Consider the following 107,762-nt stretch of genomic DNA (forward strand, 5'->3'; position numbering starts at 1 on the left):
AGATATGCCAAAGCCTTTGCTAAGAACACCAACAAGACTGAGTGACACATTGGAGTGTGTAATGGAGGTTATATGCTACAGTTTGAGCGCATTCCTCATTTGCGTCTGCCCATATGGTAATATGAAGGATGAGTCCATTTATGTTTATGAATGCCAGGAGACATTTCAGCGGAGATCTGTTGAAACGGAGCAGTTCTTTTTGTGAAATGTGCATTGTCACGATGAGGCATACTCGTCCAAGATAATCTGATATCTTTAGGGGAAGAGATGCTACTTCCACTCAAATTATGTTGTCATTTCTTAATTGTTTCCTCAATAATGGTTTGTCATAATCCTCCATTTTTTTTAAATCATTAATGGCATGTTTGTGAAAGGATTAAGTAGCTGTGGAGGGAACAGCAGGCGTGGAGGAGTAAGTCAGGGGAGATTTCTGCGGAATACTAATAAGGAAATGCCTCTATCTCTACTTACATGAGCCAGTACCAATAGCAGCAAGCTAATTCCTGGCCCTATGGGGCGATGCCAATACTGGACTACTACTAATAGTCATAGTAATAGTAACACTTTTCCTTCCAGGAGAAATAATACTTCCTAAAAAGTGTCCTCAGTTAAATAGTCCTACTGGGGTGCCATATGGGCCAAACCAAATCTCTGCTGTCATCGTGCGTCATGCATTATGAAGGAAACATATGGCGTTTTCAAGGCCAGTAGCATTGTAGCACATGACTGATATTCTTTGTAAATACTACAGAAACATTATCATCCTTTGCAAAAAGCTGAATTTGTAGCAACCAAATGCTCCGTTTGTTCCCATCTCTCGTCAGCAAAACAACACGTTGTCATCTTTGCAGAGGAAAGGTCATTTTTCTTCATTCTCGGGCTTTCGTTTTTGTCGGGGCACCAGGTTTTTTCCTCCGCTTGCAGGTCCCTACCACAGAGATCAAAATCACGTCAGCGGAATTTGAATGGAAACCTAATGGTGCCGCTGCAGAGACAGGGGGAAGGATTGTATTTCTATGAAACGGGCCATTGATTTGAGTGATGAAAGCCCCGCACCAAGATGCTCTTGTCATGCTGCACAGTGACTCATAATAATTACTCACTAGTTCCACAATGGCCATACCATTCAAAAAAACTAATCCTCCAATTGAGAAATTAAATTGAGAAAACGAATAATCCTAATATGGATCTCAATTGTTGCCAAAATTAGAACAGGCAGCAAACAGAAGTGCTGCAGGTGGATATCAGGAGTGGGGAGTAGACCTTGAAAGGTGCTCTTTAGTTGGAGGGACATCAAAATTGGAAAAAAGAAGGGAAACTAATTAAAAACCAGTACTTGTTTTTAATTGTTCTATAATGAACTAGCCATCTATTAAAGGTTTTTTACTTTTGTACCTGAAGAGCTGCCTTAGTTTCGCTTCTTTTTTCAATGTTGCCGAAATTACTTTGCTTAAGAAATGTGAAAATCGCCATTGATCATTTTTTCAGCACTTCATCAGTGCCCGTGCAGGAAATTATTTGAATGAATATAATTCATTCAAATTATTAATTAATTAATTAATTACGTGTGCCCCCACACACACACACACACACACACACTGCTTACGTTTTACTGGCTCAATCCAAAAGCAAAGTGGCATACGTAAGGCGATAAAAGGCAGAGCCAGAGTTTGATGCTGCTGCTGTGGACGGTCAGCTGACCTTGGCATATCACTTCCTCATGAACAAAGGGCAAATTTCAGCTAAATGTCAGAAATGTGAGAAGCTCCGAGGGCCTAAGTATAGAGGGGCCTAATTAAAGATTCATGGAGCTCAGCCTGTTGGTGTGACTGCGGGAGAGGCTGGCAGGCTGCTCCTCTCACAGGAGATCAAATGTGCTGGAATTCAGATCTACTCCGGCAAAAAACACCACAAGCTGACTCATGCCAGGTCTAGACATCAACTGATAATTAGCTTTCTGCGTTTGGAGAAAAAAAAAAATCTGAGAAAGATCTATACAGAAAATCGTTCAAATGTCTGCCCTGATATATTTTTTATTTTGTAGTGGGAAGTGTTTTGAAAATAACAGTGCTGTCTCTGGAATCAGGGGGATGTTTGTTACCTCATTATTTTTTGTTGGTTTCTAAGCCCTTCGAATACTGTTATGTTTGCTCTAATTAGGAATGTAATATGTCTATAATAGGTTAAATTTTACTAGTGTTATTTAGTTGTCCTTAATGACCGTGTGTGTGTGTGTGTGTGTGCGTGTGCGTGCATGCGTGCGTGCGTGTGTAAAAGTTGGACAAAGAAGCAGGCTGAAGAAACACAGCATGACTACAGTGACAGGAAAGCAGATGTTTCAACTAATGAGCTGGATATGGGCGCACTGATATTGAGAAATCTTGGAGAGGAAATATCAGCCCCCAAGTGCAATTATTCCCCCTGCATAAAGTAATGATTGATTGATTTTTTCGGGGGCGTTGTAATTCACTGACTGGAGAACGAGGCTCAGATAAAGGCTGGCAGAGGGTAAATGCTGGAAATGTTTTGCCCATTGACTGTATAGAATATGAACCTTGTGACAGCTCCGCAAAAGGGAAGCCAAAACATCTCGATCGCCCCCTGCTGGCTGGCCGCAGTATAGGGCAGAAATCTCGCCCCCTCCATCTCAGCGGATGGGACATGAGCCAAACTCAAAAGGCAAAGTACACGACTAATGCATTTTTCACAAATATGGTTTGGGTCATTTTAGGTACTTCTCATCAAGCTGTTTGTTCAAGTGTTAATTTTTCAGATAAGTTTGTTTTTAGTTCGGTATTTGACGATATGAAAAGGTGCTGATTGACAGCTGGGACAGCCAATCTCAAACCTCCGTCAGACGGCACGGATAAGAGGAGCTCAGCCGAGTCTGTGCTCTACTGCACAAACTCCGGTTGCGAATGACAGCACACAAGCAAGATGGCAACTCACGGAAACTAGATATTTTGGCTTCACTTTTGCATAGCGGTAGGAACGCATCGTCCATATATTATACAGTCAATGGTTTCACCCAGTGCTACAGTATATACACAACAAGAACATAGCCTTGAATGCCAGCCTTGAAGTCCATTTCCTCGCATTTGTGATTCTGAATGATGTTAAAAAAAATTACACTGTATGTGACACTGTGACATTGAAACACTGTATGTGTCTCAATGTTAGATTGAAGGAGAAAAAAATGTTGCTTGAGTTTTCAGACTTCAACAGCATTATGGATCGTCCAAGGACACTTCTTAGTGGAGGCTTTATTATGATGATCAAAGTGAATCTCCTGCTCCCACTCGTTGCGTTGCATTGTGTGTGTGTGTGTGTGTGTGTGTGTGTGTGTGTGTGTGCGTGTGTGTGCGTGTGTGTGTGTGCGTGTGTGTGAGAACCGGTGTGTGATTGATGACCTCATTAATATGCAGCACTGGATTAAACCTGCAGATTGGTCCTCCTGACCAGATAAATCAGATGTCAGTGGATGCTACAGTATATGCAGGATGCATGCTGAAGTTGGCGTAATATCGTTGCTATCGATCAACAGCTCAGCGCGTCGGCGTGCCCGGCAACCGCCGCTGCACAGAGTTGATGCTAACGCGTTTATCCTTCTGCATTTCATATTGTGTGCGTTGTGATTGAAGTTCCTGTTGGGGGATCAACTTGTCTCTCTTTAGACGGTTTATGTGGAAACGGAAGAGGGTAGCTTTTGAATATCAAATGATGCTCCGTCTGTGGCGGGGGAGGGGATTTGTTTCCGTCTGCAGAAAAAAAAAAAACCTGCCGAACCCAATAAAAAAAAGAAGTGATGTGCTATTCTATATCCACTGCAATATAAAGAGAAAGGAGGGGGGGGGGGGGGGGGGGCAGCGTGGGAGATCAGAAAAAAGAGAAAGAAGGGAGATATGGAGAGTGGGTGAGCAGAGAGAGTCGAGGGAGGGAGAGAGAGAGAGAGCTAAAGCATAGCGGAAGCGATAGCGGAGGGAGGAGGAGATGAGAACAGAGGGGAGGCGGGGGGGGGGGAGAGGCTAGATTGAGGAGGGACCGCGCTGACGACTGACACCACCATTGTGATTGAGCCTGGCTCTGGCGCCGGGCCAGCACTGCCAGAGAGAGACACAACTGGAGGCATTAAGAGAGATGAAGGCAGGAGACGTGCGAGGCGAGCGTGCAGAATTAGAGCGTGGAGAGAGAGAGAGGGGGGGGGGGGGGATCAAATAAATCTCTATAGGGCAAAACAATGAAATAAGCAGATCCCAGCAGGCAGTGAGAGTAGATGACAGGCCATGATAGCACATATCTAATGTGTGTGCTCCATTACTCAGTGTCAGGAGAGGGGCCAGCCTGGGAGCCACAGTTACTGTAAGTGCAATATTGGCAGTTAGATCAATAGTGCTGAGCAGGGATAGTGAAGGAATTCATGGCACGGTATTGGAGGCGGGGTTTTTTTTTGCTGACGGGCACATGGCGGGGCAGATAGTACCAGAGGCGGACACCGGAGGTGCCAGTTTGACAGAACCTCTTAAGTTAATTAGCTTGTTAGGTTGGGACACTGGACATATAGGCGGGTCTGTGCAAAACAGGAGCGTTATGCGATGGCAATGTCATCATACTGTGAGTGAGATTTTACAATACATTCCCTGTTTTCTTGCACGGTCTGATATCCCACCGTAAGCTTGTTATACAGTAGCTTGTTAAAAGGAGAATAGTGTTTATGTGAAAGCCTCATGTTTTGTTTGTTTGTTTGTTTGTTTTGTTTTGTTTGTTTTTATAGGAATTTTACCCGTTTTTTCCCCAATTGTACTTGGCCCCACTGCTGTCCCGGTCGTTGCTCCAACCCCTCTGCCGATCGGGAAAGAGTTGTAGACTAGCACGTGCTAGTCCCGCAGTAGCCAGCCGTAGATAAATCTACGTCTGGAACACAACTCTGACGCCCGCCCCCCCCCAAGACAAAAAAGGATGCGTGACAGACATATGAATTGACCAACCACGGACCTCACGGGCGGTGTATTCGGAATGTGTGCTGTATGACTTAACTTCCGTCACAGCCCAGCCAATCAGATTTCACCCACAGCATCTTGCAGGATCGCCATCTTGGCTCCCAGAACGTTGACGACATGCGAGACTAAGCACATGCTTTCTCTGATACATGTGCAGTCGCCAGCTGCTTCTTTTCACCTGACAGTGAGGAGTTTCACCGGCAGGACGTAGCGCGTGGAAGGATCACGCTATTCCCCTCAGTTCCCCTGCCCCCCTGAACAGGCCCCCCGACCGACCAGAGGAGGCACTAGTGCACCGACCAGCACACATACACCCTTAATCCGGCTTCCCACCCGCAAATCGTGCCTGTTTGGACGCCCGACCAAGCCGGAGGCACAAACCTGCGACCCTCGTGTTGGTATGCAGGTTATCTACTGCTGCAAAACCCGGACAGCCTATGTGAAAGCCTGTGTTTTGTGAGGTTATGAATGTGCCAAACTGACCATGGTTTAATAACAAATGTCCTTTGATCTCGAGTTACCTGTGATGCCAATATTAAGCTTTGGTTTCCGCTAATGGCCTCTGGGATCTATATCCTGCCCTCTTAGCCAATAAGAGCCAGGCCTTGCACCTCCTACAATATTGTATATCTTCTTTCAAGTAAATTGAGAATTCCCCCGACGCCACACGTCACTGCCCTGGGGAAGCCAGATGACCTGACACAAAGTTCAGATCATTTGTTTTAAACTTCCCTTTTGATCACCTTGATCGATAATGTAAAGCACTTCTAAGTGTTTAAAATCCATTACTTACTTATACTTACTTTATTTGGATTTGATTTGGCAATGAAATGTTGTCATGTCAGAAGGAAAGACGGCCTGTGCTTGTGAACGCTGAACAGAATTATAATCCTGTCTTTCAGGAGTTTTGAAAAGCCTCGCTGATGTTCAGGGGCCACTTTCACCTGACGCACTCGCATTTCCTGCCCGAATTCGGTTCCTGCAGGGCCGTTTTAGGCCTCTGGCAAGTGCTTACCTTGCTTCATTTTTGGACAACTGGTTTCAGGCATGGATACCAAACGCCTGCAGCTGAGCAAACAAGATGAGAACATGCTAAAAAACAACTTATTATCCTCGCTATAGGTAGCAGAGTGGGGAGTGAATTTGAGGAGTGAGTTTATCAAAGTGTGACCGTGGGCTGCAGCCCGAACGCTTGAGTGACGGCGCGCTCATGTTTTTTTAGATGGATTCCGCCTGCAGTGGAACAAGAGGGCAGGGTTTAGCCAACAGCATCTGTTATTTATTGATACAGACTGCCTGTGTTCTCCGTCGGCTCTGCCAGCGGGGATACACAGAGATGTCAGAGATGTTTACAATTTGATTTGAAATAAGTCACGATAAGTCCTCCCCTATACCTGCAAAAACATGCTGTATGTTATGTGAAGTCCATGGCAACCTGACACAAAATGTTGGGGAGTATACCAATAAAGGGATGCACAATATTTCGGCAATCATATCGGTACCGGCAGTTAGTTTATTTTTTTTATATACAGTATTGGTAGCAAAATAACAGAAATGTCGGTATCGGTTAATCGTAACGACCCACATTTTCGTATTGAGAGGAAACAACACTAAATCTGATTTATTGGCTTTTCCGAATGTTTTGTAAATAAAGAATGGTGTAAAATAAATACACTCAACTTGGAGCCATTGCAGTGTACAAGCTTTCCTTTGTCTCTCGATCAGTCTCTACCTCGAGCTCTGCACCTGCCCTATTCAGGTTTTGGATGTGCGTGTCTCCACTTTTTCTCATTGTAAATAAAGAATGACTTTTTCAAATTCACAGTGTTTACACCTGTTTTTCAATATGTACAAAATTTGATGATCATAGAAACTTGTTTTTATACAGATCATATCGACATTGGTAAATATCGGTTGTTGGCCGTGACAGCATTGTTAATATCGGTTATCTGTATCGGCCAAATTTTTCATATCGGTGCATCACAATAAACTGTATTATGCACTCTATCGATGCACCATCTTCGAAAAACAGCTGTGGGTTGTGTTTATTTTGGGGTTTTATTTATTTTTTGTTACAAAGAACAAGCCAATATTCTCCCCTTTTGATGCATTTTATATGAGGGAGTTATTTCCCAGCATGAATCCCTCTAAATCCCTCATAGTGGAAAATCTATGCGTGCTTCCCTGGCATGACTGGTGCCGCATACAGAGTGGCAGTGCTGCATCTCAAGGCTGTGAGAGGTTAGTTTCATTTAAAAGCAGGCCACAAGATGTCTCCCTCTGCTAAAGAAGGTGCCTATCTGCCAGACTGAAGGGGTGGAGGGGGGGCGGTTGCAAATGCGTTGCCTGGGCTGTCTCCTTCTGACTTGTATCTTATTTTGAAACACAGTGTAATATATGTGGCATGTTTCTGTAATATTGAAGATAATAGCTTTATTTTTTTTCCATTTTTATTTATAGATTTTCTCTGACATTTTTTATACGTTTATTGGAAGAAATAACCACAACGTGCAAGACATTTCTGTCAATGTAACATACAGTACAGAGCGTGGAAAAGGAAGCTTTTTAACTAGGCAAACAGCCGTGGGACGTTAATGTCAGATATATAGGTTTGATTCTTTCCTGTCTCCATCTTGGCGCTGTCTGTGTGTGTTTCTGAGGGGAGTCTAATTGCTGGCAGACATGTATTGGGTGGGGAGCGTTCTCACTGGTCCTTGAAGGGGCTCTTTTCTCCACACAGTCAAAACTCTGCTCCTCCTCTAATGAGACCTCTGAGGTTCACCTCGGCTTTGACATGAAAGAGGAAGCATCGCGCCCCCACTTCCACTCCTGACAGCCCCGGGAACCATTGAGCCAACCTTGATGCCCATGAGGGAAATCTACAAATCTGAAAAATACACGTACTAATTCAAATACTTTCTGGCATCAAAAGGCAATCAGCTGTTCATTTTGTGGTTTTCTTACACCCTGATCTTCTAATTACATGCTTGAATACTGAGACAAAGCACAATGGAAATGTTTTGGCAGCAGACATGCATTTTCAATAAGCAGCAGGGTAGCAATATCATAGCGAAGAAAAGTCATTAACTTTTACCCAGGGCCGTTAATATTCCTGAGTCATTCCAGCACTGGCTTTGAAGCGATACTTTAATGAAATTAATGATTTGAAGAAATGATTTCAACCCCCCCCCATAAATAAATACAAGTTTAGAGTAACCCTGCTAGAACTAAAAGAAGTTCTATAACATGCTCTGCAATGCAGAAATGTGATTGAAAAAAGCACAGAACGCTACAATAGACGTGAAATCTTTGTTCATAATAAAGATTAGTCATTTGTATTGTAAACATTCTGACCTTTTTATGACATGCTGTCTTTCCCATTACATCTTTAGATTCATCTTAATAATACAGTTACAGGGAAAATACAGCTTGAAATGTGAAGAGAAACCATCAAAATCAATCGTTTACATCAGCACATCATTGTTGCTGGTTAGAGAATCAGAATCAGAATCAGAATCAGAAAGACTTTAATGATCCCCGGGGGGAAATTGGGACAAGTTACAGTAGCTCGCTCACATAACACACATAGCATTAAATAAACAGTAGTAAATGCGATAGTAAAATAAGCAGAATAAGAACACAACATAGCATGGAATAAACAGTATTAAATGCGATAGGAGCAAAATAAGTGGAATACGTCTAAGTAAGCAAAATACGTAGAGTAAGTATACCTTACGTGCCAATTGTCTTTATTGCACACTGAACTTATATTATTCGGCTTGCCCTATATGTTACACGTGGCTCAGCCAGGCACTTTTTTCAGTTAGCCTATCGGCTGGCTCAGTCTCAGGGAGCCGAGGTGCTCTTTTAAGAGAGGCATTAAATAGACCAATGGCCACAGGCAGGAATGATTTCCTGTGCCTCTCCGTGTTGCATCTAGGTGGAATCAGTCTCTCACTGAATGTACTCCTGTGTTTGACTAGCACGCCGTGGAGTGAGTGCGAGTCATTGCTCATGATGGAGCGTAGCCTGGACAGCGTTCTCTTCTCTGACACCGCAGTCAGAGAGCCCAGATCCAGCCCCACAATGTCCCTGGCCTTACGGATCAGTTTGTTGAGTCTGTTGGCATCCGCTGCCTTCAGCCTGCTGCCCCAGCACACAATAGCATAAAGGAAGGCACTAGCCACTACCGACTCATAGAACATCCTCAGCATGGTCTGGCAGACGTTGAAGGACCTCAGCCGTCTCAGAAAGTAGAGACGGCTTTGCCCCTTCTTGTAGAGTGCATCAGAGTTCTTAGCCCAGTCTAGTTTATTGTCAATGTACAGTCCAAGGTACTTGTAATCCTCCACTATGTCAACACTGACCCCGTGGATTGAAACAGGGGTCACCGGAGCCTTGACCCTCCTCAGGTCCACCACCAGCTCCTTTGTCTTTGACACGTTGAGCTGCAGGTGGTTCTGCTCACACCATGTGACAAAGTTGGCCACCACATCCCGGTACTCATCGTCGTCGCCATCTTTGATACATCCCACTATCGCAGAGTCGTCAGAGAACTTCTGAAGGTGGCAAGACTCTGTCTGGTAGGTGAACCCTTTCCTATAGGACGAATCAGCGTGAATAATATATGCATGTCGTGTTAAAGTTGTGTGAACTGTCGCAGTTTCTAAATTGTAAACACGGTCAGCCGGCTAGAGTCAGACGCTCAAACTCATGCTCCATAGGGTTCCATTGCCATTGCCACCCAGTGACGCCGTTTGTTTAGCAAAATGCTGCTCGGCTGATCCCTCGTATAGGAAAGACATATAAATACATCTTTATTGGTGTCCTTAAGGTTAGCCTTGTCAACTCAAAGGACCATGCAAACAGCACATCACTCACTTCTGTCTGTCAAGCAAGTAATACACACAATGTGTTGTAGCCTACCGTTCATCAAATGACACGAAGCAGCTGACTCCGCTCAAGCCCTATCAATGGAGGAATAACATCCAATGAAGTGATGGGTAAGACTAAACACGATTTCAGACGGCAGCCCGTCTTTATTGTCACACAACACACTACAACACATGCATGCAGCCACAACACACACTCATGCTGATGGTGGCCGGTGAAATATGTCCTCTGCATTTGACCCATCCAGGCTTGTCCTTTCCTCCAGGGGGCAGGCCAGGAGCAGTGGTCGCTATTTCTCTCCAGCGCCCGGGGACCTTCATTGGACCATCATTGGACCAACTTCAGATGTTGTCGTCACTGGTCGGATGACGATCTTCTGCATGTTTTTAGTGGGGGGTTATGTACGGAGGAACCCCCTGGGGGGTACGGGGAGAACATGCAAACTCCACACAGAAAGGCCCTTTCGACGAGATAGCCCACCTGGGCAGTAGGCACTGAAGATATGGGGGGGTCACAACTCCAGCGCCCACAGCGTCCCAGGCGAGAATCGAACCCAGGACCTTCGAGCTGTGAGGCGACAGCGCTTACCACTGCACCACCGTACCCCGTACACCGTACCCCATGTTCACTAAGATGTGAACATGAGGTGCTCGACAACAGACTAGTGCCTAAATGCAGCATACAGTAACTGAGGCAGGAGTACGAATGGAGGAGAAAGCACATGCTGAAGAGAGTAATGGTGATTGTCATGCAGTGCCTATGTATTGTAACCCCTGGTGCTGCGATAATGGGATCAGTAAATTGCGCTTTTGTTCGAACTGCTGACGAGGGACGATTTCTGCGCCCAGGCAGAGCCACCGGCCACTGAGCCGCTCCTTCCCTAAGGCCCGGCCTGTGTGGGACAAATGGGCTTAAGCAATTAACTACCCGGCTAAATGTGTCTTATGTGTATCGACATGTTTCCAAAGGAATTGAGAACAGAGGGGGATCAATGCGGATGGTCAATAAGTGCAGAACCTGGCAGTCAGCTGTAACTCTTGTGTTACTCTAGTGATTTAGTTGCCTGGCCCTCCTCCACCATTGGTGTTGTTGTGTTTGCTTTGTTTAGTTGTTTTGTCTGAAACAGAAGTCCTTCCCCCCCCGGTGCAGGTTTTAGCCATGATGCCAAAATAGAGGATATTGTTCAATGTGTGGCTGGATCCTTTTCCTGTAAAGAATGAGAGAATGTCCCCTTCTTTCAAAGAGCACTGATGAAATTGTTTGAGCGTGAGCCTCAGAGGAGAGCAGTGCCAGACCCCTGTAGTGGCGAACAGTAGAAGCCAGGATAAAATAGGTGCAGTGCAGACATATGGAAGGAATACAGTAGCTAGCTATACAAGGGTCTGGATCCAGGCAATTTATGTAGTTGTTTTGTTGCTATAAAACGCTGAAAGCATATGAATGGGATAATAACTATTGCTATAATGTTGGAGCTGCCCGCTTTATTTTCCAGTATGCAAATATTCATTAATGTTATCACAATGTTATTGCCACACAAAGAAAAATGGTTCTGGATAGTGCCGCCCTCTCTTTGTTGTGAAATGAGCAATTTTCATTGAATTCATAATTCAATTAGGTGGAGCTAGAGTAAAGTGTTTCGAAATAATGCTTCCCTTTAGGTAATTAGGTTTATACCTTAGTTGGACAGCCAACAGTAGTACTGGACTAGTGCATCAGTCCACAGCCACTAGAAGTCTAATTTGACCATTATGCCTATTTAGTCAAGCAACATCCATTTTTAACAATTTTATACAGTTATCTTCTGGTGCTAAACGGCATAGCCCGGTCCTGACAGAGTTAACAAAAATATTACTTTCTCGCAGTGGTTGCTGTCTTGGTAATAATGACAACATATAGAGTAACTGTTAGTTTTTCTTCTGCTCCACTACAGCCATCGGGCATTGCCGTCAGCCATTGAAGGACAGATTCATTTACCAGCACTGAAAGATGCTCCATTGCTTGTGTTTGTTGTGTCCGCGTTGCGTTGCGTCCAATGGCTGCTGAGGTTAACTTCTCGATGGCTGACACACATGCACACGTGCTCCCACATTGAAATCAATTATTTTCTGGTGAAGACAACACGCTCTGTGGAGGAGGGAGAACGTCAGATTGGAGCAACGCTGATGGCAACGCAACTCATTGCTGGTAGTGGAAGTGTGAAGGGAAAGCCTATTAGATAGCAGTGTGAGAAAAGTAAGACCTACAGTCGAAGAAAAAAGCCCAGTTTATAGTGCTCTATAAGTAAGTAAGTATGTAAGTGCTATTTAAATGCACAGTCCCATAGTAGCAGTACCATAGATGCATTCGTGGTGACTTTATGACACTTTTAAAGCAGGCTTGATGGCTGTCTGACAGCAGCAGAAGTCTGAGGTGCAGTAAGAGAAAAAGCGTCTTGTGTGGCATAGTAGCTATTCTTAGTTTCCACACAACCACATGACAGCATTGAAGTGTACAACACTTCTTTAAACTGATGCTTTAACTGATGGCTCGAATAATATAGCATAACTTGCACATATTTTATTATAAACCTACATTCCAGCCACTCTCACTTCTAAAGAAGAGATTCTATCATGTCTGCCTAATATTCATGACCATAGTTTTTTTTATTTTTTAGATGAGCTGGGGGTCACTGTAATACATGGATTAAATAATTAGTCTTGGCTGTGGCAGATATCAGCGATGGCATCTTGGGCACATCTTTTGACATTTCTGGATCACTTTGTGTCAGTGAGATCCAGCATCACCCACAGGCACGTGCAGGTGGAACCAGCCCACCTGTTACCTAGCCCTCTGACTGACATCCTCACTTACAGAGGCTCAGCTTAATACTGCTGACAAAGATACACTTCCTCTGGCTGCATGGCTGCCTCTCTTACCGTCATATTAGTCTCTTACCACCTCTCCATAGAAGGCAGAATTTCTTCAGTAATTAGAAAAGTGCAACCAGTCAGTACAGAGGTCCACTACATGTACTGTACTGTATCTACTTTTTTTGGGTTGCTTTTGGTGCCCAATGTTTATTGTTCCACTTTTGAATTAAGAAAATCTATTTTTGGTCACATATCTACCGCAGGCACGTCACAAAGTGCAGAAACACAATTAAAACAATTGCTATCACAGAAGCATAACAAGTGGTAATAAGTTACTAACCCCCCCACCACAAATACACAAACATGCAGGCATGCACGCACGCACGCGCGCACACGCGCGCACACACACACACACACACACACACACACACACACACACACACACACACTAACACACACACACACACACACACACACACACACGTTTACCTTTGTCAAAAACGTCACTGAATTGGGAGCTATGTTACGCCCACTTCCGAGCTAGGTAGCAGAACATGGCTGGCAACTATGTATTCGTCTGGATGTCTAGTTTCCGCTAATACCAGAAGCTCCGCTGTAGCGTAAAAACTGAGCTCGTCAAACACGGATCTGCACAGTGTATTGGAGAGAAAAGGGCACTTCTCTATAGGCATCTTATGAGTTATCTTACCCATTTCTCTTGTAATTGAGTCAGGTAGAATCATGTTATTTTAGACCAAACCATGTCATGTAGTCGAGCAAACCCTCTCCTCCAAGCACACACAGACAGGAATGTAATATTTTGTCCATTTTTCACTTTTACAAATCTGTTATTTGCAACCATATGTTACCACAGCTGTGATGAAGTTACCGACCTAATACCCATGTAAAAGCCTTTGATCATATAAATCGAGCAAAGCAGCTCTCCATGATGTCGGTTAGTTCCACGTCTACCGCATGCAGCAGCAACATCTCAGCCCTGACTCCTTATTGCTGCATTTATGAAATGACATTTGAAACTGCCACAAAAGAGCTACACACTGTGCTGCCTATAACACATATTTATTGCCATTTTTGAAGGGAAATTTCCTTTGCTGTATTTCACCGCAGGTAGCTGGCTCCACACAGTTTTCAATTATCTAGTTATATTGATCCCTGTGCAAGCTGCAGGTTTATCAGCACAGTATTAACTAGGCTTTGTCATTTTTTTTCCCCAGAGCCAGTAAGCCTTTATGGCTATTGTTTCATGTTGATTGATATTTGGGTGAATGAGGGAATAACCATCTCCCCGCCTCTCATCTGTACCATTGGAGGTCTACTCCATCACCGGCAGAAAAACAATTTCATCCACTGGCTCCACCTCATTCTCCATTCGACTGTAGAGAGAGAGAGTGTGTGGGCTTTATAGCTTTATATTCCTGTCTGCAGCCTGCAAGTCAACACACTAAAAAGCAGCATCTCTTCAATCTGTGAGAAAGGGAGGAGTTGGGAGGGTTCTGGGCAGCCACGGCACAAACACAGAACCCAGCAAAATCTGCAAGTATTGTCTGGCACTGGGGAGGAGGAACGGAAGAGTGGAAGATCTGAGCAACAGGGGTAAGCCTCTCTCCGGATCTTCAAAGTAACTGATTGCCTCAGGGACCGGAGCCGCCGCTTACAACTGCAATTATCACGTCCATTTCTCTATTGATGAAGGAGTGTCGATGGTTACGCGTGATGCTTTTTGTTAATGGAGTGATTCAGCTTTTTCCCCCTCATAAAGGAATCATTATGTAAATTAGCTTTACCTCCCCAAGGAGCTCAGTTCCTTTGTTTATATCTTCACTGCAAAGCTTTTCCCAGCCTGAACAGTGAGGCAGCTGTGCATTAGGACTTGAGGCGCTGTTTCCTGGACTTCGTGACTCTGAACAAAACCTGAGAACATGCTCTCAGGGGAACCCACTGTGTGTAAAGAAGTTCAGGGCTGACTGCTCAGAGACTGCGTTTGGTAAGGAGAAGCTGTCTGGACCAAAGCAATTATGGTAACTGCGCCCACATCTGAAGCCATCACCCTGGGGCCACAGAAACAGAAGGATGCCCAGGAGACGACGCTCCAGAGCACCGAGTCCAGCGCACTCAAGCCGTCATGGAAGGAGATCACAGTGGCGTTCATGAGGAAGACGAAGATCCACGGTTTGAGGTTTGTCTTCTCTCCGGACAAGACCAGACCCCAGAGGCTCCTCTGGATCCTGGCCTTCTTCATTTGTGTCGGTATGCTGGTCACCTGGTCGTGGAACCGCGTCCTGTACCTGATGTCCTTCCCGGCCGTCACCACGATCAACATGGTGTGGGCTCATAACATGTCGTTCCCGGCCGTCACTTTCTGCAACAAGAACGTGTTTCGCGTCTCAACCCTGACCAAAGACGACCTGTATCACAGCGGCTACTGGATGGACCTGATGTATCCTAATCACACGGTGATGGAGAGGAGCCTGGCCATCCTGAAGGACAGCCACACGCAGGGTCTCCTAAATCTGCTGGACTTCAACAACTACGCCCTGCCCCCTGATTACCATGTCAACACCACTGAGATGATGGGCCGTTTGGGTCACCAGCTGGAGGACATGCTGCTGGAGTGCAGGTTCCGCGGGGATAACTGCACCTACAGAAACTTCAGCACAGTATGTACTAGAGCTGCCTGCAACTAACCATTATTTTCATTAGCGATTAACATGTTGATTATTTTCTAGGCTAACTTGAAAAATCAAGTAATGTCCGCACACTGAATATGCTCCAGATCAGTAGTTTATTGCCATTTCGATCAAAGGATCTTCATCAGAATATTTTCTCGACTAAACTATTAGTCGTTTGGTCTATGAAATGTCACAAAATGGTGAAAAATGTTGATCACTTTTCCCCCAAAGATGACATCCACAAATGTCTTATTTTGTCCTGACCAACAGTCCACAACCCAAAGAGAATCAGTTGACTGTCATAGAAGAGTAAAGAAACCAGAAAATATTCACATTTGAGAAGCTGGAGCGAGAGAATTTGAGTATGTTTTTCTTAAAGATTCGTCTAAACGATTAATCGGTTATAAAAAATAGTTGGCGATTAATTGTCTGCCGATCGGCTAATCGATTAATGGACTAATCGTTGCAGGTCTCGTGTGTACTGAAAGGAAGATGGCGCTTGGTTGGTGAAGTGTTGATATGAATGTTGTTTACAAGGTATGCTAATAATTCATGTAAGGATTTTGACGATGCTCCCTCCAGCAGGCACTCTCTGAACGCTGATGTTTCAAAGCTGCAAACAAGCCCGTCTTGTTTTTGTGCTTCTCCAACATGACACGTTCTCCCTTATTAATCTTCATGTCTCGCACAAGTCTCTCAAGCAAACAAATAAGTTGCTAGTTTGTGGTGTAAAATCCGTGTCACGTCAACTTCAATGACTACTACTGTCTACAGCTTTTGAGTGGTTTCTCATTCACCCCTATTCACCCTGTCAAGTTTTCCTCATTCAAAGTTGCCAGTTGCTGTCTTTCTCTCTCTCTCTCTAACCTCTGACAACATCAGAGAAGAGAAAAATAGGGCATTCATAATTCAGACATCGTACGTCAGTGCAAATTAAAGTTTTATCATCCCTAATTAGAGTCAAAGTAGGTGAAACGCACACCGTATAATGAGGTGCCGGCCGACGAAAAACAAACATCAAAAATATATAAATAGGGTGTCCGGGCAGTGTAGCAGTAGATTCCCTGCCAACCAACACGAGGGTCGCAGGTTCGCGCCCCGTGTTACCTCCGGCTTGGTCGGGCGTCCATACAGGCACGATTGGCTGTGTCTGCGGGTGGGAAGCCGGGTTAGGGGTACAGTATGTGTCCTGGTTGCTGCACTAGCGCCTCGTCTGGTCGGTCGGGGCACCTGTTCGGGGCGGAAGGGAACTGTTGGGAATAGCGTGATCCTCCCACGTGCTACGCGCTGCCAGTGAAGCTCCCCGCTGTCAGGTGAAAAGAAGCGGCTGGCAACTGAGCATGTGTCGGAGGAAGCATGGTGCTAGTCTACGGCTCTCCCCAGATCGGCAGAGGGTGGAGCAGCGACCGGGGCAGCACAATGGGGGGAAATCAGAAAAAAAAAAATATATATATATTATATATATATATATTATGTATGTATGTATGTATGTATGGACATATATAAATTAAACATCTGGAGGCTATATTTCTTATTTTCACTCTCCAAAAATGTGGTTACTTTCCCCTTGAAACAAAATCATACATTAGTGTATGCGGCCTATTCATCATTGACTAAGTAGCTGTTGAATAGTGCATGGAAAAAGTGGATAACATTGTTTGCATGAATAAGTCAACATAAATCATAGCCCCACCATGCAAGACGGTAATCCATCTATGTATAAAATTGATTGCTTGAATACAAAACAGAATCTTTTAATTCCATGTGAAATATTCAGGCTGAATGGGGAACATTTGCACTGAGAAGTAGCCATTTGCTGCCCTGACAAAATAAATCAAGTAAGCCTACCTGTACAGAGTGAGTATATTAATAAATCAAGTAAGCCTACCTGTACAGAGTGAGTATATTAATAAATCAAGTAGACCTACTACCTGTACAGATTGAGTATATTATTTCTGTGTCACAGAAAATGACTCATGGTGTCGTTTGCAAAAGCTGTCTTATTTTCAATACTGTAAAACTTGAAGGATCAGTTACCGGTTAGATGGTGCCTCACTTCAGACCTCATTATAACCAGCAGGGGGAGGGAAGTGCAGCGCGGTCATGTGTGACTGAGCTGCATGTAAGTCTGTCCCAGTCTAGACGTGGATCACTGACTCTGATCTCTGGAGATTGGCTGTTTTTCCATCAGCCATCACAACGTTGCCACAAACCTCACAACACTACACACTGGAAATTCACCATGAGATGAAATTCCTTTCCTTCCCCGTGTTACTAAAGTTGTAAAAATGTGCGAAGCCACAAAGTCAGATTATTGAGCTAGTTATATAATAATGCAAGCCGGCGAAAAACCTCATCTCAGCAGCCACAAATTTATTGAAAATTGCCAAGTAAGGCTTTTTGGACAGCGATGATCTTTAATAGCTTGAGGTGTGGCTCAAGGTAGCAAATCAGTTTCTGCATTTTACAGCAGTGATGACATGGTTTCCCTGTAACGGTGGTGACTCACCACATTTAGAAAGTCTAGTTGTTTAGCAGATCTTACTTTATGTATGTACTGTGTGTAATGTGCTGAACGTGTGTGCGCGTGTGTGTGTGTGTGCGCGCGCATGCCCGTGGGTGTGTGCGTGCATGTGTGCGTGTGCCGTGTGTGTGTGTGTATGTGTGTGTGTTGTAGCAGGCTTTGTATTTGTGTTCAAATAATATGGCAGCTGCTGTGTCTAATGATATTTGCCACTGCAGCTTTTTATGTATTGTTGAATTGCTGAAGAAAATAGATATCCTAGTTCCTCAGAGTATTGCATAGCCAATCAATTCCACAGTCTGATAGTCTTATCTTGAATTAACAGTCTTATCTTGAATTTACCCAACCCTTCAAGCTGCATTTTACAATTAGAAGCTTTCTATCTCCAATTTGTAGCCTGATCTGGGGCTTAAAATGTCAACGCTTCTAATCAGATGGACCTTCATTTATACTCTTTTGACAAGGAGGATGGAAAACATTCCAATTATAGAGAAAAATCCGGAAAATTGAAAGATGTGTGAAGCATCAATCTGTACCCCGTGAGAACTGAAGCATGAGCGGAAAATAAATAACTTACTCTAGCCAATTGGATTAGTTAAACCAGCTAGATATATGGTGCGAGAATCAAGACTGTAGCTATTTACACATTAAAAGTTAAGTACCACTGAGCTTTACTGGCACAGGTTTGTTCTCTTAAGACGTATTTAAATCGAGACCCAAAATGTCTTTTACAAACCGCATTTAGAGTTGGTTTCCATGTCCAGGGAGCTTCAACCTCAGATGTATTTAATGTTGGCAAAATTATACCCTCACTCTTAATTAGCACCAGTGGCTCCTGAATTACATTACTGGCTTTCCTGGGGAAGCTAAGCAGGTCTGGCTGTGGATACTCCTTTTATGGGAGATTGGTGCTGGAAGTGGTGTTGGGGGACCAGGAGGGGGTGCACTTCCCCGCTGGTCTCATGAATAATCTCCCCAGTGCCCCAGGGCAGAGACAGGGCTCTGTCCTGTGAGTGAGCACCATCCTTTGACGTTAAATCGAGGTCCTGACTCTCTGTGGTCATTAGAGATCCCAAATTTGGCACTCTTCCAAGAGTGGGGGTGTAACCCCGGTGCCCTGGCTAAATTCCCACACAGGCCTTCCTTCAATCATGGCCACCTAATCATCCCTCGTTACTTAATTGGCTCTTTCAGTCCTCAACTCTCCACCGTCATAGCTGATGTGTGCTGGTGAGCGTTCTGGCGCAAAAACTGGCTGCAGTGCATCACCCAGGTGGGTGCTACACATCGTTGGTGGAAGAGTCGTGTCCCCCTCCCCTGATATGTGAAGCACTTTGAGTATCTAGAATGGTCCTATATATTATTATGATTATTATGATTATTATGATTATTATTAATAATAATCATAATAATAATAATAATAATAATAATAATAATAATAATAATTACTTGAGTGAAATTGGGTGAAGATTGATAGTTGCTGCTGTGCTGAGGAATGCTCATTAACCCCTCAAATCAGAGCCAGGTCCTTGTTTAAAACCAGTCCTGCATTTCTCAAAACCTCTACATTGATGACCTTCCCAGGACAAGCTGGGAAGCAATACTCCATCACGCAGTGATCCATTATTTACCGCATCGAAACGAATGTACTTGACTTTTCATTGACACACTGTCTCTGTGCTCTTTTGCAGATTTACACTCGCTACGGGAAATGCTACACCTTCAACTCGGGATTAGATGGCAACCCCTTGTTGACCACATTGAAAGGTGGCACAGGGAACGGCTTGGAGATCATGCTGGATATTCAGCAGGACGAATACCTGCCCGTTTGGGGAGAGACAGGTCAGTGCATATTTTAGCATCTTTCCCATATTTAGGGTCTAATATTATAACCCGTGTAACCCTTTCGTGGAAGTTCCTCCATCCTGTTCCTGCCAATTCAAACCACTCTTCTAGTCCTTGGCCAACTATAACATGTATCATTTTCATAAAAATGATAAAGCCTCAAGGTTTCCCAGGTTGTAGCATTTGCTGTAATGCGTCTCTGCAACAAGTAGCCTACACCAGTTTTTTTTATTACAAAAAGACACACAGAAATGCTAAAGTATGTTTAATATCACATTAATGATCTTCGGTAGATTCCCTGCCTACCAACACAAGGGTTGCAGGTTTTCACAGGTTCGAGCCCCCATGTTTACCGCCAGCTTGGTCGCGTGTCCACACAGGCACAATTGGAAGTGTGTGCAGGTGGGAAGCCTGATTAAGGGTGTGTGTCCTGGACTGGTCGCTGCACTAGCGCCTCCTCTGGTCGGTCAGGGCGCCTGTCTGGGCGGAAGGGAACTGGCGGGAATAGCGCGATTCCTCCCACGTGCTACGTCCTGCCGGTGAAGCTCCCCGCTGTCGGGTGAAAAGAAGCGGCTGGCAACTGCGCACGTCTCTGAGGATGCATGGCGCTAGTCTACGGCTCTCCCTAGATCGGCAGTGGGTGGAGCAGCGACCGGGGCAGCAGGGGAAAAATTGGCCGAGTACAATTGGGGGGAAATCAGAAAAAATAAGAATACAAAAGAGAAGGAAGAAAGCGGGTTTCTGTAGGCGAGCATGCCTGTTGTTACATTGTGTGGAGTGCTGTATCCACAGATGAGACCTCCTATGAAGCAGGCATCAAGGTACAGATCCACAGCCAGGACGAGCCGCCCTTCATTGACCAACTGGGATTTGGTGTGGCCCCCGGTTTTCAAACGTTTGTGTCATGTCAGCAGCAACTGGTACTGTACCTGACGTTCAGCCTCCTCCCTCCAACGCCCACGTTTTGCTCTGCTTCATCCTGTGTTCAGCCCTCCCCCCCCCCCGGCCATTACACCTGTCACAGCAGCCTGGTCGCTGTCACGGCAGCCTGGTCGCCAGAATACATCTTTGGCTTTGTATGTTTTTGCAATCCACGGATACGAAGAATGTCAACATTTCTGCACCAAGAATATGTCCTATTATCAACATTTTTAGATATGTGTATATCGATATATTGCCTTTCACACCGGAGAGCCGCGTTTGCCACTTTGTGTCGCAGCGTGTTAAAAGTTTACATTTCAACTGTTGAACGTTTTGGATATTTAAGCCTAAACCCAAACCTGTAATCCTAACCTTAACCAAGTTGCCTAAACATATCCAAACATATCCAGAGTTGTAAAGATGTAACATTGGAAAGGCGGAGAGGGTTTTCAAATTAACCGCCGTTTATTTTAAAATTGACGTTGAGATCTTACTATCCGTGGTTTTGTAGACACGTAAAATGCCAACAATTTATTCTGCCGACTGGGTTTGTCTCAGACACTGGATCAGAACCAGTCCTGTTGATCTGCTTTGTGCATGAAAGGTGCCATCAGGGTGTCTGAACAGAAACATCCAATGATTCTGGGTACCTTGAATGAGACGGTGGATTTATGGTAGACTGAGCATATCGATAGAGGAAGGCCACAAAATGCTATGCATTTTCTAAAGCAGCCTAAGACTAGACAGCATGCAGACAATACCTACCTGCTCAGTGTGTTTCCTTCTCATTTTGAGCCGTCACTACCTTTAGCCGCCGGAGAATTAGCATACTGTCAGTTTGAATTCCGTCAAAATTGTCTAGTGGTGCATACTAACAATAGGCAGGGGGAAAACTCACAGAATTCACACAGCCCAGCCTTTGTCGACAGTTTTATGACTGGAGATGTAAAAAAAACAACATTCATTTTGAGCGATAAATAGAGTAAACCTTGTCATTAAAATCGAAAAGAGAATCTTAAAATCCCATAATTAAGACTGTGTAGGAAATAATTAAGAGACCATTAAGCTTTGCGAATTAACTTCCTCACTGAGGTATTGTTAAAATGCTCTACTGGTAGCAGCATGTAGTTGAACATTACATCGCTTTAAAGCTTAATTTGTCTCACTATAAATAACAAGCTAAAGATACTTGCACAAATATGGTACACCTAACTGAATACTTCCCATGGATTTATCAGGAGATGTGGTGGGGAAGTATTGAAATGGCCATCGTGCATTGAGATGGATGGCTTTTGTGTCGGGCTGAAGCATTCACACAAGTCTGGCCTATCTGTCACCATAATAGCCTTCTGTTCCCGTAATAACACGTCTAGATTGTGTCATTAGATTAGATGCTGTATCCACAGCCGTTTGGAATAAAGCCCCGGCTTCTTGAAAACATATTTTCATAATGTGCTAAAGCACTATGATTATGGGACAACTTGAAATCATCTTTTTAGCGCTTAGGTGCTTAAAGGGAACCAGACAGGCTGTCCCGTGTCAGTGTCTGAAAAAACGTGATCAAAGAACAAATTCTTCAACCTGTATGCTATATACACTAGAATAACATACAAACTAAAAAGCAGGCCTACAATAGCCTTTGATATCCAAGGGGAAACAATGACAGAATGGGGAAACAGACCATCATTAAGAAAGCCAAGGAAACAGCTGCTGGTGTGACAAAGGAATAAGTCTTATGAAATGATTACCTCTCAGACATCCCTGTAGTGTAGTGCTGCTGGATCATTATCATTTCTACCACCTACTCAGCCCTTGTGAAGTTGAATCGTATCCGCAATCATTGAATGTGCTTTCCAACTGTTAATTAAATGCATTACCTTTGTCTCATAGCCCCGCACATTTCAATGAGTTTGCTCCGCAAAGTGAACGGTCTTCAGCATGAGAAAAACAATCCTGCACTCTCAGCGGGCTAACATGGGATGATGGAGGCAGCGCACTGGCCTCTTCAGACAGACATCTGGACACCACAAAGATGACATTTGCAATTTTGTGAAGCACTTTTGAAATATGCAATGTTCTCTCTATCGCCGACTGTGAATGTAGTCAAATGTTCCAAGTGTACCATTACTTCAGCCAATTGCGAGGAAGTGAAGTCGGCCTATTATTCATCATTATCATGAAGCAAAATGCATTGCCTGCCGTTCATAATCCAGACACGAGGAGCCACATCAGTGACAGCTAAAAGACATGTTTACCACCTAAAAGAGGAGCCGAGTTAATTAGACTGTCACTTAAGTCTTGCAACCATTAATTTTAGGCCATCTCAAAATTAATACGTTAGTCCCCTACAGTTGTAATGCCACTGATAACACACCAATAGACAGTCAGATGAAACACTTATCATATTAAGACTTTGCATTTCTCGCCACGCTCATAAGAATTTCATTTTTAATGGGAAGTTATGACTCCGGGGCGTCACCTCACCACCACCAAACTGGACTCTAAACTGTGTGTTGGTTGGAACGGTACTCGATCTTCATCAGCATCTCGCTCGAGCTTGACTAGAGGTAATAGGGGAAATTAATGACATTGATGACCCACCGCCGGTGAACCACTGTTGCCTCGTGCCCCCGGGATTCCCAGCTGTTGTGGGTTTTGACATAATGATGACAGGTTGTCTGTCTGCTCAGAGGCGTTCACCGCTGTGACAGAGGGACCGCTCGCCTTGCCGTGGCCACTCTTCATTGACACCAATGTGGGCTGTGTTCACCTAGATGAAACGTCCTATGAGGCCGGAGTAAAGGTCCAGCTTCACTCTCAGTCAGAGCCTGCGTTCCTCCATGAGCTGGGCTTCGGGGGTCGCCCCCGGCTTCCAAACGTTCGCAGAGGGTACTGTATAATCTGTCTGGGCCTTGCTGCATGCCACAAGAGATGCTGTATTGTTAACCACATACCTCCTTCAAATTCCACACTTCCGTCCTCCATGTGCCTGAAGAACTACATTTCCCAACCGATATCCCTTCCTATGTTCCGAGTCATCATTGTCTGCACTCTCTACTAGTTGCCACTTGCCATGGAAGAGCAGCTAATGCGTTTCATTCCAGCTGACCCATTCGGCTAAGTCTGTCTCTTCATCAAAGCTGTGGTTTGGCTTTACCCTTTCACTGCCATGCAGTTTTTATTGCTCCCCCACCACCACCACCACCACAGCGCCTGCTAGTGGAGCCATGGTCATAAGGAGGATAGTGACTGGGAACTGAGAGAGCAGGTCACGTGGTGGCTGGGTTTACCTAGGCTAGCGTTTTCGGGTGAGTCAGTCAGTCAGTCAGTCAGTCAGTCAGTCAGTCAGTCAGTCAGTCACTCAGTCAGTCTGGGACACTTTACTGAGGAACACTAAAAAAGAACTAAACCCCCCAAGTCTGAAAGAACTGGCAGAGGCTGTGTTAAAAAAAAAAATCATCTTTCTGGGAGGAGAGAGGGGGGGGGGTGGAATGGAATGGATGCTAGCGCATGTGCGATGCCATTCAGCAGTTTGCCTCAGTGGATAACGTTACGTTAGTTATGCTCGGTACATGTACCGGAGGATATGCTCACAGTGGCTTCGACGTGCCCCGTGGCTTGGAGGGAAGCAAGGATGTTGGACTGAGTGGTAGGTTCGGCAAATATGTGTCGGTTTTATTCCAGCTCCCTGGTTGTAACGTTAGGTTACAACTATGAACTATGGCCTAGTAGCTAGCGTTAGGTCCAACCATCGCTGGAAGAACGGACATATATTTTCAGAATTGACCAGGTAACGTAACGCTGACGTTAGTCCGGCTTCCTCCCTCACTTTTCTCCAAGCCATCTCCGTTTTGTTAGGTTTCTGTAACGTTATGCCAGGACTCAGGAGAGCTGTGTCTTAGCTCTTGGGAAGCCAAGTAAACACAATCACTAGCAGGGAGTGCTACACACAGACTGCCAGTGCTGGAGCTGGGAAACACACACAACAGCTAGCAAACAAGGTTGTAGTGGATCTGTACTGTCTAAAATCACTAACTAACCTAACTAACATCTACACTAAAATAATCTATGCTATAACCACTGACTCAATCACTGAGGTTAGGCTCAAGTCAACTGTATAACATTACAGTCTGTAGACCCTTTTCACAGCAAGGAGGTGATAAATCAGGAATTCAACGCAACATCAAGAGGGTTGCTTGCTGTAGGTTTGTAGGTAGCATCGATAGACCTACCTCATTAAAAAAAAAAGGTTGTTGATATTTACTGTTGCTCTGAAGATATACATTTTTACATTTGTGAGGGGGTGTGGCCTCACAGCAAAATTGTCATAAGTCATGACCGACTATCCAATCATCACGCAACTTTGTGAAGATGTTCAGATATCATCAGTGGCCAATCTGGCCATGTCTGCTTAGCTGTTTTATGACTGTATATGTGTTCAGGGAGGCTGTACTGTACTAGTCAAAATAAGAAGCTTTGTCAACATTGGTGAAAGTGGACTGGGTATGATGTAATAACCATGTAACCACCAAAGCAGTAATGTGACATCCGCTCTTTAGATTTTGACATTGTCAACGCCAAATTTGGTATAGGCGCCGTGGGCCTGTACAGTATCTGTACCGTTACGGCGATCTACTGGACCGCTGGTTAATGTCATCTGGTGGGACTACTAGAGAGTAGACTATTGATTCATTAGGTTTTATTACCCATCCACGAGGCCTCTGGCATCAGTTTGAAGTAAAGCATTTATTAGACTGTGGTTTTATCTCCAACATAACTCTAGTTATGAGAGGCTCTGGGCTGACAATGGAGTCCAATAAAGGCTTACCGGTAATCATGTTTGTCATTTGAAGTCCACTGCTTGACTAAATTGCACTCTATCTCTGTCACTTTATATTGGCTAAATGCTCATTAGATTGTCAAGACTTAGCCTGCCTCAAGTTGGTGGAGATGATTGGGAATTACAGTGAAGGTCCATGTGACAATAGCAGCAGCACATTAGTTTGTGAAGTTTGTTGTGCACAGGCCTTTGGCACTGATTGCAGGGTAGCTCCCTCAACAGTTATTAACTATTATGCTCAAATGCCCTTGTAATGGTGGCCTTCATAAATAATTGGTTTGTTTTTGTCACGAATAGTAAGCAGTCATTACCATAATAAATTGCTGCAAACAAGGCTTTCAAAGGGGACTGAAAGTCTTGTTGGTGGTTAGAAGTCAATGTGACCAATGAACCAACATAGACGTTCCTTTAAAGTCTTAAAGAGAACTCTAAAAAGACGGCACATGCATTGGGGCACATTGCTTGAAAGTGCAGTTTTAAGAAGAGCACCATGGGTCTAAGAATGCTAAGTATGAACGTACATTTTTAAATGCAGCCATTAAATATTCCTCATTAGTGGAGTCATTTGGAATTCCCTGAGATATGCATAAAAGTAATGACCTGCACTTCACCTTTAATAAGAGTTTATCTCAGTCTAATGAGACTATAGACCATATGTCTTCACTTCATTCTGTTAAATGAATAGTGCAACGCAGTCATGGGTGGTTTTACAATAAACGTAGAAAATCAAAACGGCGAATCAACAAACTCATCAAAAATGCTTCAGTAAGCTTCTGCAGAATTGCTTCTAAATGAGATCACTGGTATTTTAACCTTAAAATAGGATGTTATGCTCTGTAGCCTATAATGTCTGTTAAAGGCAACATAGTTATTGAATTAATTCATCTGAAAACTAACTAACTTCCGAGTTCCGTTCTCAGGGCCAGTTTTGAAAATGTGTCCATTGATTGTGGTGTCCTGTCTGAAACTATTATTTGACAGATTATATTAAGCCTGCCTCCATTTCCCATGGTACTCTGCTCCTCCTCAGGACTAGATCTGCATCAGTAATCTTCTGTTCTGCATGATGTGTGCTTGCTGCTATACATGAGCCACGTTTACCAGCAGGATTGTCAATCTGTTTGGACATTTTGTGCCAATAGTGTCTCCAAACACATTTTCATTTGATCATTTTTGTATTTGTTTTGATTGTGTTGTACACTTTACATTTATGTTGGGTTTTGTCTGCTTGTGATTTTTCCTCTTCGATGTACTTCTGCTGTACTATGCTGGGCTTGCGCTTGAATTGTGTGTTATTGACGATAACCCTACGTGCTGATGCTGATACTCAGGGAAAACATGTGTTTTCTTTTTCAGCTTCAGTACCTCCCTCCGCCTTGGGGAGATTGCAAGTCTACTCCCATAGACTCTGAGTTCTTCAACACATACAGCATCACAGCCTGCCGCATTGACTGCGAGACGCGTTACCTGATAGAGAACTGCAACTGCAGGATGGTTCACATGCCCGGTACACATTCAGGCTGACTTGACCACACAGTCCCGCCGTCGTGAGATTTCCCATGGGGCCTAAGGGAGTGCCATTCATTTTCCCATTGACGTTTCATAAAACCTCACTACTATAATAAGGCAAGGATCCACGGCCCACACCCGCTCAACTGCGGGCGTGCACCTGCGAGCACGCGCATGCGTCTGCGACCTCAAGGGCAAACCAATGAGGCACCGTAGAAATTAGCGCCGCCAGTTGAGCGGGCGAGCGCGCTAGAAAGGACCACGCAAGATTTCTAGTCCCTATAAAATATATATATATATCAGCCGGGAAATCAGCTTTTTTTTGTCTAAAGCTGTGTTCACACCGAGATATTTATTTTTATCTCTGTCGCTCGATTCAACCCTTTGGAATCGCTCTGTCGCTCTGTTTAAATCGCTCGTCAACAGGCACAATAATTGACGGACATCTGGGGGCTATAACGTTACGCAATGTCATGATATTTCTCCACTACGAGCCACCGTAGTTGTTTACAAGCTAAGCCTATCAGGGTGCTCCTAATGCGAGCTCTATACCGGTAGTACAGACTTCACTTCATGTCAGCTGTCAGTCTGTCAATCAGCTGTCAATGCGGTTTGTTGCCACACAATAAACCAGCGGTTTGTTCCAAGCCAGTGTGATCCTTGACTCACTCTCACACGGCAGACTGATGCCAGCGTAATTTCGCTCGAGTTGGGATATTTCATCTCGGGCGACGAGCGAATTTTCTCCCTATCGCTCTGTCTCTGTCGCTCGGATGCCCAGCGATTTTTCTCCTGGGCGAATATACGCTCAATCGCTCGTTTGCATTGACTTTGTATGTAAACCCGATGCCAGCGAAAAACTTGAATAGGTCAGTGTGAACGCAGCTTAAATGAAATGTTCTATGGTGTCTCCCTTGTGATTCTGAATATAGCTGAATAGCTTGGTTTGTCCAACTGAAACTCTTTTTATAAGGATTTTATGAAACGTCGATGGGAAAAATGAATTGGGAATTTCACTCCCTAGGCCCCATGCTGAAACCAGAAGAGGGCGTGACTTAGGCATTCCATAGCAGTGATTCCTAACCAGGGGTACGTGTCGTGTACCCCTAGGAGTATTTGAGCAGCTTGCAGGGGGTACATGGAAAGATTGGGGATTACAATTTATTGAAATGATTAAAAAACAAAAAAACATTCCAAGTCATTTCATAAGCCCATTGCTAAAATGGTATGTGCGCGCCATGATTAGTTCCACCCGGCAGGTGTCGACCCTACTCTGTGAAGAGGTCACGTTCATGCATGTCAAAACTGGGCGCCGTCCAACTAGCCAGCAAACATGGATGGCTCAAAACGTCCATAGTGTCACTCCAGATTCAGGTTTAGGGGTGCCCGGCGACAAAAGGAAAAAAGAGGCTAAGCCCAAACACTGACAAATGTTCAGTGACAAATATATTTAGTATGGATTTACTTGTACGTTTGTGGATCCACCGCAGCCGCAGTGTTTTCTCTGTAGAGCAAAGAACATGAGTGAGGGGGTAGGCCTACTATTGCACTCTGTGCACTGCCTGGTGGCACCTAGATCCCATTCGGACTCGAGCTTGGCCTCATGGCACTTACTCACGTTGTTGTCTTCTGACTAGATCATTGCTTGTGTTGTATAAAGCTCAGATGTACGTCGCTTTGGATAAAAGCATCTGCTAAGTGAAATTGTAACTACAGTGGACTCCTCTTATAGTGATCACCTTGGGACAGGTCAAAATGATCACTATAAGCAGATGATCATTATAACCAATGTTTTTCTTTTTCTTTATTTCTCATGCAGATTACCATCTAATTGACATTTGTATATGTATTACATTAATACAGTACATATAAAGTAAAGGAATGTTATTGACTTTAAAAATCCATACAGTGAGTTACAGTCACTATAAGCAAATTATTTAAACGGCATGTGTATAGGAATGATTCGGGACAAAGCTTTTTGATCAATATAAGCGGTTGATCACTATAACCGTGATCACTATAAGCGGATTCCATTGACCGCTCAAGGAGTACATAAGACAAAAAAGGTTGGGAATCAATGCATAGTGTCGTCACATGAGATGAAGTAAAACAGCAAAGACTTTTTGTTCAGACGTTGTTGATTTGTCGTGATCTTCTCCTCTGTGTTACATGGAACAGGGACCTCAACAGTTTGCACACCCGAGCAGTACAAAGACTGTGCTGACCCAGCCTTAGGTGAGCTACTGCTAGACACCCTAAAGAATATTAATGTCCTCAATAATCAGCACGCACATTATTCACAGTGTAACTTTAAGGAACTGCTTTAAAGTCGGCTTTGAATTATACAGTCAACCAAAAGTGTTTCGGTGGCAGTCAGTGCCATGGGACTAATAGGTTTCATCCTCATAATGCTTAATTTGAAATTGGTGTAATCTCTCAGACAGTGCGGAGCAAAAATAATAATGAAAAATTATTATTGTTTAAAAATTCCATCAGGAGGGTTTGTGATATTTCCATGCCTCATTAAATGAATCCCGTAGACCTTTTTCCCCGCTTGCTTTCATGGAAAGTGAACGATGGCAGCGAATGTAGTTTTCTGTTGTGTGCAAACATATTTGCTTTTATTTATTTATTTATTTATTTATTTATTTATTTATTTATTTATTTATTTATTTGCAAACATTGGAAGCCTCTGTATGCAGTTTTGTTTGTTTGCTCTCAGTGACCACAACATTTGAATGACTCTGATCATCCACAGACTTTTTGGTAGAGAAAGACAACGATTACTGTGTGTGTGAGACCCCCTGCAACATGACGCGCTATGGCAAGGAGCTGTCCATGGTTAGGATCCCCAGTAAGGCATCTGCTAAATATCTGGCTAAGAAATTCAACAAAACTGAGCAATACATCGGGTAAGTATTATCCGCTAGCGGTCAGTGACTCAATGGCTCACAATCTTTTTTCGTTTTCTTTTGACAGATGGACATAGCATAGCAGGACCTTGGTCTCCATCGTTCACCTTCAATGTAACAATAATGATAGACAGTTACATAGGAGATAGTGTGGTATCATTTCATATTGTATCATGGCATGAGCGATAAATTCTGTTGGGTGCACTCTTGTCTGTGTTCTCCCCAGAGAAAATATATTGGTCTTGGACATCTTCTTTGAGGCTTTGAATTATGAGAAGATTGAGCAGAAGAAGGCATATGAAATTGCAGGGCTACTTGGTGAGTTTCAGTTTCACTAGGCATCTCGCGCGCTACGCGCGCTTGATTCCTAGGCTCAGCTGGCCCTGCAGCTCGCATACGACATCTTCTTTGAGGCTTTGAATTATGAGAAGATTGAGCAGAAGAAGGCATGAAATCGCAGGGGTACTTGGTGAGTTTAAGGTTCACTAGGCATCTTGCGCGCGCTGCGTGCTCGATTCCTAGGCTCACCCGCTATGCGGGCTCGCTAGCTTGGCTGCTGCGTGGCCTCGCCTGCTCTATTGGCATGTGCGCACAATTGCCTCAACTTTGCATCACTGATGACATCACTCACTGATGACATCACAATGATGTCACAATGTCTATGACATCAGTGATGTTCACAATTGCCCGAGTGTAACCAAAAATCACAATTGCTCGAGTGTCACAATGCCTATGACATCATCAGTGTCTATGATATCATCAGTCATGTCATAAGATGGTTTTCATCACTAATGATGTCACTGATGACATCACTGATGATGTCTTGCCCACAGCTCGGCTGCTGAGTGGCCTCACCTGCTCTATTGGCGGTGTGTACGAATGTGTGTGTTTGTGTGTGTGTGTTTCTCACAAAATGTTATTGCTCTTAAGTTTACATGTGTGCGTGTGTGTGTGTGTGTGTGTGTGTGCGCGCGCCCCTTAAGTTTACATCAGTGCCTATGACATCATCAGTGATGTCATAAGATTATTTGCTCTTATGACATCACTGATGACATCATCAGTCTTATGACATCACTGATTACATCATCAGTGATGTCACAATGCCTCCTATGACATCATCAGTGGGACAGAAATTTAAACTAACAAACAGAGGTTGCCCTAAGCCCCTTTTACAGTATATACATTAGATAGATAGATGATGATGATTATGATAGAAAAATGGGGTTGACCTTAGTACCAACACTCTCAGCAGGATTTACTGCACACATCACATTGTGCACTCATGCCTGCCGATGATATTTTTTGAGGTTACCTCTTTGAACCTGTGAAACATGCTGAATGCATTTTCATAATCTGATGCACTTACAAGGGCACTTGGTTGAGGAAACGCTGGGCCCGGACGGACAGCTTTCTACAAAGATTACTCCAAAAAATGCTGAGCTGAAAGTGACAATGTGAGGAATGTTTCATGCACCATTGTTCTGTTACTGTACCTGCCCACATCTGTTCATCTCTCCTTTTCTAGGTGACATTGGAGGTCAGATGGGGCTGTTTATTGGAGCCAGTGTTTTAACAATACTGGAAATATTCGACTACCTGTATGAGGTAAAGTAGTGGCTCTCAACTAATTAAAATGTAATCTGCTAAGCACAAATGTAGTGTATTTATTCTTGTCCCTTTGCAGCAAAAGGTTAATCAGTAAAAGGTTACGTCATTAATTGATTTGTTTGGATATGCCAAGTGAATTGTATCACAGACAGCACTTCAATACTTTTGTACTGGAGATCTGACCTTAAAGGATAAGTTCACCCAAAAATGAAAATTCAGTCATTATCTACTCACTGGAAGGTCGGGTGAAGTGACCAACTTTCAAACGTTAAAAATAAATGCTCGTCTGGCGTAATCCAAGTCTCCAGAAGCCCTGAGAAGCCAAGTTGGCTTGAAAATATGTAATTTTTTTAACTTTTAACTTTTTAAGGCCCTTCAAACGTAAGCAAACTGTTTTTCTTTTTTACATGTTAAAGTGATATTCTTGAAGAGTAGGACTTCTAGATGGACAATGTGCTCTTTTAATTGTTATTATTGCTCCATAACTCATAACTCAAGTCTGTTTTGCTCTAATGTTGACAAACAATACAAATGTAAACAAACCATTTATGGCTTTCAAGTACCGGTACATCTGAAACTAATTTTTAGCTCTTACAAACTGATACTCCTTGTATCAAGTGCTCTGTCAGAGCTAAAAATGTTTTAAAAAGTTTGTTTCAAGGGCCCTAAAAAAGTGACATAGATAATGACTGAATTTTCATTTTTGGGTGAACGTACCCTTTAATAATTGACCAATGTGTATTACATGTGTAAGTAATAATCTGATGTTTTTACATTTAGGTGTTTAAGGATAAGGTTTTGGGTCACTTCCTACGCAAGAAGCGGCCACGGCGTTGTCAGAGCGACAATCTGGTAATTTCAAGTGAATGTGATGTATCAGATTAATTCAAGAACAACAACAACAACAACAAATGTCTGCTCTGTTTGAGTTGAAATGCTTTTACTGTACAGCACTAGACAGAAGGAATCCAACATGCATCCACACATGCCTTCATACGTTTCTGTCCCCCATCACTTGTTAGTTAATATAATCAATGATAGTAAATAACAACTAGAAGTGTGGACTCAGATTCGAGAGCGCAGACCTCCGCCAAGGCCAATACTCCAGGCTGCTATGATATGACTCCAGGCTGCTATCATATGACTCCAGGCTGCTATGATATGACTCCAGGCTGCTATGATATGACTCCAGGCTGCTATGATATGACTCCAGGCTGCTATGATATGACTCCAGGCTGCTATGATATGCACATTTTGTGAGTTGGATCGGATCCGCTCCAAAATTTAGTGGGTTCTTCCTTGGCCCATGCCACACCCTTCCACCAAGTTTCATGAAAATTGGCCCAGTAGTTTTTCCGTAATCCTGCTGACATTCAAACAGACAGACAGACAGACAGACAAACTGCACCCAAAGCATACCCTCCTTGGCTGAGGTAATAAGCATTACTCAATTCACATGAAGCCAAATTCAATATTGAATCTCTATATTTACATAGTATGTTCAGTGGCAGTCAACGCTCTATATATTTACATCTAGCATTTACCGTATATATTACTAGCATGCCGTGCTCAACGTTACATGTGTGGGGCTTGTGTGTGTGTGTTTTAGTATATCGCTCTCTCCCTTCCTGTTAACGTCTCCCTCTGGCTTTCTCTCTCTTCTCTCCCTCTCTCTCTCTCTCTCTCTCGTATGTGCCGATCTGAGCATGTGCAATTGTGCGCCGCGCTATTATATTAGTAGAGACATGCCAGTGGCACAAAGCATTCCCTTTGTTTACAAAATTCACGTTTCCCATCTAGCCTGTCTTTTTCTTGTAGATTAGCAACGGGTTTTTACTGTCTGACTACACTTGACACCTCAGTGTATGGACCAGTACAATTGAATCGATCTGTTCTCTGTTAACCTTTGATCATCTCTTGTGTTCAGAGGCTATGGCCATTACCTGATTAAATAAAGGTTATATATATCTGTCTTTATTTAATTACCCCACACAATAGAATACCCATGGTCATGGACATTTCAATATACGCACAAAATAAAAGATGACTGATCCATGATCATTTTTTCTTGGTATTGTAAGTAGAAAGTCTCCCTTTATCGTGTAATCACAGTTCACTCCGGAGAGGAAAAGTTATTTTGCTACTTTATGCCTTACGGTGTGATTAGTGGAAACTATGAATGGGTTTTGCAAAGCCTGGCCCAATCCTTAATTATTTGATAGTACACTATTATGTGAGAGCTACTTCCTGTTTGATGGATTGAAATTGGGAGAGTAAATGGACGCCAAAATAGACCATAAGCAGAAAGGAATTGAGATCATCCACAGCTTTCAGGGCAATATAACACATTTTTAACTTGGAGATGAGAGGAATGTAAGAAGTTCATGTTTGCCCCGAAGCACATAATATACTCTAATCCATCAGTTTTATACACTATATCCAGCGGCAATTCCGATCCCTAACAGGCTGTTATGCCAGCTCGATAGAGCACAGTGTTGGAAATTATCTGGAGCATAAATTCACCTACTTAAAAGTATCAGTAATCAGCGAATATTGCCGATGCTTAAAATAAAGTGGTTTCATTGAAAATATAATTCTATTCAAATTTCTCAAATAATTAAGTTGGATGCCCATGAAGCTTCCTTTCACTGCAAATAGAAGTTACCGGTATGTTGAAAGCGGAAATAGTAGTGGCCACTGTCTTGAGCCAATTCCATCGGTAGCACATGGGGGGCGCTGGTCCTTTCTCCAGTCCAAGTAATAATCTAAAACCTCCAATCCCTCTTCATGTGTCACTGCCGGGGTGGAAGCCCTAACAAAGGCCAAGACTGTGAAGACACATTCGCTTCCTTCTGGCTGGTGCTGTTAGGTCATCAAAAGCATTTAAGCAGATTCTCGAAAAGTGCAGACATTTGTTTTGTCCCTGACTATAGAGCTCAACAGTCACGTGACACCTCGGTTCCGGAAGAGTATTTCCTCGTTCATATTCTGCAATGAGGTTTTGATTATTAGCCATAATGTCGTAACCACCCAATGTAGACTCACCACGGGTCTTCACCCAATGTAGACCCACCACGGGTCTTCCAAAAGCCAGTGGTGAAACAATGGTATCATCCTTGTTTATATTAAAACATTTTTCATTTGATTTCATGGCGAAGTACTACACTACCCACATTATTGGACAATGTAATATTGACGTCTTTGATTGGTGGAGCTCGCCCTATGGTCGTCTGTGATTGGTGGAGCACGCTGGGGCCTGCACTCATCATTAGTAAAATATCTCTGGCTAGGCTACTACAGTACAAACATAGACTACAGCTACTACTCAGTAAAGGGCTAAAACCGCCACTGAGTGAAATTATGTTACGTTAACCATTAGGGGTCACGCTGCCTTCAACGCCGGCACCCATTTTAAAATCTGTTACTCGGTTGTTTTGTTACGTCCATGGAAATGTGGCTATTATATGATAACGTTAGCCATTGAGCTAATAACTGCAATGGCACCGTTTAAGACCGCCTGTCCTGCCCACTGCCGCTCAGAGTGCTCTCCCATTGGCTGAAATGTTTTGTCACACAATCACCCGCTAATCTGATTGGCCGGAAATGCTGGATTATGGGATGAGTAGTTTCTTCACTCTTACGATATAATATGGACACAGTCTTGTATCCAGCACTTTCCCCCCCTTTTTTCGATGTGTTTCCCCCCCCCCCCAACTCTGACTCAACTGTTTTATGGTCACGATTCTCTCCCAGGGCACTTGGCTTGGTTCCAGGGTTAGAACTCTTTAGATAATGATTTTTTGAAACGTGATTAAGAAAAATGAATGGGGAAATACTCTAGCGGAACCCGAGGATGACGTCACGATGTCACGTGACTGTTGACCTCTATACTCTATGAGCTAGTTTGCATCTGGCCTTCTCAAGACAATCTTGGAATTGCAAAAGCTCCATTCCTTTTGTTACGTGTCAAACAAGCCCAAGTCTTTTTCATTGCCAACAACAAAAGAACATACAAAGTGGCATCTCTTTCAAGTCACTGAAAAAGCCATGGGTTTGTCTCTGCATGAGGATTGTATATTTGCATGCATGGTTGCTTCAGGTTCAGAATTTTGTTTATGAGCTGATGTGGAAGAGAAGGTTGAAAGAAGGCTGTTTATTTCCCCTGGTGGAAGTGAAGGTATGCAAACCTAAGCCAACATATCATCAATTGATTTGCCCTTCAGAAGGAAACGTTTCAGTCACTCTGGATTTTGTGAGGATCAGCAGGTACAAATTGAGCACAGGTAAAAGATATTGACAGTAGATGAAGCTGATATATTGAGTGGCGTGAAGGTTTGTGCCATGCTTTTCCAAGGGGCAGAGAGCGTATGTAGTGTGATACAGTGTGAATGATTCTCCATTCATGTCATATGATCACCTGCTTACAGTGAACCATCTCCTATGCTCCCTTCTTACTCTCATATCCAGTAACTCTTTTCCAACTGGTCCATTCACATCTCCACTCAAACAACCCAGCCATTAAGTGATGCACAGTAATGAACACGTGTTAGAGAGATATCTTTTTACAACATGTCTCTATCATTACAGAAGTTGACTTGAATTCTCTTCAGTGATTGTCACCATTTTCAGATAATACAAATAAGCATTGTCTGACTCTTGTGCTTTCACAATCCCTGCTTAATAATAATAATTATCATTAATAATAATGATAATAAAATGCAAATCTAATATTCAACATTCAACACCCCAAAGTACTTTTTTATGCTTTTGGGGAAAACAAACTCTTAGTGGCACATACATTATTCGATAACACTTTATTTGGATAGTCCATCTACAGAGAGTCTACAGAATATTTATAACATTTCAACAGCTTATTAGTTGACATTCAACAATTGAACTGTTTCACTTTTGTCTATAGAGTATATGTGACAATTCATGAACATACCTATATATTCTCTGAAACATTTACAGTAGTAGCTCCAGGTGATGAGAATCAGGTGTATGGATCGGGAAGCAAATAGAATCTGTTAAACATCTACAGACAAAAGCGAAACAGTTGTTGAACGTCAACTAATAAGTTGTTGAAATGTTACAAATCCTATGTAGACTCTCTGTCACCCATTATTCCCTTACAGGGTGAGCTACGGGTAATAGCATTGCATTGTGTTTTCTTTTCATCTCAGTCACCCTCACCCATCTTTCTTTTCATCATGTCTATTCCAGGAGTTTCCAGAGAACCCAACCAGCCCTGGTGTCACGCCTAATCATGCCCCCAGGTAGCAAACCCCATTGATAATAGATGCTCCCTCCCATGCTGTCCCTCTTTTCCATACATTCTGGAGACCATCCCATACATCATTTCCTCAATTGGTTTACACATGCTCTAAGCCGATTTCGTGAACTAAAGGTGGGGGTGATTTAAGGAATTCTTAGCCAAATGTAGCGAGCAAGTTAGCGCCCCTCCCAGGATAGGTCGGAGTGGTGTGTTTCTGTGATTATTGGCTTAACGACAGAATTGAGTTGGTCGTATTCTCCCAAGTGCATCAAGATTTGACTCTTCGCACGACACAAAAACCTGCTTCCATCTTTTCATCAAATAATGATGCTTTCTCTCCCATAGGGCAAAGCTCAGTACTCCTGTGACAACAGATTATACATTTATTGAATTGTTGAACAAAAAGCTGAACCATATAAGATCTCTTTGTTTTCCTGCAGCACAGAGGTCCATTTAGAGGCATTGCATTAGAGAGGCTGTGCCAAATAACATCGCTAGATGCATTACTTTGTGATGTTATCACAGGTCTGCATGCAATGAGTTTGCACCAGATATAAATGGTTCTTTGTCTGCTGGAATAACCATTACACCAATGTGACTACCTGTGGTTGTACCCCTTTCTGGTAACACTTTATATTAAGGTACACATATTCACCATTAACTAGTTGCTTGTTAGTATCCATATTAGTAGCATGTTGGCTGTTTATTAGTCTTTATAAAGCACTTATGAATGCCTTGTTCTTGCTGATCATATTCTACAATAACACACACACACACACACACACACACACACACACACACACACACACACACGCATGCACACACGGCCCTTCACAATAAAAGCCCCAAACCTTCTAAATAAAAGCTCCAAACCTTCTAAATAAAAGCCCAGAACCTTCAAAATAAAAGTCCAGAACCTTCAAAATAAAATCCCCAAACCTTCCAAATAAATTCCACAAACTTTCAAAATAAATGCCCAAAACCTTCCAAATAAAAGCCCAGAGCCTTCCAAATAAATGCCCATAGACCTTCAAAATGAAAGCCCAAAACACACACAGACCTTACACACATGAGCCTGTTCGGGGCAGAATAGGGAACTGGTGGGACTAGCGTGATCCTCCCACGTGCTACGTCCTGCCAGTGAAGCTCCCTGCTGTCAGGTGAAAAGAAGTGGCTGAGGAAGTGTCGGAGGAAGCATGGTGCTAGTCTACGGCTCTCCCCAGATCGGCAGAGGGTGGAGCAGCGACCGGGGCAGCAGGGGGAAATTGGCCAAGTACAATTGGGGAGAAAATGGGGGGGAAATCGGAAAGAAAAATAATACAGTACTAAAATAAAAAACGTACAACCTTACACACGACACAACAACACACACAACAAGCAGGCCTGTGTGTATGTTGTACCGGGCAGGAGGCCCATCAAACTAGATACCTTATAAGGCCCATACTGAGCAAAGCATATTAACTTAAGATCATAATTCATGTACAAAAACTTCCTTACTTACTATCAATAAGCAGTAATTAGGAGGGTATTGAGGGGACTCTTAGTTAAGGGCCTAGTAGTTGTAGAATATGGTCATGCAGAATAAGGCATTAATAAGTGCTTTATAATGACTAATAAACAGCCAATATGCTACTAATATGCATGCTAATAAGCAACTAGTTAATGGTGATTGTGTACCTAAATATAAAGTGTTACCCACTTTTTTTAATCCACCTAGCAGCAATATCAACTGAGCAACCAGTGTGCACACACATATAATATATGTGGATGTTTCAACTTCCATTACTCAAACTTTAACATACTTGTTCTTGTTCTTGTTCTCCCTCCTCTCATTCATCTTTCCCCTATTTTCTTTACACTTTCTCTTCGAAACGTATCTGATGTGGCTGCCCCCTTTGAACGCACAAACCCATTGTAACCATTATTCTCATAATTTGCCCACTGGCGTCACATATATTTCTCTGTCATCCATTGTCCTCAATGATGATAATGCTCTGTGTCTTAATATGTCAAATTACTTTTTATGTCTTATATTATGTTCTCATCCTGTCTTGGCCATATATATTTTCTTTCCCCTCTGTCCCTCTCGTTTTACCTGTGGTTCATGCCTCTTCATCATCATCATCATCATCACCGTCACAACCCTCATCGTCACCGTCACATCCCTCATCATCGCCGTCACATCCCTCATCATCACCATCACATCCCTCATCATCACCTCCCTTAATATGGTTGAACTGGTCTCCCCTCCTTCCCTGCCCTTGTTTTGCAGAGCACCTGTGACACCCTCCGGAGTCACTCGGACAGTCTCGGATTCACGCCGAACATGTTACCTCGTCACCCGACTCTAGGCAACTTTGAGGAATTTGCTTGTTGACAACATAAAGTAGGGGTGGGGTGGGCGGGGACCTCTGGGGATTGACAGCAAACTGTGAAATAATTTATGTATTACAGAAAAAAGGTGAGGTATACTCAAACGTATAGTAGACTTTATCAATGCCTGAATAGAAATAGAATACTATCATCAGAAAAAAGACCACTCCAAAACAGAACTCAGGTTTAACTGCCATGTCAAGGCATCAACTTTAATTTCTTCATGTCTCACTTTGTGGATTTTGTTTTTGTTCAATCCGATGACCTTAGAGTATTTTCAAATGATAAAGATAAATGTGTCCGGAAAAAAATGATTCTGAACTGTGGTAAAATCAGTTACATAATATTGTTGTAATAGTTATGCTGTATATCAATCAAAAACAATAGCTGTGGACTGGCATGTGTAGCATTGCAGTCTATTATCGGTGTAAATGGGGACATCGTCTTCAGGCATCTTTAACAGTGTTTTGTTAGACTTGGAGAGCCTTTGTGATATCTGCTCAGTTCCTATAAATTGATCAACAGTCAAAAGACTTGCTCACTGTACCTGAGTCAAAACACTTAATGAGTGATAAGACTAGCTTTCATCGCTGCCTTTGCTACTGTGAGGCTTTTAATGGTCTCATTGACTGGAAGACTGTACACATCCAGTCACTAAGACCTTTTGAATATTGTCTTTCAATAAGAGCTGTTGGAAAGTCAGTTTATATATTGAGATAAGAGGAAATTGAGATTGTTTGTATATGTGCAAGAAACCAATTTTGATTTCCCTGTGGAATCGGGGGGGGGGGGGGGGACAGAAAGTGCTTCATTTTTCTTTACTTAAAAACCAATTTTTACATTGGGTTCTAAAAGAGTCAAGGGGCTGAATGCAGTTGATTGTATCTTTATATCTTTATATAGCTGACATTTCGATTTTCATTAATGTTTCCCATTTTCTGGGATGGTGTTGCTATATTAGACATACTGACTGTCACACAAAAAGAAGAGCATTTAGCCTGCTGTCAAAGTTGGCCCTTTATTCTGTTTAATGTGTGAATTCATTTGAACAGAAATAATCCGGCTTCCTTTTTCATTTCTTAATGATGATTCGATTTTTTTTTCTCTCCTTATTTTTCTTAAAGGTGTTCTTCAGCACAATCCCCTGTGATAGTAATCTATTCTCTATTGAACATTAGTGGAGTATCAGAGTTTGTTGGTGACATTCCTAAACTTGACAGAAATGTGTAAATACCCACGAACAAATGCCATGAAGAAATTCTATATTGCTCATCATGTGAGGCATTTGTCATTATGTAGATATACAAAATGTGTTTGTTCATCTCTGTTCTTCCACCAGAGGGCACTTGGACATTGAATGTGGAAAGGAAGCGTTAATTTACCAATGACACTTGAACAAGTCCAAGTTTAGGCCTTGAATGTGTTTCTGTGTGAGTGGACCATAAGTGTCTTTCCAGTGATTTACACGACCGACAATTGAATAGAATTTGTCCGATACAGGAGAATTGCCTCAAAACGAAACCCCCAGCCCCATTCGATTCAGTTGATTTGTAACAGAAATGCATTGTACAATTGCATCATTGTATCCTATTGTTATTCCAGTACATGTAATCAGCCACAAATAACAGTTTGTGATGTATAAATGATCAAGTATAATAAACTCTATATTTAACCATCTTCCTCACGTACACAACTTTTCTTATCTTCGTGTGAGTCTACTTCCTCTCTGGTTAATGTTCACACGTTCCGTTATTTAATTCCTCGACACTACAGTTATGAACTCGTAGGTACACCTGGCATATCTTCACTATAATGATTTGTTGAGTACAATTCAGTCTGCAGAGTTGTTTTTTTATGTGAAACTTTCCAATGTAATGCCAGTCACATACGTGGTGTTTGTAACTAGCTTTATTACTCTGTTTGTCTGTGTATTAGATGACTGTTGATGTGAAGCACAAACCCTTGGAAATCAGCCATCACTCCAAAGTCAATGAATGACTGGACGTCTATGATTGAGACTACCTTACTGGCTGTAGTTTAACTGCACACGGTGTACGCACTGTGCACTGTTCCAGCATTATCAGGAATATGAACATAGGCTACTCCATGAGGAGCCAGATACCACCTCACCAAGAGACTTTATCTAAATGGATTTTATTTATTTATTTATTTATTAACCTTTCAGGGGTATTTGAAAAAGAAAACAGTGAATTGATGGTGTTGTCTCATGAGCAATAAATGCATTGATTCAGATACTACTGTTACCAATTTGACTGACATCTATACAATTTGATTTTTGGATTCCCTTTTTCAATTCATGGCTTATCCAACAACTGGCATGGATGTAGACTGAACAGCTGGAAATGACAGAGATGTTTGGTATTATAATTTAGGTGTCCAATATTATCACAATATTAATTGTTCATCAGCAAAATGAATAAATACATAATAGTCCAGTAGACCAATTGCCTTTTTTGGCTGAACCTTGCATAAGGGTATATCGTTTTTCGGGGGGGTTTTCAGCCCAAAATATAGTCTATATACCACCTGCTGACCAGCTGTCAGCCTTGAGCAATTTTCATTACAGGGGTATATGTATATGTGATTACAAAATGTTATGTTACAAAAATGTGATGAACAAATCTTTAAATTATTCATACTAGAAATTGAACGCGCTCCTTTCTAGCCTCCCTCGCTGCCTGCTTTGCCCTCGAGGTCTCGCCCGCTTAGGTAAGATTAGGGAATATTGACCAAAAATCCAGATATTTTGTTAATAAAATGGCTTAGTCTAATCACATAGGAGGAATATCACACTGAATTTGCATGCATGTCAGCCAATCAGGGCAAGCCGTTTCACTTGCAGAGCGCATAATTGCAATGGTTCCACTGCATAACTCCACTTTTCGGTCACAGTCGGCGACAAAAGGATGGCAGGTCACCGGCTAGTGGCTACTGAGCTCCACCTGTGGTCATGTAACTAGAGATACAATATGTAACCTAACCTTTATTTCGCACAGGCTCCGCCCAGTAGGCCCATTTACCTATTGAGGTGGAGCACGATCAGTACACCCCTGGGAGCGACAACAGAACCAGAACACTGCCGAGTTATGTAAAGATTGGCTGCATAGTGCAATAAGCCAGCCGGAGCAGGACCCACCCACACCCCATCCTCTTTAAGGGGGTGCTGGGCAGGGAACGTTACATCCCGCGCGTCTCTATACGGGGGGCCAACGCCAGGCAACTCGGGGCCCAGTCACTAATGGGCCGTAGCCCAAGAGACCTGGCCAGACCAGAGGGTCAATCCAAGGTCTCATAAACCATGTACTGTATAATGGACACAGAACTCGAAAGATCAGAACAGAGCCAGACAGGCAAAATAATTGATGGATAGACGCCCCAGGATGCTGCCCCAGAGGTCCCCCTCGGCTCTACAGATCTCCTCAACACCCGTTCCACCGAACATAGCCCTCGACACAGCAACACATAGGCTTGCTTGTGAAATCCCATCACAGAGCCAATGAGCGAGTCTCTGCTTAGACAGTCTCTCTGGCTGACCAGACATAAGGGGTCACCCTCCCCATCGGTGTTCCTTGCGCCAGCATGGGTGTCTCCCCTGGTGGATCGGTGGATGATCAGTGTCTGTGAAGACATGGATCTGGTGTAACTTGGCAAACCACCTCTTGGCGGTTCCTCAGGCCCAGTGGAACCACCGTCCGGGGGGATGGGGGGGTGGCTGCTGCCATGAGACCCAGGAGCTGCATGACAGTCACAGCCATGACCTTCCCACACTGCCTCACCCATTATTGCACCTTGTCTGACATCTGACAGGCACGCCTGTAGTGTGGTGGAGTCCAGAGAACTCCCCCCCCCATCCCCCCCAATAAATAATCCCCAGAGATATTCACCTGCTGGCTGCGTATGGAAAAAGAGTTTCATGTCAAAAGAGTGATCCCGTACCGTATGGGATCACTCTTTTTCCAGTTGATGGCAAAAACCCAATCTGGTCCGATGGCACATCAGCGTTACTGTGTGGGAGATGGAGCGGGCCATGAGGATCAGTTCATCTATGTAGAAGAAGACGCATATTCCCCGGCGGCACAGGGGTTCAAGCACCCTGTCCACACACTTAGACAAGGTGCGGGGGGCCAGGGCGTAACCCACCGGAAGGCGACCCGCAGGAATTTAATGTTTTTTGTTTTTTTTATCACAGGGACATGAAAGTAGACATCTTTCAAATCCACTGTGGTGAACCAGTTACCTGGTTGGATCAATGTCAGCACATGCATGTTATGAGGTATTCCGAACAAGTCTGAAATATCATCAAGATTGCCATAGGAATAAAAGTTATGCTTGTAACGCCAAAAATCAATGTATTCCCATCAAGTCACCCCTATTCTGAAAAATGCTCAAAGGTAAGCAAAGGTCAGCAGGTAGAAATGTGTTATTAAGGTATAGAATGACCATATAGGATCACCTAAAACCACTTATACCCCGAAGCGAACCCCACCTAAGGTTCTGCCGGAATAGACATGGGCACCAATTCATGTTCTGCAGTGTGTTGCTAATGGTGTTGCATTTCCATGATTTTGATAGTGTGTCTTAATTGTCGGTTAACAAGTATAAAACCTGCTGACCCAGCATTTATAACTGTGACTGTAGGATCTATGAAACTCCCCGGGCCTTTAGATATCCCCCCCCCCAGCCTTACTACCAGTCAAAGAACAGCAGAGTGTATCTGAACTGGCAACATTAAATATGGAACTGTTTGTGCTGATTGAGTAGTTTAAAATGTATATTTTGCTGCATAGTTACAGCCAAGTAGATGACTATTGTATATTCTGTCAACCAATAGCTTTGGACTATTTTATTCTGACAGCTTGACGCATAATAATGTCGGCACATCACCCATTTTCTTCCTTGCACGGCCAGTGTGTAGTATCTCTGGTATTCTTAGCCATGTTATTCACTTTGTATCCAAATGTAGTTTGGAGCCAGATGAATCAAAACAACACGCCCTGTGGTATTATTTGATATAATGTATTATAACTTAATAACCAAGAAAATCCCCAAACCAGGCTTGGGATGGTGCACTACTCAATCATGGAAAGCTTTGATGTGGATGTGAAGAGCTGCAATAGCTTTCTAACATTTTTTTATGGGTAAAATAACCATCATGTGCTTGAACTGAAACAAATGTGTTACACCTGTGAGACTGGTTCTTATAGGTAATATGTTATGTATATTTCGGGAAAAGACTGCATGCACAAACATCTGGGGAACTGGACTTGCTTCATCTGGCTCGACATTCTATGTGTGCATTATATTGTAGATTTGTGATTTCAACTCTGACGTGTACATTAAATAGTTAATACACCCTTAACTATGTGTAATGTACTCAGTCTTAAGTCATGAGCGTTTGTGAACTAGCTGAATAAGAATCAACAAAGTCAAGAAGAGGGTGAGATCCGGTGTCTATTGGATTCATTGGTCAGTATTTAATATATAATGGCCACACAGTCCTCACTTCAGTGTTGATTTCAGGGTTCCTACACATTTTACATTTAAATTCCAATTCCATACTTTTCCAGACTCAAATTTTCAGAATTCTCTGTCAGACCATATTTAACATCTGTGTACACAAGGGTATCACTTTGTGTTGAAAAGTCCCCATTGTAAATGACACCTATTTTGGCCACACCACAATTTGGAGGTTTTGGGGTTGAGCCTCAGTGAAAGCTTGGACTTTGAAGAACTTCTTGAGTGAAGACTGAAAAGCTCTCACAGAAATGACTTGACCTTGCGAGACTCAACTACCAAGTAACAGGCTGGTTAGCTCAGCTGGTAGAGAACCAGACTTACAATTTAACAATCTTGGGGCTGAGGGTTCAAATCTCACCTGGAGCAAGTGTATATTTGATAAGGATATCTTTCACTTTAAATTAGGGTACACAAAAAGAGTAACAAATGGACAGGTAATGATTCAGTACTCATAAACTACTGAGTATAATGCACCACTTTACAATAGGGTACACAAAAAGAGTAACTAATGGACAGGTAATAATTAAGTAATTAGTAATTAACTATATACTCACAAACTGACCATTGACTAACCATTAACTAATGAGTAATTACTCTAAGGAACTAACAACTAATCATGAACTAATGATTAACTACTATACTCAATGTGACCTTAACTAATGATTAACTACTATATTCACAAGCTGACATTAAGTAATGATTAACTACTCTACTCAGGAACTTAGATACTAATCAGTAACTAGTGACTACCTACTGATTAACTAGTGATTGACTAATGATGAATTATTCATTAGCTACTCATGAACTATTAGTTAATGATTAGTTTACTAGTAACTACTACATTATTTGTGTACGTTATTGTAAAGTGTTAGCCACTTTCTTGTATTATCCATTTATTTGGTCTAAATTCAGAATTTTATTATTTAGAAAAATTAATAGTCAGATAGTCACAATAGACTATCTGGAACAAATATTTTTCCATACTCTTTTCCTTTTACCATACTTTTCCAGACCTGGAAAATACTAAAATCAAATTCCATAATTTCATAGGAACCCTGTAAATTGATAATTAAATTAACTCCATGAGTCTAGGCAGAGAATCTACTACCAAATTGTTTAAATGGTCTATTAAGTGACATGGGCAAACTAAATTATTTTCAGAGAAAAGTAAACCAGTGTATTTATGTCTACTTTATTGAATACTGGGCCACGATGGCTGAAATAGACACAAAGACCACTGACAGTCTAAACACATGACCCAAGTTCTATCAATGAACCAAAGATACTAGCAAAGTGCAAAATCCACTCTTAGTTCAAAATTAAAATTGAAGCTGTATAAAGTAACTCAACAGCAGTTTGTCTGAAATGAGTGGTGAAATATTTTGTCTCCGCAAAAACAAAATACTAAGAGCAAAATGCCCCTATGGTTTGTTGTTTCCAATCAAATCAAACCTTCATCCACACAGACATCCTTTGAGCATTACAAATACTAAAAATAGCCTTGTAAATGCCATAGTGCCGAGTGTCAAATTTCATCACTCAAAGGAGAGCTTCTGTACCAAATGAAAAGTGCTGTATTTAAAAACGACTAAATGCAAAAAATAGGCAGACATTCAATTATTAATAAATACATGCATTCCATTATCTTGTCTTACATCAGCAAAATGAAAATAAATCATTTTCCTATTTAGATAACTACTTCAAAGACAACTCATTGTGTAGGCTTTTATGGGATAAGTAGTACTGTAACAATGTGGAGTAAAGTAACACTGCACAAATTGCAAGCGGTTTATCATGTCATAATTAAGTAACCAAAATGGACTGAGCCAGTGGTGCAAAACAATCATACATAATACAGGTCATCAGTGGATTCTTTTTCCCAATTAACTATTACAAAAGCTAATAAGCATGATCTTAGAAAAGCTAAAAGACAATAAAAGATTGTGTCAAAAATAACAATGGGGGGGGGGGGGGGGTAGCATTCTGTCACTAATGGTCCACTGGTCATTACATCTACAGTATATTGGCCCATTCATACCTGGATATAATGGATAACTAAATTATGTAAAATAAAACTGTCAGTTACAAAGTGCACAAAAGACAAATACAAAATTGAAGGAAAAAAAGCCTGAGAAAGAACAAAAAAAATATATAAATTAGCTTCCCATGCTATTATACAATCTTATATTAGGTAGTGGGAAAGAGCTGTATGTACGCAAAACATGAGAAATACAAGTCTGTCTGTAGCCTTTTCTGAAATCTAGAATGGTTCAGTAATAAACGAAAATAACCTTTTCACAATTTTCAACTGACATAATTGCTTGTATTACTTAAAGTAATAACACTTTGGTACAGCATTCCCCTAACATCATTACCCTGCCAAAGAGTCTGCAGTCTCCACAAACAGACTTTTAGAAATGACTCCAAATTGGCAAAAACGTGACCATGGGGACAAAAACAGCCATCGTCAGGGTTGCATCACTCTAATCCATACATGCTAGCAGTTTGTTAGCAGACAAGGCTTTCAAATTAATTCAACTAAGTGACATCCATACATATTCCAACCCCAGGGCATCTTATTCATGGGTATCAATGTTAAAATCAGGTTGTTGTGTTGTTTGTTTTAATCAAAGTGAAGTTCATAATTATGAAGGAGAGGGGCTGTTGGGTGAGAATTTCCACAGGTATAAATGTATTCAATGCAACATATTGCATGCTCCCACATTAGTGCTATCAAATAAGAACATTAAAAAATATATACATCAAAATAGACGAAGAACAGACAAGACAGGCTTGCAACCAAAAATAACCTAAAATCTTGCAGAGCCACTAGGACTTTGTTCTACAAGGAGGCACAACAAGCTGAAATGCAGGGAAGTATTTTCAAACCAGTAAGGGGTTGTTTGCCTTGTAAGGAGCGGTCTTAATGACCCAACAGAGGGAAGCAGGATTGATTGTGGCGGCTGAGGTTCAGTGAGAGGAAATGGAGCATCTATGGTGGGCAGAAATCGGCAAAGTAGGGGTGCTGCAAGGCCTCCTCTGCAGAGATCCTCTGGACAGGATTACATTTCAACAGGTTCTGGGAGAGAACAAAGGAAACCTTTTCAGTGTACAGAGATGTTTTGCAGGAAAACCTGTCTGCTGGGAAGTACTGTTGAGCTACTGCTGCTGTAGTTATCCAGCTATACCTGTCTGATGCACAAACACAATTACACACACACTGATATACGCTACTTTCTGAAAGATTATCAAGGCTAGGTGGAACCCTAGCATATGGCTGGACTGTGTATGGGTGTGCTATGGAGGACCAATGGTGTAACTTCAGGACAATTTAATAGATGACAGAATATAGAATGTAAAATTCTAAGTTTATTATTGTTGTTGTTATTATATGTTAGGGTTATAGTATAACAAATAATTGTCTGAAGACAGGATGATGTGTTTATAAACTATTGTACTTTTAGACTATTATACTTTTACAATTTTATGGTGCTCTGCACAGCCCAAGACAGGATTATTCTCAAGATCTTTCTCAAGTGACACAATCTACCTTTTATTCTGAAGGCCAAAACCACCTCACTTCCTGCCCTACTCCTATCTCACTAGTAGTAACTTGACACAGCTATCGTGCACACTTAAAACGTCACCCAGAGGCCGTGCATTATGATGTTCACTGCTGTACTGAAGTATATTGCCAGTTCTCTACTACAGAGTTGGTCTGGAGACTTATTAAAAAGCTTATTAGCAGTTAACATTACTGTATGCTTCAGCCGCAAACTGGACACACACACAGCGCCGCTTGAAATGTTGTCACAAATTAGTTCCACACATCCACAGTCCTTCCTATCTACATGAACGTGCAAAACGGAGGGTTAAGGGGTAAATGGTAGGGGCAAGGGGTGTATTGGGATTGGGCCCATATAACGTTTCACTCGGACCAAAACTAGGTTGCTCCGAGCCCCCGCTGTGCGTGTGCTAAAGCCTGTGTAACCAATCATCACACCCCATGCCTTAAACCCAACCAATCATCAAGTCCTCAGGTCCCCCCCGGCCGATCCATTCTAGCATCGACCATTTCGACCAATCATCACTCCCCATGCCTAAACCCAACCAATCATCACATTTTGTCTTTCATTTCCATTACTAAGCGACGGAGTTTCACAGACTAGTCGACTATCAAAACCACCAGTAGACACTGTGCATTGTAGTCCCCTAATCGTTCCCCTGTGGTTCATCAATAGATTACTTAATTGAACATGGGGTTGTTTGAACAATCATTTTCTACGTTATGCCATGTAAAAGCCGCAATCAGTAACTTTTTCACCTTAATATAACAGCTTTTTAGTCATTGAAGATGGTACAGTGACTTGTAACAGGGAGAATGTCACCTCTATTGGTCACACACGGCCCTCCAAAGGCCTCTCCTGGGACTAAGCATTTTTGTGCCTGCGTCCCGGAGGCAGCATGAACGCATGCGCTGTACAGCGGAAGCGCTGTCTTCAGGAAAACAAGGAAGTAACTCGGTGCGGATTTGCTATGAAAACGATGTTTCACATAACTATGGATTATTATTTCATCGCGTGGTGAGTACCCGATGTCACAACATGTACATAGAGCTTTCTGGTGCTGTGTTTTGTTGACTCTGAGTCTGAACGGCGATATAGATACTATTGCACCCAGAGGGCGCAGTTCCTCCAATAGCAAAACTTGGAAAAGTTGCGGAATGGGGCTTTAAATAAACAGAATTGAAGGTATTTAGAGACAGAAAGACTCCTGTCTATGTTGTTACTGCAGTTAAACAGTCGCTATCTCCAGCTCAGTCAAGCTGCTGGGGTTTAGCGGCTCAGTCTCGACTTTTCCACTTGAGGAAGCTTAGATCGTTCGACATCAGCAGGTCACTTCTTCATGTGTTCTACCAAGGTATCCTAGCTAGTGTCCTTTTTTATGCTGTGCTGTGCTGGGGGGGCAGCATCACTGTCATGGACAAAAATAGGATAAACAAAATGATTAAAAAGGCTGGCTCAGTGATTGGCCTTCCCCCTGATTCCTTGGAGATCACTATAGCCAAGAGAACAAGGAGAAAACTGAACTCTATTCTTTCTTTTGAAGGCCATCCTTTGTATAATGTATTTAATGCCCTGCGTAGTTCGTTTAGTGATTGGCTTTTGATGCCTCGGTGCTCTAGTGAGCGATTTAGAAGGTCCTTTGTTCCTGCTTCTGTAAAATTCTTTAATGAACACTGCTAGCTCTGCATTGTGAGGCTCTCTCTCTTTCTACTGTGTTATTGTTATTGTGCTGTATGTTACTGTTTCTTGTTTGTGTATCTGTACTCTCTCTGGTGGCAAACCATGTTTCCCCTCGGGGATTAAGAATAAACACCATACCATACCATACCATCTGTAAACAGCCTCTCAGAGCCAAACAGGACTCCGCTATCTCACACACCCCCAGGTTGGTCCCGCCTACATTAGTTAACCCACTTTACTGGCTGTTTTCGCGACCTTTCTGACGAAAATGGCTAATTTGCATTGGGTGAAAAAAATATCCGGTGACGATCCTACTAGTCGACTACCTTTTGAAAATAGTCGACTACTAAAATGCCGTAGTCGTGAATGCCCTACGACAGAGGCATTTATAGGGCTGGCCCCGCTGTTGAGGTCCAGCCAAAAAAGGTAGGCAAGCTCAAAGCCAAATTACCTGCAATAGATCCCGTCCTGTGCTACTTAGTTTGGGGACCACATTCACCAGTGAGGTGGTGGCTGGATACATGGGATATGGCTGCAGGCAGAGAGGAAATGGGGAGAGAACAGTTAGTTCAGTTAAAGAATTGGCTTAAATAGATTGGAAACTGCTTACCCAAGACCTTGCCCTCAATGTAGGCTTTTGAAAATAAATGACATGAATGGTTTACCTTGTAATCTGGGAGTTTTGTCATTGTTTGCCACTGTTCTTCAGTTGGAGTACCCAACAATGTAGCACACAGTTAAAGAAAGACGTACGTAACTGAACAGTGTTCAGAACTGAATTAGATCGCACATACTGTACCAGATAAGCAGGAGACCCATCTTGCCAATACATGCAAATGATGACAAAAGGATATCTGAAGATTCTCTTCAACTGGTCGTCCACATCATTCCCAGGGAATAAGGGCCTTCCAGCATTAGCCAGCTCTGAATAATACATGTGATCAACAATATGATAAATGCCTTAAAGTCGAGCTGAACCCAAGAATTACTTTTCTTTTCTTTTAGTTCAAATACCTGGGTATGCAGTGCACCTATTTAATAATGTATGCAAAACAAATCACAACAATCTAATTTCTTTAGTTTTTCACACTTTTTCACATCAAAAGTTTGTTTTTCAAGATTTCATTGATAACAGTAATTTACAGTTTGCCGACGTCACCCAGTACTATCAAATTTCTACCCCATTTCAACCAATCATATCACAACATGCAGCTGTCAATCAAATCTTCATTTCTGGATAATTTTCTCTTCCAAATGAAGTCGAAAATGGCACCTAGTGCCTGTCATCTGGCAGAATTCCTATCCCATAAACTAACTACTAACTTGGCCAATTGTTAGAAACATGGATAAAAAACAAAAACTATAATCTCTAAGAATGCAAAGAAATGTAACTGGCTCGTTAAAACGCGCATTCCAGGGATATCGTATCGTTATAGCAGCAATAATGGCGCGCGCATCTGAGAGCTTGGTTGTCAGGGGTCGCACTTCGGAGATTCCAGGCCGACGTGCTGCACTCTCCGCTCGGCAACACGAAGGCAGTTGGCTGCCTGCGGGTCGCTGAGCTCCACTCAGCCACTCAGCCTCCCGTCAAAAGGCTCTTCCCGAAGGGAGCGCCACAACACACTGAATCGCACTCGATTTGGAGGCGGAACACGCCAGGATTGGCCAAAGCCCAATCCAGTCCCCAGAATTGTCAAATAAAATCATCAACATGATACTATGACCCACCTCTCAACCTGTCATCTTAGACAAACTATGTTTTCAGTCTGAAACGGCCTCATTATGCACGTGACGAACAGGTTCAGTTCGACTTTAAATATTTATAGAATTGTAAATGTATAATCAAGCCATTTTTAATCATATTAGATAACAGAACAAAGTAAGAAAACCAAAACAAAGTAAGAAAAACTATAGACATGAGGTTCTCAAAGTGGGGTCTGGGGACCCCCAGGGGTCCTTGAGGGAGTTCCATGGGACTCCAGCAAAAAGGGGAATCATTTATTTTGACTATAATAGACTACTTGCACAACTCCACTACTTCCTGAAATGAGTAGGGCATCTTGGTTTCCTGTGGATGAACTGATTAATGTCAGGTGTGCCTGACTGCTGCAGTCACAACAACAGTGATCAGGCACACCTGACATTAATCAGTTCATCCAATAGTGTAGGACAGGAAACCAAGATGCCCTACTCATTTCAGGAAGTAGTGGAGTTGTGCAAGTAGTCTACAATGACAGAAAGTATCATGACTATTTTGGTCATGGGTTTCATCCACTTTTTGTAATAAAACATCTAAAAGCTAAAATCGTATCAGATGGGGGACCCTGGGACAAAATCTTATCAAATGGGGGGGTCTGTGGTCTAATTTGTGTGAGGTTAGGGGTCCTTAACATGAAAGAGTTTGAGAACCACTGCTATAGACGAACATGCATCCCCCATTTGTGTCAACAGTCAAAGACAAACCTGCAAATATGCATCCAGCGGACCACATGTCAATTGAGGTAGAGTAAAGTTTAGCACCAAACAGCACATCTGGAGGCCTGTACCACAATGTCACCACCTAGACACAGATCATAAGAGCACAGAGATATTACATCTACTCACACCAAATGTCACACTTGGGTGGTGTTACCAATCCGCCAGGCTTTTACTATTAGACAACACTAGGGGGTGTCCCAAAAAAATCGACTCATGTAAGAATCACGATTCTCATGTTCCACAATAATGGATCAATTCACAACTCCCAAAGATTTTGTTTTCATTTTTATTTTTTGTATTACCGTACTTATTTTTCTTGAAGTCACTAATGGGGTTTCCATCCAAATGTATCGCATAATTCAAGCAAATTTTTGTGAAAATCCCCAAAATAAAATGCGAATTTATGCATGTTTCCATTCAGTTTTGTTTAGCGAGTTTTGGGAGTCGGCAGGTTGAGCAGTAGGTGGCGCTTCTCGTCAGGAGGAGGCATAACGTGCCTGTGTGCCTGTAAGAGATCTCTATCAGCGGAGACCTGCTTTGATTGAGTCATCACCGTCCTCATCGTCGTAAAGTCGCCTTCAAAGCATGACGTTAGATTATAACGAACTAGTTGTGTGGCTTAGCCTTTCCCAAATGTTGAGAGTCGTTTTTTAGAATTTAATACATAGAATTGGGAACGTTACATTCAATTTCATTCAGACTGCTTGGCACTAATCGCCGCCATTTCACCCTGGAGTAGCATAAAGCGGAAGTGAAGTCACATCCGGTACGTCATCGTTAATTCGCAAAATCTGCTTCCATTGCAAAAGTTCGCATCTTCCTAGTGTCGATATGCTGATAAATCCACCCCCTCCAAGCGTAAAAACTTGTATGCGATATTTCGACCTTTATTCGAATTTCTGGTGTTTCCATTCAAGTTTATATTCGCATTTTGGGTAAATGCGAATATCCAGAGGTGGATGGAAACCCAGTTACTGAGAACCGAGAAATACTACGGAGTTTTTATTTGTGTGAGTTTGCATGAATAAATTTGACCTTTTACCTCTACTGAACTGTTTCCAGTATTTTGTCCTATTCTGAGAGCACCGACCTGCCTCTCTGGAGGGGTTGAAGCGCAAGACATTCCTTCTACAATTGTTACCTTTTGTCTTTGGTTTGCCTTGGTGTGTAGGCCCTACTGTGTTTACATTATTGCAAACAGTTGATAAACCTTTTTCAAATAAAAATAGTCGCACTTTATTCTGTTTTCATGCCATAATTTGCTACACCACCTTTCTTAGCAGACAGCGGACTGGAATGCATCCTGAAATCCCTCTATGTACTGCATCGAGAATCGATTTTGATTCAGGAATCGTTTTGAATCGAAAATCGATTTAGAATCGAATCGTGACCCCAGGAATCGGAATCGAATCGTGAGATACCAAAACATTCACATCCCTACAAGAGACTCTATGGGTGGCTTTTCTGATCTTAAGTTTTATTTTACCAGACAATTGTCTTAGTGTGAAAAACGTTTTGAACCAACAGATTTCATGAATAAATGGGTTGGTTGCATTGTCACCAATAATTAACTTCAATCTACCATTTGGTTTCCTTCACAACTTGCTATTTTGTCAGTTGAAACATGCCATTCACAGAACTGTTTCTGGGTTATGATAAAAGACCATCTCCCAGAGCTAGCTGTGCTAGCTGAAAACAGCTGGAAGTGCTTTTTTTTTTTTCAAAGTTACCCTGATGAAGGCATATTCGCCAAAACATGTTGGTGTAACTATTAAACACAGCAGAGGAGAATTTGAGTGTGGGACTTTATTTATTTATGTCCGCTTGAAAAGTAAAAAAAAAAGTGTAATCACTTTTTTGCTTCAGTTGGTGCTTGTTTGGCCCTCGAGTGTGTATTGGACAGTAGCAGCTATCCAGTGAAGCAACTGACACACACTTTTGCAGACAATCAATAGGTATAATGGCAAAAACTAGGAAAATAAGGTCCAGGTTCTTACTAGTAACCGGAATGATCCTTTAACATTAGGGTTGTCAAACAATGACTGACAGCTGTGTTGTCATCATAACAGGTTGTTGTTAACTGATTGCTAAATAAAAAATAATTTCAAATTGAAGCAACTTCATTGTGCACAAGTTTGCTGGACGCATCCAAGTAACACTGAAGAATCATTCATTTCTTCTCACTGAAATAAGTGCAAATGTCATGTCCCAGGATAAAAACCTCTTCTGAAATTATACCTTATTTCAAATTATTAATGCTTCAAACTCTGCCTTTTCTCTAGCTTTGTGTTTTATTATCTTTTCAAACCACCCGGAGTGATGGGGCTGGTCATGTGGGCCCCTCGTGAGATTGACAGGCAGGGCCCTTGGGTCAGCCAATCAAACGTGCTCAGAGACTGATCACAGACTTGCCTGACACTCCTCCACCGGCACTGGCACACAACAACAATATGAAACACCACAGTGGCATTCGCTCTATTCCCTTCATTGAGCATCTTAATGATCATTCTAAAGCTAAAAGAATTCAACAAGCTGAATGCAATGAAAGTCATCAACACAGTCTATTTGGCGCTATTGATTACTAATCCCTAAAAAAAAGGTGTTGTCTAATAGCTGGATTGATTTTTTTCTGGGTATGGTCGGCTGTTCCTTGCTGGAAGTATCCTTATCCTAGACTTACTTAAAAAGGAAACGACAACAGAACTGAGTGAGCCAAAGCAATTTGTGCATTATGGCAGGGTAGCAGGCTAGCAGCCAATCACAATGCCAATCTCTAGAGTATGCTGGCAAGTGTCACCCAGCCCAGTGCCAATAAAGTTACTTCTCATATAGTCTTATTTTCATCTCAATATGACATTTACCTGCTCTTTTCAATCAGAGCCAGTATAGGTCTGGGTTCCATTTCTTTTCAGTCGGCCTGACTCGGCCATGTAGACACAGCAGCTTATAACAACTTATGTATTGCCAATAACAACATGTTTGATTAAGATGGGTGTTTTTGCTGTTTTTTTACAGCTCCAGAAAAATAACAGTAATTATAGCTGCTGCGCAGCAATGGGTCGTGGCCGGGCAAGTCTCAAGGCTTTGAGCTATTATGACATCACAATTGCTCGAGTGACATCACTGATGGCATCACAATTGCTTGAGTGACTGATGACATCACAAATACAACCTAATTGGCCTAGGTAATTAGGGCAATTAGGCTATACATGGGGGCAGAATTCAACGTTTTGATGCACTGTGGGCTCAATTTTTGACCAATCGAAAATCTGTTTTGATACTTTTGTGTAGGACAGTCTAACGATGCAGGTGCTTAAGTTTGGTGTCGTTTGAAGAAAAAATGTGGGAGGAGTAGGGTTTAATTAGTTTTACAGTTTTTGCAGTTTTGCTGTCTTTAGACTTCATAATTGGCCATAGGTTGCATTGTACACAAGTTTCTCCTCATTTGGGCCCACATTTCGGTGAAAGTTGCAAAGCTGTAGCACGTATGCCTGATTTTTTATGAATTTTCAAAGTTTGAAACTTTAGACGGTCGCTGTAGTGCCGCTGTTAGGACTATTGGCGCCAAATTTGCGTCAAAGACGTTTGGCATGGGACTGGACCTTTGTGCAAAGTTTGGTTAGTTTTCATGTATGGGAAGTCGAACTTCCCGGGAGAAGAATAATAATACAGGCAAATACAATAAGTGGCCCTGCCGCTTCGCTGGCCTGGCCACTAATAATAATAATAATAATAATAAACGTATATATCAAAGGCAGCCTAGTAATAAAACAATAGGCTACTGTAGCATGCCACAACAGTAATACCTGCCTGGGCAGATCTTTGCAGATATGCTGAATGAACTGCAGTAAACTTGTCTAAATGAAAACAAATGGACTGAAATCTGCTTTTAGTCTTGTTTGGTTGACAACCTACTGTCTGAACCTACAGTAATAGCCCATATGACAGTGTAGCATTGCATTTGCCTCTGCAAATGTTTTCATGACAGCCCTTAGATCAAGTTTGCGGGTCCATTTGTTTTTGATGCCGAGCTATTAATGATTTGACCACTATATAACAATATACAGTATATTTATAACTTCCTTTTCTAGTGCTGGGGGTGTAGTGACAGGACACTGACCAACCCAGATCCAAAATCCTTCATCAGTGCCCAGTGGAACCAGTCTCCAGTGGAACCTACAGTAAACTACAACCTCCAGAAATCAATCTGTCTCGATTTTTCCTTGGAGCCATCGTGCACCACAAACTGTACAAATATCACCATAGGAATGTAACAGATGTTAGATGTTTTTAGTTGTGAGGAATTACTTGTTGGCACCTGCTGTGTTAGTAACGCATTACCTACCTCTGCTGAGTAACACCTCACTGGAATCCCAAAGGCTCGAGCCAACCCAAAGTCAGCCAGCTTCAACTCCCCATTCTGTACACACAGATATCAGTGATCAAATCGTCCACATGATATTAATAACACACACTGTTAGACTATAGCCTCTTTTTATTTTATTTTTTATTTTTCAGATTCCCTTCCCCCCAATTGTACTTGGCCATTTCCACCCCTGCTGCATCACTCTCTGCCGATCTGGAGAGAGCCGTAGACTAGCACCATGCTTCCTCCGACACATGCTGAGTTGCCAGTCACTTCTTTTCCCCTGACAATGGGGAGCTTCACCATCAGGATCACACTATTCCCACCAGTTCCCTTCCGCCCCGACCAGGCCCCCCGACCGACCAGAGGAGGGCTAGACGTGCAGACTATAGCCTCTTCAGCGCATCAGATTCAACAGTACGCTTCACACAGTCCATTACTGAATTCAAGTTGTGAAGTGACTTGCACTAAAGGACATGAGCCACATAGAAAGAATGAAGCTCGACAATAGCTTGTTAAGATAAATGACCTGCTTACTAGTGTACTAGCCGGTCAAAGTCCAAAGCACAGTACTAATTGATATAGGAAGGACACTTCCTGGTGTATCATGGTCATTTCCATTCGTACACACATCGTGGTCAAAGAGTATAGAAGCCAAGAGACAAAGCTCTGGTTCTTTTTGGACAACAGTGCTGCTCCCATTTTGTCCTGAAAACACTTCCTGGCCCCAATGGGAAACAGCACAAAATATGACAGAGACACACCACGACCGGAAAGAACACAGGCCACTCCAGCATTACTTTAGGTATGGCACCTTGTAGGCAGGACGTTTTACTGGCGTCATTATTCCTTCCTTCAGGCCAAAATGGCGGATTTGCTGTGGGATGATGTTGTAATGGAACGACCTACACTGTTAGCCTTTAGTTCTTATCAATGTAAGTTATTTGACATGACTTCCATACTGTGTTGGAAGGATGGATCCCACATCTTTTCCATACAAGACCCGCCCCTCCTCTGCCTCCGATTGGCTTACACTGATATTCTTACCCTAACCTCAACCAATCACCACTCCTCATGCCTAAACCCAACCCAATCAGAGGCAGAGTAGGACGGGTCTTGTATGGAAAAGGAGCAGGATCCATAACACTGTATATGAGAAACGAAATGTTCATCCAAACTATGAGGTTGCCATGGTAACACATCGGCTTTCTGAGTCTCATGCATCAAATCAGCACCAATTTCCATGGCAACACTATCAAACATTCTATGGCAGCCATTATAGTATGTGTACCAGCTAAATGGACATGTGGATTTGAATGGGAATGACAGCTCTATCAATTCAAATTCTATGGTCCAAATTAAGTATACTCACTCTGTTGATGAGGAGATTCTGTGGCTTCAGGTCTCTGTGAAGAACATTTCGACTGTGACAGAAAGCAAGGCCCTTCAACAGCTGGTACATGAATGACTGCAGATGAGAGTGGAAGACCATGTTTAGAGACATTTATTTTGTCATTTTGATGAATATTTGAAAAACTGTTGACAAACTGAGGCTACAACTTTCTCTATGTAAAAACCAAGCAGTGTATGGCCATTTAGTAAGCATGTAAGTCTTGGTCAAAATCAATATATTGTCCAGGATGCCAATCTCTCTCACCTTCACAGTTTCCGGATCTAGATCCCCATTGCAACTGTCAAAATACTTCTTCAAATCCTGTAGTTGAAAAGACACACAGGTTAGCCTCATTCAGACAAATCACATATCCCTCACAATTAAAGAAGGGGGAAATAATTGTCGGCATCTGCGTCCATAAATGGCACAATTGTAAGCACCGGTTTATCTCACCTGGTCACAATATTCAAAAACCAAGGTTAACTTCTTGTCACTGTGCAAAACATCATGTAGCCTGGGGAAAACCAAACAGCCAAATGTTAAGGTTAGATCGAGACAGCTTGGCATTTCAATATTTGATCAACAGTTAACGTTAAACTGGCGTTATCGTTGGCATTTATAGCACATGAGCAGTGTTGGGAGTAACTAGTTACTGTTAATTCAACTACTTTTTGCGGTACCTAGTAATCTAGCTAAATACTTGTTCAAATTTAATAACTCAATTAAATGACTGACATTTAAATGGGCTAGTTACTAGTTACTTTAGGATGTGAAAATAGCTGACAACTTCAGATTATCCAGTTTATGATCATCAGACCTAGTCCGGGGAGGGACGCCGCCTCCCTGCCCCGGCAAAAATGCTCCACACTCCGCAGCCATTGCTAGAGCCCCGTGTCCCCATGGAGGAAGAGGCACGAGTACAGCTCTCAGGTGGAGGAGGATATCATTTATGGATTTGCTATTAAGTAATTGATTGATTCACTTGACTTGTACCACCGTGTCACTCCCTTTCAGGTCGGGGCTCTGCTCCCTGCCTCCCACAACCGTCACCCTCTCCCGCTTGGACCCGCATCTCCGACCCTGCTTCAATTACCCATCCATGTTGTTATAACATTATAACATAACATTATGTGTGTGTGTGTGTGTGTGTGTGTGTGTGTGTGTGTGTGTGTGTGTGTGTGTGTGTGTGTGTGTGTGCGCGTGCGTGCGTGCGTATCACTCCTTAGTGAGTCTTGACTGAGAATTGTAGCCTGTGCTAGAACAAGAGGAAAGTGAGTGAGTACCGGTATATATTTTTCTGTAGCGGATTGTAGGTTTTTGTGGTGTCAGCCGGAGTTTAGTCTGACAATGTTGTGCACACTGGATAGTTTATTAGGTTAAGTTAGTTAGGTTAAGTACACACATAAGTGCCTGGGTAGCGAGCAGACGGCACTATTTGACAATTTAGCAGCTAAATCATAGATTATTGAAAGATATTCCATATTCCAGACTGAAATGCTGTAACAGAAGTGGAGTATTGGCCAGAATGACATGAACATTTGGACACTTATTAAGCGGTTATCTTGCATGTTGCGTTCAGGTGCACTGTAAACAAACAAAAAAGTATTATTTTTTGCAATTCCATCGCGCGGGCCGCAAGTTGAGTATCACTGGGCTACAGTATAAGCCTCCCCAATAAGCGAATGTTCAAGTATCCTATTCACCTTATGTTCATAAGGTGGGCCAAATTCTTCCGGGTTGTGTTAACACTTCCGGTGGTCACGGCGCGAAATACAAAAGAACGTCATAAGAAGAAAGTTGTTTTTAGAGCAGGAATGCGTTGAACATCGCCCGCAGCTGCGGTCTGAGTGATACAAATCAAGTCGAAGAGGAAAAAGATGAGATCAACAAAAAGAAACAACAAAATGGGCAGTTAACAGCAACATACTGACGTCCTTGTACAAAAAATACCTGGACTCCAGAAAGCTTCCGATGATTTTCAGTCTCCTCCGAGCGCAGCGCGAGCCACTTACGTCTATAAGACCCGCAGACGTTAACGTAATTCCCTTGAATGGGAGAATTAACGAGCCAGTTACATGGCGTTGCATTCTTAGACATTGCCGTTTGCTTTTATTTTGTATGTTACATACAATTGGCAAAATTATTACCGGTAGTTAATTCAGAGTTAGATGATATTGGAGCCGCCGGCCTTTTTCTTTTTTTTGCCGGAAATCGTGACACAACCACACAACCGGGTCAAATGGGCGTGGCTACATAAGGTGAATAATGCAGGTACAATGATAGATGAAATTTGACACTATGTATTGTCACACACTGTGCCACAGCAACATTAAAATAATGTGTGCATTTAACACGTTCACTGCCGTCGACGAGTTAACTCGTCAAAAAAACAACAATGGTTGACTGCCGTCGACGAGTTAGCTCGTCAAAAAAAAAAAAAAAAAAATTTGACGGTGGGACGTGGATCAAACCCTTTTACATCTCCTATAAAAATATGGGAGCTATTGAATGTGTATAACCTATTTTACCGACCCACTAAGTGGCGACAGTGCTCTCCAGACTAGAGAAAGCTGAGCAAAAACAGCAGGAAAAAGCGTGAGGAATGCATTCTCATGAAAATGGTTTGGCGAAAACGCTTTCGCGCTGGGAGCTGGCGCACAACGGTGGGGGATTCCAAAAATAGACTCTGGGTGCAACACACTTTGAAACACACAGCAGAAAGCCCAGAATCGCACGCAGCTTCATCCCAGCTCACAACAAACGAACGAGCCCGATCCAGACTCGCCCGACGAGCAGCCGCCAGGCAGCACAGACAGGCAGCAGAGACTCGCCTGTGGCACACGCTGCAGCCACCAGAGACACACCCACGGAGGGAGGAGTTTGAAGGAGAGGGGGGTGGGGGTGCTGTTATATTGAGGAAATTACTGTTCAGAACTATTGTTTAGATGTCTGATGTCTCACTGATGCCAAAAATAAATGGTTAAAGTGACTGTTCTGCCTGTTCTATCGAATTTCACAAAAATGCATTTTTCTCAGCTTTCCTTCTCAGACGCTGAAACCATGCTGTATTCAACTGCTAATGCCTACATAACAGAACATGATAAAAACTAACTCTTTTAGACAGAGAAAGCACACATTCTATTAGTTCTTTTGAGCTATTTTGTGTTCACAAAGTCCTAGCAGAAAATAATCCTCGGCTCTTGAAAGATGAGCCAGAATCCTCAAAAAAACCCTTGGCAGAAGCTACCTACTGTATTGAAAAAACTGTTGGCAGTGAATGTGTTAATAAGAGAATCGAAGCAGACTTTTAAAAGTAACGCAAAAGTTACGTTGCCCAGTAACTATAACTAGTTACTTTTATTATGCAGTAATTTGTAACTAATTAAATTAGTTTTTGCATGAGTAAATAATAACTAAATTTAAATTCAACTATCCCAACACTGCACATAAGTAACGTGCTATGTTCAGGTACAGTAAAAAAGACTGACCTGACAATGTTTTTATGCTTCAGTTCTTTCAGGAGACATATTTCTCTCAGGGCAGAACTTGGCACTCCCTGAAAGAATCATATTGACACACTGTGATTAGCATTTGCCTGTTAACATCACCAGCTAGCAAACACTGTTTGCTGAAATTGCTGTTATTTTGTTGTGACCACATAACGCTACCTCATCGTCGTCGTCCAACCTAACCCTTTTCAAAGCCACAATTTCGTGGGTTTCTCTGTTTTTAGCCTTGAAAACAGTTCCATAAGTACCTTCGGAATACAGAAATCACAGTTAACGTCAGTGATGAATTGCATGCTAATGGATGTAAACTAGCCAGTATCGTCAAAGCTCACAGACAGAAATCGTCTGACACATGTTATCAACGACATATATCTATATGTGTTATCTGTAACGTTACATATTACACCTAGGGTTACCGGTAACTAACGGTACTAAGGTCAGCTACAAATTAACGCAAGCACCAGGCTCACAATTTAACCTTAATTAACCCTGCAAGTACACGAATGCTAGCTAGTAGCAAGCTAGGCTAACACCAAATTTGCTATAAAAAAGATCATTACGCAACTTACCCTCTCCGATTTTTTCAAGCTTTTCATACTTCTGCATATTTGGCCAGTAACGCCAGCCTCAATCTAGCTAGCAAACTACTGACTGATGGAAGCCCCAAATTGGGGGTTAATGTTTTGCTAGCTAATCTTAGCTTGGAGCTAGCTACACTTGCTGCCTCTAGCTGGCAACAGTCTGGGAATCTTCTTCTTTGGCTTTTTAATGGCGGTTGGCATTAAAAAAGGTTGCATTACCGCCACCTACTGGATCCTAACGGAATTATCAAAATAAAATATCCCTCCCGTCCCACCCATTTCCCATTCTGCTATAAATTCTCGATTTTTTTTCAGATGTTTGAGAAAGCCTACAAGCTTCTCTCAACAGCTCATGCACACCTTCTCCAGAAATCTCCTTGCTGCATCCACGATTAGCCCTGTCAATTTTCTCAGATTTATTTTCCACTCCAGCACTAGTTAAATAGCCAAAACCTTTACCTGATCTATTCCTTACAAAAACAAAATTCATCATGATTCTGATGAAGGTCGCCATGACCGAAACCTAGTCATACAATAAATCTACTGGGAACAAGTCTCTACAGCGTGCCATTTCTTTTTTTTTACAAGAAATTAAAGTAAATCATACAGTAGAGGTCAAACAGTTAATGGTGACTGATAATATAAAACCAAGTCTATAAAATGAACTTTGAGAGACAGCCATTTCAAAATCAGCCCTGATGGCCAATTTGGACTTTGGAGCAGCCAATCAAGACCTGTCTCTAAATCAGTACAAATATTACAGAGGAACAGTAGTCGCAAACTGGAGCTCAGCCACAGGGATAGACAGGAAGCTACTGTAAACACTACACAATGATGACTTAAAAAAATTACCACAGAATTCAATCAACACCTCTTAATCAACAAACAAACCTCATGAACTTCACAAAGCTGGGATTTATGGCCAGACTGCCATTTTGAAAACAGTTTGTATCCAAGGCCAATACATAAAGACACAAAAGTGTCTTAAATATGGTGATGAATAGGGGGCATGGTGGCGCAGTGGTAGCGCTGTCGCCTCACAGCTAGAAGGTCCTGGGTTCGAGCTGTGGGCGCTGAAGGAGTGCGTGCCCGTCCACATGTCCTCGAGTGCCCACCATCCGGGTGGGGTCGTCAAAAGGGCTTTTCTGTGTGGAGTTTGCATGTTCTCCCCGTGCCCCCTGGGGGTTTCCTTCATACAGGAACTCCTCACCAAAACATGCAATATCCTGGTCGCTGATGTGGTGCCTCTGGTCGTTCGGAGGGAGGGGAGCACTTGGAATAGCGTGATCCTCCCACGTGCTATGTCCTACCGGTGAAGCTTCCCCTGTCAGGTGAAAAGAAGCGACTGGCTACTGCCCATGTCTCAGAGGAAGCATGGAGCCAGTTTCGGCTCTCCCCAGATCGGCAGAGGGTGGAGCAGCAACCAGGATAAATAAATTAAAATGAGCACTAATGGGGGGTAAAAATGGGATGAAAAAATCTGGGGCAAAAAATAAAAAAAATATGGTGATGAATATGGAATGTTATGAACATCTACCTTGTGTGAGTCATTACACCCAATAATGGGTAGGGGCAGGTTCATGCAATGATGATGTCTGCTTACACTGATGACCACCTATGTGGGCTCCCCAGTCACCAGATCTAAACATCACCAACCATCATGAGAAGCACTGGAGCACAGAGTGTAAACTAGATTTCCACCTGTTCATCCCTCAGTGAACTGGAGGTTTTGTATGACAGCTTTCTGAGGATTGAAGCTGTTCAAAGCATGGAAATTATGTGCCCATGTATCATCATAACCCTTGGAAAAACAAGGAACAAACCTAAAAACACGTTTTACTAAATAGATTATATTATTTGACAAAATGTAGAATTTTATACAAGACAAGAGGAAATAACCCTGCAACATTCTCATTTAAACTATATACTGTACATACAATAGTGTTCTTGGACAATAAACTAAGGATGATGAACTCTGGCAGCCACTGGCTGCAACGGACTATCCAATTGGTCCACTCATACATGTTACAGTATATGTTAACAATTGGTAATAAAACTAGACAAAAAGATGATAAAATCACAGTGCATGCTGAACCTATTGTATTTGTTGTTCTGTTCATGCAGTGTGTCCCTATGCATTTCAGACATCATATTTCATATCTTACAGTAGACCTGCAGTAAATTAATGCTCATTCCTGTGCCTCAGCTCTTTGCCTGCGGATGAGATCAGAATAAAGTCCTCCTTTACTCAGCAGTTCCAAGTGAGTCCCAGCCTTGAAAGTGAAAAAAAAAGTTGTTAGATCTAATTAAAACTGAGGATTCCACAGTAGAATAATACAGAAGCATCCAGGATATTTATCAAAGTGCTAATGAACATTGACTGAATTGAAGTATCTCGAATGCTCCTAAGAACTTGCAAGACAGTGCAATAAAATTGACGAGACATTAACATGAGATAAGACCTCACCTCCACAATGCGGCCATTGCTCATGACACAGATGAGGTCAGCCCCCTGAATGGTGCTGAGGCGATGGGCGATGATGAGCACAGTGCGCCCCCTTGTGGCCATGTCCAGAGCCTCCTGCACCACTCGCTCCGACTCTGCATCCAGAGCGCTGGTGGCTTCATCCAGGACCAGGACGCTGGGGTTCTTGATCAAGGCGCGGGCGATGGCAATGCGCTGTTTCTGGCCTCCTGATAGTGTCACGCCTCGCTCACCTAAGTTTTGGAAATGTAAAACTTTAGTATTTACTTGGCGCATCATTTGAAAATAGTCCTAAACATCAAAATGTCAGCACGTACCAACTACGGTGTTATAGCCATCGGGGAAACTTGTGATGAATTTGTGAGCATTGGCTTGCGTGGCTGCGTCGATGACCTCATCATCGGTGGCCTCAGGCTTCCCAAAGCGGATGTTGTCCATGACGGATGAGCCAAACAACACCGGCTCCTGCAAAGAGCAGTGGGAAATGCAGTGAAAAGTGGACAGTAACAAATGTAAAACTACAGTAGTAAGTATTCCACTTACCAGTTTTAAAGATTGTAAATAATTACTAATATTACTATTGCACAAATGAGGTCAAGTGAATCACCATACAGGAGATTATCTGGATGCATGAATGATACCTGATTGATAAATCCAATAACTTGTCCCCTGAGCCAGGATGGGTCAAGTGTTCGAATGTCGAGCCCGTCCAACATGATCACCCCACTGGTCGGGTCATAGAAACGCTCCAGCAAGGACGCCACTGTGGACTTTCCTAAAATGTATGAGATTAATTAATTTCTGGACACATTGATCTCAATATTGTTTACATGCCAAAAGATTGCAATCAGAGTCAAGAACTGAGTACTGGTAGTTACCTCCTCCAGATTCACCCACAATAGCAACAGTCTTACTAGGCGGCAGTGTTAGGCTGAAGTTCTTCAAGATCTGATGGCCAGGTCTTGTTGGATAGCTATACATATACAAAAAGACAATAGCAGCTCTGTTTTGATTGATAGAATCCAATTGAAATCGGTATCGGTTTTGATTAAAGCCAATGCTCTCACCTGAATGCGATGTCCATGAAATCAACTCTTCCTGTCAGAGAAGGGTAAGGGATGCGTCCTCCGCCAGAGACGGGAATGGTCGGCTGTAAAGACAAGTACTCAAAAACCCGGGCGCCAGAGCTCATTCCTCTCACCATCTGTAGAGAATATGTTGGATAGAGAAAATTAAGACAAAATGCCAACTACATGGCTCGCTAGTACATCATCTTTCAGATTTCTACCGCCCCAAAAAACCTAATGTTAAAACTGCACTTTAAATGTGACTTTTTGATCCAATTTTCCACTCACTTGTCCAAACAGGATAGAGATGCTGGCCAAAGACCTGAGCATAAAGAAGATAGATGAGGTATACCATGACATCAAACTACTTTAAATTGATGACGTTCATTGTGCATGGACCACAGTGCGATCATTAATCTTTCACTGAACAAGCTGTATCTCCTACCTCTGAACGGTCTGGGAAGCTATCAGGAAAGACATGAGGTCTCCAGGGGACATTTCATTGCCAGCCATTAAAGAGCCTCCAGCAAAAATAGTTCCTAGAACAATGCCTGCATCAATGGAAACACAACACAAAAACAACACCATACTAAGTTCTGACAAACCAATATGCAAAACAATGTGCTTAACAGTTAAAATGTTGAAATACACTCACAGTTTAGGGTAATATTTGATAGTCCTTGGAAAATGGCTATTCCTGAGCCAAGAGTTTCATTCATTTCACATGACTTGTCCACTTCATATGCATATAACCTGGGAGGGGGGAGGGGTTATTGGATATTGATATGATCTGACACTCTGTAGAGATATTCTGAATCGAAATCAATCTCTCACTTACTGGAGCTCCCGCTCCTCCATGGCAAAAGCTTTCACTGTCCGCACATTGCCAAGTGCCTCATCGGCCACCCCTGTTGCTTTTGACACCTTAAGTCGGACACACAAATGACAGTCAAGACACAGTCAGACATGGAATTGGTCAGCAGACAGCACAATAAAGACCGAGCAATATGATTATGCGGCAGTTTGTCACACACCTGTTCTTGAGCCAAACGGGACAGTTTGCGAAGGAATGAGCCAATCAGAGCCCCTGCTCCTACTAGACAGGGAAGGACAACTACCGTCAAACCGGTGAGCTTGGGGGAGATGACAAAGAGGGAGGCAAAACACCCAACTGTCTGTGTAATACTCCTCAGACCCTGCAAACATGTCAAAAGAACAAAAATCAGAAGGCTAAAACTAGCATGCGCTCATTAGCAACACATTGTATCGTCGTGTGAGCTTGTTCTCAAATTAAGGTTATGATTAGGGTAAGGGTCAATTTATCTAATTAACTTTTTGCATGGGATATTTCAAACAATGCTGCTTAGCCAGACAGTGGCATCTGATTTTTTTTTAGCATGTGGCAGCATTACAAAGAAGCTGTGCAACAATAACGTATTTTATTTCTCATCTCCGTAGCCTGTCAGATGGGATGAGGCAATGCTATGTTAATCCTTGCAGTTATATAAGGTTAGTGTGGGGATATTTCCTGTTGCATGCTACTAAGCTTCCAAGCAAGTAATAACCCCACATTTCTCAGTGAATTATTATTCTATAAAATAATGAATTGCCTTACGGAATGTGAGGTAACGTATTATTTTACAGAACCATGTGTACATTGTTGAGAGAGTTTTATGTGCATGTGGCCTTGTCACACCTATAAGAATGGATATGCCCCTTTGGTCAATTGTGCACCTATCTTGTTTAGAGCACATTTTTGCAACAAAATTCTAAAGAGCCGTACTTGTGTTTTCCTGCAGTCACACTTGTTGACATTAAAATCCTCCAAACACACTGCCGGGTCTTTGGACAAATTGGTTTGGAAGAGAGTTTAGCTAACAGAATAGGTAGACAATGTCAATAACTGGAGGTAATGATGGATAAGGACAGGATATTACTGATTCACAACACTTTTACTACACAAATACAGCACTTTGACACCTACCTATCCATGATTGCTAAATTATGCAACTAGCCACACCTGAGAAATGACCAATTTAAAGGATGACTTGAACTCCTGAATGTCAGCAGTCAAACGATTCACCAGCTGTCCAGTTTTATTGGCATCAAAGAAGGCCACATCCTGCCTGAAACAAAATTGCAATGACAACATTACCGTTAAGAATCCTGCAATCACAACATTACCGTTAGGAATCCTGCAATCACAACATTACCGTTAGGAATCCTGCAATCACAACATTACCGTTAGGAATCCTGGTTGTACTGTAAATGTGGTACATACATAATCTTCACAGCGGCGCATTAGCATAAAGTTGGCAGCATACAAGCCTTTGGTGCAAAACATCCATATGTCAACATTTAATCTTGCCAGTCCCAAAGCATCTGCTCTTCAAGGGATATTGATAAGTCTGTGTGTAGACTTGACTTTCATCAGTGGCAGCTACCAGGAATACAACAACATGACAATGCTTTATGAACATGGTCCAAAATTGTGGAATATGTACCTCAGTAAAGAGGAGAAAAGGCTCTTCCTCATGTCCGCTGCCACTCTCTCCCCCACCCTTGACAGCAGGATGATGTAGCCACTGGTCAGCAGCCCCTGCACAAAGGAGGTGATTGATGAGCAATGCAACTGACCATTTGACAGTGTGTAAACAATGATTAAATGTATGGGTATGCATGTGCGTGTACATTTTGGCAGTAGAAACTACGGCAATGAATGCAACCTTTTAAGCAGCTATGCAAGGGTACAAAGCATCTCAGAGGGAATGGTGGCTCCCTCAGGGTGTGTAAAGGGCACGCGTGCGGGTGACCTGACGGAGCCGGATTTTTTAAATTAGGCTAATTAGCAAATGATGTGATGTCATCAGTGATGTCATCAACAATGTCAAAAGTGATGTCATAAGGGCGCGACGCACACACACACACACAGACAGACACACACACACACACACACACACACACAAGGAGGCATTGTGACAAGACTGATCAGTGATGTCATAGGGACACACGGACACGGACACACACACACACAAACACACACACACACACACACTGAATGTAATTTCCGGGTGGTTGTGATGTCACGCTGATTCGTCCTAAAGAATAGCGCTAGATTTCTAGGAGACTCTGGAGATGATGCGCCAAGGGTGCTTCTTCTTCTTCTAATGGCTTCCCGGCAGACTGGATGCTTTGCGGCAGATTGCTGCCTCTCACAGAATATTAAACAAATTCCAGACTCGGGGGTCCGCCCCCTCCTCGATGTTCCTCCCTCCAGCTGCCTCGCTCTCCTCTTCGACCCCCTTGTTCCCGGACCTCTCGGCCCTCGTGCCAGCGCGCCAACCTCCCACTTCGAATCCTGCTCGACAGCCTTTCGGTGAAGAATCCTTCATCTCCGCCTCTCACCAAAGGTGCCACATGTTGTGGGATTTATGACATCGTTGAAGATGTCACTGATGATGTCACGATTTGCTAACACCGCCCGTATAGGCAAATCACGGGCCTCACTCACTCACTCACACACACACACACACACACACACACACACACACACACACACACACACACACACACACACACAAACACAGGCTGCTATGTAAAAAGCCCTCTGAGACATGCTTGTGATAAAGGACTATATACAAGCGCAAATTCGCAATAGGACGAATCAGTGTGACATCATGGCCACCCGGAAATGTGGACCCGCACCAGCAGTTAACTAGTATGAGTTGTGCCAAACAAACATTAATATCTCAAAAACTATACATCACATCGCTTATATATTTTGGCATTCTGAGTGAGAGCAGAAGTAGCTCCAGGGTCTGATACTGTAAATATGTATGTCGTGTTAAAGTTGTGTTAACTGTCGCAGTTTTTAAAATGAAGTGAATTTAGCAGTTAGAGTGTGATGTCATCAACTCCATTGTGATGTCATCCACTCCATTGTGGAATTTGACATTAACTTTGTGGACCAACATTTTTTGGTGGACCAACAAGCCAACAGAGTGACTTATGAAGCCAGTCCATGACTGGTCACAGCTAATAAACAAGAATAGAATAGAACTATTATGGACCATATTTCATGTATACATTTTCAGTGGGAATGAAACACCTGATGAATCAGAATTCAGGTTTGGCAGTGAGCTTCCTTGGTGTATGTATCCCCATTAGATCAGCTGCCGAAAAACACCACTTTCCTTGACAAAATGCATGCAATTGTCATGGCACTGGCAAAACATACTGTAAGTGGTAGGTACATCTTCTGGTGTAGTGTTACACAAAATAATGGCACTCTTCAGTTCACTCAGGCATGTTCACTTTTCAGGGTCTGGCATGAATCGGGGGGGGGGCGCAACAATTATGGATAGATCAATCACAGCTCACGCTGCTATGACATCACTGATGAGGTCATACATGTATGACCTGGTCATACATAATGTAAATCACTTATGTTGACAGCTCGGGTAGGAAAAGGTGGGAGGAGTAGGGTCCAGGTCGGAGGAAGAGAAGAGAGGAACCGATCTGGTTTTACAGGGAAATAGCAGATTGATAAATCCAGAAGGAGAAAGTAATGTGTATAGTAGAAGTAGTAGTAGTAGAAATTGTGACATGACATCAAAATTGAGGTCATAGACATTGTGACATCATTAATGGCTCGAGTGACATCACTGATGACATCACAATTGAGGTCATAGAGATTGCTGATTAACCTACACCGCCATTGCAGTCAGTCGGTGTAGCGCCAGACAGTCATTACCCAGGGGAAGCTCGCAAGTAAACAGTTAAAGGACCAATAAAATCACCATCCCACCGACAACCAACTTTAATCAATACCAACAATTAATTCATTTGTAGTTTGTTTGCGTTAGAAGAAATAGGAGAGTAAGAGGAACCGCCATGGCTGAGATCAAGCCTATCTGCTTTCAGGAGCACCTGCAGCTCCAAAACCTGGGCATTAATCTGACCAACATAGGCTTCAGCACCCTGACCATGGAGTCAGATAAGTTCATTTGTATCCGGGAGAAGGATGAGCAGGACCAAGACCTGGTGATCATTGACATGGCTGACCCCAACACGCCCATCCGCAAGCACATCTCCGCCGACGGCGCTATCATGAACCCAGCCAGCAAGGTCATCGCACTTAAATCCGGCACAACCATTCAGATCTTCAACATTGAGCTGAACAAAAGGATGAAATCACACACCATGACGGACGACGTCACCTTCTGGAAGTGGATCTCCCTCAACACAGTGGCACTTGTGACTGACACCGCCGTCTACCACTGGAGCATTGGGGGCGACTCGCAGCCTGTCAAAGTATTCACCCGCCACTCAAGCCTGGCAGGCTGCCCGATTATCAACTACCGCACTGATCTCAAGCAGAAATGGCTCCTGCTTATCGGTATCTCCGCCCAGCAAAACCGTGTGGTGGGAGTGATGCAGCTGTACTCTGTAGACAAGAGGGTTTTTCAGCCCGTCGAGGGCCATGCTGCCTGTTTCGCTCAGTTCAAGATGGAGGGGAATGCAGAGGAGTCCAATCTGTTCTGCTTCGCTGTCAGAGGGCAGGCTGGTGGGAAGTTGCACATCATTGAATTGGGGAGCCCACCAACTGGCAACCAGCCATTTCCAAAGAAAGCAGTGGATGTGTTCTTCCCTCCAGAAGCACAGACTGACTTCCCTGTGGCCATGCAGATAAGCTCCAAGCAGGGTTTGATTTTCCTTATCACCAAACATGGCTACATCCACATGTATGAACTGGAGACGGGCACCTGCATCTACATGCACCGGATCAGTGACGAGACCATCTTCGTCACCGCCCCACACGAGGCCACCGGCGGCATCATCGGGGTCAACAGGAAGGGACAGGTGCTGTCAGTCTGTGTGGAGGAGGAAAACATCATCCCCTACATCATCAATGTGCTGGAGAACCCAGACCTGGCCCTGCGCATAGCCGTCCGCAACAATCTGGCTGGCGCTGATGAGCTCTTTGCATGCAAGTTCAACAAACTGTTTGCAGGGGGTAACTACTACGAGGCTGCCAAGGTTGCCGCCAATGCACCAAAGGGTATCCTGCGTACCCCAGACACCATCCATCGTTTCCATAGTGTGCCGGCCCAGCTAGGCCAGACCTCCCCCTTGCTGCAGTACTTTGGCATCCTGCTGGACCAGGGCCAGCTAAACGAGTGTGAGTCCCTGGAGCTGTGCAGGCCCGTCCTCCAGCAGGGACGCAAGCAGCTTATGGAGAAGTGGCTGAAGGAGGACAAGTTGGAGTGTTCTGTGGAACTGGGCGACCTGGTGAAGGCGGTGGATCCCACCTTGGCTCTCAGTGTCTACCTGAGGGCCAACGCCCCCGACAAGGTCATCCAGTGCTTTGCTGAGACTGGCCAGTTCACCAAGATTGTCCTATATGCTAAGAAGGTGGGTTACACTCCAGACTGGATCTTCCTCCTGAGGAATGTGATGCGGATCAACCCAGAGCAGGGCCTGCAGTTTGCCCAGATGGTGGTCCAGGATGAAGAGCCACTGGTTGACATTACACAGGTTGTAAATGTGTTCATGGATTACAACCTGATCCAGCAGTGTACCTCTTTCCTCCTGGATGCCCTGAAAAACAACAGCCCTTCAGAGGGACCACTGCAGACTCGCCTGCTGGAGATGAACCTCATGCATGCTCCACAGGTTGCTGATGCTATCCTGGGCATCCAAATGTTCACCAACTACGATCGTGCCCGTATCGCGCAGATGTGTGAGAATGCTGGCCTCCTGCAGAGGGCGCTGGAGCACTACACTGACTTAGACAACATCAAGCATGTTGTGGTGCAGACACACCTTCTCGACCCAGAGTGGCTGGTGAACTTCTTTGGCTCCCTGTCAGTGGAGGACTCTCTGGAGTGCCTCAGAGCCATGCTCTCAGCCAACATCCGCCAGAACCTGCAGATCTGTGTCCAGGTGGCCTCCAAGTACCACGAACAGCTGTCCACACAGTCTCTCACAGAGCTCTTTGAGTCCTTCAAGAGCTTTGAGGGTCTGTTCTACTTCCTGGGCTCCATTGTGAACTTCAGTCAGGACCCTGAGGTTCACTTCAAGTACATCGAGGCTGCCTGCAAGACGGGCCAGATCAAAGAGGTGGAGAAGATCTGCAGAGAGAGCAACTGCTACAACCCGGAGCGCGTCAAGAACTTCCTCAAGGAGGCCAAACTCACCGACCAGCTACCACTGATCATCATCTGCGACCGTTTCGACTTTGTCCACGACCTGGTCCTCTACCTGTACCGTAACAACCTGCAGAAGTACATTGAGATCTATGTACAGAAAGTGAACCCCGGTCGCCTGCCTGTGGTGATTGGAGGTCTCTTGGATGTGGATTGCTCGGAGGATGTGATCAAGAGCCTGATCCTGGTTGTCAAGGGACAGTTCTCTACTGACGAACTAGTCGCCGAGGTGGAGAAGAGGAACAGACTGAAGGTGCTACTGCCCTGGCTGGAGGCTCGTATCAATGAAGGCTGTGAGGACCCCGCTACGCATAATGTCCTGTTCAAGATCTACATGGACAGCAACAACAACCCCGAGCGCTTCCTGAGGGAAAACCTCTACTATGACAGCCGTGTGGTGGGAAAGTACTGTGAGAAGAGAGACCCCAACTTGGCCTGCCTGGCCTACGAGAGAGGACAGTGTGACAAGGAGCTCATTAATGTCTGCAATGAGAACTCCCAGTTCAAGAGACTGTCTCGCTACCTGGTTCGCCGCAAAGACCCTGAGCTGTGGGCCAGCGGTGTGCTGCTGGAGACCAACCCCTACAGACGACCACTTATTGACCAGGTGGTGCAGACAGCTCTGTCAGAGACCCAGGACCCAGAGGAAGTATCGGTCACAGTCAAAGCCTTTACGACCGCCGACCTGCCCAACGAGCTCATGGAACTACTGGAGAAGATTGTGCTGGACAACTCTCTCTTCAGTGAACACAGAAATCTGCAGAACCTGCTGCTCCTGACAGCGATCAAGGCCGACAGCACCCGTGTGATCAGGTACATCGACAGGCTAGACAACTATGATGCTGCCGACATCGCTAACTTCGCCATCAGCTACAAGCTGTTTGAGGAGGCCTTCACCATCTTCAGGAAATTTTACTTCAACACCTCTGCTGTGCAGGTGCTGATTGAGCATATTAGCAACCTGGACCGGGCCTATGAGTTTGCGGAGCGTTGCGATGAGCCGGCTGTGTGGAGCCAGCTGGCAAAGGCTCAGCTGCAAAGGGGCATGGTTAAGGAGGCCATTGACTACTACATCAAGGCTGAAGACCCCTCTGCATACATGGAGGTGGTGCAGACCGCTGATCAAGGTGGTAATTGGGAGGACTTGGTGAAATTCCTACAGATGGCTCGTAAGAAGGCCCATGAGTCCCACGTGGAGACAGAGCTGATCTTTGCCTTGTCCAAGACCAACCGCCTGGCTGAACTGGAAGAATTCATCAACGGACCCAACAACGCTCACATACAACAGGTCGGTGACCGTTGCTATGACGAGAAAATGTATCATGCAGCCAAGTTGCTGTACAACAATGTGTCCAACTTTAGACAGCTTGCTTCAACTCTGGTACACCTGGGAGAGTACCAGGGGGCTCTGGACAGTGCCCGCAAGGCCAATAGCACCCGCATCTGGATGGAGGTGTGCTTCGCCTGCGTGGACGCAAAGGAGTTCAGACTGGCCCAGATGTGCGGCCTCCACATAGTGGTGGATGCAGACGAGCTGGAGGGGCTCATTAACTACTACCAAAACTGTGGTTACTTTGAGGAGCTGATCTTTATGCTGGAGGCCGCCTTGGGCCTGGAGCGTGCTCACATGGGCATGTTCACTGAGCTAGCCATCCTCTACTCCATGTTCAAGCCCCAGAAGATGAGGGAGCATCTGAAGCTCTTCTGGTCCAGAGTCAACGTCCCAAAGGTTCTGAGGGCGGCAGAGCAGGCCCACCTGTGGGCAGAGCTTGTCTTCCTGTATGACAAGTACGAGGAGTTCGACAACGCCATCATCACCATGATGAACCACCCCACAGACACCTGGAAGGAGGGCCAGTTCAAAGACATCATCACCAAGGTGGCCAATGTGGAGCTGTACTATAAAGCCACCCAATTCTATTTAGAGTTTGAGCCTTTGTTACTGAATGACTTGCTCATAGCGCTATCTCCCAGACTGGACCACTCCCGCACTATCAACTTCTTCAAAAAGGTAAAACAGCTGCCTCTGGTCAAGCCCTACCTGCAGTCAACACAGAACCACAACAACAAATCAGTCAATGAAGCACTTAACAACCTCTTCATCACAGAGGAAGACTATCAGGCACTGAGGACATCGATAGATGCCTATGACAACTTTGACAACATCTCGCTGGCCCAGCGCTTGGAGAAGCACGAGCTGATCGGGTTCAGGAGAATCGCTGCATACCTCTTGAAGGGCAACAACTTCTGGAAACAGAGTGTGGAGCTCTGCAAGAAGGACAAACTCTACAAGGATGCCTTGCAGTACGTGTCAGAGTCCAAGGACACAGAACTGTCAGAGGAGCTGATGTCCTGGTTCCTACAGGAGGACAAGAAAGAGTGTTTTGCCGCCTGTCTGTTCACCTGCTATGACCTGCTGAGGCCCGACGTGGTGCTGGAGACCGCCTGGAGGCACAACATCATGGACTTTTCTATGCCATACTTCATCCAGGTCATGAGGGAGTACCTCAGCAAGGTAGATAAGTTAGAAACCTCAGAGTCCGTAAGGAAAGAGGAGGAGCAGGCAAAAGAGACACAACCCATCGTCTATGGCACACCCCATCTGATGCTGACAGCCGGCCCCAACGTACCCGTGGCCCCTCAGCAAGCCTACGGCTATGGATATCAGGCGCCTGCAGGATACAGCCTGCCGCCGCCAGCTCAGCCAGGCTTCGGCCAGGCTCGGTAAAGCCCCGCCCCCTCACTCCAGCCCCTTTCTCCTCCACGTGCAGGTAAGAGCTACCATCCATCCATCCATCTCCCAAAGTCCACCAGCCTATTATTGCCTTTCTGCCCTCCAATTTATATTGTGAAAGAGAAAGATAAAATCACTTGGGGCGTCCCGGTGGCTAACCTGGTAGAGCGCTTACCGCTAAGGCCTTGGCCACACTGATCCGTGGTGTCTGTCCGTGTGCGTTCATTTCTCTGTTCACTTCCATTCATTTTCAATGACAGCTGTCCGACTCCGTGGAGTACTCAGAAGCGTACGTATCCAGAAAATTTGCATACGTTTTGATGGACAGAAAGTTGAAGAGGGATGAACTTTTTCTGGATGGACGTATCGGATGGTCGGATGGTCGGATAGTCACTGTCCGTTTAGCCAATCAGAGTCGAGGTCTCGAGAGGAGGCGTTCCGAGATTTGTTTCAACTTTTCAAAGAAGATGGCGGCCGAGGCGGTGAAGGAGGCTATAATTAATGCTGTGTACACCATCCCGCTGTTGTACAACGTGATAGTCAGTGTCACCATCTGATTTCACCATCTAATCTGGTCATTCGGTGGCATTTTATTACCACATAAGTAACGTAGCGCACAGAGCTAACAGCTAGCTGACGCCAGCTTTCTTCTCTCAGTTTATAGGCGGGTCGCTGACACCTTCAAGGTGCTTACCGCCACCTGCTGTGCAAGTAGGTTACTTGTACATGCAACGGACATAAATCTATCCGTCTATCCATTCTGTCCATTTTCTGACGGATCAGTGTGGCCAAGGCCTAAGGCTTAGCCTACATTCACACAGGTCGCCGAACGTAAGCAGAACTGAAGCTTGAAGCAGGCACAAGGTGAACGTAGGCGTTGTTGTTCACACAACAAGACGCCTTCTCTTTTCCTCTCAGTGCCTACTCTCGCGCCTTGAACCCTCCCACAACTCCCATTTGACGTCATGCCTCATGGCTTCACGGCTTCACGCTTGGAAATTCGGCATCAGGCCTGAGTGATCGCTTCGGCGTGGCGTGAGCGTGGCTTCGGCACAGCGTCAGCGTGGCACGCGCACGGGTGGTGTGAACCGGCTTCGCCTGTTAACAAGGACGCCGAAATGAAACTTGTGGGTACAGCGTAGGTACAGCTTCGGTTGAGCGTTGCTTCGGCGTCCTGTGTGAACGAGGGCTTAGTCCTTTGTGTGGCAGACCCGGGTTTGAATCCAACCCGTGGTCCTTTGCCACATGTCATCCCCTCTCTCCCACCTTTCCTGTCTATCTACTGTCCTATCCAATAAAGGCAAAAAAAAAACCAAAAAAACACACAAAAACCACACCAAAAAAACCACCAAAAAATAATCTAAAAATAATAATAAATAAATAAATAAATAAATAAATAAATAAATGAACAAATCTTAAGAATACATTTTTCACATACCGTATTTAATAGATTATTATTTTTGTCTATTTTATTTGAATGGGAAATAGTTTATGTACAATGCCCCCCATTGTGGGAAGAGCAAGTCTTCTAAAAAAGTAGTGAGACAAAATTAATGTAGAAATGCATTTAATTAAAATGCTACAATCTTCTATATTTGAACGTGAGACTGCCGCTTCTTTGACCACAAACCACTGACCAGAAATACTACGTCATAGCAGTAATGTGCTTACACACACCAGGGGAGAGGCGCTTCTTGACAAGAAAACCCAAGAGTATTTTTTAACATGACACACGATTTCCACACGCGCGTGCGCGCGCACACACACACATACACACACACACACACACACACACACACACACACACACACACATTTATCCTTCTCAATAAAGCCTATATGCAGGAATCTTCGGTTGGACTGTGTGGAAACAAATTTGCATTCAGATGACCTTTCCATGTGCTTTAAATATTGCTCGTGTGGGACCAGGGATTGCAGACCTGTATTTGACTAACCTGCCCTGCGCCCCTTCTTTCTGTTGCGGTTTGTTTATGCTGGATATAAAATATATAATACGAGTTATGAGATATGAGTTTTAGGTCACTGAGTGTACAGGAGAAAATTAAAAAACCTAATACCCCTGATGTCCTGCTAAGGGTTTCAATTTTTCCTTTTCAGTTGACCTACTCTGATCTAATTCAGAAATAACATCACTGTGGTAATTTGGAGTTTTTATTAAAGGCTTGTGTGTATACAGTAAATCAATCACTAAAGGGATAGTTCGGTTTGTTTGAAGTGGGGTCCTATCAGCTAGTCAGATACACTAACTTAATTAGGTACAGTGTTCTTGAAGCGGGGCGCAGCGTCTAACGAGATCCGGCACCCAGAGCAGCAGCATCACCAGCTTTTTCTCTCCAAGTCCTGGGGGTCAACAACTAAACAAAAAAACGTAATTTAGCCACCTAAAACAACGGCCACCTAAACAAATCGATATCCGTGTACATGCACGCTCTATTTTGACAATTTTCAGTGCTTTACTTTTCCGCAAAACAGCAGTTTCATTCGGCACTGCTTTTTCTCCCAACCGTACAACTACCGTATTCCTCCGCTCAAAGCCAGCACAGAGCACAAAACAGGAAGGCTTAGAAGAGAGATAAAACACTGACTTACTTTAGAGACAACAAGTCACCTGGCCTCTCTGATCTGGGACGTTTTTTAGCCACAAGCATACATTAAACATCAATACAGAGTATGCCTACATCAGTGATGACATCACAATTGTGGTCATAAACATTGTGACATCATCAGTAATGTTATCAGTGATTTCACTGATGGCTCGAGTGACATCACTGTGTGTTTTATGGCAACTTCTTGTTTGGTGTTTTATGGCACAAGTGACATCACTGATAACATCACAATTGGGGTCATAGACATTGTGGCATCATCAGTGATGTCATAAAGGTGAGGCTATGGTGGGATGAGCTTCCCTTCACCTTTGTCAGGTGGCAGTTCCTAATCAGACCGGCGTTCTCAGTTACCATCAACAAAGGTTACGGTCAAGTGAATGCCCGAGATGGCATCTACCTGGCTCAGGCAGTGTTTGCTTATGGCCAGATCTACACAGCCTTCTCCAGGGAAAAGCCAGCCAGCTGTGTGAAAGTACTTATTGAAGGTGATGAGGAGGGAATAACAGACATCATCTATAAGGAGCTGTGTAATCCTATAATCATACAAACATTTGCATAACGTGTTTATTGGACACTGTATGTATAGCCTACATGCTCGTCACAAATCTCAGGATCAGGGGGAAGAGGTCAAGGGTGAGATAAGGGGAAAATATATACTTACTTGGATAGCATACAGTCCAAGCAGCTTCAGGGCAGGGCCTCTTATCTCACGGATGTAGTTCCCAGCATGTTCTCTCAGGTAGCGTGCCACAACATTCACCAAGTCTCCCAGCATTAGGGGGATTTGAATATTCAGGATAGCAGCACCAAACGCAAGCTGAACAAGAGATCATACATTTAGTTGCTCAGCATAAATGCCATAATAATACCCTAGGCATATTCTGGTGAACTGTTTACATTATGTCATTTAGCAGATGCTTTTATCCAAAGCGATAGTAGCCTACAAGCTTACCGCAACGGCACCACAACTTACCACAACGGCACCGATGAGAGCAAAGAGCTGAGGTTTGACAAATTCCCACAGGATATGCCATTTGAACTCAGGCACAGTGTCTTTGAATACATCTTCCACTGGGATGTTGTTGTTCACATCTGCCTCACAATAAGCTACATGGGCAAACAGCCGTGCAGAGACAGTGAGGACTGCAGGCCCCAGGATACACTTCAGAGCCACTCCTGGGGGTCTGGATGTCTTGGTGGTGGACTGGCGGACAGCTCTCTGAGCCAGACTCCAGATGCGACCGACAGCATTACTAGGTTGACGTGAGGATGCATTGGACACCGGTGACGAATACAACCAGGATCTAAAAAAGAATTCAAAGCAATACGGATAAGCATTTTTCAATTCATATTATTCTGTTACATCCCCACATATTGGTAGGAAAATAACAGGTGATTGTAATACATTAACAGGTGGTTATAATCAAATGATAGCCACAGCCAATGAGCTGTGTATCTGGAAAAGCACAATATTGGTAGGAAATGCATGTGACGTCATGGGAATACTTCGCCTCAGAATTCGACTACTAATTAGTTTCACTCATAGTGTCGGAGGAGCACCCTAATATGGCACTGCAGGCTCCTTTGAACATGGCCCTACTATTAATAAAACACAAGATTGTTGTCCATTGAACCGGGCTATTCATGTTCTTAAATATTGCGTAATTTCCAATTCAAGCAATTCTTGTCATGGCAGAGCCTGTCTTTTTCCATTGAAAATAGCCATTGTATATTAATAATATTTAAAGGGCCCATATCACGCTATTTTTAACTGTATAAAACATGTCTCATGGGTCTTTAAAACAAGGTTCTGAATTCTGTTGCAAAAAAAAACAAATCAAATCCAGCCTCTGTGGCACTTCTCTATGTGCTCTGTCTCTCCCCTCCCTCATTAACTATGCACTGTTTTGATAAGATAAGATGATCTGTTGGGATAGATCCATCTTTGGTGCAGTTGATTGTTTTCTGTACATGTTTCCATTCTAAACAGCTATGCTACAGACAACAAGGTTTGGTCTTCCACATTCAGTTGGTGGGGTGGCGCTATAAGCGGGTAAATTAAACGAGTGTTACTTGATGTCACAACATCACGGAAGTCAAAACGGCTCGTTTGGAGGCACTTTTTCCTGACATGGCTGGTGTGGCTTTATCTGGGGAGTCGGACCATGTGTTTTGAGACTTCCATGATGTTTATATAGCATGGAAGTCCTGTATAATCAAAGAAGCAAGGAAATCTGGTTTGACACAAGATGGGACCTTTAAGAACACGAATAGCCACACTCGACTGACAACAACCTTGTCTTTAAGGCAAGTATGTTTTATTGTAATTGCTGTTATGTATGAACAAGTAGGGTCTTGTTGAATGGAGCCTGCAGTGCCATAGGGTGCAGCCTCTGAGAACATAGAGTGGCATGATTAGTCAAATTCTGAGGCTAGGGAATACTATGAATAGGTTAAATCGTGAAAACAGGAACAAATTAATATAACAAAAACAATGCTTCTAAAACTTTAAGCAGGTGTAGTGCAGGCAAGCTGTCAGGCTCAAGTTCAAAATCTATCCTAGCTAGCTATCACTGAGCCTAAAAACAGCTGACAAAAAAATACACAAGGAAGCTGTATCAGTATTTCAATATCGCTTAACACTAATGGAAAACAACGTTTAAGTTTGGTACTGTATCTACCGGCTAGTAAATAAACTGGGACATGTCAGTAGCCTACTCTACCACAGATCACAATATAACATGGGAACCGACCACATATACCCTACCGTGAATGTCTCCATAAATCTCGTGATTTATTGCATCGCGTGTATAGTGACCGCAGTGGTGCAGTGGTGCTTGCTCTACAATAAAGTAAGTGAAACATGTTTCGGTTATTTAATGAATAGCACGTTTCCTAGGTTAAATTCCACTAATCTATAAGCTCGGAACGCACGACCTGCAGGCTGCCATATTACCCAGAGTGCATTTCTCTCGAGCAAAGTGCAGAGCTCATCTTTATTTTGGTGTTTTTATGACACAAAGTAGACGGCGTTATTTTATAATAAGCCATTTTCTGGGGAGTTTCTGTAAATTATAAGCGACTCCCGCCATACTTCTGAAAAACAGAAGTATTTTTTTTCTTTAGTAAAACTAAAAACTACAACTATATACGGAAGTGACGCTAACTAAAAACAGTGACGTCAACGATGTTTTGTTGACATTTTGTGAAAGACAAAACAGAGTGGAGACACAGATGGTTTATTTTGGGAAACCTAGTGACCTCGATTGAATACTAAAGTTGACCGTGAATAGGTCTATCTACTGAGCGAGCTCAAGAAAAGTCTAGTCCAAGCAACACGAAGGGAGACTCAGCGGATGGACCAAGTCGGGAACAAAACAAATCGTTGCACCCTTTTTGACTACCCGAGTGGCTGAATCATTGGCTAGCCACCAGACATTTGGCTGAGTTAGCTATACCATTATGTAGGTATAGAACTACTGCACTGTCTCGGTACAGACGATTTGTTTGCGGTTTTACTCTCACACTTTTTAACCGCTACTCAGTATTAACGTTAACAAAGTTGGACGAGATCATGACACGGTAGATGCACGCGTGCTACGCTGACACTGGCCATCCAACATAGCAAGTTGGCTAATGTTGACGGTAGCTAGCGTTAGCTAACCTAATTGGTCCAGCCGCTGCTAGCTAAAATTAAGAGGCTGTATTCGTGCATTTTCACAAGTGTCTACTAAAACTGTCTCAGTATTATGGAGTGACTGTAAGAATGTGAAGCACAATGGCCAACTTTGAAGCTTACCAGGAGTATCAGAGAATTGAGGACTTTGAGGAGGACTCACCGCCAGGGGAGGAGGATTTACTGGTGCATGTGCCAGAGGCCCTGAAAGGTAAACATGTCAAAATGCATACGTTATAGCTGTTTGAATAGCTAACTGCACAGACAGGTTTCTCTGATTATTTTTGACATTTGACGTGATGTTTTAACTTAATGTAGCTAATGTTGTCTGCGTTTATCCTTGTCTTCTGTTAATGTGTTGTGCAATGTTCTGTGTTGTGTAATGTATTTTTGTGTTTACACGTGGACGCCAGAGTAGCTGGAGCTATTAATGGGGATCAAAACAATAAATCAATGTACCTAATAACTTGGCAATTTTAAAAAGTAATTGAGAGTACATTTTACAGTGGGTTTACAGCCAAAGATATAGATACGTTTCGATATAGCCTGTATCATTATGTAGTAGATAATGATAATTATGTAGTACATAATGCAGCTATGTATGTAACCTAATGCTTTATGCTCATTCTCTTACAGACTCATGGCACCACATCAAGAACCTGGACAACTTCTTCACAAGGATATCCTTTTTTGTACTGTCAACTTATTTGTAACTGGTTTCTTGTCACACATATATATCCTAGAAACAGAGCGAGCTTTCTAGCCTGCCATGCCTCATCCTTGTCCTCCTTGCCCTCCTCCTCCTCATCGCTCATTTCTACCGTACCTCATTGATTATCCCTCGAGGTCTCGCCCGCACAAACTGTAATGACTTCATTTTAATGTAGAATGCAAAGGACATGTAACTGGTTTGTTAAACTCGCATTCCAGGAATATTGTATTTACCGCAGCTCTTTACCGCGGCTAGTCAACACTCCAAGCCGTTCAGGCAGCACTCTTGCCTTGGCGTGTCCGCACCAGTCCACACGGAAGCAGCCTGCTGCCCCGGTTCTCTCCGGAGCCCACTCCCGTAACGCCAGAACACGCTCGATTTGGGGGTGGAACACACCAGGATTGGCCAATGCCAACTCCAGTCCCCAGAACTGTCAAATCAAATAATCGACACGCTATGGCCCGCCTCTCAACCCTCTTTCATCTCAGAATATCTGTTTTCAGTCTGATACGTCACCGACCCTCTCTGAGACCCGGTTCATGTGGTCTTTAAATGCTTTCTTTGTTCTTTCTTTTGTTCGCCCCAAAAGCCCCTCCTCACTGCTTGCCATATCATGACATGAATGTGTGCAATTGAAAGTGGAAACCACTGTCTGTATATATCTTATATTTACCTTAACTGCACTATCCACATCTATCATTTTCATCAAAAGAATGGCTTTGCTTGTATGATGTTGACAGAGTTCTTCGAACTCATGTAAGTATTCAGTATAAAATCTTAATTTCTATTACAAAATGAATACATCATAGGACATAAATAGGAATATACTTTTAATTAGGAGCATCAGTATTAGTGTACAATTCTGAGTGGGACCTTTGTTTTCAGTTAGATCTGGCTGCAGTTATCTTGCTGGTAATATTTCATGTTGTTATGACAGTTGAGAATGCTTCAGGCTTCAACATGAACAAGCTCAGCCAGAAGATCTGTCACAACAGCTATACTTAAATCTCACAAGAAATACCTATTGCCCCCAAACAAAACTTAATTTTGTTCTAAATCATCATCTATTAATTTAATGCTTTTCTATTAAACAAATGATTTTGTGTGACATATTCTTTTTAGCCTAAGTCTCTTGTCTGAAAAAATAAATCTCATCGGGCTGGTTGGAGTATGAACCAACATACACATGGACAGTGTTTGATTTCTACTTTAAATTCCCACTTGAATGGGAATCATTTTTGGGGAAATGCTCACATCTACAGCCTTTGCCAAGTGTTGGCACATTCAGGATAGGATAGTGACTGCTTAGTTCGTTGGCCTGAGATTGTTGTTGTTGTTGTTGTTGTTGTTGTTGTTGTTGTTGTTGTTGTTGTTGTTGTTCTTCTTCTTCTTCTTTTTTTGCTGGCTCCAGGTCAGTAGGGCATCCTTATTATTTGATCAGAATCAGAATCACTTTTATTGCCACAATATGCAAGTTACTGTACATACTACATACAAGGAATTTGTCTTAGTGTCTGTATGCAGCATTGCGGTCAGGTCAATATACATTAATAAAGAAGTAGGGAAGATAACTGTGTTCTGTGGATATTTAATCCTGAATTTGTGTTGAATTTACAGTCTGAGCTAAATAGGTGATCTGGTGTTTGTCTGATTCTAACAGTGGGTTCATTCACATGGGGCCCCTCCATTAATGAGCTTGGGAAAATCCATCTCCATCATGATGACAGCTGAAAACAAACCTCAGCCTGTCATCATATTCCTTGTCAATAGATTACTGTGCTGCGCATTATGCTTGCAAAGTCTTAACCACCGTATTATTATAATCAAATCAACTGTCTATTGATATGCAGAACAAATACCATTGTCTGTGACTTGATGTTAAAAATGACCTTGAATATTAAATTGTATGTTACCATCACTTTCACAGATTTGCTCAATCTGTCATTAAGCATGAACACAATTAATCTATTCCCCCCCCCTCCCTCCTTGTCACAGTCAGTTTCTGTTTGTTGTCACTTTCACAACGTTCCTATTCAACTGCGTGGAGTATGATGTCCTGTTTGCCAACCGAGCAGTCAACCACACCGGGCCGGGACAGAACCCCTTGGACAGAAACAAGGTCACTCTGCCAGATGCCATCCTACCTAGCCAGCAGTGCACTCAGAGGTAATCATGCATAATAGTTATTATGGAGAGCTTCTAGGTGTGTGAGACTGGGCTTATGTGGAATTGCTGTAAGTTTTTTTCTGACACAGTTAAGCTGGTTGGGAAGGGGGGGGGGGGTGAGTGAAAGAAATATGATGAGGCTATCCTCTCATTACAGGGACCACTGAAATTGCAGATTGGGTACTGTGTTCTCAAGCAGTTCTAGGCTATGGTAGTGATAGGGACTCTTTAGAGACAGCAAAACCTTATCAGGCCTTTGGAGGGAAATCATTTGTCTGGCCTAATTAAGTTGTAATCATACATTTAAAACCTAATAATTGCTTATTGGATTCTGTCAACTATGCTTTGAAACTGCAAGATACAGTCACATTCATAGGCTAGGAATATGGAGCAGTGGCCTACTTTACCGTACCCTGTGCGTCTCTTTCTTCAACCCAGGCCAGAATATGAAGACAGCTCTCATGTATTTAAAATGGCAGGCAAAAAAATAATAATAATAATAACGCTTAGCACTTTAAAATAAATATTTAACTTTAGTAGAACATTTCCACCTTTTAGCACACAAAACCCCATATGAGATCATGAACAGTTAACTACCATTATTGGCTGACCTGAGTATCCGTAGTGATGTTTTAATTTGAATTGCTTGTACTCTTCACACATAGTCCAAAAAGACACAACTACCACAGAAACTATGGCAATGTGACTCAGATGTTACATTTGCATTGTCATTTTTTTTTACATCTGTTTATTGGTATTTTTCAGTTAACCGACAGAAAGCAGTGCATACAAATTGTATCAAATGTTACAAAAACAACAGCGTTCTTATGCACACTCACACAGCATAATACAGAATAAATATGATCAAAAGTACAAAGCTACTTTACATGGTGAGTATTGACATCCTACCATAGGTATAACCTAGCCTTTGTGGCAGAGTTATAACAAAGTTGATTGCCTAGCTTCTACATAATCAATGAAGGGTTGCAAAGTCTTGTAAAATGTCTCAGTAGAAGCTTGTAAGGTGAATCTGAGTTTTTCTAGTTTAAGGTGTTGCATGACGTCTATGGACGTCTAATCCATATAGTTTGATTGGGGGGCTGTGCCTGTTTCCAGTTCAATATCAATCTGCGTGCCAAAAGTGTTATAAACATTGTGCTGACTGTCCTCTCCCGGTATCCCAAATAAAGCCAGCTACCTCGTGTCCCAGGACATCTGACAGAGCTTTAAACGTAGAGTTCCAGAAATGTGATCATTTTGGACATAGCTAGAACATGTAGGTGTATTATCATTTTGAAGACCTCTGCCTAATTACAATCATTGATCACAAGTTGGGAGGGGAAAAAAGTCTGAATACCTATGGTGACAACTGATTACCAGGTCAGTTAGTGCTAAAGGTTTGATTGATTGTTTGTTTGTTTGTTTGTTTGTTTGTTTATTTATTTATTTATTTATTTATTTATTTATTTATTTATTTATTTATTTATTTATTTATTTATTTATTTATTTATTTATTTTTAACCAAAAAGTACAAGGTGCACGTGGAATTGTTTGACCAAAGTCAAACCTCGTTTTAAGTTTGTTTACTTCATAGTGCAAGTGAAACTTGTTTCCGAGAAACTTGTTTCTGACTCAGTTATTTTAGGCACACGTGCGTTGAAGAGATTAGGGTTTATCTACAGAGCAAAGCTGATCCTAGCCTAGTGGTTTTGTTTCATGTTGAATGCTTCAAAGCTGATGCGTAAGGGCAAATGAATGCTTCTAGTGTACAACACGGATTACGAGGAAGTTATTTTGTTGTGCGCTATGTTCAGAGTGCTATTAGGAAATGGGGCAGATGTAATTGATAGCTTCTGTGTGGTAAAGCTGGCTAACTTAGACACTGACAACTTGGCTGGGCCAGCATGCTGATAAACACATGACACCTCACTAGCTGGCTGCAAGGCATAGACCACCCCCACCCCCGTCATCTTTTTCCAAGATGTAGCCTAGCCGATGCTTGTTTTTCTCTTGCTAGTCTAGTAGGCTTATCATCAATTTGCCCATGAGCTGCTGGACCATAGCGGAATAATCGTTTATATCAATATCATCTCTATTTTTCTCATACGATCTTTAACCCCTCTCTGATTTCCATTTTAATTTAAACCCAGATACTTGTCCCTCCATCATTCTACCATCTTGTTTGTTTCTATTCAATTAAATAATTCAAGAGACCAACAGCAATCACACTAACACTGGCTACTGTGGTACATGTACAGTATAGATTTCCTGATATCCAGGGTTGTCTTGTTTTGACACAGGATACTCAGAAGCTTCCTTCCTTATTTGTGGATTCAAGTATGTTGGCTCTTGAATGCGCAACATGTAAACAAGAACTTGGTGTCTGAATGCATTACATACAGCAACAGTTGCAAAATTCCTCATCTGTTTATCATGTGTAGTGAATATATACATATACAAACATGAGGGTGGGGGCCTGGGAGGGGTCATGCTTGCACCCTTGAATACCCGCTTTAGATGGTTGTCCTTATAATTCTGAATCCCAGATGCCTTTATGAGCCCGCTTCTGTTTTGAGCAATTTGTCAGATTATCTTCCTCTCTTTGCTATCCCTTCATCCTTTCTGTTTCTATTCAGCATCCAAGAGAACAGCTGGATCATATTCCTCCTTATCATGGCAGCCATCTTCTGGCTCTATCGGCTTATCAAAGTCTTCTGCAACGTTCTGAGCTACTGGGAGATTCGGCAGTTCTACATCAAAGCACTGAAGATCAGAATGGTAAGGCGTGTTCTATACATGGAGCAATAGGTCATCCACAACAACATTTTGAAAATAGCTGTTTTGAGCTTATGAATGACCAGAAATGAAATGACAAACAATCCTAGGGTGATGTCACTGATCTGTGTCACAGATCTGAGGTTTGGTGTCATGTTTTGTCTCCGTATTAGTCACTCAAGTTTCCCTTATGCTCCTTTCCACCTTCTCCCAGGATGAACTGTGCAACTTCACATGGCAGGAAGTCCAGGACCGGCTCATCAGCTTGCAACGAGAGCAGCAGATGTGCATCCACAAGAAGGAGCTGACAGAGCTTGACATCTATCACCGCATCCTGCGATTCAAGAATTACATGGTGGCCATGGTCAACAAATCTCTGCTACCTGTGCAGCTGCAGCTCCCCCTGCTGGGCAATGTGGTCTTCCTCACCCAGGGCCTGAAGTACAACTTTGAGCTCATCCTCTTCTGGGGGCCTGGCTCGCTTTTTCAGAATAAGTGGAACCTGCACCCCAAGTACAAGCGGGCTGGAAACCGCCTGGAGCTTGCCCAGCAGCTTAGCAGGGTTATCCTGATGATGGGCTTGACCAACCTGCTGCTCTGCCCGTTCATCCTGGTGTGGCAGGTGCTCTACGCCTTCTTCAGCTACACGGAGGTGATCCGACGAGAGCCTGGAAGCCTGGGCGCGCGACGCTGGTCCCTCTACGGCCGGCTGTACCTGCGACACTTCAACGAGCTGGACCACGAGCTGCATGGGCGTTTGGGTCGCGGCTACAAACCCACCTCCAAGTACATGAACTCCTTTACATCGCCGCTGCTGTCTGTGATGGCTAAGAATGTGGCCTTCTTCTCAGGCTCAGTGTTGGCTGTGCTCATTGCCCTGACGGTCTACGACGAGGACGTGCTGACGGTGCAGCACATTCTGACTGCTATCACTGTGCTGGGAGTGGTTATCACGATCACCAGGTGAGGGCAGCAGCTGGAGGGTAACACATTAGCCGTCGGTTCACTCAGTCATTCGCTCACTCACTATTCCCCATGTAGTGTTTATCATAAGAGTTCACTATTAGTAAACTATATGGGGAACGATCAAATGAGTTTCGCACATTACCTCACTCCTTTGGTAAACATGACCGCATTGCATTGTGGTATATGGGAGAAAATGTAGGGTGCATTTGCTCTTCGCTAGAATTTGTAGTGCATTGTGGGTATTTTATAGTGTATATAGTGAATCAAATTAACAGTTGCGTATTCGGACACTAGTAAAAGAAAATGGCGAATACACTTTATCGTCGTCTCTGTAATAGGGAACAGTTTGGAACAGGGCTAGTGTTTCTGGCAGAGTTTTATCTAGATCTCTCAGGGTAGTTTTCAGTCGGGGACCTGTTTCTTCCACGGCCCATTGCTGGACCACTCTTGTGTTGCACTTTAAGAAAGAGTCATCATTTTATTTAGTGTTCTTATTTTGTTTATTTTGTATACAATATACAGACAGTTGGGCTTGAATGGCACTTCTAAGAGGGGCTGCTATTTCATGTACCAGTGTTATGATCCTACCTACCAATTATTCATGGAGTCATGAAAACTTTTCTTGTCTCTTAAATGGTCACACATTTTCAGTCCGAAAAGCAAACCTCTAGACATTCCTAATTCACTTCTCTGACATGCTAAGGTAATGCTGTGGTGGATTTTTTTAATGATTTGTTGTGCTCCCAACCTACGCCAGGTCCTTCATCCCAGATGAGCATATGGTGTGGTGTCCAGAACAGCTGTTGCAGTGCGTGTTGGCATACATTCACTACATGCCAGACCACTGGAGGGGCAATGCTAACAAGGGCGAGACCCGCGACGAAGTAGCACAGCTGTTCCAGTACAAAGCGGTGAGGAAGGCATAAACTCTGTGGATAGACAACTCATTTGTCACACTCACAACTGAAATTATGGATGAGTTTTGGCTGTGATTGATGTATTTTTCCATGTAGCACCTGGTCAATGCAAAAACATGAGACTAGACACAATATGACACAAATGATTTATTGATGTACTGTATTTTGTTAATTGATTTTAAAGGTTGTATTTAAAAGCTGGCAAAATTTATCATTTTGAATTTGACTATATTTAAAATTCGATGCATTATAAGTGCTGTCTTTGTGCAAATCAGGTGTTCATCTTGGAGGAGTTGCTCAGTCCTATTGTCACGCCCTTCATCCTCATCTTCCACCTGAGGAACAAGTCGCTGGAGATCATTGACTTCTTCCGGAACTTCACCGTGGAGGTGATTGGAGTCGGGGACATCTGCTCCTTCGCACAGATGGACATCCGACGCCATGGAAACCCAATGGTAAGGCTGAGTACTTCTGTTGCGTAGGATTCACCTAGTTATTCAACATTTATGTTTTCTGTGCCAATCCAGTCATTAGCTTTCTGTAGCGGGAGAGTGGATGACTCTCAACAAGTTGGGGTTACAGTAAATGTTTCATTTCTAGATCGTTCTCTCAACGTTTTGATAGTTGCTCTGATTCATTTTTCTATCCTCTGATGTCTTTGCAGTGGATGTCCGAGGGCCAGACAGAGGCTTCTGTCTACCAGCAGGCTGAGAACGGAAAGACAGAGTTGTCCCTCATGCACTTCACCATCAAGAACCCGCGCTGGCAGCCCCCCCAGGAGAGCTCCGTGTTCATCAGCCATCTGAAGGAGAAGGTGCACCATGACGCCCAGGGAGGCCCCTCCACCCAGCTGCTGCTCTCTGAGGCTCCTCTCTGCACCTCGCTGCTGTCCAACAACTCTGCATCTGGGGTAAGAAACCCTGAGGACCATGTCAGTGATACAAACAAGAAAGATATTTAAAAAAAAATGCGACGTGGAGGCGAAGAACCCTCTCCTTCAGTTTGGGTCTACTACTTACTGTAGCTAGTTTCACCTTTCATAACAACTGTACGGGAGGGGGGGCTTATATAACTCACCCGTTTAGAGTAAAGAAGAAAAGACTATGTTTTGGCGTGATTGACAGTTAGCCTGTCCAGTGATCGCGCAGCTTGCCAATCACGGACCAATAGCAGGCGTAGCTGCGGCTCTGGGAAACCCCTGGTCTTGTTCTGTCTCGCACGAGCTGCGCAAGAACCCCAAGATGGCGACAGGCCAATAAAATATTCAGATTTCTTTAGAAGGTTACAGTTTAGGTAGCGGATGAATTTAGAACAGTGATTACCGATTGTGTGTGTTAAACAGTACCATTTAATTTAAAATTTAACCTGCCGGCCAATCAGAAGAGTTTTCTCCCAGACCATGATATAGGACAAATCAGCGTGACGTCACTTGCCACCCAGAAATGCGGAACCCCACGGCAGTTATTAGTATGAGTTGTGCCAAACAAACATTAATATCTCAAAAACTATACATCACATCGCTTATCTTTTGACATTCTGAGTGAGAGCAGAAGTAGCTCAAGAGTTTGATGTATAATATATGCATGTCATATTAATGTGTGAACTGTCGTACTTTTTAAAATGTAAACAGAGTTAGCCGGCTAGAGTCAGACACTCAAGCCTCCCAAAGCTAAGGCTCCATAGGGTTCCATTGCCGTTGCCACCCAGTGACGCGGTTTGTTTACCAAAATGCTGCTCAGCTGATCCCTCGTAGAAGTAAGTAAGAAGGTCTACTCAGGTAGAATTATTCACTTAAGTGTCACAGCTTACATGTATGTCCTTAACGCACACTTCAGCTTTATAGACTATATATACAGTAGACTTATATATAGACTTTATAGACTTATAGATTATGGTTTTCACCATTGCAAGGCAGGAAAAAACTCTGCTCATTAACGTTCGTTAACTAAGGCAGAGTCCGCTCGTTAAGGGCACATGTTGGAAAGATGAGAGAGGAAGAATTTACTTAATGTATTGATGTGTGTCGTTGTGTCCAGCCTGACAGCGTATTGGCCAGTGTCCTGGCCCACCCCATTCTCACTGCGTCTGGACTGCCGGGGCGCGACCGCCACGCCCGCCCACCGAGCAGCACGGCCGCCTCTGCGGCGGCTAGCGTCTTGGCCTCTCTGTCCACCTCTCAGCCCGCACACGCCGGCCGCAGCCGCTCACATGGCCTCCTGCCCCTTTCCACCCACCCAGAGAGCACCATGTACCGCAGCGATCGCACCCTCATCCACAGGTAACTCATCATCAGCCTTTGCATTCTCTACTGGCCTAATGGCAGTATAGATTTGACCTCTTGATTACATACTGCATCTGGATTAGTGTTTAGTGACACTGATAAATGTGTAGCCGTAGACTAATCTGTGGCTTTGGATAACACAGTGTGTCTCTCTCAGTATGTCTGACAGCGACTCTCGTATCCGGAGCAATGCACTGCTTTCAGAGTTTGCCTCAGCGGAGATGAGCCTCCATGCCATCTACATGCACGAGGTAATTTCCTGACCACGAACAGACGATCATATTTATCCTGGAGCTAGTTCTCTGTGGTTTGCCTGGAGGTTTGTGTTGTTGTTGTAGTGTTGGTGTAGCACTCTGTTCTGCTGTGCCGTGATGCCTGCCTGTCTCTCCAGGTCCACCAGCAGAGCTCCCAGCCCCAGAGAACTTCAGGGCAGTGGCAGAACCCAGTGCCGATGAGAGAGCTACGCACCAACGCTGGTAAATCAAAATATTAATTTTGAAGGCCCTTCCGGCCTCTGTGTGGGGGGGAAAGGGAAACAAACTCATAAGGAGTTCTCTTTTTTGCATAGAATGAGGATTGTAAGCCTTTCAAAAACAAGGCTAGGTCAAACCCTAGCATATGGCCGCGCCATGAAAAACGTTGATGAAGCTGTTGGTTGTAGCAGGCAGCGGCTTCAGTGACGTTACTCGACCCCTTCATGTAGTTGTTTTGCTGTCACAAGTCTGCAGTGGAGGCACTTTATTTCAGTAAGTTACAGCAGCGAACATACTCTAATGCATGGCTTCTCTGTGACGTTCTAAGTTCTTTTCATGCTTAAAAATGTAGATATCGTCACACGGAGCATCCTCATATCTAAATAAATAATTGCAATTTAGTGTCCAAACTAGGGGTGCACCGATCGATCGGCAAGCAATCTGTATCGGCCGATTTTGACCTCAAATATGCGATCGGCTGATTGCCGATATTTTTTTATATAATTTTTTTTTTTTTTTTTTTTTATAAAAAAAAAAGCCCTATCACTAATCAGGCTTTCCAACGATATAAAATACAATGCCAATTGGTATTATTAAAGGGGAGAAATAATCGACCGAAAGTTTCCAAACTTTTTTTGTTTGTTTATATATCGGTGATCGGTAATCGGTGATCGGTTGGGCAGATATTTCCCATAGGCGATCGGCAATCGGTGATCGGTGGCAAAAAACGTGATCGGTGCACCCCTAGTCCAAACTAAGTCTGAAAGTAAGACCCAACTGCTGGCTCGCTGCAGAGCATGGACTCTGGATCCTGTGTTCTTCTTCTGCATTGACTGGATTCTGCCTGTATGTCCTCGCTCTCATCAGGTTTCCAGGCACATAGTGGCCTTGCTGCCAGCAGCTCCATGCCCACCACGCTCCACCTGGGCGGCTGGAGAGAGGAAGAGGAGGAGGATGAAGGAGAACAGGAGATTAACAGTGGCTCTGCTCCAGAGCAGCGCACCAGGAGTAGTTGTTGAAGTGCCTTATGTCATAGGGTATGTGCTCTCTCTAACTAACTCTATAAGATTGCACATGACTCGTTTCTTGAATGGAAGCCACCAAAAATGGCTTTTTATCCCAGCAAGGACGCATAGCTATGATCATCTCTCTTTTCTCTCTTTTTTTTTTGTAGTGTTTACACTTTACTTTCTTCAACGAACATTGTGGCCTTAGATGATCTTCATGGAGAATTTAGCTTGGACCTTTAAAGCATCGTTCAGCGTTTGTAGGTGGAGGAGCTCATTGAATAACCACTGTCTCTGCACCTCCATGCCTCCTCCTGTCACATCCGGCGGACTGTGGCATCAGGGAAACCATAAGTCTTCCGTCCCTTTCACCATCCACTCTATTTGTTATAAACTTGTATTAAAAAAAAAATCACACCCAGTTGAAGTAAGCGGTGCAGGTTTGCGCAGGTCGTACCCTATACTTCTCCTCCTCTTTCTGGCACTGTGTGTGCGCATGCATGTGCCCGTGCGTGCGTGCTTCACCAGCTTCGGAGCCGCGGTGCATTTTGTCCCCACTCCGGCTTCCTTGTAGAGGCACGGGGGAGGGGCCTAGGCTAAATCTTGTGCGCACCTCTCGTGAGTTGCTGAAATCTCTGTAAAAACGGATGGGCACACATTGTCACTTATAGAAGCGGCTGCACCGCTTAAAAAACGCTCAAAGTGTGTGTGTGTGTGTGTGTGTGAGAGAGAGAGTGAGAGAGAGAATATAGTGTGTGAACAGGATCACTGTGTGATGCTAGGTGGGGCAGTTTAATTGTGGAACGCAAAAGGCTCATCACAACTTCTGCTGTGCCTCTGTATGCACAATTTAAGTTTTATTTGTGCTTGTGGGGGGTTTACAGTGAGGGTCTAATTTCACTTTTTTCACAGAGTGTTGTCTTTATCTGTGTTACAAAGACTGCAAGCTGTATCCTTATAGCTGCCTGACCAAGTTTGATTATGATGAAAGTTTAATTTGAATGTTTTACATTGTTCTATTTGGCCCTTGTCATATGTAAATACACTTTTACGTCTTGCTTATCTATGAATAATCCACATTTTTTTGTACTACCACATCAACTGCTTGAGAAAGATACAAAGTACTGAGAAGATAAAAAGTTGGCTGTAGCCACACTGCTTCACTCACTATATGAAGACTATATATATCTAGCAAAAGCTCTCTTTGGCTAGATCAGGGGTTTTCAAAGTCTGAGACTGTGGGCCTCCCCCCAGACAAAGCTTTGAAAAAGGTGCCCCCCACCCCCACTCAATTTCTGTAAGCCTATTGGATCATGATATGTAATCCACATTTTTTTGTACTACCACATTGACTGCTTGAGAAAGATACAAAGTACTGAGAACATAAAAAGTTGGCTGTAGCCACATTACTTCACTCACTATATGAAGACTATATCTAGCAAAAGCTCTCTTGGGCTAGATCAGGGGTTTTCAAAGTCTGAGACTGTGGGCCTCCCTCCAGACAAAGCTTGGAAAAAGGCGTGCCCCTCTGCCCCTCACTCAATTCCTGTAGGCCTATCATGATTGTTATTTGATCCCATACACTCAACAATTGAGTTTGCCAAGATAGCCTGATATTGCTGTTTGACATACTTCAGACTACACCCAAATACATAGACAAGTGTCTGTCTGATGGCATTTATTAGTTTCTGACTCTGGGAAGGTGTGAAAAAACAGTAAAATTAAATTACCCCAAACTACTGTATCTCTGAACTATCTTTAACCAAATCACACACATTTAGGCTTATTATATGTGATCTCCTTTTGATAACTAATTTTTTCACTTCCATTCACTGAGCCTCCCCTGAAACTGCTTGGACCTCTCCTGGGGAGGCCCGCCTCCCACTTTGAAAACCTCCAGGCTAGATGAAACAGGTCTTTTAATTGGACATATGCTTTGAATGCTGCTGTCTGTTTTTAGTGGGCCTAAATACAGATTTTGCTCAGTATTAATATCTCTATTACTAATAACAATACATTTTTGTTCTTGCCTTTAAAACAGGATTGAAAGCATGCGCCCCAATTACACATGACATTAAAATCCCAATGCAGATGGACACATAGTTGGGCTTTATCCCTAAACACCCATGTAAACAAACACATACACAGATTTAAATCTTATTTTTCCATATTACCTCAATGGCTGTGTAGGAACATGGAATTCCGGTATTTACCCTTGTGTACATGTGGGCATTTGAGATGGTGTTTGGCATCCTTTCCTTTCTTGGGACAATCTAGATGTGTCTCTTATCTGCTTTGGGATTTCAATGCCAGGTGTAAGTGGGGCAGGTTTCATTTTCTGTGCTTTTTCCAGAAGCATGCTCCTTTCAAGTCCAGCATTGATGTCCTCCCAGAAATAGTGGTGGGGAATTTTTTCTTAGAACAAAACAGGGTGGTATTTCATTGACAGATCTGTATTGTGCACATTGATTTGTTTGTGCTGCTAGAAATTTGTGTCCTTTCCCCCAAATGCACACATCAAAGTGGAGGTTCATCACGAGGGCTGATTGTAATGCATGCACTGTCTGTATCTGCAGCAGTTGAAGCTTTAGATTATGGTAAAAGCCCTCTTATGTTTGCTTGATATTTTCCAAGAGCTTGTGAGGGGGAAATGCTTTCAACATCAGCATCTTAGGTTTAGGCTTATTTATTTGAACTTCCCCGCCCCCACCCCACCCCTATTTAATTGAATGATATTTTTATTATTTATTTTTGGGTAAAAAAAAAAAGAAGAAGGAAAAGAAAAGTATATAGAAGGATATATATAGCTTATTTTGCTGGGGGGGAAATCTTTCGCAAAACTTTACAAAGTCATGAATCACTATAAGTCACAATTATAATAATGTTAGTGGAAATAATTGAAAATGTGCCACCCACTAGCTAATGAAAAAAATTATTTTTGTCTGAATGATTTATAGCTACAAAACAGAAGACTGAATAGGCAATATTTAGGAAAAGAAGTTTAAAAACAAATCTTAATGGATTATATTACCATTTCCCTAATAGCTTAATCGGCACAGCCACAGATAACATGCCCAGCTGCATGATATTGAATGTGATAAACACTTGAAAACAAGGTGGCATGTATTCTTGTGACTGTGCATATCTGATAAATGACATGATACCCACAGATTTATCAACCTACTTTTGTTGCATTCTCATCCTCCACTACTGTAAGACGTCTGAAGTATTTTTTGCACCCCCCCTCCCCTCCCCATGTTTTAAAATGACCCCTCCCCTTTTTTCTTGGTGTTTTTGTGTGTGCCTGTGTGTGTGTGTGTGTGTGCATGTTGAAGGGATGAGTTTTGACACCTGCATTATTATGCTAACATTAACTCAGAATTTTGCACTGACAGAAAATATACTTTTTTAAATGTACATAATTGCATCAGCTACATTTTAGATAGGGCAGGTTTCAAAGGGACACTGAGTCCGTCTCCATCGTGAACGACCTCTCTCACTGTTTGTATATAAGCGTAGCATCAACATGCATAGTATGGTCATTGTCCACAAAAGACCGTCTAATCACGTCAGGTCGTTCTTACCTCTGGTCAGTAAAAGCTCGCCCTGTAGGGGAAGTTGTCTTTCGTGTCGAGACTATCTCTCCCTACTACATTTCCAATGTAGGCATTTCGCTTTCATAAACTTTTGTTAAGCACAGACCTTATTTCATGCATTTAACCGAAATTCCCATACAAAAATCCCATTTTACACCGACGAACCAGGAAGTGCAGGGACTTCTGGGTAAGCCTACAAAAAGACGTCATCCCTGCTGTACTCTATATACTATAGTCTCGACATGAAGGAGAATGGTTGGTTACACTGTAACCCAGGTTTCACTGAGTGGACAGACTATCTCTCCAGGTAAGAGCCACTCAAACGGTTCTAATCAAGGTTAACTGAAGAGGCCACGCCTGCGTGGTACTGATATAGCATCAAGGTAATCAGTGCATGGCCTCACCACAGGTGGAGGTGTCTCAAAGTGTAATTCACGTCAGCTGGCGCTGATCAAGGATCATCCCATACCTACATTGAACATGTAGTGGGGAGAAATAGTCTCTCCACTCAGATAACCTGGGTTACAATGTAACCAACCGATGTCTCTGTGTTCCTGTCACACCCTAGACTTAGTTAAATACGCTATTGTAATTGCTGTTGATTTGTTGTAACCTACATTTTTACAAAGGCAGTGAGTTTACAGTATGTTGTCGAGAGACATATCATCTCCACATATACAGCTCACTGCTGGGGCTTTGTCGTTTTATTTGAAGCAGTGCCTTAGGATTAAGGTTTAGTATTAGTTCTACATAGAAACCGTTTCATGTAAACCAGACTTCCGGATAAGACTTCCTTTCACAGATTTAGCAGCACATATGTACAGTATTTATTTATTTTGGCAAGTCGTCGTGTATAGCATCAAGTATACAGTGGAATTGTACTCTTATATTGTGAATGTGACTTGTAAGATGAGTTGCAAACAGACCAATTTTGACATCTTGTATCATTTTGCAACACAATTAATCTTATTGTGTCCAAGTTTGCACTGCCTGTCTTCACAATCGTAAAGAAGCAGGAGTACGCTCTGTATCTGGCAGTTCATGGCCGAGCCTCTTGTCATACTATGGCTTCTTATCCACTATAAACCAGTCTATAAATCATGGTGACTGGAACGAGGTGCTAAGTTTTCATCCTAAAGTGTTGAATAGGTTTTAAGACATGTTTTATTTTGTTACATAGGTTTGTCTTTTTCCCCCCTGTAACTTAAGAGACACTAGCTGAACATGGAAATGCCAAAAGAACTTGTTTTCAGCACAGCTTTATGATACACTTTTTTTCTGTAAGTGAATAGAGAGGCAACTAAATCATATTTTGAGTGTATTTAATCATTGAAGTGTGGTTGGATATGTGATGTTGATTTTAAATAAAAAATAATATTTTAATTCTTTCTCCAGTTTGAATTCCTATGTGTGTAATGTCAAATTGTTTTACAGATCACTTTCTGAATTAATAATTTCAAATATTGTTTTGTTAGAGTTGTACTGTTTAATATACAGCAGTCTGTTGACAGTTCATATGGAAATATTTTAAGTTTTGATTGTAGTGTTGATGCATGTCCATTTTAAGAAATGTTAAAGATTATTTATGTAGGCCTGATTGGACATATATTGACAACCTGTTACTCAATACTGTCACTGTTACTTGATACTGGCAAGGATGATATTGATATAAAGATGTTATTAGATATAAAATCCAAATGAATATGAAAGCAAATAAGAAATGGTGCTTTTTGGCAGGCCCAGCTCCATTAGTACATGAGTAGTTATGTACTCTCTACTGTCTGCCAATTACATTGTTTATGCAGTCTTTGGGTTCGTTGTGCAATCCTGTTTCTTCCATATTTGAAATATTTTGAAAATTAGGCAATTTCCTTATTTTAGAGAGCTAGATATTAAAGTCATCCATGCATTTCTCACTAGTCTCCTGCATCTCAGTATTCCTGCTTCAGTCAAAAGTCGCTCTCTTGTCTCCAGCTTGTAAAATACAGCAGCTATAGATTCTTGTCAGAACAGAAAGACAAACCCACACCACCCTGATTTAAGTTATACTGACTTAATTGTGTACTGATTTGCAGGCAGGTCCCTATTTGCTGCTCAAAGTCCAAATTGGCCATCATCAGGGCTGGCTTTGAAATGGTTGTCTCTCTCAAAGTGCATTTTATAGACTTGGTTTTATATTATCATACTCTGTGTTTGAGCCCCCACTTTATGATTCACTTTTATTTCTTGCCTTGTTTTGAAATTTCTCTTGCTTTCTCAGCTTCTTTTTTTTGTCAATTTGATGTTGTTTTTTGTTGTTCATAAAGCACTTTACTGTGTTTTAAGAAGTGCTTTACAAATATAACATAATAGTCAAACTATTTTTTTAAAAATCTCATTTTTGCATACTGGGATTTAATACTTTTAATTGTATGGTGGTGCTTACATGCATGGCTTATTTCATTACATGCTTTGTTTTTATTTGATTGGCAATTTAGAAACAATCACTGAACATTTTCTCTGTATTCTTTTGACAACAGGTGGCATCACTAATTTGTTTTATCGATTAGGTGCTTAGTATAAATGAAGTGATTATACCACGTCTTCAAATAAACACTCTTGTTTAATAGAAATCAACAACATGATTCAATTGGAATGATGAGTTACAAACATTGGATTTAAAGGGATACACCACTTTTTTGGAAGTTTAGCTCATTTGCCACATCCCCCCAACATAACTAAGATACACCATGCCTTACCGGCACTGTCCGCTCAGTTTGCAGTGAGCTACAGTCGTGAAGTTAGTAATTATCGCCATAGAATGGAGCAGTGAGATGTGTGTTTCGGCAGATTTTTAACAGCTGTATCATTAGCCTCCATTCTATGGCGATAATTACTAACTTCACGACTGTAGCTCACTGTAAACTGAGTGGACAGTGCCGGTAAGGCATGGTGTATCTTGGTTATGTTGGGGGGATGTGGCAAATGAGCTAAACTTCCAAAAAAGTGGTGTATCCCTTTAAAGTTGCAGACAATTTAGAGAATAAGTGCAGTTCATTGGTCAAAACATAGACACATACAATTAATTTGAAATGGAGCAAATGTGTAGAAGCCACAATAACGTTATGCTGTGCGGGTTCCGCTATTTCCTCTGTTTCCATTTCCGGCTATTGAAGAGCCGCCTCCTGGACGACCTCTGCCGCCTCGTCCCCCTCTGCTGCCTCTTCCCCCTCTGCTGCCTCTCCCCCCTCTGCTGCTGCTCCGTCTGCTGCTGCCTCTCCCCCCTCTGCTGCCACCGTTCCCTCGCCCGGAGCCCCTGCCAGACCTGCTTCTTCTTACCCTTTTCTGTTGTTAGAGGGGAGCAAGGAAAGACAGAACCAAAAACTGCAGTGAGTGGAAATTTACAAGTTGAAGTTCCTTCCTATAGAGCTGAGAGATTAACAAATGTTGGCCCTACATAGCCAATATTTTCCCCAAACAAAAGATACAAAAGAACTTTAATGTTGACAAATCTACACTGAAATGTCAAAAAGATATAGGAATACCATATCTGAACACTCAAAATGAGTGCTGTTCCTCCTTTGGAACATTTGACTGACATTCTGTTTTGCTTAAAATGTGAGGCAGTATTTCATTATGAGTTTACCAGTGGTGCTTCCTCTGTTGCCATTTCACATCTAACGTCAGAGGATGTGATGTCATCGATCTCTTGGACTGGGTGGGTAACCTTCACGTTGCACAAGATCAGTGTCTGTAAAATAGATGTTTGTTTTCTTTGTATGAGATCTAGAACATACAGAGACAAGACTGACAAGTCGCAGTTCACAGTCTTAACAAGTAATTCAGGGTTCAAGTTATGTGGGGGCCAATGTGGGCTGAGCTCCCATAAGGAGACTCTGAGCCCCCCATGAACACACAACTGTGGGGGTCTAATATTATGTGGCAACAAACATTATTTGAATCACAAATAATGCATTTTTCAATGTAATTAGTATTATTTATGTTAGCGAGATAAATAGGCTAAAAGAAACATGTTTTCAATTTTCCAAAAATAATAATCGTTCAGCACTTGGACAGCGTCGTTTGTTGTGTGGGGCGCAAAATGGGCTGCTGTGTGTGTGCTGTGTACATATGTGTGTAGGCCTATGTGCAAGAGTGAAAGTATTGGACCTCTCTTTATCTGTCTTTCTCTCTTGTAACTGATCACACTTGAAAAAAAGTAACCAACACTTGTATTCGCCAACCCCAACCCACCGTGCGCCCCTAACATCAATTTGCCTATTTTAGAGACCCTCACAAAGCTCAGATTATAACTCCAACCCTGAAGTAAATACAGTATATTCCAACAAGACTAAATACAATTCAAAGGTGAGATAGCGTGTAATGCTTTTACTGACCCCATTTGTCTTCAGGTGGCAGAGATTGCCAGGTTCCTGTGTGGAGTCGCACTCTGTCTCTTGTGCAGGAAATGTCAGGCTTCTGATTGGCCCAGCAGACACATCTTCATCTGCTGGCTGCAGCTAAATAGAGGAAAGATATTTCAGTGTTAATTCAATATCCAAATGTCACACGTCTTGAATTGCCAGTGTCTTTGTATGAAGGCAAACTGTCTTAAGGTCTCCTGACATACTTACAGTTTCTACTTGCAGTTGATTCAGAAGCGGGCGGAAGTTCTCCACAGGAAGCTGAAGTTTTAAGAGGAAATCTTCATAGTCAGGTTCAGCTGGTGTCTGGGCCTGGACCAGCGAGGTAACCGCAGCAAGAAGAAAGAACAGTCTCATCTGAGCCTTCATTTTCATGTCTGTGTCCAAAACAGACTTTCTCTGCTGTTTTATAGGCCGCTCTGCTGCTGCTGAACTTCCAGCATTGAGCAATCCAGGGGAGCCTGGGCCTCGTTACTGTAACAGTGGGTCAGTGTGCATTGCTGCATTCTCAGCATTTCTCCACTGCAGTAACTAACACTAAATGGTATTTACACATGATTGATGCCTGGAATTGTGAGATTCCTCATTAAAAGATGATTTCATATAATTACACACTAAAACCATTTTTATTTTGTCATATAAACTTACTGTAACATAAAACAATTTAGTTATGATGAAAGACGCCTATGTATATCATTGGTGGATTTTTTTCATTGCTTAAGATGGATGTCCAATTAAATAAATGTTAATGGTTATTTCTATAGGCCTGATTGGACTGCAACTGAGCTGAATAGGTACACTTGATATCACAACATCTATCAAAAGTTTCGTTTGCTTTGCAAACCAGAAATATGGTGGTTTCCGGCAGACCCGCAGCTCCATTATATGGATCCACCATGAATTATGTTCTCAGTTTGCCATGTTGAGCAAATTCAGGGATGCAAACTACCCTTTAGGCGACAGTCACCTTTTTCATCCCAATATAGGGCACTTAATTGAAGGATTTTGAGTGGTTTTGTGTTTGCCTTGGTATCTGTCACCTTTTTCACTCTGGTGAGTTTGCATCCCTGCAAATTACTCAGGAAGTGTAATTAGTTACTTATTACTGATTACTCATTTAAAAAAAGAATCAAATTACTTTACTTATTACTTGGTCTCAAAAGTGACATTACATGTTACATTTACATTACGTTACATTGCTATTTTGCTGCCCCCCCCCCCTCCTCCTTACAGGAGGACTCAACAATAAGCCAAACTGCATACCATACTTTTTATTTATTTGCCTATAGGCCCTATAGGACAGAAAATGTATCGCGTTCTGGCAATGCAAAAATCTTGCATAGCCAGACCAATCTCCACACTTCATTTTTGCACTGTGCCAGCGCTAGAGAAAGTAATGCAGTAACTTTAAGTTACTTGGATTATTAGTAACTGTAATAGAATTACTAGTTACTATGGCAATGCTAGTGCAGCGACCAGGACTCATGCCCCACCGGCTTCCCACCCACAGACACGGCCAGTTTCTGTAGGAACATCTGACCAAGCTGGAGGTACCGCTGCTGGGAGTTGAACCCGGGTCTCTGGTGGTATAGGCCAGTGCTTTTACCGCTACACTACCCAGATGCCCCAAATCATTAGTCATTGCTGGGATAAGGCAGAACAACCCATCCTTGCATCATATTGTACAATTATTGCACTGAACTTGAACTGAACCTATAGCTTATTACGCATCATCTCTGTCCACATTTAATGTAGCCCAATATTGCACAACCCTTATTAAAACCTCATACTACATTACAAAGCAGAATCTTCGTTGAAATACAACCATACAAAGTTATGCGTTTAAGTGTGACCAACCCGCCTCGCTGCCCCCTGGCCAGCTTCTTGCCACCATCCTCCGCAGACCTTGATACCTGAAAGGAGCCATTAAGAGAAGGGAATAGCACAGGAGAACAGGAACCAGAGGCAAATACATAATAGACCCTATTCACAGCAGCCATTGATTGTCTCAAAGGCAGGGTAAACAGGTGTAACCAAAACATTAATGATGCTTTCCAACTTCCATTCCATTTAGGTGTTCCAGTGCCGGGGTCCTCTTTAATGTTATGGTTGCACATGTGTTTAATGAAGAAGGAAGTAGAGCGTGCACATCAGCTCAGTGGGTCAGGAGCAGGACAAATAAATTATGAACTTGAAAAATAAAGTAATGTCTGCACACTGAATATGCTTCCGGTCAGTTTATTGACATTTCGATCTTGGAAGAAGACCTTCAGACCATTCAGTTTCTCCCCCCTCACCTATGAACCATTTTGATCTGTTATTTTGGTTTGGTATAGTCTGTGTTGTCTAGTTATTTTCCCTATAGGTAATAAATTATTATTATAACTTTTACTTATGACCCCTCCTTTTGTTACTTCCTTGAGCCGGGTTGTAACAGTAGGAACAAATACATTTTTACAGCGCTTGAGAGTTTTTTAAACATATCCTTTTTAAATATTTTAACATTCACAATCATCTGAGAGAGGTACAAATAATAATTATATCCTGAATCAGAATTGATCAATAATGTCTGCACTGTCCAGAGGGATTTACAGTAGAAAAAAGTACACCTAGCCTACATGCTTCCACAGTGTATAGTTTTTGGCACCAACCTTCACTCAAATAAAGTATTTATTCAATATTGAAGATCCAGGTCACATTTACAGTTCGCCATCTGCTGTTCATTCTTGGCTATCTGTCTTCAGTGTGACTGACCGTTGTCTTACTTGTCATCTGCTATGTCCATAATTCATTTGAGGGAACACCCATGTGTTTGGACTGTAAACATGATATGGACATGACCTTACTCTTGACATTGCTGAGAGGTCATGTGAAAGGCTGTGGTAGGTAGGTCAGACAAGGAAAAGTTCTCTCAAGGCAAATTAGACAACTGATCGTCCCCCAATAAACATCTAAGTGCTGTGTTGTTTATTTGTTGCCAGTTTCACAGACTGAGGTGTGCTGCATTGTGCAAGAACAAATGGTGCAGGTGGCCACTTGTTGGCAGCTGCTTTTCGCATGCTTACCAAATGGTGTGGAAAGAGCGACCAGTGTATTATGTGTGTGTTATATCTGCTCTGATGCTATTCAAGAAACAGGCCACAGATAGAGAGGGAGGAAGAAAAGGATAATGGAAGAGAAAGTTAGTTGAAATAGAAGATAGACTTTGAATATTAGAATTTTTTTTAAATGCACTTTTCACTGTCAGCCTAATATAGTCCCAAATGAGCTCTTTAGCTTAGATTTGTTGTCTGTGTATATGTCTGTCTACTGTGTTTTCTGTGTGTGTTTTTACTATGCCCAAAACCAAATTATATTGAATGAATGAATTGAATTGAAAAAATATTACCGTATGTGATTAACTTTGGCCATATAAAGTATATTAGTGATTTTAATGTGTGTGTGTGTGTGTGTGTGTGTGTGTGTGTGTGTGTGTGTGTGTGTGTGTGTGTGTGTGTGTGTGTGTGTGTGTGTGTGTGTGTGTGTGTGAGAGCGAGAGAGGCATTATGTTTTGTCTATCCGTATGTACGTACATCCATCCGATGTTCGTTAACGCAATATCTCAGGAACGCCTTGACGGAATTTCTTCAAATTTGGCTCAAACTTCCACTTGGACTCAAGGATGTACTGATTCGAATTTGGTGGTCAATATTCAAGGTCGCTGTGACCTCACAACCGCCCATTTCATGCTCGTTAACATGATATCTCAAGAACGCCTTGAGGGAATTTCATCAAATTTGGCTCAAACATCCACTTGCACACAAGGATGAACTGATCAGAATCTAATCATTAAATACATTTGGTGGTCAAAGGTCAAAGTTCAAGGTCACTGTGACCTCATGAGTTGCCCGTTTCATGCTCGTTAATGCGATATCTCAGGAATACCTTGATGGAATTTCATCAAATTTGGCTCAAACATCCACTTGGACTCAACTGATTAGATTTTGGTGGGAGTGAGTGAGCACTTGCTGGTTAGAAGGGGCTGTAGCTAGGGATAGGAAGGTCGTAGAGAGTCGGGTTTGAGGGGTGGGTGGGGGCAGTGGCTAGGGGCATGTGAGTGGTGGGAAGGGCCATGGTGATGGAAGGGGGTGGGGCTAGGGGAAACGGGCCATAGCTAGGGATAGGAAGGTGGTAGAGAGTGGGGCTTCGAGGGGTGGGTAGGGTATGGGGAGTGGCTGGGGGGAAAGGGGGTGTGTGGATGGTATAAGGGGTAGGACCATTTTCCATGTTGAAAATGATTAGCCGTGTTGTTGAGGTACCCCCAAACATTGCCTTAAGTGCCATAAAGCTGAGTGTCCACACCACTGTGCTGTGGGCTTCAAGGTATTTGTGCGTGTATGAGTCTGGACAGACATGGATGTAGACTGTGATTTGTTGCTGGAGGCATACAACCGCGAGGTAGTATTTCTACTGTAGTTCTTTTCAAAGTAGCCTACAGTAATTTGATATATTTATTAAAATTCAACTGAAGTACAAGGAGCCTGCATCCAGGAAATTGATAAGGAAACTAAATGGAAAGCAAACACCAGTACCTATTTTCCTATTTCACATCCTACCCAAATCAGCCATTTTGTGTCTAAAAGGCAGGAAGTAAAACAAAGAAGCAGATGCTGTTCCTCCGCTGGAGGGACAGCTGGTCCAGTCCCAGCACTCTAATTAATGTCTTCCTTGCACTCGTGTTACTTCCTGCATTTTAGACACAAAATGGCTGATTTGGGTGGTGGGATGTGAAATAGGCGTACCGTATGCAGGATGGCAACAGTAGACTGTTAGGATTACCGATAGAGTTTCGGGGGAGTTTAAATCAGGCCACAGCTAGCGACCTGCTGCTGTCAGTCATTGGCATGCACTGGGGGAAAGCCCACACCAGAGGACCAAGAAAACGCCATGAGAGCCAAAGTCGAGGGGAGAACAGGGTAAGATGAGCCTGTGAGGCAGCCCTTGTTTCTAGGCAACCATACACAAAATGAATAATGTGACCATTAATTCAAGATGAGTAATAGCCTGAATCTGTGATGGAGAGCCATTATGGAGAAAGTGGCACAGCAATGCCTACTGTCCAACTTTAGCTACTGTCCAACTTTAGCTATGTCAAGTGATTTCATCATGGAGACAATTCTTTATCTAAATGAAAGTAGATATATTGATTTTTGAGTACTTTATTATATTAGTTTATTTATTTATTTTACAAATTAATTTTATTTACAAAGTAGCCTACAATATGATGTCATAAACTTGTAAAAAATAAGCACAACTCATATAGCCTGGACTGGAGTACCAATTAGTTCAGTGAATCAATCAAAGCAAGGTGGTTGTGGGCTACTACTTCCAGCTGGGACAACTTGAGCCAACTTTACCCCAATGACAATTACAAACACACACATGAGTAAGATTTTGCTGCTAAAACTGTATTAGCTACAGAGAATGATTTTATTCCCTTGAATTCCCAACAACAACAACAACATACAATTACAGTACTGTTGTAATTTGCCTTATAGCACAGAAGTGGCTCATTTCTTTCCTGCAGTTTATTTCTGTTAAAAATAATAATAATGCAGGACAATGTTAGTCGTAGGCCTAATGCCTTCTTCAGACTTCAGACACTAAACTATCTGTTCCTCCATGTAGGCCTAATCTATTGATGTAGGCCTAACCACCTTATCACAACCCACAACAGCTGTAAAGGGCTTTGTTACTGAAATAGTGAATGAACTAAGACTGAAGGCATGAAGGGGAACACAATCAAATGGAATGCAGCCAGGCAGGGAGAAATGGTGGAATGGAAAGATTGGTCATTTGTATTTGTTAATTAACTATTTATGAACTAATTATATCACTAATTATGTTAAATATAACGCTACCAAATGTTTACCCTTTTATGACCTTGGATAATGTTAACCAAGGCCTTGTCTAAAATTATGAGAATAATTGGCTTTGCACCTCCCAAACAGTCTGTGCCTCAAATGTGCCATTAAAGTGTTGTCACTAATTACAGTAAGGAGGCCTTTGAAAAGCAATTTAGTTCATATTATTATTGTTCATTGTTGTTATCAGTTGCTACTATCTGTCAACACAAATGCAGAGAGCAGTCTAGCAGCAGGAGCCAGGCTCGTCTGCTCTGCTTCCCACTTGACCAGCAGGCTAGCCTATCTCTACAGTAAACGACACGTCTATTTTGGAAAGGAGGCTGCACCGAAATAGGAACGTCAGCTATTTGGCATCGCGAGGTACCGGAGAAGAAAGAAAAAAACACGCGTAACGTCCACCGCCCACCGCAGGAGACT

General features: G+C 42.9%; 4 protein-coding genes and 1 pseudogene across 5 annotated transcripts; 3 read left to right on the plus strand and 2 right to left on the minus strand.

Annotated features, from left to right (window-relative positions):
* Positions 1–14,775: 14,775 nt before the first annotated feature.
* asic1c (acid-sensing (proton-gated) ion channel 1c) lies at positions 14,776–39,214 on the plus strand (the record flags this gene model as incomplete). Its single annotated transcript, XM_083653378.1, has 11 exons — positions 14,776–15,417; positions 19,645–19,795; positions 20,591–20,718; positions 26,916–27,066; positions 29,247–29,303; positions 29,827–29,980; positions 30,207–30,298; positions 31,506–31,585; positions 32,369–32,440; positions 36,812–36,864; positions 39,136–39,214. 11 exons carry the CDS (start codon positions 14,776–14,778, stop codon positions 39,212–39,214), a joined length of 1,659 nt encoding a protein of 552 aa, XP_083509504.1.
* A 6,756-nt stretch (positions 39,215–45,970) lies between these two features.
* Positions 45,971–62,485, minus strand: cdk5 (cyclin dependent kinase 5). The gene is made up of 12 exons (XM_083653332.1): positions 62,336–62,485; positions 61,926–62,014; positions 61,746–61,813; positions 58,711–58,771; positions 58,522–58,578; positions 58,237–58,332; positions 56,844–56,918; positions 52,484–52,580; positions 50,873–50,944; positions 50,686–50,744; positions 50,472–50,552; positions 45,971–47,853 (listed from the first exon to the last, which is right to left on the minus strand). Exons 1-12 carry the CDS (start codon positions 62,370–62,372, stop codon positions 47,767–47,769), a joined length of 879 nt encoding a protein of 292 aa, XP_083509458.1. The 5' UTR covers positions 62,373–62,485; the 3' UTR covers positions 45,971–47,766.
* A 1,770-nt stretch (positions 62,486–64,255) lies between these two features.
* On the minus strand, positions 64,256–81,332 carry abcb8 (ATP-binding cassette, sub-family B (MDR/TAP), member 8; the record flags this gene model as incomplete). The annotated part of the gene is made up of 16 exons (XM_083653383.1): positions 64,256–64,620; positions 64,815–65,065; positions 65,150–65,297; positions 65,474–65,607; positions 65,711–65,805; positions 65,900–66,036; positions 66,188–66,221; positions 66,345–66,450; positions 66,555–66,652; positions 66,738–66,823; positions 66,934–67,095; positions 67,920–68,025; positions 68,404–68,498; positions 79,129–79,284; positions 79,441–79,771; positions 81,235–81,332. 16 exons carry the CDS (start codon positions 81,330–81,332, stop codon positions 64,537–64,539), a joined length of 2,121 nt encoding a protein of 706 aa, XP_083509509.1. The 3' UTR covers positions 64,256–64,536.
* On the plus strand, positions 70,793–75,835 carry LOC310791976 (clathrin heavy chain 1 pseudogene; annotated as a pseudogene). Its single transcript has one exon. The product of its transcript is annotated as a clathrin heavy chain 1 pseudogene (transcript).
* A 913-nt stretch (positions 81,333–82,245) lies between the features above and the next one.
* atg9b (autophagy related 9B) lies at positions 82,246–93,501 on the plus strand (the record flags this gene model as incomplete). Its single annotated transcript, XM_083653404.1, has 13 exons — positions 82,246–82,354; positions 82,780–82,823; positions 83,547–83,611; positions 84,851–85,021; positions 87,658–87,799; positions 88,011–88,759; positions 89,520–89,673; positions 89,955–90,134; positions 90,344–90,589; positions 91,716–91,957; positions 92,118–92,211; positions 92,352–92,436; positions 93,301–93,501. The coding sequence occupies 13 exons, from the start codon at positions 82,246–82,248 to the stop codon at positions 93,450–93,452; spliced, it is 2,433 nt and encodes an 810-aa protein (XP_083509530.1). The 3' UTR covers positions 93,453–93,501.
* Positions 93,502–107,762: the final 14,261 nt, after the last annotated feature.

Source organism: Poromitra crassiceps (genome assembly GCF_964638095.1).
Source record: "Poromitra crassiceps genome assembly, chromosome: 17".
Lineage (NCBI taxonomy): Eukaryota > Metazoa > Chordata > Actinopteri > Beryciformes > Melamphaidae > Poromitra > Poromitra crassiceps.

What these genes read in the sequence shown, in the direction of transcription:
- cdk5 (XM_083653332.1), bottom strand. Translation starts at nt 62,372, where the DNA reads ATGCAGAAGTATGAAAAGCTTGAAAAAATCGGAGAGG. An exon ending in GGTTGGACGACGACGATGAG is followed by an intron (nt 61,814 to 61,925) that starts GTAGCGTTATGT and finishes TGATTCTTTCAG; the next exon opens with GGAGTGCCAAGTTCTGCCCT. An exon ending in CAGGACGGGATCTATTGCAG is followed by an intron (nt 47,854 to 50,471) that starts GTAATTTGGCTT and finishes GTTCTCTCCCAG; the next exon opens with AACCTGTTGAAATGTAATCC.